The sequence below is a fragment of the Odocoileus virginianus genome, chromosome 2 (genome assembly GCF_023699985.2).
Source record: "Odocoileus virginianus isolate 20LAN1187 ecotype Illinois chromosome 2, Ovbor_1.2, whole genome shotgun sequence".
Lineage (NCBI taxonomy): Eukaryota > Metazoa > Chordata > Mammalia > Artiodactyla > Cervidae > Odocoileus > Odocoileus virginianus.
Window position 1 is genome coordinate 99,104,146 of NC_069675.1, and position 137,044 is coordinate 99,241,189.

General features: G+C 60.1%; 3 protein-coding genes, 4 long non-coding RNA genes and 2 other non-coding genes across 13 annotated transcripts; 3 read left to right on the forward strand and 6 right to left on the reverse strand.

Moving 5' to 3' along the window:
* Positions 1-241: 241 nt before the first annotated feature.
* LOC139037430 (uncharacterized) lies at positions 242-3,226 on the reverse strand. Its single transcript, XR_011490225.1, has 2 exons — positions 3,147-3,226; positions 242-412 (listed from the first exon to the last, which is right to left on the reverse strand). It is a non-coding gene; the product is annotated as an uncharacterized lncRNA (long non-coding RNA).
* Positions 3,227-39,726: 36,500 nt separating this feature from the next.
* Positions 39,727-42,668, forward strand: LOC139031224 (uncharacterized). The gene is made up of 2 exons (XR_011483643.1): positions 39,727-39,893; positions 42,483-42,668. It is a non-coding gene; the product is annotated as an uncharacterized lncRNA (long non-coding RNA).
* Positions 41,984-55,206, reverse strand: LOC139031225 (uncharacterized). Its single transcript, XR_011483644.1, has 2 exons — positions 55,054-55,206; positions 41,984-43,561 (listed from the first exon to the last, which is right to left on the reverse strand). It is a non-coding gene; the product is annotated as an uncharacterized lncRNA (long non-coding RNA).
* EGFL7 (EGF like domain multiple 7) lies at positions 51,797-61,468 on the forward strand. Of its 3 annotated transcripts, none has more exons than XM_020888352.2 (9): positions 53,385-53,474; positions 57,035-57,156; positions 57,368-57,484; positions 58,488-58,603; positions 58,756-58,851; positions 58,956-59,120; positions 59,766-59,830; positions 60,795-60,957; positions 61,150-61,468. In XM_020888352.2, the coding sequence occupies exons 2-9, from the start codon at positions 57,077-57,079 to the stop codon at positions 61,170-61,172; spliced, it is 825 nt and encodes a 274-aa protein (XP_020744011.2). In that variant the 5' UTR covers positions 53,385-53,474; positions 57,035-57,076; the 3' UTR covers positions 61,173-61,468. The 3 variants fall into 3 exon arrangements, with proteins under 3 accessions (XP_070311672.1, XP_020744011.2, XP_070311660.1); XM_070455559.1 differs by lacking the exon at positions 53,385-53,474 and adding an exon at positions 54,373-54,473; XM_070455571.1 differs by lacking the exons at positions 60,795-60,957; positions 61,150-61,468 and adding an exon at positions 51,797-51,979 and having other exon boundaries at positions 53,384-53,474.
* A 657-nt stretch (positions 61,469-62,125) lies between these two features.
* Positions 62,126-74,524, reverse strand: AGPAT2 (1-acylglycerol-3-phosphate O-acyltransferase 2). 2 transcript variants are annotated; one of them, XM_070455579.1, is made up of 6 exons: positions 74,253-74,524; positions 66,173-66,306; positions 65,616-65,791; positions 65,260-65,355; positions 63,605-63,677; positions 62,126-62,850 (listed from the first exon to the last, which is right to left on the reverse strand). In XM_070455579.1, exons 1-6 carry the CDS (start codon positions 74,432-74,434, stop codon positions 62,642-62,644), a joined length of 870 nt encoding a protein of 289 aa, XP_070311680.1. In that variant the 5' UTR covers positions 74,435-74,524; the 3' UTR covers positions 62,126-62,641. The 2 variants fall into 2 exon arrangements, with proteins under 2 accessions (XP_070311680.1, XP_070311685.1); XM_070455584.1 differs by lacking the exon at positions 74,253-74,524 and adding an exon at positions 69,779-69,897.
* Positions 74,525-95,357: 20,833 nt separating this feature from the next.
* Positions 95,358-103,773, forward strand: DIPK1B (divergent protein kinase domain 1B). Of its 2 annotated transcripts, none has more exons than XM_020888455.2 (5): positions 95,358-95,685; positions 99,399-99,533; positions 101,811-101,918; positions 102,008-102,184; positions 102,665-103,773. In XM_020888455.2, the coding sequence occupies exons 1-5, from the start codon at positions 95,623-95,625 to the stop codon at positions 103,475-103,477; spliced, it is 1,296 nt and encodes a 431-aa protein (XP_020744114.2). In that variant the 5' UTR covers positions 95,358-95,622; the 3' UTR covers positions 103,478-103,773. The 2 variants fall into 2 exon arrangements, with proteins under 2 accessions (XP_020744114.2, XP_020744113.2); XM_020888454.2 differs by lacking the exon at positions 95,358-95,685 and adding an exon at positions 95,795-96,368.
* Positions 103,774-104,691: 918 nt separating this feature from the next.
* LOC110134122 (uncharacterized) lies at positions 104,692-108,224 on the reverse strand. The gene is made up of 5 exons (XR_002312966.2): positions 108,042-108,224; positions 107,259-107,354; positions 106,465-106,527; positions 105,952-106,022; positions 104,692-105,141 (listed from the first exon to the last, which is right to left on the reverse strand). It is a non-coding gene; the product is annotated as an uncharacterized lncRNA (long non-coding RNA).
* On the reverse strand, positions 106,270-106,403 carry LOC139031731 (small nucleolar RNA SNORA43). Its single transcript, XR_011484203.1, has one exon. It is a non-coding gene; the product is annotated as a small nucleolar RNA SNORA43 (small nucleolar RNA).
* LOC139031739 (small nucleolar RNA SNORA17) lies at positions 107,426-107,557 on the reverse strand. Its single transcript, XR_011484213.1, has one exon. It is a non-coding gene; the product is annotated as a small nucleolar RNA SNORA17 (small nucleolar RNA).
* Positions 108,225-137,044: the final 28,820 nt, after the last annotated feature.

Consider the following 137,044-nt stretch of genomic DNA (forward strand, 5'->3'; position numbering starts at 1 on the left):
TGGATAAGTGGATGGGTGGATGGATAAATGGGTGGGTGGATGGATAAATGGGTGGGTGGATAAATGGATGGATGGATGGATAAGTGGATGGATGGATGGATAAGTGGATGGGTAGATGCATAAGTGGATAGATGAATGGTGGGTGGGTGGATGGATAGGTGGGTGGGTGGGTAGGTGGCTGACTGGATGGATAGATGGAAGGAAGGAAGAATGGGAGGACAAATAAATTCACACCAGGCTCTGTTGTGTCCTCTGATTACATACACCGGTAGAAGAGGGAGTTAGACATTAGGATTTATGCTCGGTGTAGTCAGCACTAAGATAAGGATGCATGGAGCATGCAAGAATACAGGTGAGGGACCTTCGGTTCAGGGGGATTCACAGAGGCCTGAGTGGAGATCCGGGTTGAGACCTGAAAGACAGATAAGAGGCAAAGTCATGTTCCAGGCAGGGCACAGCGTGGCCAAAGGAGAGTTTAGGTGGAGAAGGTGAGGCAGGAGTGGCCAGACCCATGGGCCAACAGTCCAACCTTTCGCCCCATTCTCCTTGTCAACCCAGGACGCCTGAGGGCAGGGTCTGGGTCCTCCTCCTGGCACAGGCCCAGCCACAGCAGCAGAGAGCATGGGGAGAGTACAGAGGGAGTACCGGCAGAGAGACTATGGACAGCGTACGGCACGGTGGGGCTTGGGCGCCATGAGACGGCCCTGGCCCCACACCAGGGTTTGGATGGGAGGCTGGGGGCCAGGCCCTCACCCCTCCAGGTGTAGCCCAGGGCGGGGCAGTGGCAGCTGTGCCCTGGCCAGGGTGAGGTGGCTGGCACACCCCCGGTGCCCTGGTCTCCTCTAAGTGTCCTGCTCTCTGGGGATGACACTCAGCAGGGTTTGACCATGATTCCTGCCTGAAGTCCCAGGGGTTCCCCCCAGTTTGTTCTAGAAACAGGATCTGGGCCCCAGGTGGTAAGACGCTGAGAGATGGAGGCAGCATCCCCTCAGCAGACCCCAGCAGCAGGGAGGGGAGCTCTGCCAGGAGCCCCTCCCCCCTCTACCCGGTCCCCTTCTCCATCATGAGACAGGTAGGTGGTCCTCGGGGAGCAGGTCCCACCACCTGCCCTCTCCACGATGGAAGCCAGGGCGGCCGTGGAGCCGGGAGACCCTGCCCAGGGTCCTGTCTGAGGAGCAAGGCTCCGTCCTGGGAATCAGAGGCTGCTTTTCCCGCGAGTGTGAGAGAGTGAAACCTCCGTCTCTAATTATACCCTGGCCCTTCTCCTCCTGCTGCCAAACCTTCCCACTTCAAAGGCCGTTGGCCTCTGGGCAGGGAGGGAAAGTTTCTGGGTGTCCTCAGGTCTTCCCTCCTCCTGGGGGTGGGGTCCCTTGGGAGCATCCGTCCCGGCTGGGGGAGGGGGTGCAGCCCAGGGCACCTCATCCTTCCGTGAGCCCTAGGGGCTCCGGGCCGTAACCTAGCTCACCAGACTGCCAGCCCGTGCAAATGGGTAGGCACTCAGCCCAGGACCCCAGCCCAGCCGCATCCCCAGCTCCTCTGGCCCTAGCTGGGTGGGACGCTGCGGCCCAGAGAGGTGGGGGTGGGAGCCTGGCCTGTTCCCCACACCCACGCCCAGCGCTTCTCCAGCTCCAGCCCCTCTCTGGCCCTCCGTGCCCACCTGCAAGCGCCGCACCCGCTACACACCCTCTAGAAGCTCTGCTCTCTGGAGTCTGGCCCCAGCCCCAGGCAGCAGGCCCCCCACCGCTGGGGCTCTTCTGAGCCCTGGCTCATCCCAAGTTCTCTGCCCTGGGCTGCCCCTTCCCCAGGCTCTGCCTCCAGACCCTCTTGCTAGAGACACACAGGATGGCACCTCTAAGACCACGTGGCCACCTTGAGCTGGTGGCGCTGGGGAGTGCTGCCCCAGGCCAGAGCCACACCAGAGAGGGAGGCAGGGGTCAAGGGGCAGGGGCGGGCCTGGCCCAGGCTCAGGGCACGGTGCCCAGAGATGCCTGGAGTGTGGGGGAGGCAGAGCCCGGGTTCCCAGGCTGGGGATCAAAGCAGCTGGAACGGGCGGCTGATGAGACAGGGAGGCCGTGTGTACCTGGGGAGGCCCTGTGGGCGAGGCCGAGACGTTAAAGACCCTACCCCGGGGATGGGATGCGGGCCAGGCCCCCACCAGCCATGCAGCTGGATGGTTCCCACAGGGCTGCAATGGAGTAGATGTCAGTGCTGGGCCTGGGGTGGCACGCCGGGGTGGGGACGCCAAGCAGAGCTGGCTGTGTGGGGGGAGTACCAGGGGGTGAAGGCCCACTCGGTGGTACTAATAGAGGCTGAGTGTTCAGAATGAGGGAGGTGATTTCCTCTCTGCTCAGCACTGATCAGGTCTCCCAGGCCGAACTCCCAGGCTCTGTCCCAGGAGCCCTCCCCAAGCCCTGAGCCATCACCCCACCTGCACTTTCCAAGTCCCGTTGCTCCCAACATTGCCCATCCTAGAGCTGCCTGCTGGCCTGGCCCTGTGTGTGGAGGTGCCAGCTGCCTCCAGCCTAGTGGCCCCCAGGGCCAGGATCGGGGTGCCCACGGAGGTGGTTGAGGATGCCCGTGAGGTGGTCAGTCAGCGGTGGCTCAGTTAAGACGAAATACTCTTCCCTTGAGAACTCCACTGCAGGAAGGAGGGAAGCAGTGGGGGTGGGGGGCGGGCAGTGAGGAAGAGGAAGGAAGGGAGGAGGGAGGGAGGGAGGGAGGAGGGAGGGGAGGGGGGGAGGGGGGGAGGAGGGGAGGGAGGAGGGAGGGAGGGGGGAGGAGGGAGGAGGGAGGGGGGAGGGAGGAGGGAGGAGGAAGGAGGGGGGAGGGAGGGAGGGGGGAGGAGGGAGGAGGGAGGGAGGGGGGAGGGAGGGGGAGGGGAGGGGGGAGGGAGGGAGGAGGGGGGGGGAGGGAGGGGGGAAGGGGGGGAGGGAGGGAGGAGGGAGGAGGGGAGGGAGGGAGGAGGGAGGAGGGAGCGGGGGAGGAGGGAGGGGGGAGGAGGGAGGGGGGAGGGAGGAGGGAGGGAGGAAATGGGGAAGGAAGAAAGGGGGAGGGAGGAAGATCCCAGGACCCCTCAGGCCTCTGAAGCGCGCCTCCCGCCTCACCTGCCCCCCCCACATTATACCATGAGAGGCCCCGAAACTCACTGCCTCTTCCCAGACCATTTGATCTCGATTTCAAAGGGGTCTTTGTGCCGTGCCTGCTGGCATGTGGGCCTGGCCGCTCCTGACTCACCTGTCCCTCCCTCCCCCAGGCCGGGCAGCTGAGCCAGGGAGCAGGTGTGGCCTGGCCCTGCCCCTCCCCGCGGCTGGCCAGCCTCCTGGGGGCTGGGGGTGCAGCCCGATGGCCCCCTCCTGGCCCGCCCCAGTCTCTCCCCAGCCCCTCTCTCGTTCTCTGTCCCCGCTCCCTGGGAAAACAAGCCGCCGGTCTCCTTGGTCAGGGGGACAAATGCCAAATGGGCCGAGGCGGTTCCCAGAGGGTGGGCAGGGGGGTGAGGCCTCGCAGCTGGGCAGCAGCCTCAGCAAATGGTGTGTGTGGTCAGGCCTCTCCGCCCACCCCCCTGGGGCTCCCAGCCCCCCACAGACTCCTCCTGGGGGGGCCATAAAGATTTGTTGACCGACTTCCCCTTGGGCAGCCGTGGGCAGCGGGCACAGAGACGGAGTCAGGTCTGGTGCTGGGCAGGCCTGACGGTGCCCACACTCTGAAGAGGGGTCCTGAGGAGGGGCAGGGTCTCCTTGCCTGCACGGATTCCCAACCCTGGCACCACTGTGGGAGCCCCAAGGCCTCTGGGGGCAGGGCCACCCTCTCCCCCTGCAGGCTGTCCTGGTCCCAGCCCCCCACCCCCCAGTTCTCCCTCTGCAGGCAGTGGCCCCAAACACCCGCGCCCACCCCTTCCAAGGCCCTTCTCCCCTCTATGGGTCTTTCTCTGCAGGGACTCCTGCCAGCAAACACCCAGGGGCCCCTGAACCACATGCTGGCCCTGGGGCTTGGAGGTGAGGGCGCAGGGACCACCCAGCTCCGCTGCAGGGAAGCCACCTTGGGGACACCGTGGGGTGGGGGCCTAGCCCTGGACACTGGACGTCTCGGCCCTTCACGCGGCAACGCTCTTCTGAGTGTCCGCTCTGTCGGGCATCGCATGAGGTACAGGGGAGCCGAGTGGCCCGGGCATCCTGTCCCCACAGAGCTCCGAGCTGGGGTGATTTTGGCCAGGCCGACAAGCCTGGAAGCACAGGGGTCTGCACCCCCAGGAGTCTGCTGTCTCCACACTCAGGAGCCGGGGGGCTCTAGTCTCGCCTTGGGAGGAACTGATGGCATTTGGGGTTTGGAACTCCCCCGCGCTACCCGCCCCGAGGTGTACCCCCGCGCCAGATGCCTCCTCCCGAAGCCTTGCCCGAGGAGCTGTTGAAACCTAACCTGAGGGGCAGCTGAGGGGCAGGGTGACGTTCCACCCCGAGCCTGCCAGAAGGCTCAGCTGGTGCTTGGGTGACTCCACACAACCTCAGGCGCCTTCTGGGGACCCAGTAGGTCAGGGTGCCTGGCGTGTCCGTCTGGCTGTTTGCCACCTCTCTGGGGATCCCCGGGGAAGGGACAGTGGTTTCTAGGAAGCAAGTGGGCAGACAGCGCTGCCCAAATGGTCACAGGCATTTCCTACGGGGGCGGGGCCGCAGCTGAGTCAAGCCAGGCAGGGCCGCTCCCTGTGAACCCCACGTGGGGCCTGGGCACCATCATCCCAGTGCTCCCGGCACCCGCCGGCATCACCCAGGAGCAGCAAGTGGGCAAGACATGGACCACCAGGGACTGGGGCAGGGAGGGGGCTCCCACAGGGCGGGGGAAGATGGCAGGGGAGCGGGGCCCGCAGCCCGTGTGTGTCCACAGGTGCCTGGGCGGGAAGAGGCAAGCTGGGGGTGGCGGGCCAGGCTGGGCACTGCTCATGTTCTGGCCACGGTGCCCAGGGAGCTCTGGGGGCCAGCAGGGGCCTCCAGGATCTCACGCCTGGATGTTCTTTGTTCCAGGCTCTCTGGCTGCAGGCCCATCGGCCAACTCCAGGTCCTGGGCAGAAGCGTGGGGCTGGGGGACAGAGAGCAGACCTGTGCTCCCTGCATTCCTGCCTCGGCCAGAAGCCTGGAGGACACCGCCCAGGGAGGGGGTGGCCCAGGCGGCCTGTGCCCCCACAGGAGCGCCCCTACTTGAGGCGGGCTGCCTCTCCCAGCCACACTCTTGAAAACAACGGGGACTCAGCCCTCCTGCCTCCAGGGCTGAGGCCCCTCGGACCAGCCCCCGGCCGCCGAGTGAACACCGGTGCGCCTGCGTCTCGGGCCCTCCTCACGCTCACACCTGCCGCCAGCTCAGCTGTCCACATCCGGAGAGGAGCCCAGATGATCCGGGGAAGGCTGGCGAGCGGGCGGAGAAATCAGAACCTTAGACGCTGGGAACGTGAAATGGGGCAGCTGCTGGGAAATCAGGCGGCAGCTCCTCGAGGGATTAAACGCAGAGTTGCCAGATGGCCTAGCCGAGCCACTGCTGGGGGGACATGTACCCAGGCGCAAGGACTGCATGGCCACACGATGCCTGGACACACAGGCTCATGGCAGCCAAGAGCCGAGTGTCCGTCAACAGGTGAAGGATAAGCTACACGTGGAACGTCCGGTCCGTGGACTGTCTCTTAGCCGTGAAGAGAACTGAGGACAGATGCAGCTCAACCTGGGAGGTCACGCCCAGCGAGAGGCCAGCCCCAGAGACCACATCGCTTATGATTTCCCCTTACGGGCAACGTCCAGAACGGAGGAGTCCAAGGAGGGCAGAAAGAGGCTGAGGTGGGGGGCCACGTGGTGGTTGGGGGACCCCGACCTGATGAGGGGTTTCTCCTGGAGGAGATGAAGAAGTCCTAAACTTGACCGGGGTGACGGCCGCCCGTGTTTGTGAATACGCTGAAGACCCTGAATGGTGCACTTGAAACGCGCAGACGGGACGCCACATGAATTCCACACCAATCACGCTGCTGAGACACAGACATGCGCAGGGTCCCCAGCCAGGCAAGGCGCCCGGCTCCACACAAAGGCGCAGGGCTGCGTCCCCTGCCACGGACAAGGGTGGGTGGCCGCTGGAGCCAAATGGGCTTGGGAGGGGGGCCCAGGCCCCGCTCCAGTTGCCGTGGGTCAAGAGAGCTGTTTGTTCAGGAGGTCTGGGCCCTGCTCCCGGCCTGCCCAGAGCCCTCCTCGCCTGCCCCCCACACCTCGCCTCTGCCGGCCCCTCTCGAGCCCTCCCAGAAGGATGTTTTCCAGGGGCCTGCTGAGCAGATGGCATTTAGAGCGTGGCCTGGGAGCCTGGTGGGAGCCAGCCCCTCGCCCCGCCCGGTCCAGCAGCCGCCGGTCTCCTCCGGAGGGTCCGGGCCTGCCCAGCGCCTGCCCAGCTGTGTTGCAGCCCCTCTGAGACCAGGCCCCGGAAGGCCTGGCCCCACGGGCGGTCCTGGGCATTAGAGAGGCTGAGGGCAGGGCCTGCGGTCCCCCAACCCCCAGTGTGAATGGGTTTTTTGATCCTCAGGATAAGAACAGCTGGGGAGGCCCAGGCAGCTCGGTCTCAGCCTGGCAGCCCGGGGAGCCCAGCCCAGTGGCCGAGGAAGGGGAGGCGTCTCAGCAGGCATCTCGGGGGCTCCCACTTCCCTCCCCCCAGACCCCGGCCCCTGATCACAGCCACATTCCCCACAGCTGGCCCCCATGTGGCCAGGCCATGCCCTGGGATCTGGTCAGGGTGGAAGGGGGTGGGAGTCTTTCCAGAAACGGGACCGTGAGTCACCAGCCAGCCCAGGAAGTGGCTGCCTCCTGTCCAGCCCTCCAGCTGACCACTGAGCCTCGGTTTGGACCACAGAGCAAGCCATTCCCTCACGGCCTCAGTGTCGACCGAGTGCCTTCTGCATCCTGACCTGAGGGGCTCCAGGCTCGAGGGGGCAGGATCCCTGTTGGCAGCCAGCACCCCCACTGAACTGGAGGGATGCCAGGCACTCTGGGGAGGACGGGGTCAGTGGGCCTGGAACATGTGTGGGAGGAAGGGCCTTCCCAGAGGGAGTGGCTCGTGGGGGGCGCGGAAGTCCAAGAGGACAAAGCGGGGGGCGGCGGGGGGATCTATCGGGAGGGGATGGGCCAGGGCCTCAGAGGTGGAGAGCAGGGGGTCCCTGCTGCCAAGGGTGTATCCCCGGAGACCAAGAGGAGGCAGCCTAAATCCCCTGACCGACCCGCCTGGCCCCAGACTACAGCCTTGGACCCAAGTGCAGAAAGAACCAGAGAGGAGGAACAGGTGACTCGAGGTCACATAGCAACCTAGGACCAGGCCCTGTGAACCTAAACCCCATTCCACTCGCTTCCAGACCCCTCTCCTGCCAGGGTGCTGGAATCTGCAGGGAGCAGAAGGTGGCAATTGAGGGGTCTTTTCAGGACAGGTCCTTTCTGGGTCCTCGAAAAATGAGCCTCCTCGCCTTCTGGGGGCTGGCTCCAGGTTGTGAGCAGGGCCCGGGCTCTGCACCCACCCTGCCGGTGCCTGAAAAGGATAGAGGCCTGGGGCTCGGGCCCTGGGGACACGGCAGGGCCGGCCGGCTCCGTCCGGAGCGGGTGATGTGTACCCGGCTTCAGGTCCGGCCCCCACAGTCAGGGCAGGAGGCAGAGGTCCACGCGTGGCTCCGTGTCATACGCGAGTGAGGGCCTGGCGGCCTCGTCCCCAGATCGGGGAGCCAGAGGTCACAGCGCTCACGTCTCCCCTCCCCGGGGAGGGTACACGTGCACGGCACGGGGAGCCCCCGACGCCCCACAGAGGCCTCCAGCCCGCAGGGAGCCCTGTGTGCCCCATGGAGACCGAGGCACAGCAGGTCCAAGCACTTGTCACAGCGTACCCACCTTCTAGACTCTAGACCGATCCCGCCCACCTCACCAGCCCAGGCACTGATGTGTCCTGCATCCTGGCCGATGGTGGGGGGTCAGGGGAGGGCTGTGTGCGTCTGCCCCTGAGCGCTCCACCCGCTCCGCTTTCCAGAGCCCCAGCCCCGGGGAGCGAGGCTGGAGGGGTGCAGCCCAAGAGCCCCCTATCTCCCCAGCCCCTCAGGCCAGGAGCAGGAAATGCTGGGTCACAGCTGTTCACATGTGTCTGCCCCACTCTCCCGCCAGCAGGGATGGTGGTGGGGAGGATGTGGGGGGGTGGTGACATGTTCTTTCTTGGGTCACAGAAGCTCCACCTCCCCCCATCTTCGGGAAGCTTGGAGGAGGGAGTTCTGGATCCCAGCCGGCTGGACAGCAGATTCCAGAGCCTTCTCCGGAGCCCCTCCTCCCCGCTCCCACCCCCTCCGCCCGGTCATGGCCCCCCGGGGGTGGGGTGGCTCCCCCACCTCCAGCTGAGTTATCCTCCCCGATGGAGGTGATTTCCTCTGCTCGGCCTCCTCCCCATGTTCGCCTCCAGAAAGACTAATTAAAAATGAACCGGGGCCAGGTCAGGGGCCGGCCCAGGCCCTCCCAGCTGTCAAAACACACTATGCCTGTGGGGTGACCTGGGCGGGGGTGGGGCCTGCCTGGCCCAGCTCGCAGGCCAGGGGGCTCCGGGACCCCTCCCTGCTGCAGTAGCTTCGACTCCATCCTGCTTGCCAACCCCCTCCACCAGCCCTGTGGCGTCAGGGATTCGTCACCATCGTTGCCCTTTAAGAGGCAGCCATAGAGTGTGGTCTGGGGAGACCCTCGGGGCTGTGGGGGTGAGCGTGCTGAGAGACATCAGGGGTGCAGGGGGAGGGTGTGGGGGCTTGGGGTGCATCTCGGCCTTAGTGTCCAATGGGCCTGGAGGGTGGGGGGGCCCAGACAGGTCAGGAGATATGAAGGCCCGATTGGGCAGGCCAGAAATGGTGCAGGTATGGCTCTGAGCTAAGGATGGTCCCTGAGGTGGAGAGTGGACACGTCGGTCCATGGCTGTGGGTTGGAACTGGTGAGGGGTCTTCGGGATGGAGTCCTCCTCACAGGCAGTTGGTACAGAAGGACCCTCAACAGATGCTGGGGCCAGAGGGCTTGTCTGGGCTGGGAGGGGCAGGTTTGGGGCAAGGAGTGGTGAGCCCAAGGTGCCAGGATGGGGGGTCGCCAAGCCAGAGCCCAGGGAGGGGACGGGGTGTTCCAGGGTGGGATGGCTAGGAGAGGCAGCCGGGCCCGCTGGGCTCCCAGCCCACAGGATCAGGCCCTGCTGCAGGTCTGCTGCGTGACGGCCCCTTACCCGACAACCCAGCTGCAGGGGCAAGCCCATGGTCATGATCCTGGCCAGTGGTCAAGGTGATTTTTGGGGAGGCCGGGACAGAATGTCAGGCTTTGCTGGGAGCCTCATTGTGGAGGCAGGGAATGGGGAAGGGCCCCGAGAGGAGGCAGCCCCACCCAGTGAAGGGACCTCAGGTGAATCTCTGAGTCTCTGGCTCTGAGAGTCTTGCCCATGGGCTGGGAACAGAGCATGGAGCTGCTGCAGGGTGAAGGAGACCGTGGATGAGAAGAGGCATGTTTTGGAGCAGCTGCGAGGGAGCTGCTGGATTTAGGGTGATCCGGAGCCTGGGCGCCGGCAGCCAGCCGCTCCGGGGGTACCCTGGGTGGGGAGGGTGAGCAGGAGGCCTCCTGGACAGGTGCAGGGAGGGGCAGGCCTGGGCTGGAACCTGTATTTCAGGGCAATAAACTCCCCACTAGCCGAAACCAAGAGAAAGGGATGAGAGAAAGGAGATACAAGGCCCGAGCCTTCTCGGGCCCAAAGGGAGGCTCTTGTGGGGCAGCCCCACCTGTCTCTGGAGCCCAGGGGCAGCTGGGGAGAAGCTGGGGGCGGGGCGGGGGTCTGCTGGGGCCCCTGGCGGCCGCCTGGCTAATTACTCTGCAGAAGCCCGGAGCAGGGCCTGGCCTGAACGAGGCTTCAGCCTTTTAAAGGACAAGGCAATGTGAACTCAGCTTTACTGTCCGGCACTACACGTAGGCCAACTCAACGGACATAATTCTGAGCAAACTCTGGGAGATGGTGATGGACAGGGAAACCTGGCAAGCTGCAGTCCCTGGGGTTGCAAAGAATCGGACATGTAACTCAGTGACTGAACAACAGTGTGTATAGAGGGGTTTCCCTGGTGGCTCAGGCAGTTGAGAATCTGCCTGCAATGCAGGAGAACCGGGTTCGATCCCTGGGCTGGGAAGATCCCCTGGAGAAGGGAATGGCTACCCACTCCAGTATTCTTGCCTAGAGAACCCCATGGACAGAGGAGCCTGGTGGGCTAATGTCCATGGGGTCGCAGAGTCGGACACGACTGAGTGACTGACACAATGAAGACACAGAATGTGTAGGACCCGCCGTAAGACGGGGAGAGGCCACAGGCTGTGAGGCGTCCAGCCAGGGCGGCTCTGCCTCTGTGAGACCCACACTGGAAGCAGAGCTGGGGGGCCGGGCAGCCGCCAGCACAGGGCTCCAGGCCGCCCGCCCGCCAGCGTTTTTCCTTTCTTCCCTCCCCTGCATATGCTGGTTTGTCTGCGTCGAGCCGCACAGCCTGTTTTGTCAACGAGAGCCCTTTGGCTGAGGTCAGGCCCAGCCCCACACGTGATACCTGCCCTGCCTCAGCCGCAGGCCAGCCCGCCCACCCCGAGGGCTCTGGGCCCAGGGTTTGGGGACCACAGTGCCTGGGCCCCCCCAGGCCAGGGGCGCTCACGGCTCACAAATGAGCCGTCTCCCCATCCTCACCCCTCGAGGGAAGCCATCACCCTTCCTGCAGGTGAAGAAAAGGAGGCGACCAGCGAACATTCAAAGACACTGCATCAGAGAGAGGACGCAGTGTCCCTGAGCAGCCCAGAAAGGGCCCCCGCTGGACGGGGAGGGCGTGGGGCAGCTGTGAGTGTGGGGGCGTAGCAGCAGGTAGGCAGGACGCCCCGTCGCCTAAGGGGGCTGAGGGCACGTCGAGGCGGTGTAGCCTGGGAGGACTTTTTGGAAGAGGAAGAGGAATTTCAGGGGTGCCTGGAGGCTAGACACGTCTCTTGACCCCAGTTTTCCCCCTATGAGGAGGGGAGAAGATGCTTGTCCTACTGGATGATCGGGTTCATTTTGCTTCGATTTTTAGAAAAGGGCAGATGAGCTCATGGACAAGAAGTTTCTAGGGCTTCTGCTCCCTCCATGTGGGTCTGTTTCCCATTTGCACAGTGGGTCCAAGAAGTTTCACGTCCCAGGATTCACCGGCGAGCCCCGGAGACCTACAGGCTGAGCCCTGGGCGAACCAAGGCCGGTCCCGGCTCAGCACACTCCCCACCCATTTCAGGAGCCCAGGAGGCAGCTTCTGGGACTTGCCAAGGGCTCAGAGGTCCACACCCTCCCAGCCCAGAGAGCCACTCATGAGGCGTCAACAGAGCAAAGAGGAAGCTGGGCTGGGAACTCAGTGGTGCAACCGGGTCCTTGGTGCCGACGACCTCAGGAGCTTGTGCAATGAAGCTGGGGTCCGGAAAGCCGGCCGCCTGTGGTCGCACGCAATGGGCAGGCCAAGGGTCACGCAGGAGGCAGCCCGCTGGTCCTGGCGGCCCCGGACGAGCCACGACGACAGCTCACCCCCACCTGAGCCGGCCAGCGGGACCCCAGCCCCCGTCCCGGCCTCGGAGGCCCACACTTGCCACCCCCCAGCTCCAGGGCCTCCTCCCTGGGGGCTCCCAGGGTACAGGCCGTCCTCCCCCCACGCTTAAGTGGCGACTGTCCTCCATCCCAGGAGACCTGTCCCATCCTCGTCCCTGTCATGGCGCCCTTCCGGCCCTTGATCCCCCGGGACAGAGCAGGAGGCCTGGCCCTCGGTCAGAGCCGGGCTCTGCTTTTAAAAACAGACCTGGGTTCGAATCCTGACAGACCCTCCTCCGAGCACACCCTGCGGCAAAACACTTTCTGTGCACAGGGGTCACGACGGGGCCATGAAGGGGTCCACTCGGGGGTCATGGTGGGGTCCACTCGGGGGTCATGATGGGGCCAGGAAGGGGTCATGACGGGGCCAGGAAGGGGTCCACTCGGGGGTCATGATGGGGCCAGGAAGGGGTCATGATGGGGCCAGGAAGGGGTCCACTCGGGGGTCATGATGGGGTCCACTCAAGGGTCATGACAGGGCCATGAAGGGGTCCACTCGGAGGTCATGGTGGAGTCCACTCGGGGGTCATGGTGGGGTCCACTCGGGGGTCATGGTGGGGCCATGAAGGGGTCATGACAGCGCCATGAAGGGGTCCACTCGGGGGTCATGGTGGGGTCCACTCAAGGGTCATGACAGGGCCCATGAAGGGGTCCACTCGGGGGTCATGGTGGGGTCCACTCGGGGGTCATGATGGGGCCAGGAAGGGGTCCACTCGGGGGTCATGATGGGCCCATGAAGGGGTCCACTCGGGGGTTATGAAGAGGTGGTTAAGAGGTCATCACTCAGGGTTGATGACGGGGGTCATGAGGGGTCCTCTCGGGGGTCATGCTGGGGTCTACTCGCTGGCTGGGAGCCCCCCGAGAGGAGGCCCGAGGCTTCAGTCTGGGAGGGCCCTCGGGGCTCCTTGCTGAGAGGAGAGCCCGAGGTGGGCTGGGAGGCTCTGGGGGAACCGTGCAGGGGAGCAGCCGAGAGAGGTCCCTGCAAGCCACGGGGGCCCAGGCCAGGGCAGCAGGAGGCGGGCCCAGGCCTGGCCCAGCCCAGCGTGTGCCAGGAAGCTGGCCCAGCAGGGCACAGGAGCGACAATGTGGTGACCTCGCGCCGGCTCCTCCCACAGCTCCTGGCTGGCGGGACTTCCCCCAGCTTTGCCCAGCACGGGGCTGGGAGGAGGAGGCGGGGGTTACGATGTCGCTGGCGCCGCCTAGCAGCGACAGCCCCCAGAGGACAGCCCTAGAGTGTAAGACGGGGCCTGCGGGCCCTCCCCCGGGACTCCTAGACCCAGGGCAGGTCAGATCTGGGCTTGGGAGGGGCCGGCTGGACCCTGGTTATCTCGGCTCCCCCGACAGGACGCTAGATACAGAGCCCAGAGCCCCCGGCCAGGCAGGTTATCAGGGGCCACGGAGAGCCTGACCTCACCAGACCCAGGCTAGGCAAGGGGGCGGGGTGCCTGAAGCGTTTCCAGCCCGCCCGGTACCCGCTATCTGGGGCAGCCTCGCCCAGCCCAAGATAATTGCCCAGAGCAGAGATAGACACTGGGAATAAGGCCAGGGGGCCAGCTCCCAGCTGGGGAGGGAAGATCCGCCAGGCCAGGCCAGGCCCCAGCCAAGGGAGGTGGGCCCTTGGGAAGGCGGTCTGGCCTCAGTGGAGTAGCTCAGCCCAGCGCTCACTGCAGGGGGATGAGTTGAGTGTCCCACTACAGAGAAGGCCCAGGACTGGGCTGCCCGGGGCCCAGGTATGTTGAGCAAGAACCCAGACTGTGGCTCATGTTCCCAGCTTCCTGCCCCAAGGACCCTCTTCCTGGGACAGGCCACACCGTCTGCGGGCCTGGCTGGGTGCTCTCCCCTGGGGAGGGGGCTTCAGGATGGAAGGGGTGTGCCTGCCCCAACCCGGGGCTCCCAGGGCAGCCCAGCTCTGCCAGGGACCTGTTGGCCGGAGCCCAGCACCCCAGGCAGGGCCTCCCCAGTGCCAGGCCCAGCGCATGACTCCTGACCCAGGCAGGGGAAGGAGACACCTGCCCCACCCTCCCGGGGCGCCAGGGGCTCGTGAGAGCGGACAGCGCCTGGAAGAACGGGATACACAAAGCCCCTCTTCCCACGCGAAGGTCCTTCCAGGGCCCCCAGCCCAGACCCACCCGGCGCCCGGGGCCTGTCTTCCTGCCCACTCTTGCGACACGCGGTGAGGGCTGCACAGAAACCCTATCCCAGGCTCAGGCCCTGACGTGCCCCCGCTGCCTGTGTCGTTCGGCTCCTCTTCGTGGCGGGCAGCCAGTCTGAGGCCCCATGGAGAAGCTGTGGTCCTGCCCGCAGGTTCTCCACGGGGCAGGATGGGCACTGCCTCCCAGCCAAAGGGGCTCTGAGACGGGACCTCCACAAAGGCCTCCATCCCGTCAGCTGGCCAGGATGGTGGACGAAGCCAGCCCCTGATCCTCTGGCAGCCTGGGGCGAGTCCACCCAGAGCCAGCCCCTCAGCATGCCCACGTGGGCATGGGCCTCTGCCCGGGACCCTCGTCAGATCCTGGGGCTGGGACATGCTTGCTGCTCCCCTGCGAGAGGGGCGGGGAGCCCCTCCCCTAGGCCAGGGGCTGCCCCAGGAAGCCCCCCTGTCTCCTGGGAGAAGGGGTTCCGTGCAGCCTGTGGGAGAGGGACAGTGAACGCCTTGGGGAGGTGCTGGGTGCTGGGCAGGCACGTCCCGTCTTGGGAAGCTTCTCTAGGACCTGAGCAATCAGAGCTGCAGAGAAGCAGCAGGTCTGACTGGTGAGGGGGCACCGGACACCCCAGGACCCTCCAACCTCAAGCCCAGCCTCCATCCCCCCACCCCCCTGCTCCTCTTGGGTGGTGGGGGTGGGGCAGGCCAGCGCAGGTGGGTAGGTGGGCAGGTGACCTGGTACCCTGGCTTCCTGCTCCCAGCAGTGGCCCCCACAGGTGGGGCTGGTGACAGGGGCCTTCCTTCCTCCGCAGCAGATGGCGAAGGCGCCGCGGTGACAAGGGATAAACAAGCCGTGGGCCTCCTCTCCATGGTGGTGCTGCTGGAGCGGGGTTCTCACAGTGGGTTCAGTGGAGGAGGGGGGTTGGCCTGGCAGCCAGAAGCCTCCTGGAGGCAGGCAATCCCCTCTCTGCATGAGGCCCAGGCCCCTCCAGCTGCTCTCCACACGGAAGCTGGCAGGGTCGCCCTGCATGAGTGTGCAGGTTGGGCACTGTGCAAGAGACCGGAAGCCATCAGGGGAGTGGCCCTGCCTACACCAGGCATCTTTCTAAACCTCGAATCAGAACCCCTTCTCAAGAGCTGGCTTAAACCTGGAGCAATGCGCCCCCCACTCCCCACCCCAAGGGATGAAGCTGGACTTCTCTGCCCCCACCCCGCCCCCCGTGGCTCTCAGCCTGAGTCTCAGCTCCGCCCTGAGCTCCGTGCTCCTGCTGCCGCTGCTGTCCCTGTCGGCACCTCAGTCACCCCGTGCCGCCACCTCCTGGTCCCTGAGATATCTTTCCCTCCCCGTGTCCTGGCCTCTTGGTCTGCGGGCTCTGTCACTGTGCATCTCACAGATGTTTGGAGGAGGCAGCAGAACAGGAGGGCCTGGGCGCCAGGTTCTGCTGGGGAGGGGACCGAGGCCTGGGGCTGAGAGGGGAGCTGGGATGTAGGGAGCAGAGGGCCCGGGGAGCCTCTGGTCAGGGGCACAGTCCAGGGTCAGGGCCAGCGAGCTCAGTGTCCCTCCCTCCTGCATCTCTGCTCCTGTGGCTGCCCACTGCCCACCACCCACTGCCCACTCCAAGTAGCACTGGCATTCAAGGGCCACCCCCAGGGCTCCTGAGAAGAGCCTGTATCTCCCCCAGCCTTGAGGGGGTCGTGATGGCCCTTTGTGGGGCCTGGCTGGGCCCTCGGGACATCTGAAACCCAGGAGACTCTGGAGGCTCACTGGGGTTTCCAGGCCCACTGACGGCGCTGGGCGGTCCATTCTCCCCCAACCCATTCCCACCAAGGCAGCTCCGGGAGTCGAGGGTGGCACATGCCCGGGCAAGGCCCACTGCAGCTGGCGGCTCCAAGGACAGCAGCGCTGCCCCCCGGCTGGCTCACTCCCCCTTGGGAGTCAGGGTTCAGGGAGGCGCCCGCCCACACCCTCCTGGCTCTGGGCCCCAACTGTCTTCCTCCCTGCTTCTTTCCAGTGAAGCAGGGACCCAGAAACCAGACTTCCATGAGCCAGAGGGCTCAAGGGCCCTCTGGGGTTGGGGGCTCTCCTGTCTTCCCCCACGCTGGGGAGCAGCAGCTTCTCAGGCCTCCACAGCCGTCCCCGAGGGCCAGCGCAGCTCGGGTTTCAGCAACCCCGCTGGGAGGGATGTGCTCTGACAGCCCGCCTCTGCAGACCCCCGCAGGCCACATGGCCCGACTGCCCCCTGAACCTCCTGCAGGAGACAACCGTGGCCTCCAGCTGCGTGCAGCTGCGCACTGCTGGCGGGGGGGGGGGGGGGGGGGGGGGGGGGGGGGGGGGCGCGGAGTCGATGGGGTGGAGGGAGCTGTGGCAGGGGGTGGCCTCCAGGCCAGTCCAGGAAGGGCCAGGGAAGCAGCCCCGGCTGGCCTGGCCTGGCCTCCTCTCGGGCGCCAGCAGGGTGGACACCAGCTGACACTCACACCCCCACCTGCCACACCTTCCTCCTCGGCTCAGCGTTTTCTCACGCTCGGAGCTGGCACAGCAGACCCTGCCGTGCTGGGACTTGTCACCCCGATCCCAGGAAGGTGGGCGAGGCCTTCCTCGGGGCCTGGAGGCAGGGGCCGCTGCAAGTCAAGACACGGCCTGGAGCGGAGGGACGCCGGGTTACAACACTGGCTGAGCAGCTGCAGGAGGCCCAGCCCACGCCTGGCACGTGTCCCAGCCCGTCTGCCCACCTTGGCACCCACCCCCCGCCGGGGAGGGCGGAGAGCATGGGTGGGTAGGGGGAGGCAGGTTCCCACCTTTCTTTGAGTGGGAACCAGGGCTGGGGGCCAAGGCCCCGCCCCTCTCTTGTCCCGTTTCCCCCGCTTTGAGGTGGGGTATCCAGCTCATCCAAAAAACTGAGCTGGGACACCTGTGTGCACGCACGGCGCTCAGCACGATGTCGGAGCCCGGGGTGAGGTCAGCGTGTGACCTCACTTTTCCCCTCTGCAGGGGGTGACGGCACAGCTACCCCAGGGCCCCAGGGAGGCTCCAATAGGAAGTCCACACTGTGGGATTTCGGGCCGTACAGCGCCAAGGCTGTGCCTTCAAGGCATCAGGTCAGAAGTTCCTAAGGGCCCCTGAGGCCAGTGGGCTGCGGGACAGAGTCCAGTGGCCCCGATTCCCAGACCTCCTCAACCCCAGGACAAGATCTCGGGTTTCTCCGGCCAGAAGTGGAGGGGCTCACTCTCTGGCTGAGAGCGGGGAGGAGGGTTTCCCTCCAATCCCTTCAGGAGCTAATCCTCAGGTGCCAGGCCCTGACCCCCGAGCAAATCCATCTCACTTGAGCTCGGGCTGGCCCCCGGGTCTCCTCAACCCACGAGGTCCTAGAACGGGCCTGTGGCTTAAAAGACAACAGGCTTCTCTGGGCACCTGCTGTGCAGGCTAGCGGCGGCCCCAAGGAGGGTGGCGCCCAGGACTGCACGCGTCCCTGGCCTTTCAGATCCTCCGCAGCAGGATGGGGGTGGGGAGCAGAGTGGGACACAGGACAGGCTGGAGGGGGCGACCTGGACAGACCCCTCCTCTGTTCTGTTGTCACACAGGGAACCGGAAGCCAGGGCGGGTGCAGGCCCTTGGTTCACGAGCCACGCTGGGCCCTGGGAGGCACTGGGCCTGCCTGGCCTTAGCCTGCAGGCCTCTGGCTGGGCAGGAAGGAGGACATGGGGCACCTGGCTCTCAGGAAGGGGCCCCCAGTGGACGAGCTCCTCCTGTGATCATGGGCTGCTGTCGGAGGCTGGGGAGGGTGATAGGCCGGTCCCCCGGGAGGCAGCCCCTCGACACCCGGCCGCTCTCTGGCAACCCCCCAGGCAGGCGTGGGAATGTGACTGGCGGGAACAGGGCTTCTTCCCCCGGGAATCAGCGGCTGGGTGCCGGCCAAGGCCGGCCTGATCCAAAGAGGAAGCAGAGTTCAGCTGCTGGGGAGCAGACGAGCCCCTGGGGGCAGACGCAGCCGTGGAGATGGAGCTGTGGCCCCAGCCGGCTGAGCCTCGGGTGCAGTCACACCCCGAGCCCCGAACCCAGCCACCGACGCCCCTGACGGGGGCCACTGACCAGCTTCTGATCCCAGTAACAGGTCTCATCCCTCGGACCTTGCCCTGACCCCAAACCAAACTCAGTCCTGACCCAGGTCATAGACTGATCTCTACTGCCGGGTATAGACTGGAGCCCTGACCCAGGCGCAGACTGACCCCTGATCCCAGGCATACAGGCTTCTGATGCAGGCGCGGACTGATCTGCTCCAGACAGACCAGTGTCATGTCTGCTGATCTCAAATCCCAGCTCTGCCCACCCCTTTGCATCCTCAGCTTCACACCGGGACCTCCCTGGTTGCATTAGCAGAGGCCAACCACCAGGGTGAGGAAGGGGACTGTCCATTCTGCTGAATATCGTGTCCCTTCCTGCCCTGCCTCCAAAGGGATGCACAGCAGTGAGAGCGGAGGCAGGAGGGAGAGCTGCTGGCCTGGGGGCACCTGGGGGGCAAAGGCGGGCTGGTGTGGAGGTGGGAGGCCTGGTCAGCCTGGTGGGACCACGTCACCTCCAGCGTGTTTACCAGAAGGTCACCTCCACCACCTGGAAGGAGGAACACGCCCACCCCGCTTTGTGGACGGGGAACCCGGCAACACAGGGTCAGCGATTCCCAAACACGGGATCCGAGTCAGTCTGACCCAAAGCTCAGTCCGGCCATTTGCTGGAGCCTGACCTCAGCCTGACTCCGACAACAACTCCCTCCTGTGGGCTGGGGGTGCCTTCGAGGGGGTGGGGGAGCTTTGGGGAGGGAGGTGGTGTGGGAGGAGAGACTGGGGCCTCAGAGCTGGGGAGTCAGAGCCCGATCTGGGCCCCCGGGGGCAGGGGAGGAGGTCCGGGCCTCTCGGACCCCTGCGGCCACCGACTCGGGCTCCCTGAGCCTCCCAGGGTCCGACGCTGGGACTCTGAGCTTGGAGGGAAGGAAGCTGCGTGTATTCCGAGCTCTAATCTCAGCGCCTTATCGCCACCTGTTTGCCCATCGAGAGTTCAAACATGGACTGGAGGTCTCAGGGCCGTGGGCAGGGACTGCAGTATTTGCCCTGCTTCTCCCGGGGGTTATAAATAGCACAGAGCTTCCCAGTGCAGAGGGGTCTCCCGCGGGCACCACAAGCCAGGTGCTGTGCCTGCGCTGTTGACATTCCCCGGCTCTGAGTTTGGCTTACGATAGCGACACACGCGGATGTGGCCGGAGGGGACTTTTCTCATAGGAAAGCCCGAGAGACAGCTGGGCAACCCCCAACCCCCACCTCCCCGCACCGAGGGACGCGGCCGCCCCCCACGCCACCCCAGCCCACACCTGGGATGTGGGAAAGTCCTCTTGGAGAGGGACTGGGAGCAGCACAGCCTCAAGTCAGGGCCCCCCTGGGTGCCCAGGCTCTGCCTGAAGCAGGCAGTGCAGCCTGGTGGTGAAGAAACGCGAAAGTTCCATGCGCCTGGGCAGTGTGCGACCTGGGGGCCCCAGTTTCCAGCTACTAAACGCGGTGCTCGTGGGTCCCACACCCAGTCTCCAGACTGGGTCCCGTTGGGCCATCACCCCACCTCACCCAAAGGCTAGCACACCCCCCCACCCAGGCCTAAGGGGCTGCTGGCTGGCTGGCGGGCTCAGCAGGCTGGCACCCCTTCCCTCCCTGGCTGCTTCTAGGGAGGGCCCTTTTCCTTTCTGGTTTATTGGGGTTTAGTCATCCTCATCACCGAGTTTACAGGGCCTCCGGTGGCTCCCAAGCCCTGGAGGGGGGCATGGCAACCCACTCCAGTACCCTTGCCTGGAGAATCCCATGGACCGAGGAACCTGGCTGGCTCCAGTCCATGGGGTCACAAAGTCAGACACGACTGAGCAACTTAGCACGCATGCACGCAGAGACAGATATACTGATACATGAAAGCATTTTCTTAAAAATTCAGTGTTTTTCTCCTGATTTTAAAAGACATTAAAATACTTCCCTGAGCCCCCGAAGGTGTCCTGGGTCCTGGTGTCTGGGCCTGAAGGGGGAGTCTGCCTCTGAATTCAGGAGCCCAGAGGAGGGACCTGACTTGGGCTGGGGGGGTCAGGCACGTGGCTCAGATATGACACCAGAGCCCAGAACTGGGCACAGGCGGTACCAGCCTGGAGAGGAGGGGCTGGGGGAAGAGGCGGGAAGAGCCCAGGCTCCTGGAGGTGGATGGAGCCAGCAAGGCGTCCAGCAGCCTCCAAGCCGGAGGCCAGGGAGGCCCCCATCTCAGTGGGGCTGGGGCTGGTTCAGGGCGCCAGGAGGGACTCCAGGAGGTTTAAGCAGGTGTGGGCAAGATTCAGTCTATTTCAGAGGCTGCTGGACTGGTGGGCTGGGGTGAGGGTGGGGGTGAGGGTGGGGGTGGGGGGCTGCTGGACTGGTGGGCTGGGGTGAGGGTGGGGGTGAGGGTGGGGGTGGGGGGCTGCTGGACTGGTGGGCTGGGGTGAGGGTGGGGGTGAGGGTGGGGGTGGGGGGCTGCTGGACTGGTGGGCTGGGGTGAGGGTGGGGCATGGGGGGGCTGAAGTTGCAGTCTCGAAAGGGGGGAGATGCTGCTGCCCGTGTGGGGGTGAGGCAGGGGTCCCTGCTGGTAAAGGGCTGGCTGGCTGCTGGTGAGGGAGAGACCTGGAGGCTTCCACCCAGATCAGATGGTCTCCAGGGAGGTTCCTGAAGGCCATGTGAAGGACCTGTAGGGAAGGGGTGTCATCCTGATGGAGGGGCTTTGCCCTCCAGGAGGGAATAGAGTGGGGTGGGGTGGGGTGGAATGGGGTGGGGTCTCCCTCTGCCCCTCTCCACTGCGGCCTCCCAGCTCCAGGGCTCTGCCCACTCTCTGCCCTGCTTCCGGCCTGGGACCACCTGCCCGGGGCCCCCGCCTGCCCGCCAGCACCTCCCCGCCCTCTCCCCACCCCTCGTGGTCAGTCGGGCCACGAGACCTACTGCTCTCTCTTCCCTCCTCCCTTCGCTGGCCTGGACAGTGCCTGTCACCCTCCTGGGGGCTCGGGGGGCCCAGCACCCAGCGGCCCCTCAAGGATCCTGAGACAGGACAGCCTGGGCCTAGAGGCTGCAGCCCCCTGACCTGTGAGCCCCAGGAGAGCCCCTGACCAGCATGGCTGCCAGGGGAACGAGGCCCTGCGCCGCCCTCTCACCATCTGCAGGCGAGAAACCAGGGCAGCCTCCCCCTAGCCTGGCACCTGAGAGGGGAGAGGGGCAGAGGCGGGGAGGGGACCGGGGACCCACCGCCCCGTCTCTCAGCGGGCGCATGTCTGCGGCCCTCCGCTGTGGCCCACACTGCGGGTAGAGACGGACGGGTGGGGGCCGGCTCCGTGCCCACCCGGATGTGCTCTAGAGACCTGGGAGGCGTGGGCGCTGTGCCTGGCTCAAGGCCGTCTGTTTGGGGGTTGCCCTTGTCCCGCGGGAGGGGCCCTGGAGACTGGGCTGGGCCAGGACAGGCCCTGGGATGGGGCCTCCACAGCCTCCCAGCCCTCTCGGCAAACAGAGGCCCTGCTGACCGTATGCCGCTGCTCTGATTTGTGCGGGCGGGGGGGCCAGTCTAACCCTGGCACACCCCACCCCGCCCACCTTGGCACTGCAGAAAGGCCACCGCTGGGGAGAGGACGGGCGGGGGTGTGCGTTGCTGAGGCAGACCAGAGGCCTGAGGGCATTCCACCCCGAGGGTCCAGCCCAGCAGAGGAGAAGGGTCAGCTGCCTCAGGCGCAGGCCCCGCCCCAGGCCCTCCTGCAGGGCCAAAGCTCCAGCCCATCCTGAGGCCCAAAGGGGCTGGCCGGCTGATGGGGGAGCCCCCAGACCCCTCCCAGCTGCCCTCCCCCACTGCCCCCTGCTGGGCAGGGATTCCCACCACTGCCGTCTGCCCACCGGGACCCCAGGGAAGGCCAGGTCCTCTGCCTAAACCTGCAGAACCACCACAGCTTATGAGCTCACCCCGTCACCCCCTGCTCCAGGCCCTGCCCCCACCCCGACCTCCCCTAGGACCCCCACCGCAGTGAGGCTTGGGGGCCCCCCCTGCATTGCGGGCGATCGCCCGGGGCTCGCTCAGGCAGTCTCTCCAGCCCTGCCGGCCAGTCTCAGGCCTCCCCCAGCAGAGGCGCCTCCTCCAGCCCCCTCCCACCGCACTCCTGCCCCGCGGCTGGTCCTCAAGGTCCTGGCGCCACCTGCCGGCCCTCGCGGACGCTGGCGGGGCTCTCTGTGCTCGGCCACCGCCGGAGGGGACTCGGGAGGGGAGCGGGCTTAGATGCGGGGGCTCGGGAAATCCCGTGAGACCTCGGGTTCGTGCCGGCACGCCGCCCCTCCCAGCACACACACACGCACGCACACGCACGCACACTCACGCACACTCACGCACGCTCACACACGCTCGCGCACGCACACTGGCCGTTCCTGAGGGCACACTGCCCTCCTGTGGCAGCGGGAGGCACCGCGTGAAGCCCGTTCATCCGCCGACTCTGAGTCCGGCAGGACGCTCGGCCGCTGAAGGGGACGGGGACCGTGCGGCCTGGGTGAGGGCAGGACCTGGTGACCCACGGAACCCTTGCTCTGTCCCCCAGATCCCCAGGGATGGTCTGGGTCTGGTACTTGGAGCCCTGGGCTTGCAGACCTGACGGTCCCCCAACCCCTCCCAAGTGCAGCAGAAAGGGCCTGCAAGAGCCCTCTCCTGAGAAGTGAGTGAAGCGAAAGTCGCTCAGTCCTGTCTGACTCTTTGCGACCCCATGGACTACACAGTCCATGGGATTCTCCAGGCCAGAATACTGGAGTGGGTAGCCTTTCCCTTCTCTAGGGGATCTTCCCGACCCAGGGATCAAACCCAGGCCTCCCCATTGCGGGCGGATTCTTCACCAGCTGAGCCACCAGGGGAGTCCTTCTTCTCCCAAGAAAGCCAGGTGCAAAGTCAGGACACGTGTCCCAGCACAGACCTGCCCTTCCTGGCATCTGGGCAGAGTTGCCAGGCCCTGCCAAGGACTGTGGAAGAGGAAACTAACCAAAGAAATGGGAGAAATAATAAAGATAAGAGCAGATGTGGATGAAATAGAAAACATACAAACAAGGGAGAAAATCGGTGAAACCCGAAACTGGTTATTTGAAAAGATCAATAAAATGGATACACTTCCAGTTGATCCGATCAAGAAAAATAAAAGGGGGACTTCCCTGGTGGCCCAGGGATTAAGCCTCCATGCTTCCACTATGGGGAGCACGGGGAACTAAGATCCTGCATGCCTCGTGGGGCAAGCAAAACAAAAACAAAAGGGAAGGAAAGGAAGAGACAAGTGATGCGTATCGAAATGGAGCAGGGCCGTGTGGTCCTTGCCCCCCGCCCCCTAGCATGTCCCCTGCCTGCCTTTTGCCTGTGGAAAACTTTAGTCCAAGAATAAGTTTAATCAGATAAGTGAGAAATGCTAAAACAAAGGAAAAGAGTCAAAGAGACGAAATAATAAGTAATGTAGTCATTAGGCATACTCAAGGGCCTTTAGTTCTCGCTCACGGGCTATAGATAATATTCTGAGCCGTATCCTGTGAGCTGTCTTATAGATACCAAAATCCCAGGTACAGAGGTTAACTACATTATGGCCAGACTCTGCCCACGATAAGAGCTGCCACAATTCTGAGAACTGACTGCAAAGAAATGGGAACGAGTGCACCCCAGAACTGAAGATTAACTGTACCTAAAACAACCAAGATGATGCTAGCCAGACCGCTGATGACCACTTTGAAGATCACTGTTAGGGATGTTTGTGCTGTTTCTGCATGTAACCTCCCCCCACCAAAAATCTGTCTGTAAAAGCTCTCACCCGCTGCTTGTCAGGGGCAGGGGTCAGCCTTTGGACAGATGTCGGCCACCCTACTCCCCCTGTTGCCAGCATCTGAAATAAAACAAACTTTCCTTTCCACCAACCTGGACCGCTTACTGGTTTTTGAGTGGCGAGCAGCCAGACCCCCCACACATAACTTTCAGCAACAATATCAGGAGTGAAAGAGGAGGTATCACGTCATACCTTTAAGACATTGCAAGAATAATATTTCAACATTATCAATTGATGATCAAAAACCAAACAATTTAGATGAAATGGTAAAGTTCCTTGAAAGACACGAGGGATCAAAACAAGCACAAGAAATATATAATCAGAATAGCCTTGGATGAAACACAAGCTGGAATCAAGATTGTCAGGAGGAATATTAACAGCCTCAGATATGCAGATGATATCACTCTAATGACAGAAATTGAAGAACTAAATAGCCTCTTGATAAGGGTGAAAGAAGAGAGTGAAAAAGCTGGCTTAAAACTCAACATTCAAAAAACTAAGATCATGGCATCCGGTGCCATCACTTCATGGCAAATAGATGGGAAAAAGTGGAAGCAGTGAGAGATTTTATTTTCTTGGGCTCCAAAATCACTGGTGACTGCAGTCATGAAATTAAAAGACGCTTGCTCCTTGAAAGGAAAGCTATGACAAACCTAGACAGCGTGTTAAAAAGCAGAGATGTCACTTTGCAGACAAAGGTCTGTGTAGTCAAAGTTATGGTTTTTCCAGTTGTCATGTACGGAGTTAGACCATAAAGAAGGCTGAGCACTGAAGAATTGATGCTTTTGAACTGTGGTGCTGGAGAAGACGCTTAAGAGTCTCTTGGACTGCAGATCAAACCAGTCAATCCTAAAGGAAATCAACCCTGAATATTCATTGAAATGACTGATGCTGAAGCTGAAGCTCCAAGACTTGGGCCACTTGATTTGAAGAGTCGACTCACTGGAAAAGACCCTGATAATAGGAAAGACTGAAGGCCAAAGGAGAAGGGGGTGGCAGAGGATGAAAAGGTTAGACAGCATCACCAACTCAGTGGACATGAATCTGAACAAATTCCAGAAGACAGTGGAGGAGAGAAGAGCCTGTGTGCTGCAGTCCATGGGGTCCCAGAGTCGGACATGATTTAGTGACTGCACAACAGCCCTTTATCTACTCAAGAAATTCCATTTGTAATTTAAATTCTGCCACAAAGAAAGTTCCTGGCCCACATGATTTCACTGGCACATGCAACCAAACATTTGGGGAAGACATTTTTCTACACAGACTGTTCCAGAAAATAAGATTTTATGAGTGAAGTGAAGTCGCTCAGTTGTGTCCGACTCTTTGCGACCCCATGGACTGTCGCCTACGAGGCTCCTTCCTCCATGAGATTTTCCAGGCAAGAATACTGGAGTGGGTTGCCATTTCCTTCTCCAAGATTTTATGAGGCCACCTCATAAAATTGACTTTATGAAATCAAAATCAGACAAAATATCACAAGAAAAAAAATCATGGACCAATATCCCTCAAAAGAACATAAAAACCTTTTAACAAAATATTAGTAAATCCAATCAAGCAAAATGTAAAGAGGAGAACACACGGTAACCATGGGGAGTTTATCCCGGGAAGGCAAGGCTGGCTCAACACCCTAAAATCAATCAGCATAATGCACTGTTTTAGCAGAGTAACCAAGGAAATCCACATGACCACCTCAGTAGATGCAGCCAAAGCACTTGACAAAATTCAGCGCCATTCATGGTAAGGATTCTCAGCAACCCTGGAGGAGGAAATGGCAACCCACTTCAGTATTCTTGCCTGGAAAATTCTACGGACAGCGGAGCCTGGCAGGCTACAATCCATGAGGTCACAAAGAGCTGGATATGACTGAGCAACTGAGCATACATGCACGCAATGTATAATATATAATTGTTACTGTTGTGTAAAGCGAATAAAGATCTTTTTCAAAATATTAATGAGTAAGTGTTAGTCACTCAGTCATGCCCGACTCTTTGCGACCCCATAGACTGCAGCCCACCAGGATCCTGTGTCCATGAGATTTTCCAGGCAAGGATATTGGAGTGGGTTGCCATTTCCTTCTCCAGGGGATCTTCCCAACCCAGGGATCGAACCCAGGTCTCTTGTACTACAGGCAGATTCTTTACCAGCTGAGCTGATAATAAAAAGGAATGCTCAGCAAAGTGGGAATGGAATGGAACTTAAGCAAATTGATGTGAATGTCTATATAAAACCTATAGCTAAAGTCATGAATAATGGTGAAAAGCTGAACTCTGCCTCCAAGGGCAGGAACAATGTCAGAATGCCCACTCTTACTGTCTCCATTTAACCTTGTCCTGGAGGGCCCAGCCACGGCAGGAAGTCAAGAAAAACAAATAAAAGGCATACAGGGGTAAAAGGGCACCATGAGCCTAGGGGTAGAAAATCCTTTTAAAATGTCAAAAGTAGCTTCTAGAACTACTGAGTAAATTCAGCAGAGTTGAGGGATAAAGGGTCAATTCAGAAAAATCAACCATATTTCTATATGCTAGTACTGAAGCATTGAGGGAAAAAAAAAAAAATTTTTTTTTTTTTTTTTGGCCGCTCTGCATGGCTAGAGGGGTCTTAGTTCCCCAGTTAGGGATTGAACCTAGGCCATGCCAGAGTTCTAACCACTGGACAGACAGAGAATTCCTGGAAAATAAATTTTTTAAAAATATCATTAAAAACATCAAATAATCAACTAATGAATCAAGTGGTAAGGAATCAAAATAATTAAAAACACAGAAGATTTTTCAGAAAGACTGAAAAATTTTGCTGAGAGAGACTAGGGAAGGCCTAAACCATGGGAGAGAGACACTGTGCTTGTAGACTAGGAAATTCAGCATTTCTAAGGTACTCGTTCTCTCCAAAATAACGTAGAGTCGCTGAAAATTCTATCAAAATTTCAAGAGACATTTTGAGTTTCTGACAAGATGCTCTCATCTGAAGGAACTCCCTGGTGGTGCAGTGGTAGGACTCTGTTTCCATGGCAGAGGGCATGGGTTTGACCCCTGATCAGGGAGCCGAGGTCCCACACGCCACACAGCAAGGCCGAAAAAGAAAAAAGGTGATTCTAATTTGAAATGGAATTGCAAAGGATCTAGAATAGCCAAGAAATCTGAAGAAACGGACGCAGCTGCAGGCTTCCACTCTAACGGTAGCAATTAAGACAGCGAGGTGCTAACAGACAAACGGGTTAATGGGAAACCGAGCTGGGAATCCAGGAACGGACTCCCAAACATATGGCTAACTGATTTTTCAACTAAGATGCCACGTCAATTCAACAGGGAGAGAAAATATTTTTAAAAGATGGCGCTGGGACAACTGGATATGGCATAGACAAAAATTGAACCTCAACTTTTAGTTCTGCACAAAAATAAAACCTGGATGGGTCAGGGACATAAACATAAACCCCAGAATGTTCTGGAAGAAAATAAAGGAGAAAACCTTCCTGACCTCAGGGTAGGAGAAGATTTCTTTCAAGCCACGAAAGCACCAAACATACAGGAAAAAAACTGATAAATTGGCTTTCATCAGAATCAAAATTTCCTTCTCATCAAAAGACACTGTTAACATAACTGAATCACTTTGCTATACAACTGAAACTAACATGATACTGTAAATCAACTGTACTTCAATTTTTTTTTTAAGTCACCAATAAGAAAATGCATAGACAATTCACACCCTGGAGGAAAAAAATTCACAATTACAATTTCTGATGAAGGATTTGTGTTCAAAATATGTAAACAGCACCAACCAACAAACAATAAAAATACAACCAAGTTTTTATTATTTTTATTTTTTACAACCAAGTTTTTAAAACAGGCAAAATATTTGGGTAGGCATTTCACTAAAGGAGATGGACAAATGACCAGTAACCCTGGAGAGGTGCCCAGTATCAGCGGACATCAGGGAAATGCATGTGAAAATCACAAGGAGATGTCCATCCACACCCATTAGAGGCGATAAGGCTTTTCCAGTGGCTCAGCAGTAAAGGATCTTCCTGTAATGGGTTCAATCCCTGGGTTGGGAAGGTCCCCTGGATGAGGGAATGGCAACGCACTCCAGTGTTCTTGCCTGGAAAAACCCCGCGGACAGAGGAGCCTGGCGGGCTACAGTCCATGGGGTCACAAAGAGTCAGACACCACTTAGCAACTGAACAGCAACCACCTATTAGAATGGCTACTGTTCAAAGACCGATGAAGGGACTTCCCTGGAGGTCCAGTGGTTAAGACTCCGTGCTTCCAACACAGGGAGCGTTGGTTCAGTCCCTGGTTGAGGGACTGAAATTCCCACATGCAGGGCAGTGCGGCAAATAAATAAATAAACACGAAGAGCGGCGCAGAGACCGATGACATCAGGTGTTATTAAGGACATCAAAGGACCGAAACGCTCTTACTTTGCCAGCAGGGACATAAAGCTATATGACCATTCAGGGAACTCCCGGGGAGTTTCTAGTGAAGTTGCATATCCCTCGGCTCCAAACTGCAGGGTCTTCTCTTCCCTGGCGGCTCAGCCCGGAAAGCGTCTGCCCGCGATGCGGGAGGCCCGGGCTCAATCCCTGGGTCGGGAAGATCTCCTGGAAAAGGAAATGGCAACGCACTCCAGTACTCTTGCCTGGAAAATCCCATGGACAGAGGAGCCTACAGTCCACGGGATTGCAAAGAGTCAGACACAACTCAGGGTCTTCATTTTCTTTTCTTTCTTTCTAAACTCCAGCAACCCGGGTCTCAGGTATTTGTCCCTGAGAGAAATGAAAACACCTCACTGTATCAGTTACCCGTGGCTGCATAACAAATCCCCACAAACTTGGTGGCTTAAGAGAACACCCACTGATTAGCCACGGGGATATAGATCAGAGATCTCTTGTGGCGCGTGTCTGGTGACGCTGAGATCACAGGTCAGCCCAACTGGGCTTATCTGGAGGCTCAGGGCCAAATCCAGTTCTTGGCGTTTTCGGATCCAGTCCCCGTTTCCTGCTGGCTCTCCTTCCGCCCCTGCAGCCCACCCTCATGCCTTGGCACGGGCTCCCTTCATCTGTAAAACAACAGCGCAGCGTTCTCCTCCAACCCTCTCCCCACCTCCACTGGGGGAGACTGCGTTAAGGGACCCTGTGGCTGAGTCCCTCTCACCGCCTGATCCCCTTTAGCCACACAACATGGTCAGATCCAGGAGTAACAGCGGGTCATATCACAGGTCCCACCTGCTCAAAATGGGGCGCATTCGTCAGGGGCCAGTCTTAGCATCTGCGTGCCTCAGTCACCAAGGCCGAACGTTCCAGCCTTGGTACGGGAATGTTCCAGCAAGCCCCATTCGTAAGAGCCGAAGGGCAGAAGCCAATCAGATGTCCGTGAGCAGCTGAGAGGCCCAGCCTCTAAGGCTGTGGCTGACCCTGAAAAGGAGCCGCAGGCACAAGGACGTGAACGGCATCAAAACGTCACAGCGGTAAGGCGCTTTCCCCCAGGAACCGCGGCAGCGGTTCTGAACCACAGCATGTGCCTTTTGGAATGACACAGTTAAGCAGAAGGAGCCGGGGGTCACTGTTGGAGTGGGCCTCTCAGGGAGGTGCTAGAACCGCCCTTGTGAGGGGTTAGAGTGGGAGTCATCAGTAGGAACTTGTGATTAGCTTCACACAGAAATAGATGTAACACAGAGGAATATTTACCGATGGTGTACACACTTGGGTTCCCATACGCACTTATGTTTCCTTGCTCTGTGGATGCGCCTAGCAGCTATGACACGCCAACAGCCACGAGCGCCCCAGCACCCAGACCTCGATTTCTAACACCTTCCATTGGAGGAACCAGAGTGTCTTAGAGAAATGGCTGATCCGGGGCTGTGGCGGGAGATGCAGGTGATGAGTCTGGAGCACCTTACGGTGCCAGAAAGTAAGGAAGTGCTCAGCCACCCCCCACACCACGGAAAAAAACAAACCCGCAGTGGGGACACGCATATCAGTACACACAGACGCCACCCCAACAGAGCCCCTGCTGGGAAAATCTGAGAAACAGCATAATTTCTTTTTTTTTTTAATATTTAAAAATTATTGTATCCACTTATTTTACTTTCGGCTGCTCTGGGTCTTCACTGCTGCACGGGCTTTTCTCTAGCTGCAGCGGTGGGGCTATGCTCGAGCTGAGGTTCACGGGCTTCTCCTTGCGGGGCCTCTCGCTGCGGAGCTGGGGCTTCAGCAGTTGCAGCGCGTGGGCTGAGCTCGTTGTGGCTCTTGGGCTCTAGAGCACAGGCTCAAGAGTTGCGGCACACGGGCTTGGTGGCATTCGGGATCTTCCCGGACCAGGGATCGAAGCTGCATCCCTTGCATCGGCAGACAGTGGGTGTTGGGAGGCGCTGCCCCATCTCCCTAGAGGAGCACACGGACCTCCTTCCAGGGGACAGCAGGGAAGGCGGGCAACGTAGCTTTGCTGAGGACGCCTGGAGACATGTCAGCCAGGTGGTCAAGGTCTGTATCCTCAGCCTTCTGTCATGCTGACAGCAAACACCTCTGATCCAGCGTGCTGAGAAGGGCACCCTGCCTCTGTGTACTTTCCCCGAAACTTATCACTCCAGTCCTGAGGAAGACATCAGACAAATCCCCACAGAGGGACATTCTGTGAAATCTGGCCAGTCCTCCTCGAAACCATCAAAGGTGATCAAAACCCAGGGATGTCTGAGAAACTCACAGCCCAGAGGAGCTGAGGAGGCGTGGCAACCAACTGTCTGGTACATCCTGGGGTGAGGAGGGGGGGTGGTCCTGGGACAGGAAAGGGACTTAGGGAAAAAACTAAGGAAATGTGAATCAGGTTCGGACTTTTAGCTGATGATAAATATTGCATCAATGTTGTGATTCTACTGATGTAAGATGTTCATAGAGGGGAAATAGGTGCGGCGCGTATGACAACCCTCTGAACTATCTTTGATGTTTTGTGTGAGTCTGAATCTGTCCTAACATCAAAAGTTTACTTTAAAAGTTTAGCTTAAAATGTGGGCTGCAGGCACGTGGCAGGCTGGTAAAATCCAAACTCCATGCTTATAACTCAAAGCATATGCTACAGATGGAAACATCGAAGAGAAACACTGTGGGTGCCAAGGCGTGGTCTCACTTTCTAAAAACGCTCAGGACAGGATTCCCATCCAGTTTTAGAAACCATCCTCGTCCCTTTGATCCCTGCTGGGGCCTGAGGAGCTGTTGAGCGGGTGGACGAGGTCATCTACCTCCTCCCTCGAACCTGCCCTGCCATCTGTCCTGGGACGCTCTGTCCTGGGACTTTCCTTCCCTCCACTAATTTATCTGTTTATCAGCTTCTTCTTTACCGAGTATGTGTGCAGGCGGCGTGCGCGCAGTTGGGTCTGACTCTTTGTGACTCCGTGGACTGAATCCCCTGTCCATGGGATGCTCCAGGCAAGAATGCTGGAGTGGGTCACCATTTCCTGCTCCAGGGGATCTTCCCGACCCAGGGATGGAAGCCACATCCCCTGCTTCTCCCGCATTGGCAGCCGCGTTCTTTACCAGCTGAGCCACCAGGGAAAACGTCAGCAAGTGTAACTGCCTCTTAATTGTACAACACCCCTTCTTCAGAATTTGGGATGACACTGGATCCTGTTATACAGAGTGAAGTAAGTCAGAAAGAAAAACACCAATGCAGGATACTATCGCATATATATGGAATTCAGAAAGACGGTAACAATGACCCTATATGTGAGACAGCAAAAGACACACAGAGATAAAGAACAGATTTCGGGACTCTCTGGGAGAAGGCGAGGGTGGGATGACTTGAGAAAACAGCATTGAAACATGTATATTGTCATGTGTGAAACAGATGGCCAGTCCAGGTTCGATGTCTGAGACAGGGCGCCCAGGGCCGGGGCACTGGGATGACCCGGAGGGATGGGAAGGGGAGGGAGGCGGGCGGGGGTTCAGGATGGGGGGACGCGTGTACACCGTGGCTGATTCATGCCAGTGTATGGCGCAGGCCACTGCAATGTCGTAATTAGCCTCCAATTAAGATAGATAAATTAAATTTTTAAAAAAGTATTTAAAAAAGACAACAACCCTTCTTCAGAATTTGTAATGGAACCCTGAGAGTATTCCAGACTTCCAGCTATATTAAACAAGCTGTGACAGTAAAATTCAACGTGTGATCTGCAATGTTAAGAGAGGCTGCGGAGCCCCAGAAGCCGCCGACGTGGACGAGAACGGGCCGTCTGACTCCGTCTACAGGACGTCCAAGCGCCGTCACAGCGCTCCGTGGGGACAGGAATCCGGAAGTGGTCGTGGGGCCGGGCTGGGGAGAGGGAGGGCCGGAGGGAACTTCCTGAAGTAATGCCTTTCTTGCCTGTACTTTAAAAAACAATTTTTTTAAAAACTGTGGTAAAATCCACATAAAACGTTTACAGCCCTAACCATTTCTAAGTGCATCGCTCTGTGGCAAAAGTACATTCGCAGCGTTGTGCAACTGTCACCGTCCTTCTTTCCAGAACTTTCTCCCCTCCCCAGACTCAGACTCTCTCCCCTTAAACACGAGCTCCCAGCCCAGCCCCAGCCCCAGCCCCTGGCCTCCGCAGTCCTGCTTTCTGTCTCTACGAGCCTTTTTCCTTTGTCTTTTCCTCGCTCTCTTTTTTTTCAATTGAGGCAAAAAAAAAAAAAAAAAAAAAAATCCACTCAACATCACATTCAGCACCTGAACCACTTTTAAAGGGTAAATTTCAGGGCCTTGACGTGCCTTCCCACTTCTGGGCAGCCATCGCCATCATCCACACCCAGAACTTCTCATCTGCAAGGAGAAAACTCTGCACCTGCGAAACCCTGACTCCCCTTTCCTGTTTCTGAGGGTTTGACTTCTCCAGGCCCCTGTGTAAATGGAACCAATCAATGTCTGTCCTTTTGTGACTGGCTTATTTCACTTGGCACAATGCCCTCAGTGTCCCCCATGAGGGCAGCTGTCAGGATTTCCTTCCTCTTTGAGGATGTATAATATTCCACTGTGTTGATAAACGACATTTTCTTTATCCATCCATCCTTCAGTGGATATCTGAGTTGCTTCTACATCTTGGCATCTGTGAAAGATGTTGCAATAAATGTGGACGTGCAAATCTCTCCTCTAGACCCTGCTTCCAGTCCTTTCGGGTACATACCTAACAGTGAGACTGCTGGGTCATAGAGTAACTCTATTTTTGTTTGAGGAAACTTCATATTATTTTCCACAGTTGTTGGTCATTGTTGTTTAGCCGCTAAGTCATTCCTGACTCTTTCATGACCCCATGGACTGTAACCTGCCAGGCTCCTCTGTCCATTGGATTTTCCCAGCAAGAACAGTTGCCGTTTCCTTCTCCAACGGATTGTCCCAAACCAGGAATCGAGCCTATGTCTCCTGCATTTGGCAGGCAGATTCCTTCCCAGTGACCCACCTGGAAGCCCTTTTCCACAGTGGCTTCACATCTTGCGCTCCCACGAGCAATGCACAAGGCTTCCACCTTCTGCACATCTTCACTGACATTTATTTTCTGTTTTTCTGATACTGGTATCTCATTGCGGTTTTACGTAACTTTTGCACATACAGAACACAGTTAAATAACTCTCTTAATGTCCTTTTCTGCTGGTTCATGATAACGTCTCTCCTCATGGGTCGAGTTCCCTGCTTCCTGGAGTGTCTGCTCATTTCTGCTTGCATGCCTGTCATTGTGAGCGTTGCCTCATCGAGTGCTGGATGATTTGTGTTCCTGCAGATCTTCCAAAGCTTTGCTCTAGGACGCAGTGACATCACCTGGGAACAGGGTGATCCTTTTGAACTTCGCTTTTATGACTTGTTAAGTGGCTCCAGAGCAGGACTCAAGTTTTGTTGTTGATTGCTCACTCGTGTCTGACTCTCTGCGACCCTGCGGACTGCAGCATGCCAGGCTTCCTTGTCCTTCACCATCTCCTGGAGTTCGTCCACAGAGTCAGTGCTGCCATGCAGCTCAGTCTGGGGCTCACTGTTCTCTATCACAGAGGCGAGCTTGTCCAGAGGTCTGGCTGACGGAAGCCCGCAGCGCGATGGTGAACCGTAGCATCTCACCTTTCCAGACGGCTCTTCACACGCCCCTTCCAAGGTGGGCACGGGCCGCTCCAGGGACCATCTCAGCTGGTCAGTGTTCTCGGGGCAGCTCTCTCCTCTCTGACACTGTATCACGGCAGCTAGCCACCTGACCTCCCCAGACTCACCCAGAGGACCCACCAGGACCACCGCGTCCCTCTTCTCACAGCACAACCTGGAAACGCCCTCAAGACCGTGAGCTGCGGCTGGTGCGGGGCGCACCCCACCTGCCCCTCCTCTCGGGGATCTTTGTCCCACGTTGCCTGGTGGCCAGTGCCTTCAGAGCCAGCCTTTCACTCACTGTCTGGTTGTTCACTGTTCTTTCGGTTGTTCAAGTGGGACGGTAAATTCTCCGTCACAGCCGGAAGGGAAACTTTTTCCTAATGGAAATGCCCTAAATCTGGTTTTTCATGATGGCCGCGTGAGTGTATCCAATGGACAAAACTCACTGAATTCACTTGATCCAGCAGGTCCTCACCTGACTGTGGTTGTTCAGTCGCTCAGGTGTGTCTGACTTCGCGACCCCACGAACTGCAGCTCGCCAGGCTTCCCTGTCCTTCACCGTCTCCTGGAGTTTGCTCAAACTCATGTCCATTGAGTTGGTGATGCCATCCAACCATCTCATCCTCTGTCGTCCCCTTCTCCTCCCACCTTAAATCTTTCACAGCATCAGGGTCTTTTCCAATGAGTCAGCTCTTCGCATCAGGCAGCCAAAGTATTGGAGCTTCTGTTTCAGCATCAGTCCTTCCAATGAATATTCAGGACTGATCTCCTTCAGGATGGACTGGTTTGATCTCCTTGCAGCCCAAGGGACTCTCAAGAGTCTTCTCCAACACCACAGTTCAGAAGCATCAATTCTTCGGAGCTCAGCCTTCTTTATGGTCCAACTCTCACATCTAAACACTACTACTGGAGAAACCACAGCTTTGACTATACACACTTTGGTTGGCAAAGTAATGTCTCTGCTTTTTAATGCACTGTTTAGGTTGGTCATAGCTGTTCTTTAAAGGAGCAAACATCTTTTAATTTCATGGCTGCAGTCACCATCTGCAGTGATCGCCAAGCCCAAGAAAATAAAGTCTGTCACGGTTTCCATTGTTTCCCCATCTGTTTGCCATGAAATTATGGCACTGGATGCCCTGGCCTTTGTTTTTTGAATGTTGAGTTTGAAGTCAGCTTTTTCACTCTCCTCTTTCACTTTCATCAAGAGGAACTCTAGTTCCTTTTCGCTTTCTGCCATAAGGGTGGTGTCTCTGCATGCCTGAGGTTATTGATATTTCTCCCGGCAATCTTGATTCCAGCTTGTGCTTCATCTAGTCCAACATTTCGCTTGATGTACTCTGCATATAAGTTAAATAAACAGGGTGACAAAATACAGCCTTGACACATTCCTTTCCCAACTTGGAACCAGTCCATTGTTCCATGTCCGGTTCTAACTGTTGCTTTTTGACCTGCATACAGGTTTCTCAGCAGACAGGTAAGTTGTTCTGGTATTCCCATCTTTTTAAGTATTTCCCCCAGTTTGTTGGGATCCACACAGTCAAAGACTTTAGCGTAGTCAATAAAGCAGAAGTAGGTGTTTTTCTGGAATTCTCTTGCTTTTTCTATGATCCAACAGATGTTTGCAATTTGATCTCTGGTTCCTCTGCCTTTTCTAAACCCAGCTTGAACATCTGCAAGTTCTCGGTTCACATACTGTTGAAGCCTGGCTTGGAGAATTTTGAACATTACTTTGCTAGCCTGTGAAATGAGTGCAGTTGTGCGGTAGTTTGAAGGGGCTTCCCTGGTAAACTGGTAAAGAATCCACCAGCAATGCAGGAGATCTAGGTTCAATCCCTGGGTTGGGAAGATCCCCTGGAGAAGGGAAAGGCTACCCACTCCAGTATTCTGGCCTGGAGAATTCCATGGACTGTATAGTCCATGGGGTTGCAAAGAGTCGGACACGACTGAGAGACTTTCACCTTCACTTGAACATTCTTTGGCATTGTCTTTCTTTGGAATTGGAATGAAAACTGACCTTTTCCAGACCTGTGGTCACTGATGAGTTTTCCAAATTTGCTGGCATATTGAGTGCAGCACTTTCATCTGAGTGTACACTCCAGAAAACTGGACATAGGGACATAAAGAGAGGTCTGCACACTTGTGTTCACCATTGCATCATTTACAGTAGCCAAAGGTGGAAGCAACCCAAGCGTCCACTGACGGAGGAAGGGTAAACAAGATGTGCTGTGTCCAAACCACACAGCACTGTGCAATCTCAGAAAGGAAGGAGATGACGACACAGGCTACAAGGATGAACCTTAGGACGTCATGCTAAGTGAGATATGCCAGGTGCAAAAGGACAAAACCTGTAGGATTCCACTGATATGAGTGTGATGCTTAATTTTATGTGTCTGCTTGACCGGCCCGAGTGCCTGATATTTGGTCAAAGGTTATTCCGGGTTTTCCCATGAAGAGTTCTTTTTCCTTTGTCTGAGATTAGCCTTCAAATCAGTAGACTGAGTAATGCAGATTGCCCTCCCTAATGCAGACAGGCGTCTTCCAATAGTTGATGGTCTGAACAGAACAAAAGGCTGACCTCTGGACATGAGTTTGAGCAAACTCCGGGGGATGGTGAAGGACCAGGAAGCCTGGTGTGCCGCCTCTCCTGTGTCGCAGAGAGTCAGACACAACTGAGTGACCGACCAACCCAGAATAAGAGGTAATTCTTCCTGCCTGAGGGCCTTCAAACCGGGATATTGATCTTTTCTTACCTTCAGAGTCCAGATGAAACCTTGGTTCCCCTGAGTCTCACTCATCCTGCCGACCTTGGGACTTACAGCTTCCATAAACACGTGAGTCAATTCCTCATAATAAATCTCTTTGAAAATACGCAGACACACCCCATTGATTCTGTTTGTCTGGGAAACCCTGACTCATACAACGAGGGCCCTAGAGAAGTCAAATCCACAGAGGCAGACAGTGGGTGGAGGGCTGAGAGAGGGGAGAGGGCGCATGTAGAGTGGATCGTAGCCATTCTAATGGGCTGTTGTTTGGTCATTCAGTTGTGTCCAACTCTTTTTTTTTTTTTCCATTTATTTTTATTAGTTGGAGGCTAATTACTTTACATCATTACAGTAGTTTTTGTCATACATTGAAATGAATTAGCCATGGATTTAACATGTATTCCCCATCCCGGTCCCCCCTCCCACCTCCCTCTCCACCCCATCCCTCTGGGTCTTCCCAGTGCACCAGGCCCGAGCACTTGTTTCATGCACCCAGCCTGGGCTGGTGATCTGTTTCACCCTAGATAATATACATGTTTCGATGCTGTTCTCTTGAAACATCCCACCCTCGCCTTCTCCCAGAGTCCACAAGTCTGTTCTATACATCTGAGTCTCTTTTTCTGTTTTGCATGTGTCCAACTTTATGACCCCATGGACTGTAGCCTGTTAGACTCCTCTGTCCATGGGATTTTCCAGGAGAAAGTACTGGAGAGGCTTGCCATTCCCTTCTCCAGGGGATCCCCCCGACCCAGGGATCGAACCTGGGTCTCCTGCATTGCAGGCAGATTCTTTACCGTCTGAGCCGCCAGAGAAGTGTCCATTAAGCACAACGTAAATGTGCTTATTGCCACGGAGCTGCGCGCTTAAACAAGGTTAGGATGGCAAATCTCACGTCCTCTACATTTTACGACAAACACGGATCCGAGCAGCTCAGCTCTGCGCGGAGAGGAAGGTCACCCAGGGCCGCAGCCGCACACCGGGGACCCGGAAGTCACCACAGTCACGGCGCCCGTTGACCCATCTAACGCTGGCAGCCGAGATAAGGGTGCCTCCATGACCTTGCCCGCCAGCAGACACCGAGAGACAGCCCGGCCTCCAGAAGCCTGAACGAGATTCATGACCTGCATCCAACAGACGCGGTCAATGTGGTCGTACACACGGGGTCTGCCCGAGTCCACCCCTTTCCCAAATGCCCGCCTGCTGGAGCCCTCTGTGACCCGGCCCCCTGCACTGGCCTCTCCTTAAGCCTGCAGCTCAGCTGTGATCCCAGTGCCTCTCTCTCCCGTCATCACAGGAATGCCCCGTGGGTCCCAGGGTTTGGGGAACCAGGCCTCGTCGCCCACAAGGCTGTATGCCTCTGTTGCTGGTGAGGAATCACCTCTCCAGGGGCAGAGATGGGAAGCCAGGAAACCAGCTGCCTCACCCAGGCCTTCAGCACACACGGGCGCTGGGCACCTCGGGGGAGCCCAGAAAACAGACGCATCCTGCGCCCCTGCTGTTCCTCCTATGCCGGGAGGCCAGGCCAGGCCGTAGGTCCCGCAGGCCTCACAGCCCTGAGCCGTCACAACGGGACCAGAGGGACAGCTGCCGGGGGCTCCGAGGGGCCACGCCAAGGGGCCCGGGCACCAGGTGGCGGTCCTGGCAACCCACGCACACTCCCCGCTGGGGACCGCCCCGTGCTCCTGGCTCCGCTGGGCCCTCGCAGGTGCTGAGACCCTGGGCAGAGACCCTGAGAGTCGGCAGGGCTCTGGCCGCAGACCCGGGGCGAAGCCTCCGGGGTGAAACCTCGGGGCCCAAGGGTTCTGGCGGACGGAAGGAACGGCTTCATCACAGCTTGGTCTGCTGACCCCGCTGCACCTGAAGCATCTTCGGGAGAAAACAAGGAGCCGGGCGACCCTAGACAGCGGCCAGGCGGTCAGGGGAGGGTGCCTGCCCACGTGAGCCGGCTCAGACCCGCCCAAAGCCCCGCCCAGGGTTTCCAGGACGACTGGCTGGGGCCATGCGGCTAACAGCGCCGCCTGGTGGCCAGTGGGTGCGCAGCACGGGGCCTGCCCCTGCTCACCCCCAAGCCGAACGGCTGCAGGGACGGAGGGCGGAGGGGCTGAGGACCCTAGGCCTCTGGGCCCAGCCGTCTTGAGAGGCTCCCCCAGCATCCCCCGACTCCCTTCCCCCAGGCCTGGAAGGGACAGGGATGGGCAACAGCTGTGCTGACCTCTCACCACGTAGGCCTCGGTGCCTCCAGGACTGGGCCCTGTGTCTACCGAGTGGGGTCAAGAGATGACCTCTGCCCCCAGGGAGCCCCCAGGAGCATGGAGGTGGGAGCCACGTGTCCCAGGGATCAAGGCCTCAGGCCAGGCCTCGGGGGGGACAGGCGGCTGGGGTCCCCAGTGCACGTGGTGTCCCCGGAGCAGCCCAGGGGGGTGGGTCAGTGAGGAAGGCAAGGCACCAGGCCCCCGGGGACCCCTCCATCCTGGCTGGTTGGCAGAGGCGGGGCCTCCGGACAGGCTGGGCCAGGGCCAAGTGTGGACGTGCTCTGGACACAAGCGCTGGCCCTCCTGCGGCCCGGAGCACGTCCCGTCCTGCGGTTCAGCGGGGCTGCCCACAGGGCCGGGGCAGACGGGCACGGCCCGGCCCAGCATGACCACGGAGCCCAGTTCTGCAGCCTCAGCCTCTCGCGCCACGGGCCACAGGCCCCAGCCGGGACCCACAGGAGGGACTCTCACAGCCAGACCCCCCAAGGGGCCTGCCTGGCCGTCACCTGATCTCAGGTGGACACGGAGGTCACATCCTGCAGCAGACTTGGGACCTCAGCCCCAGAACTGGGCTCCACGTATCCCCCGAGATGCAGCCGGGAACACCTAGCGGCCGGTCCTCGTCCACCCACCCGGCCACCCTCCAGGGATGCAGAGCGGGTGAGGCTGAAGCACCCGGGGCTCCCCCAAGCCCTCCTGCTCTCTGCAGGAAGAGCGCCCTGCTGGGGGCCCCGGGTGCTCTCTACGCCCAGCGCCCTCAGGAGAGCCTGGCCACTGATGTCGGGGTGCAGTGGGGGGAGCGATGGTGGCCCCCAGGACCCTGCTCCCCGGCTATTCCCGGCAGTTTGTCTCTCGGGGTGCCCCATCCCCAGGGACTGTTCCACCCAAGACAGGGGCCCCCACCCCGGCCTCACCCTGGCCCCCCGGGGGAGTTCTCAAAGTCCCGGCTTCCCAGGCCCTGACCTAGGGGTCAGCAGGCGCCCCCCCCCCCCCCCCCCCCCCCGCGCCAGGGGACTTGCAAGGGTTCCCTGGGTACCAGGGCTGAGAACCACTCCTTTCTCTGTGCCTCCTTCTCTTCAACTGGGACCCGGGAATGATCAAGCCAACCACGGTTCACGGAGGTGGAAGCCCTGGGCATGATAGGCCTCAGCCCGAGGAAGCAGGGGGTAAGCGGGGGAGACCCCTGCCCGTTTTACAGAGATGCCGCTCCAGAGGGACCCGACCAAAGTCTGCAGGGCAGAGCCTCGGGCCTGGGGTCACCGAGGCCTCAGCTGGCGTGTTGGGGGGAGGGGCAGAGCGGTCCTCACCCCCGACCTTGGGCTCAGTAGCTGAGGTAGAGTCACCCTGACTTGGGGGTTAATATGGGGGGACAGTTTGCCCCCAGTGCTGACCACCCCAGAGAGCTGGCTGTGCTCCCCAGAGTCCCCGCTGCCCCGTGTCCTCCCTGGGCTGGGAGAGCCAGTCCCGTGGGCTTGCCGGCGATGGAGCAAATGTCAGAGCCCTGCTGGGAGAGCTGCCCAGCCCTGTCACCAGCACAGGGCCCACCCTGCGCCCTGGCCACCCCCTCCTCACAGCGGGGCAGCCCCCAGGCGGGATCTCAGGCCACACGGATGGGCAGGGGGTGGGCATGAAGGGCCGCCCACATGGCTGGTGTGGGGCCCCCACCCCCGCCCGCCCAGGGTCCTGCGAGTCTGCCCCTGGAGCGGGGAGGATGTGGGGGGGCTCCCTGCAGCCCAGCCTTGCCCAGCAGAGGGCAGCTGGGGCCTGGGCTCTGGGGGCAGGGACTGCAGGGGTGGACGGAGGGCACTCAGGCAGTGGGACCACTTCTATAAAACGGAGCACACGTGCCTGCTCCCCCGCCAGGGTTGGGTGAGGGGAGAGGATGCCCTCCTCACAACTGTTTCCTGGTAGGAAACCCACAGAGCCCCCACACTCCCTGCCCGCAGCCACCGCCACGTTTGTGCATCAAGACGCACTTCTGACACATGAGCTAAAGCGAGCGGCTCCTAAGGGCCCGTGCGGCTGTGACGGGCGTGCTCCGCCGGGTCCGTCCCACCCTGCCCGCGCGGTACCCTCCTCGCCCCGGCTGGCAAGTGGCCATGCAGGCCTCTGGGGTGCCTGGCCCCCCACCCCATCACTGCTGCTCTGGGTCTCAGGTGCCTCATCTGACAGAGGGGGAGAACTCCAACTTTGACATTAAGTGAATAATGCCACCGTGGAACTCAAGTGACAGTCCAGACCCCTGGCCAGGTGGCCCCCCAGGCCGCCGCCCCCGCCCCCTCCCTGAGCCTGCACAGGGCCCGGCCACGGCAGGAAGGCGGGCTCGGAGGAGCGTTTCCGCCCAGGCCGGGCTGGCGAGTGCGGACCCTGATAAGGGTGCACATGGCTGTCTGCACGTCCGCCTTTTGTCCCCAGCTCCGGTCAGCCCTTCCTGCCAGGGTGAGAAGCCTGGGCGCCTGGCGGTGGCCTCCCTCCCCTCCACCTCCTCGCAGCCCCTGGCTCCCTGGTCCAGGGTCTGGGGGAATTTGAGGCCCCCAGGGGGCAGGGGCCCCAGGACCAGCTGGGAATCTGAACTGAGCTGACCAGGCTTCCTTCCTGCCAGGTCCCCTCCAGGCCCCGCGCTCTGCTGGCTCAGCTCCGGGCGGTGGGGAAGGGGGGAGCGGTCCGCCAGGGCGGCTGCGGGGGCCTGGGCGGGCTCAGGCCCCCTCAGGGGCAGACACTGCCCTCTCCTGTGCCTGAGGCCCCAGGGAAGCGTGGGCCTGGCTCAGCCTGGCTCCAAACCAGCCCTGTCCTTAAGCGACCCGACGGCAGGCAGAGAGGGGCCATCACCCCACCCCCAGGGGCCCGCACGCTCAGGGGTCTCCGTCCCACAGAGAGCTGGTGAGCTGAGCTGAGAAGGGCTGCACCGGCCCCCGCAGGGGCCTCTCCCACCCGCTGGAGCCCAGAGGCTGCCCTTGGCTGAGGACCACTCGCCCCAGTGTAAGGGGGTGGTGGGTGACCGGGAAGGCTGGGCCGCGTGTCTGTTTCCAGAACTGAGAGTTGGACCCCTCCGGGCTGCCTCCCCAGCGGCCCCCCGTGGCTCCCTAAGACACGACCCCCTGCCTTGCGGGGTGGGTAGCAGGGCCTGGTGGGCAGAAACTCGGCTACCTGCTCAGGAAACACTCAGATCTGGGGCATCTCTGCTTTTCCTTAAAGGGCTGTCTTGAGATATGGTTGACATACCACTCAGCACACCCACTCCACATGTACAATTCAGTGAGCTTGGATATATTTTATTAATTCTATACGGCTTCCCGGGTGGCTCAGTGGTAAAGAATCCTCCTGCCGAGGCAGGAGACATGGGAGATTCGGGTCCAATCCCCGAGTCGGGAAGATGCCCTGGAGGAGGGCATGGCAGCCCACTCCAGTATCCTTGCCCGGAAGATCCCATTGACAGGGGAGCCTGGTGGGCTACCGTCCGTGGGGTCGCCAAGAGTCGGCCACAGCCGAGCCCCTGAGCACAATGACAGCAACATGTATAGAACAGGGCTTCTGCCATCTTCACCGTTTTCAAGTGTACAACGCGGTGGGATGAATCACGTTCACAGTTCGTGCAGCCTGTCTGTCCCCAGAGACTTTTCACCCTCCCAATCTGAAATTCTGTATCTGTTAACCAATCATCCCCATTCCCTGTCCCCACCGCTGGGTTTCCGTCTGAACAGATGTGCCCGTGTGGGGCATTTCCTACTAATAGAATCACACCGCTCTTGTCCTAGGCCTTCGCTCAGCATCACGTTTCCAAGGCCCGTCCGTGCGGTCATGGCATCTGCTTCATCCCTCGTTGGCTGAACACTGTTTCACCGAGCAGCTGGACCGTGGGTGTCACCCATGCGCCATTCGTCAGTGCTGGACACCCAGGTTGCTCCCGCTTTCGGTTATCGTGAAGAATAATGATGATGATGGCCTGTTCGCAGCTTCTTGGTGTACACGCCTCGGAGGGGGATGGCTGGAGGGAATTCTATGCTTACTTTCTGAGCTGCAACGGGCTCCATCTTCAAAAATGTACTTGCTCTGGACTGTGGTCCACTCAGCCCCAGGCAGGGACGCCGTGCACCCACTCACAGCTCATGCCATCTCTGAAGCCTCGAGCTGAGCTCTGGGCACTGCTGTGCATTTCCAGGGTGGCAGAGGCCGGCTGAGGGCATGGTGACCACAGTGACCACGGAGGGGGGGGTGCGTCAAGGGATGGGTGGCCGCTTGGCCCATTGCGATGGGGATTACAGCCACCAAAATCATGAATGCGCCCACATAAAATATGTGCATCTCAGAGGGCACTTAGGGCCGTGAGGCTGCCCACGTGAGTCCACGTGATGGACACACATCTTGACACCCCTGTGCAAATCCAGGGAACACACCACACCAAGATGTGTGTGTTCCTGGTGGGCCGCAGAGTGGACTCCGGACGGAGGTCAGTGTCAGCTCACCCCTGTAACGAGCACATTGTCAAGGGGTGCGGATGGTGGGGGTGGCTGCACTCGAGGAGGTGGGGGGGGGTCTGTGGGAATTCTCCGGACCTTCCTCCCAACGTTGCCATGAACCCAAAGCTGTGCTAAAAACAATCCATCTTTACCAGTGTGCCTCTTCCTGGGGGTCGTGAAGTCACTGAGGCTGGGCAGAGCTGACCTCGAGGGTGCACGGACCCGGGGCGCCCTCCGCCTTAAGGGGCAGGGGCTGTGGCAGGCCCACCCCGACCCCAGGTGGTGAGATGGGATGGAGGTGCGGCACTTTCTCTTTCATGCTTTTGGGAATCTGATCCAACCAGTTCTTTCCAAACGAGCACTTATTACTTCATGGGCTGGACGACACACACACACAGATTGATTTTCATTTTAGAATCATAAAATGCAGTATAAATAAGCAATGCTGGGCCCAGAGGGCCCTTCCCGTCCTGCCCCAGCCACAGGCCTCTGGAGAAGTCACATCCTCTCTGGCTACAGAGCGTGGGGGTGGGGCAGGAGAGTGGGGGTGGGTGTCTCCTCGCCTCCCCCGAGCCGTGTCCCTCTGTCCCTCCGCAGCTCGGCCCACAGGCTCCGGGGATCAGCCCAGAGAGGGGAGGTGGCTCTTTTGCTTTGGGATGTTGTTCCTTTAAACGGTGGGGCAGCCGAATGGGAAGAGGGTTGGGGCGCCTGTGCCTCCTGAGTCAGACCCAATAAGCCATCGGAGGCAGCATTCGGGAATGCCCGGGGGCAATCCGGAGCCCTCTGCGCTTTGCCCCATGAACACAGCGGGGCCTGGAGCTGGGACTCGTGCGTGGAGGGTGGAGGCGGGCATAACTCCCCGAAGCCTGGGTGGAGGTGGGCCCTGGGTGCCACGGCCACCTGCACCCACCTCCTGAATCCTCGATAGCCCAGCCCCATGGGCAGCTGTACACAGCCACCCCTCGAGACAGCAAGCCCCAGGGAGGGGGCCTGGGGCTCGTGCGGAGCCGCCACCAGCCTCTCCCAGGGCTCCAGTGGCTGGCCTGGCCCGTGGCCTGAGCCCGGCATTTCCGGCCATTGTCCAGAGCCGGGTTGGCTCCGGAAGCTGCGATCCCCAGGCGGGCCTGGTGGTGCTGGGGAGGGGGCTGGGGGCTCGGGGACACACATCCTGGCTGAGAGTCTAGCTGGCGTCATCTGGGCTGGGCCGGTGGCCGAGGCAGAGGAGCCAGGACTCTAGCGGGGTGACTCTCGCACCTGGGTGCCTGCCGGGCCTGGGGAGGGGCCTCCCCAGGAAAGGGCGCAGGGCCCCCTTCAGAGGTCACACTCGGTGCCAGTAGGAAGGGCATTGCCCCAGCGCAGGGCCTTGGTGGGGACTCATAGGATCAGGATATCCAGAGCACGGCTCACCTGGGGCCCCTGGGATCCTGGACCTGGGGAGGGGGCGGGAGCGGCGGGGGAGGGGCAGAGGCTCGGGCGCCTGTATCCTAACCCAGCTCTACCAGGCACCAGGCGGCCTCTGGGGGCCTCAGCTCGCTCCTGGGGGCAGTGGGGCCAAGCAGGAAACCTGCTTTAGCTGAGGGGTCCTGAGTGCCCCGATCATTGCTGTGGAGGACACTGGGGCCTGGAGAAGACCCCGGACCCCGGAGGTGGATCCTGAACATGCGGCCCAGGTCAGACCCCAGCACTGCTTCGCTCCCCAAGCTGGTGGGAGCCCAGCCTTCCTGGTTCTGGTCCCGTGTTCCCGAACTGGGGCCAGGGCAGTGAGAATGGGGCCAGGCCTGCAGGAGCTTCCCAGGCACCGAGGTGACTGCTGGGGACCCCCTGTGGCTCCCAGGGGCTCCTGGGGCTGAGTCCAGCCCACCCAGCAGAGTACAGGCTCCTGTGGAGTCTGCTGCAACTCCTGGCCGGCGGTCGGCAGGGAGGGAAGGGCCCGCAGGCCGCGAGCCGCAAGGGGCCGTGGCTCAGCGTCAAGCTCAGCCCAGAAAACGCTACAAAGTCTGGGTGCCACGTGTGCGTTTCCCACTCCGCCCCAGGGTCCATCGGGGAGCAGCCCCTCCAGCCATCCCGGGGTGAGCGGGGCGTGTGGCCAGGCACCACCAGCTCCTCAAGGGACCACACGGGGTGACCACGCGGCCCAGAAGTCCCACTCCCAGGAACATTCCTGAGAGAAGTTCAAGTCCACACAAAAACCCGCACACACGTGCTCACAGACGCCCACAGGCCCATCGGCTGAGGAACAGGTAACACGTGTCCATCCACACAACGGAACGTCACACAGCCATAGAAAGGCATGAAGCGCCAACTCCGGGGGCAACATGCGTGAACCTCAAACACTAATGAGTGCAAGAAGCCACGCACACAAGCCCCCGCGTCGTAGGACCACAGCTGTAGGAAGCGTCCAGAACAGGCAAATCCAGAGGGACGGGAAGCAGGTGGGCGGTTGTGCAGGGCTTGGGGGCGGGGAGCATATGGTCAGGGAATAGATGGCAGAAGGAGGCAGGCTTCGTTAGGGTGCTGAAAACATTCTAAAATCGAAGCTGGTGATGGTCACTTGGCTCAGCATCTGTACTAGAAGCTATAGAATTGCAGACTTGAAGAGGCTGGCTTATGGAACATGTGAATTACATCTCACTACAGCTGTTCTATGATAAAAAGAAACCACTGGCTGGCCCTTGGTTCTCGCTGAGCCCTGGCCCAGCCTGGAGCTCTGGCTAAGGCCATATGGCTCTCAGGACACAGCCTGCTTGTTTGGAGCAGAGTCACCTGCCAGGGGCCAGGGGAGCCACTCTTGTCCCCTGGCCTGGTGAGGCTCTCTGCCCACGCACCCGTGGGCCTCTCCAGCTACCTGCAGCCCCATCAGGACAGCTGAGCTGCCCCACCCCCACGTCCCACAGTCCCCAGGCCAGGCCCTGCTCCTCTCTGGGCCTCAGGTTACCCAGATAGTCCCTAAGATCCCGGGAGCCCTGCACCTGGAGGCCGAGGCGGGCTGTGCACCCCCTCCCCCTAGCACGGGGCATCTTCTCACCAGGAAAAGAACCGAGACTAAATTTACGCCTGGGCCGAGCACTGCAGGGGAGAGGTCAGGCGGCCCCCACCCGGCCCCTTGACGCAGTTCCCCTTCCCCTCCGGAGGGGGGTTCTATTGTTCTCGGAGCCTGGCCCCCAATCTCCCCTGCACACTCACTTCCTGTTTCCTGGCCGAGAGGAAACAGAGATTTCTGGCCTGGCCAGGCAGCAGAGCTGGCCTCCCCCCACACCCTGCTCTGTGAAACTAGTGGTAAAGAATCTGCCCGCTAATTGCAGGAGATGTGCATTTTTAAGGATATTAAAATCCAATGCTCACAGGCAGCCTGGGACCGAACAGCCTGGACCGTGGAGGCTGGAGGGACCTCAGAGCTGCCCATAGGGGGCTGCACGTGGGGGGCACAGACCCCTTTGAGAACCTGGTGGACGCTGTGGGCAGCTCCACCCCTCCCCCAGAAAGGGCTCAGGAACAACTGTCCACCGTGACCGCATTTCGGGATCCCCAGATTCCCCCCGCAGGGCTCCCCAGGCCCTGCTCTGACAAGCAGGGAAACTGAGGCAAGGCAACTTCCAGCCTCTAACCTCCCTGACCTTCCCAGAGCCTGCGGCTGCCCTGTGGAGATGGCAGACTCTCCTGGCGACCCGGTCTCCCTGGGGAGGGGAGCCCCGCCGCTCCCAGCCCCTCTCCCCCAGACGGCTGGGAGGACGGGTGGTCTGGACACTGTGCCCGAGGCCCGCCCCGTGTGGAGGCCTGGGGAGGGCTGCAGCTCCCGGTTCAAGGTCAATCTTGCCGGGGACGGTCTTCACCATCCCAAGGGGCCCTTCCTCCTGCACAGATGGGGTCAGGCAGCGGTGGCAGCCCCGTAGGGTGGGCGAGACAGCCCACCCAAGCCACGTGCCCTCAGCACGGCCCCAACAGGCCCCGGGGTCCGGCTCACCACTCTGCTCCCTGAAGGTCTCGGTGAGCCTGGCGCCCAGTGCTCCCAGAGCGGGCCGGGTGGGGAGGGGACGGCATGGCCCAGACGCGGGTGCTGAGCCGTAACCCACCTCCACTGACCTGCCCCCCGCCCCCCCAGCACACACATCGGTTCTCTGGAACTTCCCTTTCCGTCGTCCCGGGAGATAAAGTGTTTTCTCCCCCCAGGTTAACGGCCAGCCTATCCATCAGGCTTGGCAAACTGCAGCCTGATCGTGAGTGGGGCTTCTCTGCGGGGCTCCAGGCAGGGAGCTCAACCCCCTTTCCTCAACCCCTCACGATGGGGGCAGGGAGCCCTGTGGGGCTGGGGCAGCCTGGGCTCCCGGCAAAGCCAGGCCCCGGGATGCGTCTGGGCCGTGGGCTGAGGGCCAAGGACCTGCGGGTTAGGGCCCAACTGCAGTGCCGGGTGAGGGTCAGGCTCTCTCCTGGGGTCCCCCTGCTCAGTAAGCCTCCTTCCGGGGTCAGCCGTGACCTCCACTGCCCACCTGCCAGCTTCCGGGCAGGACCCAGACCCCACCCCCTGGCCACAGTCAGCACCGTGACCCCCACCTGGCCAACGGCTCTAGAGACAAGCATTTCCTGGCGGCCCTGGGAGCTTGGAACGTGCCGCCCACCCTGGGGGACCCCCACGCTCACTGCCCATGTGGTCTCTCCTCTCTCCACTGGCCAGAGCACTGGTGGCTGCCCTTCACAGACGGCTCAGAGAAACAGAGGCCCGCAGCCCAGCTGCCTCGGAGCTGCCCTGCCTGCTGCCCGGGTGCCCCCTGCCCAGCTCTCACCCCACTCCGGGGGGGGTCTCCTCTATGATATGAGTCCTTCCCCAGGGAGGAGACCTGTTGTTCAAAACATGAGACTGCCTTCGTATTCCTATAGTAAAGAAACATCAGCACAGCGATACTCCTGCACCTTCATCAGAATGGCTGAGACAGAACAGCGGACGGCCGCAAGTGCTGACTAGGCTGTGGGGAGTCTGGAGCGCTCCGCACGGCGGCCGGGGGTGGCCTTCATGCCTGTCCTGCAACCAGGGACTCTCCAAGGGAGCATGGCGACCAGGACGGGGCACAGCCCCTGCGGACCCTCCAGGAATGGTGACCAGGACGGGGCAGTGGCAGAGCCCCTGGGGACCCACCAGGACCCGAGGTCGGGGTCGGGAGGCAGGACATGAGCAGCAGAAAGGCCATGATGGCTGCGTGAGGAGTCCCCGGTGAGGAAGACCACGGAGCAGCAAGGAGAAGGGACCAAGGTGCCCCGAGGGTCTCCCGCTGCCCAGGCAGCCCTGGGCTCCGCATTCAGAGCTTCTGTTTCCCGCCGGCTGAGCCTAGGGGATCATCTCTCCTTGGCAAGCCTCAGCTGCAGCAGCTCAAGGGTTAGGCATGAGCACTGCACACAGCGCTCGCTAAGAGGTGTGAAGCAGGAGTCGGGGGGGGGCCTGGGTAGAGCTGAAGACCCCTGGATGCCAGACAGACCCCTGTTCTCCCCATGCGACCTCCCGTTCCCTTTGGGACCCGATCCAAGTCTGTACACAGCACACTAGGCCTAGGGAAACATGAGCTCCCTTCCAGTCCTGCCGGGGATGGGTCACTGGACCAGGCGCACGCCTGGATGAAGGGTCAGCTGCATCTGGCGGGAATCTGGCTGACAGAGCCATCCTGTCCCCGAGGCCAGGGGCCACCGCGGGGGATAAACAGGAAGCCCCGCTCTCCCCTGCCCCGTGTACCGTTCCTCCCCTCCTGCAGCCTGGCTCACATGCTGCACCCAGCGCCCCTCGAGCCGCCCCAAATGCCCGTGCGGCCCTCTGCCAGGGGCTCAGTCCGTCTGCTCCTGAGCCTGCCGAGGCCAGAAGCCTGGCATCGAGGGCTCCCGGGAGGGTGCCAGCAGGACCGGGAGGCCCTGGCCGCCCCCACCACGCCCCCGGCCTGACCAGTGCGCTCTGGGAAGGTAAGGAGGCCCGACTCAGTTCCCATCAGCCCCAGGATGCCTGCAGGCGGGCTGGGAGGCCGCTGGACCATCGTGCCTACAGACCGGGGAGCGGATGGGGAAACTGAGGCCAGCATGGGCCGAGGCTCCGGTCACGGGAGCTGGGAACGCGCCAGTTTTCCGACCCCACTGGGGCTCTGCCCTGGGCCCAGGCCTCTGAGCCGCCTGGTAGTGAGAGGCCGATCCCACCAGGTGATCACCTCTGTGCTGGGCCTTGGGGTGGGTAGGGGCCACGGGCCAGACCCTCAGGGTGGCACCAACTCCTTCCCCAGCTGATCCCGCTGTGGTGGTGCTCTCGCTGACCCTGCAGACGCCATGGGGGGGCAGGCAGGGGGCCTCCTTGAGGATGGGGGTGGGCCTGGCCTGGAGTCGCCTAGACTAGAACACAGAGTGAGCTTCTCCCGTCCCAGCCCCCGGGAGAGGACACCCATGGGGCAGGAGGCACCCCGACCCCCTGCAGGTGCCCAGGACCCTCCTGGAGTCCGACGGGGTGTCAGCCAGCGCCATCCTCACCCTCTGCCGGTACCCAGCCCACCCTCCATGTAGCCCCTGCCTGTCCCCGACCTGCCCGGGGCAGGGCGGGACCTCAGCCCATCTCCGGCATCTGCCTCTGAGGCTCTAGGACCTGAGATTTGGGTGCAGAGGGGTTTGAGGCCACGGGCCGGGCCAGGCTGGCTGCCAGGCGGGGCCCTGTCGGAGCTGCAGCAGGGCAGAGCTAGTCGGGAGGGGGCCCCGGAGCAGTGGGGGTCCCAGAACCAGTGGTCCGGGCAGACTGGGGCACAGAGGACCCCCACCTCCTGCCTGTAATTCCATCTTTCAACCCACCATTCAGTCTGTGTGCTCTGGGCGCCCTTCCAGAAAATTCCCTAATCTTTCCCATGTTTCAGAGGGAAGGGTCCCATTAACTATTTCACAAGTTGGCTAATTAGCTGCTTGCAACCTCAGCCCATTCCCTGGCAGGACTAGGTCTGCCCCCTGGGGTGGGTGCACAGGAGGAACTGGGGGGCCCTGCTCACCCGGGGTGAGCCTCTTTCCCCCTTGGGCCTCAGTCTTCCCATCCTTATGCAGATGGGGCCGAGCCCAGCTGGCCCTGACATCCACTGTTTCTCCCGCCCAGGGGCACGAGCTGACCCTGGGCCTTGGGCTGGGTCGGCGTTGGGGTCTGGGCCACCTTCTGGGTGCGGGCAAAGCCTGACTTGGCCCCTAGTACACTCAGCAGGACACACGGCGCTTCTGGGCAGCTGGGCCCTTGGGTGAGAGAGCCAGGGGCGAGAGCAGGCCACGGGGGGCTGGCAGGGAAGAGATGGGGGTGAGCCCCCCAGACCTGGCCCGCATTGCTTAGGGGCCAGCCCCTCCTCTGCAGTCGCAGCCACCCCACTGGCTGGCATCTCACCGGACCCCCTGTAACAGATGGGGAAACTGAGGCCAGGAGACACGAAGGTCCTGTGCTGACCACAGCTGGGCCCACAGGACACCCTCCCAGGGGAGCGGGGAGAGAGCAGTCCGGGCTGACCGCCAAGACCCCCCCCCCCCCCAATAAGGGTGAGCAGGTTCCCTCCTGCTCTCAGCACTCCGGGGGAATGTCCCGATCTGTCCTGGCTCCCTTCTTGACCAGGACGTCAAGCTGGGTGGGGTGGAGGGAGGGAGGGCTGAGAGAGGGGCTCAAGGCCAGGGCAATGAGGGTGTCCTGGACTGTGGGTAGGTGAGTGCTGAGCCCCGGGCAGCACTGAGATCCGAGGATGGCGGGCTGGGGGGCCCTGCTCACCCGGGGCCCTCAGCCAGGTGTGTCCCCGGTCGCTGCTCGGGTCCTCCGAGGCACCCGCCCAGCCAGCATCACAGCCACTGGTGCACTGCCGGAAGGAGGGACCTGAGGGTCTGGCCTGGGGGCTGGAGCACCTGGAGCGCCCAAGGGAGCACCCTCTGTGGCCACCTAGAGGCTCCTGCACTCCCCCCACAACGCCATCCCCGGCCTCAGGAGGCCGAGGGGGCCAGGGAACACCTCTAGCCCTGCCTTAGTGAAGGCCACAGAAGTGGGACCAGGGGACTTTCACCCCTGGAGCAAGGAGCTCACTGCCCCATTCCTAGAGAAGGCTCTGGGCTGATGTCTGCCCTCCCTGTCTCCCCTCACCAAAGCCACTCAGGGCACCAGGAACCCAGAGAACAGGCTGTTCTCAGACCCCCCAGCTCCCTCACCCATCCCAAGCCCACCGTGGCTGCTCCCAGCCCCGGGCCCCGGCACACACGTCCGAGGGCCCAGGAGTCACAGGACAGACAGGCCGTCTGCGGGGCCACACTCCCATGGCCCCGCCAGTCTGGTGAGACCCTGGCCTCGGGAGGGCGCTGGGTGCCAGGCATGTCCATCACACGTGGGGGCCGTCGGGCCCCAGAGTCACCAGGCAGGCCCCAGCAAAGTCTGCGGCTGCTTCAGGATTAGACCCTGAAGTCCCCGGGGAGCAGCTCCCCCAGCCCTGCCCCAGCCTCCCGGCCGGCCCCCCAGCCCCCCTCAGCCTCCTGTTTGTTCGCTGACAGATCCCGTTATCAGCGGGCAGCACACACAGGAAGTCCGGCCGGGAAGGGCCCATCCCAATCCCGATTTACACGGGACGGAGCATAAAAAGCCGCCCTTCCTCGTCCCGGGAGGAGCCTCCCTGCCCCGAGGCAGCTGTCCCCATGGCCCAGGAGCAGGCTCGAGCAGACTGGACAGGCGGGCGGCCTCCAGAGGCGCCTCGAGGCGGCGGGCGAGGGGCGGCAGGGCCCACCCCTGGCCCAGGGAGGCAGCAGAGGTGGCCATGGCTGAGCCAGGGCGCGGGCAGCAGCAGGTACGGCAGGGGCAGCCCTGCAGGGACAGGGCGCAGGCAGGACGGGGCGAGTGCCCTCAGCAGGCTCCGCTGACCGCGGGCACCTGTGGGCTGAGCACCGGGGGCTCTCCGCTCCGGGGCCACCTCATCATCACCCCTACTGGTGCCATCCTCACCTTGGCCAAGGGCACCCACAGGGGCGGCCCGGTCTGGACTCCAACCTGGCCTGCTCCACCCCCATACTCGGCGCTGGGTGGCCCAGCAGCTCCGTGACCTGTGGAAGGGGAGCTGGTGCAGCGGTGACCCTGCCACCAGACCCCCTCCTGGGCCGCCCTGCTCTCCCGGGGAAGCCCCTGGGGTCGGCAGCAGCACCCCCCCCCGGCCCTGCCCCACTGACCCCTCTTCTTTGGGACCTGTGTGTCCCAAGGGCATCCCCCACGGGTGGGCAAACACCCCAAGGGTGTCGGGGATGGGCACCAGAGGGGAGACAGGAACCCCAAAGCCAAGTCTGCAGCCAGGATGGGCCGTGTGGGGCTGGCTGGGGGTCGGGGAGAGGGACCACTTGGTAGGGCACAGTGTGGGCATTCGGGGGGTCCCCCTGGCACCCTACAGGAGCCTCCTACCAGAGCAGCATAGGTCCCCAAGGGAGCACAGGGACCCCCGGCCCCTCCCTGTCCTCCCCAGCCATCTGTATGACGAGCATCCACGTTCCAGCGGAGAGCGCAGAGGCTAACCCACCACCCAGCTTAGCAGCCGAGCAAGGACCAGCCCATCCAGCGCTCCAGGCCTCCCCTTTTTGGCTCAGGCAGGAGGTCAAAGGGTCAAGTGACCAGCCTCAGGGGCTGGATGGGGGCAGGGGACGGAGCAGGGCAGCTTTCCCCTCAGTCCCCCCAGGCCTGGCCCGGAACTCTTTACTGCCTGGGACCGCCTGCTGGGGTTGGGGGGAAGAGACCCCTCCAGTGGCAGGGCGCCCCCCCCCCACCCTTTAACCATCCTAGCATTCCAGCAGCGGCTTCCCCAGCCGCCCTCAGAGCATCTTCCAGGGGCTTCCGGGCCCCCTGGTCCAGGAAGGGGCTCCCGTCCAGCCACCTCCGGCCTCTTCCTTCTCCTCCTGGGCACCAAGGGAGGCCTGAACCGGATGCCCTGGAGCTGCTGGCTCTGCCCGAAGGCCCCCTCCCCCTGTACCCACAGGACGCCCACCCAGCACCCCGGGCTGTGCAGAGAAACTTTCTGTCTGGGGGTCTCAGGACCCCCCTGCAACGAACACACCCAGGCCAAGGGTGTGGGCAGAGCTGAGTGGCCATCCGAGGGTGGGGGTCTGCAGGCCAAGTGCAGGCTGAGGGCCCTCAGCGGCACGGAGGCTGGCCCGTCCCCCCACTTGCCCTGGCATGTCAGGATGATCAAGGCTATGTGTCTGACCCACAGACCCCGGCACCAGGAAGGCACGGGCGGCCCCCACCACCCAGAAGAGCAGCTGCCACCAGCGTCTGGGGCATGAGGGAGCCCCCTTCCCCAGGTGAGTGCCCTGGGCAGCAGCAGGGGGCCTGGCCCCGCCTGGGCACTTAGGTAAACAGGGCCAGGGTTCGGGTTCCAGGGAGACACTGCTGAGACGGGCAGGCCCAGGGAGGGCTGTGATAAGCCCGGTGCACAAACGACAGAGTTGCCAGGAGGGCCGGCCGCCCCACACCTGGTCCCCACTGTGCCAGCCGCACGGTGGGCCCTGCTGCCCACTGCACCACCCGGGGCTGCTTCAGCCCACGTTGCAAACGTGCAAAGGGGCCTGGACAGGAGAGGGGATGGGCCTGGGAGCCCCCGCAGTGACCATGCAGTCAGGGGACTCCTCGGGGGCCTGAGGCGCACTCGAGGGTGGTCCCAACTGTCCTGAACAAAGGCAGAGCCCGGTGGAAGACCCGCAGGGCCCCTAACCTGGCACAGTGGCCAGAAGCCAGGCTCAGCGCACACCTAGGAGCCAGTAGGGCGCTGCTGAGGCCGCCACCCCCATCTCCCCACCCCCATCTCTAGACGTCTCTGCCCCTGGGGGTCACTGCCGTTCACCCCACGTGCGGCTGCGGAGCAGCCGTCGCCTTCAGCCAGCCCCTGGGGACCTGACCCCCCGGTTGCGATGGCCATCCCCGGGAGTAGTTGCTCGGCCTGAGGGGGTGGAGAGCTAGCTACCCGCGGCCCGCGTGGGCTCTTGCCTCAGGGCACCTGGCCGCAGCCTCAGCCCTGCGTCCCGTGGAGCGGGCTGGGAGGGGCGGCAGCGATCGGGGGCGGGCTGTGCGTCAGGAGCCCCGGTTCTAGCTGACTCACTGCCCGGCCCCGGGGGCGCCGTTTGCCGCGGAGCCTCAGTTTCCCAACCTGCGCAATGGGGGCGGGCGGGGAGTTCCGCGCCCACCCGGGGCTCGGGGCGGGCCGGGGCGGGCCGGGCGGGGCGGGGCCGGGGCCGGCGGGCGGGCGGGGCCCGGGCCCCTTGGCGCGGTGGCGGCAGCGGCGCGTGCGCGCCCCGGATTGGGCGGTGAGTGCGGAGGGAGCGGGGTGCCCGGTTGGGGGCGCGGGGAGCGTCGCGGCCTGGGGGTCTGCTCACAGTTCGGGCTGGGGTCCAGGTGGGGGGCTGGGGCCGGGAAGGCGGGGGCCCTGGCCTCTCGCGGAGCTGGGGGCGCGAGGGGTGGGGCGGAGGGGTGCGACGCGGAGCGACCGCAGGGAGCCCGGAGGTGAGCGGGCCCAGAGCGCCGGGCTCTGCCCCGCGGGCACCGACCCCCAGCCCGGCCCCCAGGTCTGGAGAATGGGCCCAGCGGCCTTGGCAAAGGGCGCCCCCTGCTGGTGACGGGTGACCCGGGCCCGGCCACGGGGTGAGGGGGTTCCCTGGGCGGGGTGGGGGACGCCGCGGCCCCTTATCCCCCTATCCGGACCCTGCGGCTCCCCCAGGGTTTGGCCCGGAGCCTCGCGGGCCCGGGACCCCGCAACGAAGGCCAGCTGTACCCCGCGGTGGCCGGAGGGGGTCACTTCACTGTCGCTCCCGCTCCCCACGGTGCAGGGGGGAAGGGGAGGCGTGGGGTGAGCGGTGGAGAGGGCGCACCCCCAGGGAGGCATCTCACCTCTCGTCTCCGCATCCACCACCCCCGGTCCTGACGTCCAGAGCACCCCACACGGTGGAATGGGGGACCCAGGGTTACCGCCCTGCAGTCGAGTCAGGCCCCTTGCTCTGCGGACTCAGTCTTCGCGGGGGTGGCGGCTGCGCGGTGCAGCGCGCCCCCCGCACCCGCGCCTCAGGGCAGGTTGGGGGCAGGCTCCTGCAGACCCTCAGAGGGGATGGAGCAGTATTGCTTGTCATCCTGGAGGCAGCGCAGGTCCCCCTGCCCTGCCGCCTGCCTGCCCTGGCTCCGCTCCCCTCCCCTCCCCGTGGGGCTGTAACTGCAAAGGGAAACCAGACTGCTGGCCCCCAGTGCAGGAGGCCAGGGCCAGCCGCTTCCTCCGGGCTAGGAGAAAAGCATGACTTTCAAAAATCCAGTCTCTCCTTTGAAAAAACACTTCCTTCCTAACGAGTTTTCCATCAGTAGCGGAGGTGCTGGGTGGGTGTTTGTGGGGGACAAGTACATGTGCACGAGGTGTGGGTGACCTCAGGGTCTGCCAACGCTGGGAGGCCCCTTGCCTGGCGCTGCCAGCCCACCGGCCCGCCTCTGCCTTCCCGGGGCCCACTCCCAGGGCCACCTGTCCCCCCTCATTTCAATTCTTGCCGGGAGTGCCAGGCCCCCGAGTGTGTCCCTAACAGGGTGCCCCCCTGCAGAGTTCATCCCCTGAGCCACCTGACTGCAGGATATACCCCAGCCCAGAAACTGCCAGGAAGCAGCCATCCCCTGCCGTCCCCAAACTAGATCCAGCACCTCAGTTGCCAGCTGCAGCCTCTGCCTGCTCGGCCAGCCAGCCCTCCCCTCTCGGGCCCCCCACAGAGAATGGGGGGGGTGGCTCGCAGGAAGGACCCTTGTGCAGCTCTAGGGCCGGGTGGTGCAGCGGGTGAAGGCCTGGACCGAGCGCCCAGCTGAATCCCAGTGTGGATACAGGGCTCGGCGATGCTCGTGGTGGTCCCTGTCTATGGGACTGACCGTCAGAGCCGGAGGAAACTGGGTTCCAGGGAGGGAGGCGACTGTACCCGGAGGCTGCTGCCCGCCCCCCGCACACACACAGGCTCGGCTCCTTCCGGGGACCCTGGGGGGACCTCAGATGGGGCGCCGGAGCAGGGGAGCAGAGCGCTCCCAGACCCGTGGCTGCACACAGCGACGGCAGCCCCGCTCCAGTCCCCTTGGCTTGTCACTCGGGGACCTTAGTTCTGGGCTCGGCTTTCACCCCAGAAATTGCTCTCTGGCCTCCCTGACTCCCACCCACTGCCAGGACCGGGATGTGATCGGCTCCACTGGCAGGCGGGTGCTGCTCCAACCCCCCACCATCCGGGCCGATGCAGCCGCTGTCCTGGGAGCTCTGGAGGCGGTTTGCACCGCCGGTTCAGGCCCCAGCATAGGCGGGACCCCTCCCAAGGGCAGGCCCCGGCCCCACTCCAAGGAGGACCTCCTGCCTGCCGGGCACCTACACCCCCAGGCCCCCAGGCCTGGCACGTGAGGTCCCCGAAGGCTGCCAGGGCCAAGCCAGCTAGGGTCAGTTTCAGGCCTGCCATGGACGCCCCATGTACAGACCAGGGTTTGGGGCACAAGCCCAGCCAGGGGAGGGAGGGCTGGTCCCCCCTTGGCTCCCCCTTCCCGGGTGAACTTGACCGAGCCCAGCAGGGTCCAGGCGCGTCTCTCCCCAGGCGAGGGCGTCAGCTTCCATTTCTAGACCCCGGATGTCCTGGCCCTTCTGTGGCCCGAGGGTGGGCTGTGTGTGGCTGGTGAGGGCCAGCCTCCTTATTCAGGAGGGCGGGGGGAGGGGAGCTGGCACTGGCCGTGGGGGTTCCCCTGCTGCGGCGAGAGGTCTCAACAAGCGGGTGAGCCGGGCAGGCGTCCGAGCCGAGGGGACCGTCTCCCCCGTGGTGCCGGCTCGAGGGCGGCCCTGCAGAAGGACTTCACATGGCTGCGCCCTGTGCTCCAGGCCACCTCGAGGAGAAGGCCATTCCACCTGGAAACTCGGGCCATGTGGGGCTCCCAGGAGCTGCTTCCGCTCTGGTTCCTGGTCCTGGCAGCAGGCGGCACGGAGCACGTCTACCGGCCTGGGTGAGCCGGGGCTCGGGGCCACGGGGTGTGCAGCCAGGAGCCCGGGGGCAGCCCCCAGTGTCCTGCGGGCTGGCGTTTCCCTGCGGGCCCTGCTGAGGTGCTGTTGGAGAACCCCCTGCCTGGGTCCCTGGCTCCCCTGGGCTGCGGAGCTGGAGGGTCCCAGCCCTGGGAGCCCCTGCTGACGCCCTGGCCCCGTCCGCGCCCCCCACAGACGCAGGGTGTGTGTCGTCGGGGCTCCCCGGGGCCCTGTGTCCGAGTCTTTCGTGCAGCGTGTATACCAGCCCTTCCTCACCACCTGCGATGGGCACCGAGCCTGCAGCACCTACCGGTGAGCCCCCACACCCCCCGCCCACCACACGCGAGCCCTGGGACCGGCAGGGCCCCCGGAGGGAGGCCGAGGCCCCGAGCAGTGAAGGGCCTTGTGGAGGCCAGGTCCGAGTGTGTGCTGGAGTCATGTGTAACCTGGGCGGCCCCAGACTCAGGAAGTGACTGCCGTGGCTGCGAGAACCAGCCACTCCAGGGGTGGCCGGTGCGTTGGCGCCCCCACCCTCATTGTAGAGGGGTCCGCCACCTTGTCTGCTCCCCTCCGCTTTGGGGACACTCCCACCCACCCCCAGCATCGTTGGCTGCGAGATTTTTCCCACTTGGCTCCCTGAAACCTGCCTCTTCCTGGTCTTGCCCTCTGAGCCCCAGGGGGCACCCCCTCCCCTTGGTAGCCCCACAACAGTTACAGATGGAGATCCTTCCCTCCTGCAAGACCCAGCATGTCCCAGTCTGAACCAGCATGGGCTGGCGGGCAGGAGGTGGAATCTCTTGTTCTTTGCTTTGGGGATGTGATGTGGTTGGGAAAGATTCTATTTCCCGTGAGGTTCTTAAGGACCTCTGGTGGGGAACGGGGACAGGGTGGGAAGCCCCTTTCCCTCAAGGCCTAGGCAACCCCCCCCCAGAATAGGACACTCTCCCCGAGGCACCACCTCTATCTGCTCTACCCCAGGTTTCGCTGGGCTCCACCAAGCCTGGGCGTCCCGCTCCACACAGCAGCTGGGGGCAGGGAGGCGGCTCGGGCGGTGACCCTGAGGTGCCCTCCCCAGGGGGAGAGACCCTCTGGGGGCACACCCACTGACCTTGTCCATGCTGGGGGAGATCGCTCGTGCAGCTCCCGAACCACACGGGGCCGGAGCCAGCCCGGAAGGCAGGCGGGTGGGGTGACGGGGTGCGGAAGCCAGGCCCCGGGGGTGGGGGGACCTGGTGTCAGCACGGAGCCTCTGTCCCCCCACCGCCGCCCCGTGAGGGCCACAGGCCCTTCTGAGCCGCCACCCCCCACCCCACAGGACCCTCTACAGGACCGCCTACCGTCGCCACCCCGGGCCGGCCCCCACCCGGCCTCGCTACGCCTGCTGCCCTGGCTGGAAGCGGACTGGCGGGCTGCCAGGGGCCTGTGGGGCAGGTGAGCGCCCGGAGCGCCCCATGTCAGGGAAGCGGAGCCCAGCAGAGCAAGAGTGGGTCCTGCATGGCACCCACCCCCTGGCTGCAGCCCGCCCCTGCGGCGGGGCCCCGGGCACCCTCCTGGGTCGCTGACAGGCCTCCCCACCCCGACAGCAATATGCCAGCCACCATGTCAGAACGGAGGGAGCTGTGTCCAGCCTGGCCGCTGTCACTGCCCTGCAGGATGGCGGGGCGACGCCTGCCAGACAGGTGAGGCTGGCACCCGGCCAACCCCACGGGTCCTGGCAGCCCCGAGGGGGGGTCTTGAGGGGGCTCAGGGTGGGTGCTCGTGCCTGACACTCCCTTTCCCGCAGATGTGGACGAGTGCCGCGCCGGAGGGGGCGGCTGTCCCCAGCACTGTGTAAACACGGCGGGCAGTTACTGGTGCCGGTGTCGGGAGGGCCACTGGCCATCTGTGGACGGGGCAGTCTGCCTGCCTGAGAGAGGGGCCCCCAGGGTGACCCCAGGCCCTGCGACAGGTAAGGTGCCGTCTAGATGCCACTCCTGCCGCTGTGTCTGGGGGTGAGCATGGTGGGCCCGGGGGGTGGTGGTGATGGAGAGGTCCTGGAGGTGATGGGGAGTCCTGGAGGTGATTGGGGGGTGGTGGTGATGGGGGGGTCCTGGAGGCAGCCTGCATGGTCGCTTCCCATGGGGACAGGGGTGGGGGGGGCCTTAGCTCAGCCGCCGCTGCCCAGGGTCCCTTCACTGAGCAGCCAGAGACACAGCATCCCTGCTGGTGACGGGACATTATTACTTTTGGTACGCGCTGTGACACTTCAAACTCGTACCGTGAGTAATAATGCGCCGTCAGCAGCCCGGCACGGAGCGCGCGTGGACGTCGGCCCAGACCACCCTGAGCATGGCGGTGGCATCAGGGACCCTGGCCCCCAGGCGGGCAGGCATGAGTCCCAGGGCCACCTCGCGGCCCTGGAGGAAGGCAGGGCCTGGAGCGGGGTGGGGGCAGGACTCAGCAGGGCAGCAGCCAGAGCTGGAACTTGGTCCCGAGGGCCAGGGCCCACGCCGGGAGGCTCCCCCCGACCTGCATCGGGCTGTGAGGCTGGCCCAGGGTGGGGGGCGCGGGGCGGGGCGCCGGAGCTCCCTGACTCCGCAGCTGCCCTCCCCAGGAGCAGACAGTGAGGTCAAGGAAGAAGTACAGAGGCTCCAGTCAAGGGTGGACGTGCTGGAGCAGGTGAGGCCCGGGCTGGGTGCCCCAGGGTGGGCGGGGGGGCCTCAGCCTGGGAGTAGGGCTCTGTGAGACCCGGGCTGGGTTCCCCGGGGTGGGGAGTGGGCCTCAGCCTGGGAGTAGGGCTCTGTGAGACCCGGGCTGGGTTCCCCAGGGTGGGGAGTGGGCCTCAGCCTGGGAGTAGGACCCTGTGAGACCCGGGCTGGGTTCCCCGGGGTGGGGAGTGGGCCTCAGCCTGGGAGTAGGGCCCTGTGAGACCCGGGCTGGGTTCCCCGGGGTGGGGAGTGGGCCTCAGCCTGGGAGTAGGACCCTGTGAGACCCGGGCTGGGTTCCCCGGGGTGGGGAGTGGGCCTCAGCCTGGGAGTAGGGCTCTGTGAGACCCGGGCTGGGTTCCCCGGGGTGGGGAGTGGGCCTCAGCCTGGGAGTAGGACCCTGTGAGACCCGGGCTGGGTTCCCCGGGGTGGGGAGTGGGCCTCAGCCTGGGAGTAGGGCTCTGTGAGACCCGGGCTGGGTTCCCCGGGGTGGGAGTGGGCCTCAGCCTGGGAGTGGTCTGGGCACCAGGCCCCGCGGACGATGTCTGGGACCCCGCGGAGACGAGCCAGAACCTCGGTCCAGTCCCTCCGCTGCCTTTGTCTCTCAGGGACAGAGTGCCCTGAGGCCTCCCCACAGGGTTCTTGACCTGAGACCCTCTCAGAGGCCCCTGTCTCCCCTCCCTCAGCCCTTCTGACTGGGGGTCCCAGGCTTCGGGGACCCTTGGCCGGGCAGGCCTGTGAGTCACCTGTGGTCCCGGCATAGCAGCCCCCTCTGGTGGACACTGCGGGGCCCTGCAGCTGGACCTGGGTCTCAGGGTTGGCGGTGCCTTACGGCCACCCTGTTGTCCTTAAATCCTTACGGAACGGACAGGGCGAGGGGCTGGCCCAGGGTCACACGGGTCCCCCCCCGGCTCCCCGGGGTCTTGCCAACCCCACAGAAGCTGCAGCATGTGCTGGCCCCACTGCACAGCCTGGCCTCGCGCGCCCTGGAGCATGGGCTCCCTGACCCAGGCAGCCTCCTGGCCCACTCCCTCCGGCAGCTGGACCGCATCGACTCTCTGAGCGAACAGATATCCTTCCTGGAAGAGCAGCTGGGCTCCTGTGAGTGCTGTGGGCCCCGTGACCTCCCCCCAACACACACATACAGCCTAGGACCCCTGCTCCCACCCAGAGGTCAGAGGGTGTAGGGCAGGGCCACCATGGGCTGAGTGGGCAGGTCTGGTTGGGCCGGAAGGTGCTGAGAAACGGTGACCTCTGACCCCATCCCCACCCACACCCCCCATCCACCCACAGGTTCTTGCAAGAAGGAGGTGTGACAGGCCCACCTGCCCAGTCCTGGCTACCGAGAGCCCGGAGAGACTCTCCTCACCCCGCCCCACCTCTGCTGACCACGGAGGCCCCGGGGCCCATTGCCCCCCTCCCCCAGGGCAAGGCGGGGTGAAGGTCGTCCTGTGTGAATCCAGCCCCAGCCAGCCAGCCCCCTGCACCCTGGCCGACTCTCGGGGCCTGTGGGCCCACGGCCGAGGACGGTACGAGGCGCCCTGCCCAGGGCCTGGGTCCTGCGCCCCTCGCTGGGCAGCCCTGTCCTTTGTGAGAATAAAATGAGACTTGAGCCATTGTGTCCATGAAGGCATCTCGGGAGCGTCCTGAAGCTGACGGGCCTCCCCCAGGCCAATAGGCATGCGCTGGGAGAGAGGCAGACAGCCCTCCCCCACCCCCGGCCCCCCGAGACAGGGTCTTGGTGCTGTCTCTCCAGTTTGTGGCTCAGCTAGTAAAGAATGTGCCTGCAGTGCGGGAGACCTGGGTTCGATCCCTGGGCTGGGAAGATCCCCTGGAGAAGGGAACAGCTACCCCGCTCCGGTATCCTGGACTGGAGAACTCCATGGTCTGTATAGTCCATTGGGTTGCAAAGCGTCAACACGACTGAGCAACTTTCACTTTCACTCCAATAGGGGCTGGAGAAGGTGGTTTCAGTGAAGGTGACACTGGCCTCCCCCGGTGACCAGCTGGCCTCACCGCCAGCCAGCAGCCAAAGAGCAAATCTTTAGCTTCCTTTCCAAGTGCCTGCCCAACCCCTGGGCATGCCTGCCACCCCCAGTGGAAGAAAACATTCCAGGATGACTGTGGCCCCAACCCCAGCAGGAACACTGCCCAGGGCGATGGCTGGGGGGTTCCCACAGTCGTCAGGGGGAGGGGGAGGCGAGGGCAGCTTGAGGATGGGAACCCGAGGCAGCCCCGCCCACCCTCTGAGTGAGCAGGATTCAGCAGGCACTTCCCAGAGTTCGTTTATAAAAAACAGTGACGAGCACAGTCCCAATTCAGCAGACTCGCTCCCCAGAGTCGGCGGGAGCCGCAGACCCTGCTCTCTGGCTCCCTGAGGCCCAGCTGGAGTGAGCCAGCTGGTGGCCTGAGCCCCGATGTCCAGGCCCCCCAGAGCCCCACCTCTCCCTGAGGGCCTGATGCAGGCCGGCCTCTGTGCCCCACAGGCCTGGGCAGAGGGTGGGGGCCGGGCAGCTCGGCCCTGCCCTGTCAGCCCATGGGGGTCCAGACCCGCTCCCACGCCAGACCCCAGAGGCATGGGGGTGGGCGAGGCCCTGCCCTCAGAGCTTGGGGGGCTGACTCCCCCTTGCAGGGACATCGGGGGGCCTGGACCCAAGGCAGTGACAGGAAGAGATGCCCCGCTTCTGGCGGGGGATGGCTAGAAGGGACACAGTGGTGTCTGGTGGGCGGGGGGGTGTTCCTCTGTCCATCATCCAGCCAGGTCCTGCCCAGCCCCGGGCCTTGATTACTGGGCCTCCTGGGCGTCGGGCCCCGAGGGGGCCCCGTTCTCCTGGGCGGTGGGCCCCGAGGGGGCCCCGTTCTTCGGGGGGATCTTGGATATGTGGAAAAAGCGCGTCCTCATGGCCTGGTGGCAGGTGTCCAGAAGCTTGGGGACATCGGCGACAGTGAGACCACGTGTGGGGATGGCGTCCAGCACCTCCACCTGGATGGTTCCTGTGGGGGCGGGGTGGGGGCATCAGCCGCCTGGGGCCTCCCACGGGGGGCCTCCCCCCCCACCCCCGTCTTGGCCATCTGCCAGCCTCCCGAGGGGCTGGGCTGGGCCGGGCTCTTCCCGACACCCCGGTCTCTGGCAGTTGGCTCTTAATTGCGAATCACTGACGTGGGCACACACGTGCTCTCAGGCACGTTCACAGCGGGCATGGACGAGTGTGCGCCCCCTCGTGAGGACTGGTCAGGCTCCAGAACGTTCCCTCCCCCGGGAGGCTCCGGGGCAGCCCCCTCCTGTGATCCACAGGGGTGCAGGCAGCCTCGGGGTCCAGGGTGTGGGGCAGGCAGCTTCTCCCTTGGACCCCACTTCCCACCTGGGCGCCAGGCACCCTCGCGTGGGGGTCTGGAGGGAAGGACAGAGGGAGGTCCTGAGCTCCGTGGCGGGGGGCGTCCCCGGGTGGCTGCTGCCTGAGAGTCGGGGCTGGATGCACCGGTTCGGAGCCCACCCTGGGCACAGGAAGCGCGCCCCTCAAGGGCCCCCGAGCTGTGGGCACAGCCTGGCCCATGTGTGTGGAGCTGGGCCTCCGCCCACCCCCAGGAGCCACGGCCTCGGGGCTCAAGGCGGGGCCTCCTTCCTTCTGCCCCCAGTCGCTGAGGGGCACGGCCTGGAGTGGCCCCCCCAGAAGCAGGTGTCACGGGAGATCAGGTGGGCGGGCCTGCGTGTGCACAAGGGTGTGTGTGTATGGGGGTGGGGGGCTACCTGAAGTGAAGAGCTTCGTCTTACAGCTGTAGAAGGAGGAAAAGCTGGAGTAAACCACGGGGATGATGGGTACCTGGGGACGGCAGACGCGGCAGCCTGAGGACGCAGCCCAGCCCGGCCTCGGAGCTGAGCCCCAGGGACGAGCTCGAGGGCAGAGCCCTGCCTGCCCCCATGGCCCCTGTGGCCACCCTGCCTCAGGGTGCTTCCACACACTGTCCCCGGGACACCCTTCGTGCCCTGGGTGGCCCCGAGTCCATAAACTCATCCTGAACATCTTCATTCAAGTATCCCCTCCTCCAGGAAGACTTCCTGGGTTGGCACACATCCATTTGATTCACATTCCGCATCCCCCAAGGGTCTCAAGGTGACCCAGGGCCCTGTCCAGTTTGGCCGGAGGAGGTAACTGAGGTCTTTCTGCCCATCTATTCCCAGCCTCTCCCCCGACCCCAGGGAGGAGTTGGAGGCAAATCCAGCCAGGGGAGGGGGCAGGGCCTGCCGGTTTTCCCAGAAGACACCAGGGTCAAGTCCAATGAGGACTTCAACGGTGGTTCCAGTGTCAGAAATAGCACCCGGGAGTAATCATTAACCCCGGGGCGGGGAACTGACAGGAAATACGCTGCCTAGTGTCCTGGCTGAGACTGCCCTGACCCCACCAGCCCCCAAAGCTCCGCTCTTCTCTCCCATGACCCCGGTGACCCCTTTTCCACTGCAGAGGGAAGAGATGCCAGCCCCCAGCCTATGGCGGGGGTCTCCTCCACCAAGTGCTCGGGCAGGGCGGGGATCAGAGCCCAGGCGCCTGTCCCCACTGTGGGCGGCCCGTCCACCCCTCCCTCCAGCTCCCCTACTCCCCCCCTCCCCAGCGCTGGCTGGGAGCTTCTGGAAGAAAGGCTCTCCCAGCCTTGCTCAGGGCCACCAGGGGGTGCTCGAGGCCACCTGTCCCAGGTGAAGGCCAGGAGAAAGCAGAGCCCTGCCCAGCTGCCATCCTGACCCTGCCCAGGCAGGAAGAAAGGACCCCTGCCCCGCCGGTGACTTTCCCTTCGCACAGCCCCCAGCACAGGACCAGAGGCTGAGACAGGGCCCCGAACCCCCGGGAGCCCCGCCCCACGGAGGGACACGCCCCCAGCCTCTCCCGCCATCGCCCCAGATCTCCGGGACACCTGGGACAAACTGTACCCCTTGAGGTCAAGGACCAGAGCAACGCGCAGCCCCGTGCAGGGCTCTCCGCTCACTCTGTCCTGGCCCACGTGAGCCCTGGTGCACAACCCCCTTCCCCACAGCCACTGCCAAGTCCCAAACCACGCCCCGGCAAGGGGTGCGGGGGTACTGAACGCGACCTTGGCAGAGCCCTGCCGAGACCCCAGGCAGCGGGCCTTCTTTATGCCCAGCCAGCGGGAAGGCGGGGTGCTGGAGCTCCGTGGGCAGGTACAGAGGTGATGAGCATCATTCCAGCTGGCCCCAGCCTTCACGCCCAGAGCGGCTAAGGGGCCCCAGGGACTGCCCTCCACGGCCGCTCACGGACAGGTGCTGCCTGTCCAGAGGCAGGGGGTCGCCGGGCGCCGGTGGCCCCAGCCAGCTGGGAGGTCACCGCCAGCCGTAGGCCAGCCTGGATGTGCTTCCCGCCCTGGCCGCTCCGGGAGGCCGCAGCCCCAACGCACCTGGGCCTGGATCGCCAGGTAGAAGGCGCCTTTCTTGAAAGGCAGAAGGTCCCCGTTGTCGTTTCGTGTGCCCTCCGGGTAGATCCACACTTTGAGCTGTCGGGGAGACAGGAGGCTGCACCCAAAAGCCGGCGGCCGCCCAGGGAGGCACCCACCCCCGGGGAGCCCCACTTCTCAGCAGAGACCGCCACCGCTGACAGCCGAGGCCCCGTGCCTGGCTCTTCTGTACGTGATTCTCAGCCACGCACCGACGAGGCGGGTTCTTCTGCTGCAGGGACTCACCCTCGGGGCCGTCCTGACACCACGATCAGCCCTAAGTGTCCACAGCACCGGGCGCCCCAGCCCTGGGCACTCACCTTCTCCCTGACCATGCGCTCGCCCACGTCGGTGATCACGCTCATGGCCGTCTGGGAGCGCTGCCGGTTGATGAAGAGGACGCCCCCCAGGTACATGATCAGGCCCACGGGCCCCAGGAAGAGCAGCTCCCGCTTGGCGATCTGCACGCAGCGGTCGGGGAGGACCTCCATGAGGCCTGCGGGCGCCGGACGCCAGGCAGGGACAAGAGGAGACAGAGCGCAGCTCAGGGAACACTCCCCAAGGAGAGGCGGGCCAGCCCTGGCCTCGGACATCACTGGCGCTGGGCGCCGTCTGGCCTCTGAGCCTCAGCTTCCCAGCAGGGGAGGCACTGAAGCAGGGCTCCTACAGCAGAGCCCGGGGGCCCCCGCACAGGCTGCCTGGTCCCGTTACCCGCCGCAGGGAGGCGCAGGTCCCCGCCCCGTCCAGTGTCAAACCCCCGCCTGCCAGCTCAGCTGGGTCCAGCCGCCGAGTAGGAGAGCAGCCTCCCCCTACCCCCAGGCAACTGGGAAGGGTCAGCCCTCCCCCAGACCCCCACCCCGCCGCGGCCCGGCCTTACCCATCATGTCCAGGATGCTCTGGTGGTTGGAGATGATGACACAGGGGCGGTCCTCGTCCAGTATCTCACGGCCTTTGACCTCGAAGCGGAGGCCGTATGCGTACTTGAAGGACCGGACAAACGAACTGATGATGCTGCGGGGGAGATGGGCCCCGTGAGAGAGGGCCGCTGCCCCGGCGTGACTTGGGCTCTGCGTCCACAGCCTGGAGACCCCCAGCCCACCCTGGCAGGCTGGCCACTGACCCTGAGCCCGCCTCCCCCTCCGAGAGCCTTCAGGTCTTGTCCCTTAGCAGGATGGCTCCCCCTGCCCTCCAGCCCCCTGGCCTCCCAGCCAGTGACATGAAGATCACACAGAAGCAAGGCCTCAGGGACCCCAACGCCGGGCCATGGGAAGGACGCCTCCTTCCACGTCCGTGTACCCGGATCCGACCCTGTTATCCAGCCTCCACCCCCCAAGTCCTGCTTATCACGCCAGGCAGGGGGCCTGGCTGAATGGGGGTGGACTGAGAACCCCTCGGGCTGGCTAACTCTGTGCTCAGTTGCATCAGAGCCCGAAGGACCCAATGTGGAGAGGCCGCCCACAGAGGCGGCCGGGGCAGGGGGCCCCCCATGGGACATGGGACATGACCATCCCTCAAGGCAGAGCCACACCCAAGGGAGGGAAGCGTGGGTACCAAGCGGAGACCTCGGCGAGGAGCCGAGGGCTGCTTCCTGGTTCGGAAGAGCCGCTGCTGGGGAGACCGGCCCAGCAGGCACCATCAAGGTGACACGGCCTTCACGCCTCCTTGCCCTGCAAACAGCAGCCTGCCCGTTTCACTCACACACAGACACACACACAGACACACACATACACACACACTCAAGGTCACACAAGGATGCCAGGCTAGGATGTGCGTGGGCCCTGCTCCCAGCAGGAGGCTGCCCTGGGCACGCGTGACCCGGAGGGGCCTATCCCCGCATGAGGTGACGGTGATCCCTGGGGACGGCGTCTCCGGGTAGCTGGCTGGCAGGGAGAAGGTTGACGCCGCATACACTTGGCACGGGATTGGTGCCAGTGAGGGGTCAGAGCACACGGGGGGACGGAGCCCGAGGCTTGCGGTCACTCCTTTGCCGCTCCGGCAGGGCCCCTGGGTCCTTCCCACCCGTGGGTGGTGGGGGGCTGAGGGTGGGCTGCCGGTGACCCAAGAGCTTTCCACGTCCTGCCCAGGATTCCTGCACACACCCCCACCCCCACCCCCTGCTGCCAGGGAGATCCTCACAGTCCTGACCGAGAGGCAGGCCTTTTCCACTCCAGCCAGAAGGGCCTGGGCCCAGAGCTGGTTCTCAATAGAGCAGAGGCTCAGAGCTGGGCCCTTGGCCTGAAGGCAGACTCAAGTCTTTAAAAGTGTGGTTAAAATACACGCGGCACAACGTCTACCCTCTGCGGACGGGTCTGAAACACGCCGTTCAAGTGCAGTCACGCTGTTGTGCAACTGCCCCCCCCCCCCAGGACTTTCATCTTCTCAGATTGACGGACACGCTGTTCCCATCACACACGCACTGCCCGCCCCGGGCCCCAGCATCTACTTTCGGTCTCTGTGGCCAAGACTCCTCTGAGCCTCACACGAGTGGATCCGATCAGCTCTGCCTCTGTCTGAAAGGCAGGCTCGCATCTGGCCCACGCAGCCTCTCTCCCCTCCGCCTCCCACGGCGCAGGTGGGAGAGAGGGGCTCCGCGAGGGAGGCAGCTGAGCCCCGGCTGCTCTCACAGCCGGGCCAGCCGGTCTTGCTGGACCCGGAAGCTGGGCCGTCCTCCTTGGCGCTGAGCCTCTGCCAGCTCGAGCCAGACCTGTCCCTCTGTCCCCACCCGGCTCAGAGGTGCCCCTGGCTTGGATCTTCTCGGGAGACCTCGCCTGGCCATCTCAGCTGGGGAGCCTCGGGCTTCCCGACTGCCAAGAGACGGCTTCTCGGGTCACTGTGAGGCTTCACCGACCCAAGGAGAGGGCGCAAGCAGGCCATTCACAAACGGGAAAAACGTGCGTCGTCCAACAACACAGAAGCACGCAGTCCCACTGGCCATCAAAGGAAATGCGGATAGAAACGAGAAGCCCTGTCCTCATCCTTCAGATGGGCAGAGGACAGCCAGATAACGGGAGGTGCCGGCAGGTGTTGGGAGACGGCCCAAGGCTACCGGCAGAGGTGGGAGCCCGCAGAGGTTTCCGGAGGAGGGCAGGCTGGCAGCACCTAGCAGAGCCCTTAAGAAGCCTAGTCCCTGAGATCTGCAATCCTCTTCCGGCAACTGATCCTAAAGCTGCCAACGCACAGGAGAGGTCAGGATTAGGGAAAGTACACCTCAGCGTCCCCGTGGGGACAGCCGAGACAGATAGGGCTGCGGCAGAGGAAAGAGCAATGACCCCTATTTATTTGCTGCCAGGACGGTTCCCGGGACCTCTAATGCAAACCTGTCGCTTGCATTTCCCTGCCAAGCTCACAAAGTCCCAGGCCACGTCGGGAAAGGACAGTGGGTCTCTCTGGCACTGGTATCTACTGGCTCCATTCTTCTTCCTAAAGAGTTGTGATGAAGGACTTCCTTGCTGGTCCAGTGGTTAACAGTCCACCCTTCCAATGCAGGGAGGCCCGGGTTTGATCCCTGCTTTATTCCCTGATTGGGGAACTAAGATCCCGGATGCTACCTGACTCAACCAAAAGGAAACAAATTGTGGTGAAATATACGTAACATAAAATCTATCATTTTAAACCATTTACAAGTGTATAATGCAGTCCTCCCAAACATCCCTCTCCAGAACTTCTCTGTATTTTCTTTTTGTATCTAACTGACAGGATCAGTATTTGGGGGTGGGGGAGGATGAAAGATACTGTATATACTGTGATCTCAGTATCCTGTGATACTCAGCCTAGCAGGGGCCTCTCCCATCCCCGTTGAGGCAGACCTCCCAAGGACCAAAGGGTTCCAGAAGGGACAGACAGGCCCCGGGGGCAACTCGCTACATTTTACAAATAAGGGCACTCAAAACGAAAGGACACAGCCACCGACACAAGCACAGGAAGACAAGTACAGGAAGCCGAAAAAGAAAGGGGCATCTGGGAGCAGACAGAGCGGGCGGTGCTCCTCACAGGAAGGGGTCCGCCACTCACTCCCTGCAGGGGGGTGGGCGCCCGGAGTCTCGCTCTTTCTCCTCCTACTGTCCCGGCTCGGCAAGGTTTTCTGAAAAAGGGGTGGGGACGCCCTACCATTCTCACAGTGCTTCCTCCAGGAGGGAGGCTGCCCAAGCCGTGCAGAGGCTCCAGGGCCCCAGCAGGGAGAGCCGGTCTGTCCTGGCCTCGAGTGCAGCTCGCTCATAACCACAGGAACGGACGCCCCACACCCACGCCCGGGAGCAGCAGCGCCACGCTACCTGCAAAGCTTGCCCGGGGACAGACGCCAACTGTCCAGTTTCGCTCAGACGGTAACCCCACAAGGTCATATACTCCTGCACCAGGGAAGTGGAGGCTCAGCAAAGCTGAGCGACTGGCCCAGAATCACACAGCGGGGAAGCCGGATGGGCTGGAGCCCGCCCCTAAATCTGACTTTGGAACAATGCACGGAAAATGCCAGGCACAGGCCCACCTGGAGGCGGGGCGATGGCTCCAGGGCTGCCAGGTGGAGTGTTTGAGCTCCTCAGCAGGCCTCCCCTCACGCCCTGAGGGCGCTCTCTGGCCCCCACTCCACATCCAGCAGGAGGGCTCTGCACTTCTCTCCCAGCAGGAAGCTCTGAGCAGCCGCCCTCCCCAGGCAGCCAGGCCCGCCCAGCCCAGGCCTCTTCCGAGCCCAGCTGACCCCAGTGCCCCTCCCCACAGGAAGCAGGGCCCCAGCTTCGCAGCTGGAGTCACAGGTGTGGCCAGGGATGTTGGCACCCACGCCCAGCCCCAACTTCAGCCCTGCCTTTCCCGGGAGGCGGAGCCAAGGCTGCCTGAAGCTGGGTGGCCCAGCCTTCCAAAAGCGCTTGCAGGCAGCTGTGGGTGACTGGTGCCAGCTCTCCCCGCAAGGCAGGGGGGCCTGCCCCCCTTTCCAAGAGCCCACAGGGGCAGAGATCTCCATAGCAGAGGCGCTATCCTCACCCCTCATGGGTCTTTCTCAGGAGCCCTCCACTTAACCCTGATCTGGGCCGCTGGCCTCAAAGGAAGCGCCATAAACGTGTGGATCCTCGGGGGCCTGGGGCCGAAGCCCTGGCAGCCAGCCTCCATGGATCAGCTGCGCTCATCTGGGGACACCCGGACCCCACCCCAGCTCTGGGTCGGACAGGCCCTGACGCTCCTCTCAGGGCTGTGACCTTGGGCAACGGACTTGACCTCCCTACGTTTCTTGCTTCCACTCGTGAGACCGGAAGGTCACGGAAGGGTCGAGTCAGATGAGGCTCCAACGCCCAAGACACCTGCCGGGCTGGGGAGCCCTCCACAGACAGTGGCTCTGTTGGCGACATCACAGGCAGAAAAGAATCCAAAGTAAACGGACGAAGCCTGTCCCCCAGCCGGTACCTGCTCCTGGCCGCTGGGAGGTGGTGCAAGGTCAGGTCTCGGCTACCTGCTGACCTCTGCCCTCAGCCCGGACTCAGGCTAGGCAGCCCTGGGGAGACCCGGTCGCTACTTCGGCCAAGCGGCGTCAAGTCCTCAGCCAGACCCCGTGGGCTTTGCCCTACAACGTGGCAGGGGTGGAGGGGGGTGATTGGTGGCACTCACTTGGGAAGGCCCTGCCAGGAGGGCGGGCACACAGAGCCATCGGTCTGCTCAGGGGACCAGAGGCCCCAGCGAGGCCGCCTGGCAGGCAGCGGCCTTTCCCAAGCGTCAGATGAGCCGGAACACAGGGTGGGCAGGAGCTGGGGGTGCTAGCCTCTGAGGGTGCCCAGAGGCGCTAAGGGGGCTCAGGAGTGGGGTGGAGGCCAGAGGCCTGGAAGGAGGTGGGGCCCAAGCAGTGTCCAGATCTCGGGAGCGCTGCTTCCGGGCCTGCAGTCCACCCAGGGGGAGGGCTGCCCCCACCATCCCACCCCAAGACCAGGGCCCCAGGCCCTGGCTGCAGCCATGCCCATCCTCAATGTGTGGGGGCTCCACCGACCCAGAGCCTCACTCTCCTGCCCCCTACTCTGCAGCCTAGCTGTGGTCCCAGCTGCCCGTCCTGGTCACCTGGAACGTGTGAGAAAGGAAACTCTGTGTTAAGGTGCTGTTATCTGGTTTCCTGGTCCTACAGAAAAGCCAGTTCTAATACGGCTAATCCCGGGCCTCGCTCTCTGCCCAGCGGGTATGATAAGGGCACCTGCCCCCAGGGTGAGGACCCAGCCTCCCCTGGCAGCCAGCCTGGGAGAGGGTCCCTGGCCTCAGCCCCAGCGTGCTTGCAACAGAGCCTGCCTCTGGTCCTCCGCGCCCAGCGCTGCCCAGCACGCTCGAAATTCACAACTCAGTGGCAAAGGCCTCCTTGGCTGCCCCATCAGAGAAGGGCTGCTGGTTACAGGGAAGACGGGAAAGCGAGGGGGTGGGTGGAGCTGGGCTGTCCCTCCTGGAACTGAGGACTTCCCCTGAGCCTGGTCTCCAGCCCCAAAGCGGTCAAGGTGCTGCCCCCAGCCCCGATGCTGGGTGAGACAGAGGAAAGATGAAAAAGACCCACCTTGAAGTCACCCTCAGGGTCTGCAGCCCAGGTCTGCCGTGTCCTAGACCTAGGGCCTGCCAGTTGCCTCCCCACCCACCCCCACCATCCCCCGGAAACATGAGTTTCAAGCTGCTTCTCTGCAGACTCATCTGTAAAATGGGACTAGGAACAAGCCCTCTCCCTAAGGATGAAGCAACCACCAGTGCATGGGGGGGTGCAAGGCAAAATTGATGGGCAGGGTCCTTTCCGGAAGTCAGGGTTAAACTGGAGTGGGGGCGGGGGAGGGGGGGCAGCCAGGCGCCCACACAGTCCCAGCCCAGGAGGGGCCTGAAATGAGGGATCCTGTCCACATGGCCCCCAACCTCACCTGTCCTCGGGGGCCTGTCCCTGGAGGGACACAGCGCCTCCACGACCTCTGCATTTCTCAGCCCTCCACGGCCGCGTCCCTTGGAGAACTCGTGTTCACAAGGGACCCTCCTCTCTGCCGTCACTGGGGAGCCGTGGGTGTCCTCCCAACGACCCACCCTGTGGGACCCGGGGCTGCAGGGGAAGGGGGCTGTGGGTTCCCAGACCCCCAGGCCTGCCTCTCTCTGGGGAGGACGCGGCACCTCCGTTATATCCTGGATTGAGCCTGAGTTGGGGACTGTCCCGGGGAGGGAGGCTCCCTCCTGAGCACCTCAGGAGCACGCCCTGGCGGGCCCAAATCTCCTGCGAGGCTGGGGGCCAAGCTGGGCTCCTGGGCTCGGGGAACAAGCCCGAGAGAGCAGAGGCCATGGGGCCGGCCAGGCCTGGGGTGCCGCGTGCTGGTCAGGCCGGCCTGCCAGATCCACCACCTGGTCAGAAAGGGTGGCTGTGACTTCCAGTCTGACCCCGGGGAAGCAGCTTTCAAGCTCAGGCCTGGAAGAGCGAGTTGGACCTTTTAAAGACAAGGCCACCTGGCAACACAGAGCCAGGGAGAGAAAGGGTGACCGCTGGGAACGCCTGATGAAAACCTGCTCCAGGACTCGCGTCCCACCCGCACGCAACACAAGCCAGGCTCAGGGCCCCTCCTGCCTCAGAAACAGACGCTCCACCCTCGGTCCTGGCTGTGGGGGGGGCAGCTGCCCCTCCAAGGAGCCCACCAGCCCTTGCTGCCGGAAACCACCCCCTGCCCTGCTCCTGGCTGGCCCCCAGCAGGTGCGGAACAACGGACACGGGCTGTGAGCCCACTGTCTGCAGGGGGGTCCCAGGGCCTCGAACTTAGGCCAGCATCCCTGCCGGCAGGGCCCAGCTCTGAGGAACCCCCTATTTCTAGATACAGGCCCTCCCCATCCCAGAGAGCTGACTGCTTGGGAAGACAGCTGGAAAGGCAACAAGTGGGCCACCCCTGTGATCTCTGCTCCCTGGGTCGCTGCCCTGGGCCACGTGGGGAGGGGGCACTAGAGACTCATCGCCCACCCACCAGGCTTCCCCACTCTTAGTCCTCACGCCCACTTCTGGGGCGGCAGGAGCCACATATCCCTGAAAACAGCCGGGAAGAACTGTACAGAGGAGGTCAGTCCTGGCAGCGTCAGCCTGCCCGGATGGACAAGGCAAGGAAGGGCAGAAAGCCAGGACCCCTCACACCCTGCCCTGTGAGCGCTGGGGTGGTGGGGGCCCTAGGGACCACAGTATTCCCACCCCAGGCCACAGCCAAAAGGTCATCATTGCCAAAGCCACAGGGTGGCATGTTAGCAGCGGCCCCTCCTCATGGGAATCTGGGGGCAAGGCCACGGAGCCCCTCTCGGGCCACCATGCAGCACCGCCCCCAGCCCCCACCTCTGCCCGGGAGAGGTCTCCAACTCTTCCTGTCAGCCAAGCCTGACCCCCACCACAGCAAGCTCCCCAACCCCAGGGATGGGGGGGACACCCTAGCCACCACCGCGTTCTTTCCCCTGGCTCAAAGCTGGACCCCAAGGGCCAGCAGTCCCCGCCCCACCTCCCTAAGCGGAAGGGAGGGGCTGAGCACACGTGCGCTCCTCGCCCGACAGGTGGGCGGGCGGGGTGGCGGCGAGGGGACTGAGACCCTGGCGCGGCGGTGCCCGGCGGCTAGCCCCCACCCCCGCCACGGGGAAGCGGCACCGAGCCTCTGCCCGCCCGGCCCGGCCGCATTCCTCCCGGAGCCGCCGGCACCCTGCGCGGCGCCGAGGGCCAGACCTCTGGAAAGCCCTCCGTGCCGGCCCGTGGCCGGAGCCCCGGGGCAAGGGCGCGGGGACACGATGACGCGGGCTCCGGAGGCCGCAGCCCACCCACCACCACCCCCCGGCGCGCTCCCCGACCCGCTCTCCCCTCGGGCGTCCCCCCACCACTCCCGGAGCTCTCCCCTCGAGCTCCCCCCACCACTCCCGGAGCCCGGGAGAGGCAGGCGCGGCAGGAAGGAGGGAAAGGACACGGGAAAGTTAGGGAAGCGGAAGCGGTCCCCCCGCGCCCGCCCGGCCCCCCTTGCCTCATGTTCTCCACCGTCCGGCCCCCGTGGCGCAGCAGGCAGACGACCGCGGCCATCGCCGAGGCCGTGAAGCAGAAGGCGCAGTACAGGCCGATCTTGGCGTAGAACCGGGCCGAGCGGCTCAGCTGCGCCAGCAGCAACAGCAGCAGCAGCGCCGCGGTCAGCCACGGCCACAGCTCCATAGCCGCGCCCGGAGCCCCGACGGCGCGGGCCGCGGGCTGCCTGCCTGGGCTCCGGCCGCGGGCTGGCGGCGGCGGCGGGCCCTCCCCCCGCTCGCCCCGCCCGGCCCGCGCCCCTTATTGCGAGGGCGGAGGGGCGGGGCGCCCGGGCGGGTGAGCGCGGCGCGCGAGGGAGCGGCGAGGTGCGCCCCGCCCGCGACGGTCCCCGCCCCGCCCCGCCCCTCCGCCCCCGGACGGTGCCCTGCCCAGGCGCCGCCCGCCGCCGCCAGCCGCTGGCGCTGCGCCCGCCCCCAGCCCCCTCACCTTCGCAGCGGGTGACCTGGGCCGTGGCGCCCCGCAGGCCCCCACCTCCGGTCCGGTCCCCCCCCCACCGCCCGCAACCGCCGGCACCGCCCCTGAGCCCGGACCGCGACGGCGCGTGCCAGCCCGGTCACGGCACAAAGGGACCCTTGAGCCGCGCACGGTGACCGGACGGGTGGCCTGCCCCTTCGGGTCCCCTCCGGCGACTGTGGGGAGACCCAGGCCTGGGGGGAGGGGTGGTCTGAGGATAGCTGGGCAGGCAGGAGGCCAGTCTCTGGGCGGGCCGGGCCGGACAGTGGGAGCCAGGGCCAGCGGCTTATCTCCTGCTCCAGGTGCCCGGCCTGCCCGGGGATCCGGCGGCTGTGGTCAACTCAAGCGGGGGGCCAGCCTGGCAGGGCAATGGCGTGGCCAGCCTCTGGCTTGCCAGGAGGAGCTCCAGGTCACCCCTGGGGGGCCGTCAACAGATCTCAGAGCAGACCCAGGTTGTAACACCGAGTTCCCGTCACGCACAAGCGCCCTCCACTGTGGCCCCGGGCCTGGGTTTGCGACCATTGACCAGTGGCCTCATGTGGAGCCTGGAGGCCTTCAAAAGCTTGTTGTTGGCCTCTGCCCTGTTTCAGATGCTGGGGCGTCTATGGCTGAAATACTTTGCTGAAGCCCCCAAACTGCTGTTTTGGGTGACAAGCACAAAATCTCCCATCACGGGGTGACTAGGGGGCGTCAGGCCCATAGGGACGAGGGCTTCCCTGTGGAGAATGGAGGATCCTGGGCACAGGTGTTCTCACTTTTCACGAGAGGGGAGCGTCCCTTCCCCTGGGCTACACCCGTGCGTGTTTCACAGTAAAGCCCGTGGCCCAAGCCCCTCTGGACAGGGAAGCCTCGCTGGCTGAAGGCCGTGGGGCGGCAAGAGCTGGACGCGACTGAGCAGCCGAGCAGCTGAACAGAAGCAAACACCTCCGGCCGTCTGCGTCAAGTCCACGAGCGGCTCTTTCCGCCCTTGGGGGAGGCCCGAGAGTGCGCCCCCACCCCGGGGAGGAGAGCAGAGCGCGGGCACTGTGCCCACACTGGCCATGGGGCTGACAGACCACAGAGAGATTCGGAAGAGAAGCTTTTGGGGGGGTCAGGTGGGCCCAGGACCGCCAGCGGAGCTGCGGGGTCCCCAGTTCCTCAGCTGGAGGCCCCAGGGGGCTCTTGCTGAGGCGTGAATCCTGTCCTCAGACCCCCGCCGCAGACAGCGCTGCTTTGCCCGAGGTCCTGTAGCTGCCAGCCGCCAACACTGCCAAGGCGGCACCGCCCGCCCCTCGGATGCCTTCCCCGCCTCACTCTTCCCAGCGATTCCCATGACTCAGTCACGCGTTTATGGGTTCCTGTGTTCACCGCCCTTCTCCCCCACCTCCCCGGGTGCTCTGCTGACGCCCGAGAGAACGGGGCCTGGCCAGGAGGAGCCGCCCCACGAGCAGCCTCCAGGACCAGCGCTCCTCCACTTGACAGAGGTGACGGGGCGAGGCCAGCTGAGCCCCGTAACCCCACCCTCTGCCCCTGGCCCGCTGCCCTGGCCGGCTCCCAGGCATGGTGGTTCCGGAGGCCACTGTTTGTCTCCAGACAGATGGAGGGGCTGTGGCTCAATTTTGACCTTCTTCCCCAGTTCCTTGCTCCTCTGGGGAAATGTGGAAACAAAGTGTCCACTTCTGCCTCTGATCTGGAACAGGGGGGACAGGGGAGGCCTCAGACTCCGCTGGGTCTGAGACACATATTCAGTATTCTCCTGTGAAAGGAACTCTTTTTGTTTCTAGAAGGTGAGTCACCAGAGGATCCTCTGGGTTGGTGGAGACCCTGAGATGAGGTGTTTTCCTCTAAAATTAGCGTGCCCTCAGGGAGCACTAGTTTGAGGGGCAGGGGTGTGCCAGCATCCTTCGTGACCCTCTCGGGGTGCCCCGCGTCCCCGCAAGCACCCAGGGAAGGTGCCCGGTTCATAATAAGTCAGCAGCCCCAGCCCTGGCTGGGTGACAGCTGAGAGGCCTCCTGGCGTCTGCCGGGGGCCCAGCCGAGCCGCACGTGACACCAGGTGACCATCTGGCCTAAACCGGCCCTGCCGTGGGGGTCGGCGGCGGGTGGTGCTGGGCCTGACGACCCACCTGCTCGTCCAGTCCCGGCCTCAGGGGTGGGACTCTGAGGTCTCTGGGTTGGCCTTGGCTTGGGTGGGGCCTCCGGAGGGAAGGGCCGGGCCTCTGCATGTCTGAAGGCCGATAGCTACATCTTTGAGTTCCAGACAGATGGCTAAGCTCCAAGCTCCCCGAGCCTCCGTCTCCTCCTCGGGGCCCTTCTCCAGGCCTCTCCCAACTCTGCCTCTGGCACCAGGAGATGGATTCCTCTCCCTTCAAACCTGCCCAGAAAAAAATAAAGCCAGGATGCAGGAGCCAGGAGGGGACAAAGGCTCCGAGTCACAGGAGATCAGGGGCAGCGTGGAGTGGGGTGCAGGGCACCCGGTCGGGGGCACCGGGAGGAGCCCCCCCGGGGAGCATCTCCGGGGGGCCGGCCCTCCTAGGGAGAAGCTCTTTGGGAGGAAGGCAGGCGGGGAGAGCCCAGCCCGGCCTGTGGAAGGAGGTGCCCGCCAGCGGGGAGGGTGCTCGGGCAAGCTTGCCGGGGCCTGTGTGTGGGGCCTTCTCAGTGGGTGTGCCACCCACCCCACCCCCCCCCACCACTGGTAAATAAAGCAGCCTGTGAATCTTTCATGGGCTCGCGCTTAAAAATAGATGAGACGAGGCCTCTGGGCCCGATTCCCAGGTCTCTGCCGTGCTGGGCGGTGCTGGGCCCACAGGCTCCCCAGGGAGGGGGTGAGGGCGGTACCACGGGCTGGGGCTCCACCGGGGTGCTGGCCAGGGCCCGGAGAGCCAGGCATGTGCGGCCCATGCCCGGGGGCCAGCAGGGAGCCTCCGCCGGCCTGTGGTGTCGGAGCTGCTGTGTCACAGGCCTGGGGGCCGCGGCTGGGAGGGCGAGCCGCAGCCTCCTCCCAGAGGGACTCTGGGCTGGGGGACAGCGTCTGAGGAGCTGTCCGGGGCAGTGACCGGGGAGTCCAGGAGATGCCGCTGAACAGAGGAGGGGAGGCAAGAACCCCGAGGGGAGCCGGGGCTGGAAGCCCCCAAGGGGTGAGGCCCTTCCTGCAAGAGCCCCTCCCATTGCTGGAGAGCCGAGGGCCACGACCCCCGCCCCGCCCTGCCCCCGGCCAGCTCTGTACAAAGGTGGCGGCCCCCACGCTCGGCCTGTCACGGCCATGACACTCACGTCCGAGTTCCAAGCTCAGGTGGGAGCGGGGACCTTGGCATGAGAGGGACTGAAGGCAGAAAGCATCAAGGAGGGGCTGCCCCAAGGGTCGAGGCAGCCTCCCTGCCCCTGACATCAGCTGGTACCCCGGTCTCTGCTGGGTACCCTGCCTGGAGATGGCCTCCCCCTGCCGTCCACGGGACAGACAGGGGCCCAGAAGGGCAAGAGAGCACCTGGGGGCCCCTGGCCAGCAAAATGGAGCAGGAGACAGGCTCTGGTGCCCGGGGTCAGCCCCCGGGGATAACTGCAAACCAGCCATGCCTCTGGGCTTCACCGTGCTCAGCCGGGCATGGGGCCCAGAGCAGGCCTGGGGCACTGGCCACGAAGGGGGACAGATGGCGTGAGGTGCCAGGCCCACCCTTGGGCAGCCGCCCTCGGTTACCTCACCCCTGACCCAGCTGGCATCCAGACTCCGTCAGCTGCCCCAGCGCTGCCCAGGCCAGCCCGGAGGACTGGAGAGGGCTCTCGGCCCAGTGGGCTGCCTGCTGCCTGACGCCACTCAGTCCTGGCCTCAGCCACGGACCAGAGGGCTGCCTCTCGGCCGTGGGGCCTTGGCAGTGCCTGGGGCCTCTTGTCCCACCTCCGTGAACCCCTAGAGAAGCCCTCCCGTCACAGGGTGGGGGACGTCCCCTCCACTGTGGAGGCTGGGACTGGGGCTGGGGAGAGAGGGAGGGACCAGGCCTCCTTCACCCTCCTCTGCACGTGTTGGACTGAAATCCTAAATTGGCCTGCTCCCCTCACCCCTAGCCACCCTGACCTGACCTGAGCCAGGTCAAGCAGTCCCTCCTGCTGCATTTCCTCTCCGACCCAGAGCCGCGCTGCGTGACCCAGGGCTGCCCACACGGGGCCTACAGGGAAGCCGCCTCCTTCCCCCAGCCAGGTCAGGCCCGGATTGGGCCGTGGGTGCTGTGCTGGAGAGGCTGGCGCTTCCTGCCACCACCCCCCGCCTCCTCTCATCCAACCACTGAGACCTGTCCCAGCAGCTCCCTACTCCGTGGCTGGGGCCTGCACAATTCACTGGTGAATGAATGAATGAAGGACTCCTCCCTCCTAACAGAGAGGAGTACGCCTGCTACCTGGCGCCCGCCAGCTCACGGGCTGCCTGGGGACACTCAAGGGCCGGATCTGCTGAGCCTGGGCCACCACCCGCAGAAAGGGACTGACGACAGGGTCGTCAGAGAAGAGTCACTGGCGTAAACCACTGGCTTGCTTCTGCACCAGGGGTGGCCTCCAGATAACTGGGCTTGAGAGGGTGCTATCACTGAAAGGAGCTGCACGCGGGCCCCAGGTAGCAGTCCCATTCTGTCTGTCCAGCCTGCTCTGCGTTCCCCTGTGGAGACCCCATCCCAGGGAGCGGGCTTTCTGAGCTCCTGCCTTCGCCCCTCTGCGAACTCAGACTCAAGCACTCGAGCCAGCCATGGAGGTTGACCACGTGGCATGGGGGCAGAGCAGACCGGGGGGAGCGTGAGTCTCTCCACTCACTTGTTGGTCTGTCGCTCAGTCGTGTCCGGCTCTTTGTGGCCCCATGGACTGCAGCACACCAGGCTTCCCTGTCCTTCACTGTCTCCCGGAGTTTGCCCAAATGCATGTCCATTGAGTCAGTGATGCCATCCAACCATCTCATCCTCTGTTGCCCTCTTCTCCTCCTGCCCTCAACCTTTCTCAGAATCAGGGTCTTTTCCAGTGAGTCAGTTCTTTGCATCAGGTGGCCAAAGTATTGGAGCTTCAGTTTCAGCATCAGTCCTTCCAGTGAATAATCAGGGTTGCTTTTCTTTAGGATTGACCGATTTGATCTTGCAGTCCAAGGGACTCTCAAGACTCCTCCAGCACCACAGTTCAAAAGCATCAATTCTTTGGCCCTCGGCCTTCTTTATGGTCCAACTCTCACATCTGTTCGTGCGTGACAGTGAAATTCAAGGTGAATCCATGACCTAGATATAACCAGTGACACTCCTGCGCTCCCACAGGGGCCATGGCGGAAGAGGAAGCCTGGCAGGTGGAGATGAGGCGGAGGCCCTGGGTGAAGAGGGAAGCAGAGACACAGCCCGGGACCACCTGGCACAGTTATGCAGGCTGTGCACTGCACAAGTCGAGAGCATTCCAACAACTCAAACTATAGCAGCCGACCCTCCCGGAGAGAGCAGACCCAGTTCTTTGGCCTCTGACCCTCGCCTCCCCCTTCACCATTCAGCGTGTATTCAGTCACTCAGTCGTGTCTGATTCTTTGAGACCCCATGGACTGTAGCCCACCAGGCTTCTCGTGTCCGTGGGATTTCCCAGGCAAAAATATTGGAGTGGGTTGCCATTTCCTTCTCCAGGGTATCTTTCCGACCCAGGGACCGAGCCTGCATCTCTGGCAGATTCTTTACCACTAGCACCACCAGGGATTTCACCATTCGGAGACCCGGATAAATGAATCCCTAATCACAGTCACTGGGTCCTGCTGCCTCTGGGTGGGAGGTTAGAGGCAAGCTTCCGGAGCTCATTCTAACACACCCGGCCCCACCCTGCCTGGATGCCAGCCAGCACCAGTGCAAACACCCCCTTGTGTCACTGCAGTGCGGGTGTGGTTTCCCGGTGACCCAGCCAGACATCGGTCCCTGAGCTGGTGAAGCTGGAGCCGGGGCTACAGCCCCGCCTGGATGCCTTCCCCGCCCTTGCCTGTGCTGCCCCAGGACCAGGCAGCAGACCTGGCAAATAAAATGATACAGGGCCCTGGGGAGATCTGAACCGCAGGTCAACAAAGAGTAAGCACTTTTTCAGGACAAGTATGTCCCAGGGGAAGACTCTTGAGAGTCCCTTGGACTTCAAGGAGATCAAACCAGTCCATCCTAAAGGAAATCAATCCTGAATATTCATTAGAAGGATTGAAGCTGAAGCTCCAATGCTTTGGCCACCTGATGCAAAGAGCCAACTCGTTTGAAAAGACTGATCCTGGGAAAGATTGAGGGCAGGAGGAGAAGGTGGCGACAGACCAGATGGTTGGATGGCATCACCGACTCGATGGACATGAGTCTGAACCAGCTCCGGAACTTGGTGATGGACAGGGAGTCGTGGCGTGCTGCAGTCTGTGGGGTCCCAAAGAGTGGGACGCAGCCGAGCGACTGAACAACGTCCCCGGTAATATTTAGAACAAAACGTGTGCCAAAAAATGTCATTCGGTGTTTATCTGGGATGGAAATTCACCGGGTGTCCTGCTTGTTATCCTCGAAGCAGGGATAAAATACATCTGGCGCCCCAGGCCCACTCTGGTTCTCAGCCACACTTGCCAACCGACTCTGCTGACGGCTGGGCAGCACTGCCCCCTAGTGGACGCAGCCCTGGCCGCAGGGTGGAGGACCGGGGGAGGGGCTCGGGGTGACCCGGCCTCTCTGCTCCCCAGGGGGGCACACCCAACCCTCTGCCCCCTCCCCCCCCCCAGAGTTGACCCGCCCCGGGTTGGCTGCCCCAGTGAAGGGCACAGTGGTTGGCCCTGGATAGTCAGCAGGCTGGAGGTCTTGGTGCCCACCCTATGCCTGAAACGGTGTTGGGGGTTTGTACAGGGTTTGGGGGCTTCCCTTCCTCCCGCCCCCTGCCCACTCTGAGTTCTGTCCCTTTCCTCTGAACTCCCCGCACACCCACCTCTCCACCCGGCTCGGGGTCGGGCACAGGCTGGGAGCAGCAGCCCCGGACACTCACCCGGGCGACGCTCACCTGGGGCGACAGATCGCCTGCCTGCCGCCAAGGCTGTGGGCTCCAAGTCCCTCTCTAGTCCGCCCCCTGCCCTCATTCCCTGCTCCCTCCTGTCTCTGCCTCCCTTCCTTCCTCTATAAAAACAAGGAAAGTTATATTCTGACCGTAGTGGTATAAAAAGGGTAAAAAGGAACCCTGAACGTTCATTATTTTCCCTTCCAATTTCTTTCTGATTTGGAGGGGAAAAAAAAATTGAAAACATTCCCATGGGCCCCTAGAAGCCTGTGGACCCTGGGTCCTGGGCCCTGGGCCTGGCAGACGGTGGGCCCTGCTCGGGACCAGAGGCTAGGGGTAGGGGTATGCTGTGGGGTCCTAGCAGCCACGAGCGGTGTGTGTGACCCCAGGGGCCCAGCGGGCCGTCCTAGCCGGCAGGGGGTCCTGACAGGGGTGTGAGCCCCCGCGCCTGGTCACTGGGTTCTGTAAGCCCAGCTCTGCTTCCAGCTGGATCCAGCAGTGCAGCTGGACGTCGCTGGACACTGCGCACAGTGAGAGGCCGAGGACTCCTGGGCAGGTCTGGTCGCCTCGGCCTGGCCCTGAGCCCCCAGGGAGGGGGAGCCCCCCACCACCACCTGCCTCAGCCCCAGAAACCCCTCTAAGACCAGCATCCCGGGAGGCCCTCCGATCTGTTGGGCTGACGGCTCGGCCTTCTGAATAGCGCCCGGGTCGAGGGTGGTCACGGCCACAGTGGAGCGCCGGCCGGCTCGCTCCTGGCTCTGCTGGCCTCTCGGCACGCAGGCCGCCCGGGGTCAGCGGAGCACTGTCGCCCCGGGCGGGAGGGGTGCGTGCAGGGTCCCCGTGGGTCAGGGCCTCCAGCGGGCGCCTGTGGAGTCTCACCCGCACTTCGCCCCAGGGGCGCCTCAGGCGCGCTCTGCCTCTGCCCTGCAGTCCCTGCAGTGCTGATGCTGGGCCTGTTTTCCCACCACCTCCGTAAGGCCCCGGGCAGGAGCGCAGGCCGGCCCAGGGAAAAATGGTCTGGCTGGCCAGATGGAGTGTAAGGGGCCTGGCAGGCACCCAGCATCTGGCCTGGGGGACGGCAGCTCGCCAGAACACAGTCCACACGCCACACCCTCCTGGGAGAACCTGTCCTCAGAGGACAGAGCCCCCCAGGGCGGGTTTGTGGGTTCCGATCGGCCTGTGGCCACCCCCTCACTGCCCCCCAACTCCCGCCAGAGCTGCCTCTAGGCGAACCCTCCCCTTCCTGTGCCTGCCAGGCCCGGCCCTCGGCCCCCGGCCCCTTGCCTCCGAGTTTATCCTGGAGCAACAGCTGCACAGTGAGGCCAGCCGCCCTCATGGGGAGTCCGCCGCAGCCCTCTGCCCTTTGGGGAACGGAGCGAGCTGGCGTCCCCGGCAGGGCTGGTTGACGCCTCCTGCGGACGTCCGGGTGCATGGACACTCCCTATATGTCTGCACGCGCACCTGCATACCTGCATGCTCCCCTTTCCTAGGACCACAACGTCTGTCCTTCCATGACTGGCGTGGTGCTGCTGGGAATCTGAAAGAGCCCAGGGTGGAACACGAGCCTTTCTCATGGCCTCTGTTGATAACAGTCCTAACCTGACCTCCTCCAGATCCTCACTGTTGAGCGGGTTGAAGCCTGGAAGCAGGGAGGGGTGGAGAAGTGAACAGGGATGGGACAGGGGGGACTTGGGAGAGAAGGTGGGACCAGGCCCTGCGTCTGACTCATCCTCTGCACAGAGGGTCTTCGATACAGGTGGGGCTTCCCTGGCAATCCAGTAACTAAGACTCTGCCTTCCAATGCAGGGCGTGTGGGCTCAATCCACGGTCGGGAAGCTAAGATCTCACACACTGTGTGACGTGGCCAAAATAAAAAAGTACAGGTAAATGTCCACCAACTGATAAATGGACATTTCTATTCATGAATGGAATAATAATAATACATGGACCATCCATACAATGGGGTGCTAGTTGGCCACAAGTAGGGATGAAGCCCTGGCCACGTTACCACACACATGAGCGCCGGGAACTAAGGGAAAGAAGCGAGACAAAAGGCATATATGGAATGCCTGTGTGCGTGCGTGCCAAGTCGAGGCAGTCGTGTCTGACTCTCTGTGACCCTGTGGACTGTAGCCCGCCAGGCTCCTCTGTCCATGGGGATTCTCCAGGCAAGAGTACTGGAGTGGGTTGCTGTGCCATCCCCCGGGGATATATACTGTGATTTCACTTGTATGAAATATCCAGAGGAGAAGGGTTTTGAGAGACAGAAATCAGATTGGTGGGTGACAGGGGCCGGGGTGGGGGAAATCAGGAGTGACTCTTGAGGGGTACTTGGGTTTCCTTTCAGGGGGGATGAAAATGTTTTGGAATCAGATAGACACTTTGATTGCCCAAGACTGTGAATGTACTGTCACTCAATTATGCAATTTAAAAGTTAAATTTACAGCATGTGAATTTCACCTTAGTAAGAAAAGATACAGGTGAGTAAGAATGAATAAAAGTCACCTGTAACCTCAACATCCAACTGATGTTATCACTGTAGCATCTAAGTGTGTGGCTTTCCAGATTTTAGGATTTTTTTTTTTAATTATTGCACATACACCCATCAATGTATACCTGCGTACCTGTCTGTAATTCACACCTGGGACCACACTCCCCCTACGCTTTGTCACTGGTTTTCTCAGGAGATCTGGAGTCCTCAGCTGTATTCTCAGGGATTCACAAGTCCTAAGTGAAGTTTGACTAAATGTTGTGTTTTCATTTGGATGATAGGTAAATGAACTTGTCTAAACATCTGTAGGCTTCCCAGGTGGTACTAGTGGTAAAGAACCTGCCTGCCAATACAGGAGACATAAGAGATTCAAGTTCAATCCCTGGGTTGGGAAGATTCCCCTGGAGGAGGGCATGGCAACCCACTCCAGTATTCTTGCCTGGAGAATCCCCATGGACAGAGGAGTCCGGAAGGCTGTTGCATTGCAGTGAGTCAGATATGCACACACAGAAGCATCAATAAAGATAAGCTTCCTTTTGGCATTGGAAAGACTTGTTTCCCCCCAAATCTTGGCCGTCTTGAGGGATGCAGGCTACGGCCTCTCTGTGGGGGTCGGGCAGATCCCCGGGCCCTGGAGAATGTGTCTCTCTTGACAGGCGTCCAGAGTTCGGGGCCTGGGGCTGTAGCCCTGTCTTAAGGTTTGCACAGGACTGTTGCCCAAATGGACCTTCATTTGTTTATGTGACCAGTCACCTCTCGGCGGGCATGTTGGGTGTTCTAGACTCTCTCTCAACAAGGCTGGGTGAGTGACCAGCTAAGTCTTCACCCTCTTCCATAATGATTAACTCAGGACAGGTTCCAGCAGGTGACATTTCTGGGTCAAAGGTTTTTAACCATCTGCTTTCCATGGTAACTCAGCACAGAGCCCCCACCCGGGGTAGCTGGGGAACAGACCTGCCATGCCCCCCTCCTCCAGGGGGCCTCTGATGGCGAAAGGCGCAGGCCCTGGGCAGCATGAACTGTGGGCATGTGGGAGCCGCAGTCCCAGGGCGGTTTAGCCCCGTCTGTTTCCCTCCCCACCTCCTGGGCAGCAGACTGTCCTCAGCTGACGCTCACCCCTCTCCATTCTGCTGTCAGCGCCCTGGATTGCCATTTGTTGCAGGAAGGGGGGCCCCTTCCAGGACCCGAGAGTGAGCTCTTGTCTAACACTGGGAAATGAATTGCCCGAGGAGACACACATGCTCACTTTATTGGGAAGGGGCACCCAGACAGAGAGCAGGAGGGTGAGGGGACCCAGGAGGACTGCTCTGCCCCGTGGCTTGAAGGCTCAGGTTTACTGATGATGGGATTAGTTTCCGGGTTGTCTCTGACCAATCAATCTGACTCAGGGTCCTTCCTAGCGGTGCACGCATTGTTCAGCCAAGATGGATTCCAGCGAGAAGGATTCTGGGAGGTGGTGGGACACATGGCATCTCCTTTCGACCTTTCCTGAACTCTTCTAGCTGGTGGTGGCTAGTTAGCTTAGGGTTCCTAACCAGGACCTCCTGTCGTGAAATAATGCACGCAGATAGTCACTATGGTGCCCGGCCCAGCCCCATCACGGCAGCATGTGGCTTTGAGAGGGTGCTCATCTTCATGACCCAGGCTGGCTGGCTCTACAGTGTGGAGGAACAGTCTTTGTCTTAGGGCTCCTGTGAGAACCTGCTGGGAAATGCACCGCATTGGCTGGGGTCACACCAAGGAAAGTTCTGCGCTGGGTCTAACCTCAGTGTGTCCTGCTGTGGTTTAATCCCCTCGTACCTCCCCGTGTAGACCTGACTCATCCTCGGGGATAAATGATGCAGGCTCCCAGGGAGCCCCCGGACCCTCACTCCCGGCACAGGGGGAATGCTGGTGTGTGACTTCCAGGGACCTCTGCCCCGACCTGGCACTTGGATCGCAGGCCGCCCTGCTGTGAGCACACTCAGGCAGCCCCACGGAGAGGTCAGCCTGGCCGGGAACTGACCTCTAACCAGCACCAACCCGCCAGCACATGGGTCCTCCACTCCCGCTTAAGCCTTCAAAGGACCGAGAGCCTGGCTTCGTAGAGATCCTGGACCAGAAATGCATGGCTGAGCGGCTCCAAGATTCCTGACCCGCAGAAGTGTTCACCACTCTGAGCTGCTGGGCATGGGGCGCTTTGTTATGAGGCACTGGATCACGGATACAAGATGCTTTTGTAACTGGATGCATGGAAAAGAATTATAAAAATGTTTAAAAAAAAAAGAATTCATAGAGAGAATATTCTGGGAAGGAGAGCAAGAAGGCATCCAAAAGGCATTCTGAATAGAATCTCTCAGGGATGTCCCTGGTGGCCCAGTGGCTAAGCCTCTGAGCTCCCAATGCAGGGGGCCTGGGTTCAATCCCTGGGTGGGGAACTAGATTCCATGTGCCACAACTGAAGATTCTGCATGCCACATCCAAGTCCTGGTGCAGCCAAACATAAATAAAAATAAATACTTTTAAAAGAGTATGACATGCAATTAATAAACCACAAAGGAGAAATGGCCAATGAACATTAAAAAAAAAAAAAAAAGCCTCTCCCAGCATCTGGAAAATAAGATCCCTCCAAACATTAAGGTAGGAGCCAGAAGATGCCTGGAACCACCCCAGCCAGTGCCCCCCAAGGTACCGCATCCCCACCAAGTGCACCTCTCCTAGGCCCCTGCTGCAAGCCACATTCCAGGTACAGAACTTTCTCATTCTTGAAAGCACCCCCTGTAACAAATAACCACAAACGGTGACTTAAAAATGACAGAAACTTAGTCTTCACGCTCTGCAGTCCAGAAGTCCAAAATCCTGGTGTGGAGGGTCACTCCCCACAGGCTCCGGGGTAGGGTGGTCCCCGCCCCCAGCTCCCTTGGCGTGGACAGCATGGCCCCATCTCTGCCCCATCGCCTCCCCCGTTTCCATCTGTCCTCTCTGTAAGTCTCCCATGAGGACACTATCTGGATTTGTCCCCCCTCCACCCCAAGAAAACCCAGGCTGGTCTCCTCTTCCCAAGATCTTAATTACATTGCAAGGATTGTTTTTCTGAATAAGGTCCCATTCACAGGGTCCAGGGGTGAGGATGTGAACACATCTCTTTTGGGGCCACTATTCGGCTCATTGCAGGCAGTGCACTAGACACCCAAGGGACCCTTCCCCAAACAAGAAAAAAAAAAAATTGGGTCCTGGGACTCAAGAAGCAGAAGTCTCCCAGACCGCCAACTGCTGCGGAGAGGGCGAGCAGTGTGAGCAGGGGACCGCTCCGGCCCCGAGAGCAGACGCCCTGAGCCCTGCGCCTCCAGCTCTGCGGGGCCCTGCCTGCAAGGCACAGCCCCTCCCAGCAGCCTAGAGGGGGACCCACAGGATTCCCGTAGGTTCAGTTCAGCTCAGTCGCTCAGTCCTGTCTGACTCTTTGCAACCCCATGGACCACAGCACGCCAGGCCTCCCTGTCCATCACCAACTCCCGGAGTTTACGCAAACTCATGTCCATTGAGTTGGTGATGCCACCTAATCATCTCATCCTCTGTCGTCCCCTTCTCTACCCTCTATCAATCTTTCCCAGCATCGGGGTCTTTTCAAATGAGTCAGTTCTTCACATCAGGTGGTCAAATTATTGGAGTTTCAGCTTCAGCATCAGTCCTTCCAATGAGTATTCAGGACTGATTTCCTTTAAGATAGATTGGTTGGATCTCTTTGCAGTCCAACGGACTCTCAAGAGTCTTCTCCAACACCATACTTCAGAAGCATCAATTCTTTGGTGCTCAGCTTTCTTTATAGTCCAACTTCTCACATCCATACGTGACCACTGGAAAAACCATAGCCTTGATCAGACGGACCTTTGTTGGCAAAGTAATGTCTCTGCTTTTTAATATGCTGTCTAGGTTGGTCATAACTTTTCTTCCAAGAAACAAGTGTGTTTTAATTTCATGGCTGAAGTCACCATCTGCAGTGATTTTGGAGCCCCCCAAAATAAAGTCTGTCACTGTTTCCACTGTTTCCCCATCTATTTGCCATGAAGTGATGGGACCAAATGCCATGATCTTAGTTTTCTGAATGTTGAGCTTTAAGCCAGCTTTTTCACTCTCCTCTTTCACTTTCATCAAGAGGCTCTAGTTCTTCTTCACTTCTTCCATAAGGGTGGTGTCATCTGCATATCTGAGGTTACTGACATTTCTCCCGGCAATCTTGATTCCAGCTTGTGCTTCATCTAGCCCAGCGTTAAGGTCAAGCAAACGTGAAATCAAGATCAGATGACCAGCACATGACGGAGATGTAGTGAGCTAGAGAAGAGAGCCACACGCACTGAACTGAGGCCCCCGGGACGGACCCCACAACACCCGACCCATCAGGACGGCGAAGAGTAAGTGCAGAGAGGGGACGAGTGGCTCACAGCCCCGCTGCAGCGTCACCTGAATGCGGCAACAGTCACCATGCAAAAGCAGGCTCCACGTCCGCCCACAGCCCACTGCCTCTGGGCCTCTGCGGGTTCCGTCCTTCTGCCTGGAGCCATCCTCTCCCTCCCCCATCTCTCCCTCATCCACTGGGGCAGCCATCACCTTCCCCAGGCCTGGCCTGGGCCTGAAGGCATCCACACCTCTCAGAATACCCACCTGGAGAGAAATGAGTGACCCCTGGCCTCAGTCCTAGGTCATCAGGACCTGGGGTGGTGGGATGATCTATGTCTGGAAGGACCCAAGCCTCCATTTCTCTGTTTTCCCCATGACATACTTGTGCCCAAGACTGAGTGGTTCCAGAAAAACACAAAGGTTAGTGGAATATGCGGTGGCTACCATGAAAAACTGATGGAGGTTCGTGACATTGTACAGGAGACAGGGATCAAGACCATCCCTAAGGAAAAGAAATGCAAAAAGGCAAGATGGTTGTCTGAGGAGGCCTTACAAATAGCTGTGAAAAGAAGAGAAGCAAAAAGCAAAGGAGAAAAGGAAGTAATGCTCAAAATTCTCCAAGCCAGGCTTCAGCAATACATGAACCATGAACTTCCAGATGTTCAAGCTGGTTTTAGAAAAGGCCGAGGAACCAGAGATCAAATTGCCAATATTCGCTGGATCATTGAAAAAGCAAGAGAGTTCCAGAAAAATATCTATTTCTGCTTTATTGACTACGCCAAAGCCTTCGACTGTGTGGATCACAACAGACTGTGGAAAATTCTGAAAGAGATGGGAATACCAGAGAAACCTGTATGCAGGTCAGGAAGCAACAGTTAGAACTGGACATGGAACAACAGACTGGTTCCAAATAGGAAAAGACGTACGTCAAGGCTGTATATTGTCACCCTGCTTGTTTAACTTATATGCAGAGTACATCATGAGAAATGCTGGGCTAGAAGAAGCACTAGCTGGAATCAATTGCCAGGAGAAATATCAATAACCTCAGATATGCAGATGACACCACCCTTATGGCAGAAAGTGAAGAAGAACTAAAAAGCCTCTTGATAAAAGTGAAAGAGGAGAGTGAAAAAGTTGGCTTAAAGCTTAACATTCAGAAAACTAAGATCATGGCATCTGGTCCCATCACCTCATAGGAAATAGATGGGGAAACAGTGGAAACAGTGTCAGACTTCATTTTTGGGGGCTCCAAAATCACTGCAGATGGTGATTGCAGCCATGAAATTAAAAGATGCTTACTCCTTGGAAGGAAAGTTATGACCAACCTAGACAGCATATTAAAAAGCAGAGACATTACTTTGCCAACAAAGGTCTGTCTGATCAAGGCTATGGTTTTCCCAGTGGTCATGTATGGATGTGAGAGTTGGACTGTGAAGAAAGCTGAGGACCAAAGAATTGATGCTTTTGAAGTGTGGTGTTGGAGAAGACTCTTGAGAGTCCCTTGGACTGCAAGGAGAGCCAACCAGTCCATCCTAAAGGAGATCAGTCCTGGGTGTTCATTGGAAGGATGCTGAAGCTGAAACTCCACTACTTTGGCCACCTCATGGGAAGAGCTGACTCATTGGAAAAGACCCTGATGCTGGGAGGGACTGGGGGCAGGAGGAGAAGGGGACAACAGAGGATGAGATGGCTGGCATCACCGACTCAATGGACATGAGTTTGAGTAAACTCCAGGAGTTGGTGATGGACAGGAGGGCCTGGCATGCTGCGGTTCATGGGGTCGTAAAGAGTTCGACACGACTAAGCGACTGAACTGAACTAACTGATTGACCATGAAAAACTATGTTTCCCAACATTCTTTGCAGCAAGAAAGGTCATGTGACTAACCTTTGGCCAATGGGATGTGAGCAGAAAGTGAACGTGAGAGTCGCTGAGTCGCCTCTGACTCTTTGTGACCCCGTGGACTATACAGTCCATGGAATTCTCCAGGCCAGAATACTGGAGTGGGTAGCCTTTCTCTTCTCCAGGGGATCTTCCCAACCCAGGGATCAAACCCAGGCCTCCTGCATTGCAGGCGGATTCTTTACCAGCTGAGCCACCAGGAAAGCCCAAGAATTATGGGGTGGGCAGCCTGTCCCTTCTCCAGGGGATCTTCCTGACCCAGGAACTGAACCGGGGTCTCTTGCATTGCGGGCGGATTCTTTACCAGCTGAGCTACCAGAGAAGCCCGCTGTGAGCAGAAGAGGTATGCTTTTCTAGATCCCATCTTTAAAGGCAAGGCTATGCTCTTCATGGGCTTCCCTGGTGGCTTAGATGGTAAAGGATCCACCTGCAATGTGGGAGACCTGGGATTGATCCCTGAGTTGGGAAGATCCCCTGGAGAAGGGCATGGCAACCCACTCCAGTATTCTGGCCTGGAGAATGCCACGGACAGAGGAGCCTGGCGGGCTACAGTCCATGAGGTTGCAAAGAGTCATACACACCGGCACATGTGTACATGTGTCTTCATGTCCCTTTTGCTCTTCCTCCTTGCTGGAGTATGGAGGTGATGCTTGGAGCTGGAGCAGCCATTCTGGGCTGCAAGACAGAAACCAGGTCTTGAGCAAATCCCCGAGAAGGTGGGGTCTCCGTACCAGCCCTTGGAAGCTTGGCTGAGTGCTACATGAAAGAGAAATACACATCTCTCTTGATTAAGCCATTTCTATTTGGGGGTCCCTTGATAAAATGTGTTGCATTGTCACTGCCTCTGGCTGTTTACAATGATGTCGCTGTTTCTGTGTATTGGGGTGGATGGTGTACCCCCCAGATTCATGGCCATCCAGAACTTCAGAATGTGGCCCCTTTGGAACTAGGGCCTCTGAAGGCCACGTGAGGACTCTTGGAGGAGCTGCCACGCTAGCTCCTGGCTCTGAGCAGTGCTGTGGCCGCCGTTCCATCTGCGGCCTGATGTGGTACTTCTGGGGCTCCCCTGGCGGCTCAGCGGTAAAGAGTTTGCCTGCAGTGCAGGAGACCTGAGTCCAGTCCCTGGGTTGGGAGGATCCCCTGGAGGAGGGCATGGCGACCCACGCCAGTGTTCTTGCCCAGAGGATCCCCATGGACAGAGGAGCCTAGTGGGCTACAGTCCAAGGGGTCAGAGTCGGACAAGCACATCATGGTGCTTTTTTACCACAAAAGCTGCCCCAGGGAGGGCTGGCGGTCAAAGAGCCAGAGGCCCTTCCCCGCTTCCCGGCGCCTACAGCCCCTGGCATTACAAAGCATTGGAATGGCCTTCTCAAAAGTTCACTTAGCAGACTTCTGACTCCACCTCCTGGCCCCTCCTGGCCCCACACCTTGGTCAGGCAGCTCAGCGCCAACTAGGACTGTCCCCAAAGGGGGACACCTGTCATTGGTCACCACGGCAACGACCAGAAGGAAAGGTGGTGGGACTCTATAGCTTCTTTGGAGATAACCAGGATCTGACCCCGATCCTAACCCTAAACAGGCCCTCCTGAGCAGAGGCCCCTCCCTTCTTCTAGGAGGACCCTTTGGCCAGCCCGGATGGTCCACAGGGGGATCAAGGTGATGAAAACTTAATTCTGTTCCAGCCATCTGGATACTCCTAGCAGCCCATCCCAGTCTTCAATCCAAGTATCACTACCATTTGGTTGAAGACATTGGGTATCTGAGGGTAGGCCACATGGTCCAAATTGTGGGGAAGAGTGAGTCTCCATAAGTTTTGTAGAAGTGCCCGTGTTGGGAATTCCCCGGTGGTCCAGTGGTTAGGACTCAGCACTTCCACTGCCGAAGGCCTGGGTTCAATCCCTGGGTTGGGCAACTGAGATCCTGCAAGCTGCATGAAGCGGCCAAAAGAATAAATAAAAATGCCCGTGTCTCTTTTGCACTCTTGAGGGCCCCTTGGATGGAAAGGAGATCAAACCAGTCAACACTAAAGGAAATCAAGCCTGAATATTCATTGGAAGGACTGATGCTGAAGCTGAAGCTCCAGTACTTTGGCCACTTGATGCAAAGAACTGACTCACTGGAAAAGACCCTGATGCTGAGAAAGATTGAGGGCAGGAAGAGAAAGACAGCAAAGGATGAGATGGTTGGATAGACTCACCGACTCGATGGATGTAAATTTGAGCAAATTCCAGGAAGACAGTGGAGGACAGAGGAGCCTGGCGTGCTACAGTCCATGGGGTCGCAGAGTGGGACATGACTTAGCAACTGAACAATGAACAACAACTTTTGCACCAGACCTGTGTCAATTGGGTCCCTATTAGCAGGCAAAAGCCACATGGCAATCTGAACTGGGAAAGTTCTGCTTCAAGAATTACTAACTGCAAAGGCGGATGGAAGTGAAGGACACACAGAAGTGACCTGTAGGGAATTCCCTGGTGGTCCAGTGGTTAGCACTCCATGCTTTTACTGCCAAAGGCCCAGATTTGAGTCCTGGTTGGGGAACTAAGATCCTATAAGCCACGCAGCTCAGCCTGAAAAGAAAGAGAGCAAAGCGCCACGCTGGGCTGAGCTGGAGCCCCCACTCCCAGGCTGAGATCTTGCTGGGAGAGCCCAGCTGTGACTCACGGGACAGCAGAGAAGTCACTGTGGGCCTGGCAGACTTGCAGGAAATCTGCCGTCTGGAGGTTGCTGGAAACCACCGTCCCGGAGCTGGGAAGGCTGCTTGCAAGGGCAGTGTCTCCGCAGAGACAGTCTGCTACAAAACCACCCCAGGGCTCATCTTTTCAACAAAAGTGCTGGAACAATTGGATATCCACGTGCAGAAACCCCAAAACCCCAAGCCAAAACACTGCCTTGATCCATGTACTAAGTTGTTTCAGTCGTGCCCAGCTCTGTGCGACCTTATGGACTGCAGCTCACCAGGCTCCCCTGTCCATGGAATCCTCCAGGCAAGAATACTAGAGTGGGTTGCCATGCTCTCCTCCGGATCAAACCCACTTCTCTTGCATCTCCTACTTTGGTAGGCAGATTCTTTACCACTAGCGCCACCTGGGAAGCCGTGTACCAAAATGAGGTCAACTGAATCACTGACCCAAATGTGAAATCTCATACTATAAAACTTTTAGAAGAAAACGCAGAAGAAAATCTGCGTGACCCTGGGTTGAGTTAGGCAAAGATTTCTTAGATTTGACAGGTGCAGACAAACAAGAGGAAAAAATGGACAAACTGGGCCTCATCAAAATTAAGAACGTGTAGGACTTTCCTGGTGGCTCAGTGGATGGGAGTATGCCTGTCAATACAGGGGACACCGGTTTGATCCCTGGTCTGGGAAGATTCCACATGCAACTCAGACTGTGAGCCACAACTTCTGAGCCTGTGCTCGAACCCTCGAGCCACAACTACTGAAGCCCACGCACCTAGATCCCGTGCTCTGCAACAAGAGAAGCCTGTGCCCAGCAATGAGGAGTCGCTCCCACTCGCTGCAACTAGAGAAAGCCTGCACGCAGCAGCGAAGACCCAGTGCAACCGAAAAATTAAAACTAAATAAATAAATAAAAGAAATTTTTTAAAAAATTAAGAACGTGTAGTCTTTGAAAAGCACCGTTAAGATGAAAAGACAAGCCAGAGACTGGGAGAAAATCTTTGGGAATCACATATTTGATAAGGAGCTGGTTTCCAGAAGATATAAAAGAATTCTCAAAACTCAACAAAGAAACAAACAATACCACACACACACACACAAGTTGGGCAAAAAGTTTGCATAGATGCTTTGCCAAAGAATATATACAGGTTGCAACTAAGTATGTAAGAAATAGCCAACATCAATAGCCTTTGGGGAAATGCAAATAACCACAAAGAAACCACAAAGAAACAGGCTCCCCACGGAATGGCTAGAATTTAAAAAGGGTCGATACCAAGTGCCCAAGGGAAAGTGGAGCGACCGTACCTCCGGGAATGTAAGGGTCGCCTACACCGACCACGCCGCCGACCACAGCATCCCCAGCCTCTATCACCTCAGGGAAAAGGAACATCCTTAGCACAGAACCTCGAGTTCTGACCTGACGGCGGCTCTGCGCCTGACATCCCCAGCCAGGACCAACTCCGAGGGCCTTCAGGAGGTGACTGACTGGCTGATCGAGTTGGTGCCTGGTGCCGGCGCTGGCAAAGGGGTGCTGAACGTCCAGGGCCTCTGCCCAGTGACAGAGGCCAGACCTGGAGGCTGTGGCCGCAGGGGACGAGCCGGGTCTCACCGGGACTGGGCCCGGGGCGGAGGAGCCTGGAAGAAAGCAAGGCCCGAACCACTCTGCAGTCTGCAAGCGGTGGTGCCCACGGGGCTGTCTGTGCAGACGCCGGCAGCGCCGCACGGTGCAAGAGTGGGTCTTACTCTCTTTAAAAAGCGGGAGAAAGAGGCCAAAGCTGCCGCAGTGTCCACGGCCCCTCCAGGCCCTGTGGTCCGCGCAGGAACCCACCAGGGGCCTCGCCATGCCTCCTGGAGGGCCCCCGCGCCTCCCGCGCCTGGCGCGTACGACCCTGCCCCGGGGGACCTCCGCAGGCTGCCCGGCTCCATCACCCGCTTCCTCCTCCGCCGAGGGGCGCGCGACGGCCCTGGCCGTGCAGTCGCCTCCCTTGGCGGCCGCGCGGGCGGCGGGGGCTTGCACGCAGGGGGCTTGTCTGCGCCGCCGGGGGCGGGCCGGGGGCGCGGGAGGGCGGGGCCTCGGCGCCCTCCCCCTTCCCTCAGGGGCGGGGCGCGGCGAGGCGGTGGGGCGGAGGCGGGGCCGCGCGCGCCTCCCCCGCCCCGCGAGGCGGCCCTCCGCGCCCCCGGCCCTCCCTCCCCGCCGCGCGACCCCGCGCCGCCCGCCTCGCGGCCACGCGCCCTCGCGCGCCTTTGGCTCCCCGCCTCCCCCGGCGCGCGCCCCCGCCGCGCCCCCTCCCCGCGCACCCGCCGGGCCGTCAGAGGCGAGCGCTCCGGCGTGGACGCGGGGCGGGGAGGAGGCGCGGCGGCCGATGCGGGCGGGCCGGCCCGCGGGGCTGAGGCCGAGCGGAGGCGAGCCGGGCCCGCGCACGGCCCGCGCCCACCATGCGGCGGCTGCGGCGCCTGGCGCACCTGGTGCTCTTCTGCCCCTTCTCCAAGGGCCTGCAGGTAGGCGCGTCCTCGGCCCGGCTGGCTCCCGCCCTTACCTCCCGCCCTGGGGCCCGGGCCGCGGCGGGGGCGCGCGGCATCCAGCCCGGGGATCCCGGGCGGATTCCGGACTCAAGGTCGCTGAGGGCCGGGGTGCGTGGTCCCTGGGGAGCCGGGGGCCGGCAGGGCCCAGGGCCCGGGGTGGGGATTGCCGATCGGGTGAGCGGATGCTGCGGGGTTGGCCCCAGTGCCTCTGGGGCTGCAGAAGGCCCCCGCCCCGCCGCGGGCCGGAGCTGCTCCCGCAGGCCCCAAAGCCACACCAGGTCCGCCCCGCTTTCCTCTACTTAGGAGACCAGGTTTGTCTTTCTGTGATGGAAAACTTGGGACCCGTAGAAGCACCCTAAGAAGGGCATACCCTCCCCCTGGGCCATCCCCCAGCCAGCCCGAGATGAGGAGTGTGCCCTGACCCCACAGTGACCTTGGACAGATCCCCGTCCCTCTCGGGACCCTGCCTTCTGCAGGGGAGCCCCAGGCTGCTTTGGGGGCCGGCTGCCGCGATCCCTGTCATGGCTACTTGGGGTAGTCTGAGCTGGGCTGAATGCAAGCCGCAAATTATGCAGGCCAAACCTGCCACCTTCACGACCCCAGCCCCTGGGCAAAAGGAGACAGCCCTGATCAGACCCGCCCAGAAGGGTGGGAGCCAGGTAATGCACGCAGGGGTTGTCTGCGCCAGAAGCCCTCCTGCCATCCAGAGGTCTTGCGGGGGTAGGGGTCCCCACCCAGCTCCGGTTCGGGTGGGAGTTGAGGGTCTGCGTCCTCCCCCAGGCTGGGAGGTGGGGGTGCAGCGGCCCCATCCTGAGGGAAAGGCCTTGACAGAGGAGGCCAGTGTGGTGGGTCTGGGACTGGGGGTGTCAGGCCTCTGAGCTCAGCCCGGGAATAACAGATGAGCCTGGACAGGACAGGTGATGGGTTCCCAATGGCTTGGGTTGATTCTGAGATGCCCCCACTTAATGTGAGGACACACCCTGAACCTCAGTTTCCCGTGTGTGAAACGCACTCCTGCGTTGGTGGTGAGGGGTGGAGGCCGTGGTGCACGTGGGCTGCTGGCCCCAAGGCTGCCGGTCATCATGCTGCTGTGTCCCCCGAGTGACCCCCCAAGTGCCCCAGTAGGAGCCGGGCAGGCCGGGGGTGGGGGGAGCCGCCGGCCCGGGGAACACTGAGGACTCCCCCCGGAGGAAGTGCCCGCCTGCGATCAGGGCCTGGGGGTCGCTCAGAGCTCGGCACCGGGGTCAGTGTCCGTGGAGCGGGGCCGCCGCGGGAAGGCCGGAACTGGAGGGGCTCTGGCAGGAGGATGGGCCGTGTCCGACGTGGGCCCTGCGGTCAGGCCGGGAACCTGGGTCTGGCCCAGGTCAGCACCTGAGGCCAGTGCAGGCGACAGCCCGCCCTTCTCCCGCCTGTCCCCCCAGGACCCCTGGCGTCGGCTCCCAGAGGCCCTGCCTGCCTCGCGGTCACCCGCCATTGGAAGTCTTCTGACCTTGTCCTGTCCCCAGCAACGCCCCTGGCTCCCCGGCCCCCCACCCGCTGGTCTGCTTTCCTGTTTTTCCCTTTGAACAAAACTGGCGGAAACAGATGTGGTGGCAGGACCAGTGGGCCTGCGACCTGGCCCTGCCACCCTGACCAGGGCCACCCTGGGCCTCCATGGCTCTGAGCCTGTGCTGGAACTCTCGGGGGGACCTCCTGCCTCAGCGCCTCCCGGGCTGGCTGGCTGAGGGGTGGGCCAGAGAACAGGAGTGGGGGACCTTGCCTCTCCTGGAGGAACCATAAAAACGAGCGCAGCTGCCTGGGCTAATCCTGGAGGCCCTGCCCCATCCTCAGGGGAGAGCCGCTGGCCCCATTTCTGGGCCCCAGCCTCCAGGTGGCGAGAACCCAAGGCTGACCAGGACTGGAGCCGCCCGCTGACCCTCGGGTGGTGGGATGTGTGGCCAGTGCTGGCAGTGGCCCTCGTCCGGGGCAGGCTGGCCTGCCGGCTGCTCTCCCGGGCCCTCTTCTCTGGGGCTCAGCTGACCCGGTCGGGGTGTCTGAGCTCTTGCACGGGGCAGCGCCTGGTAGCCCTGGCCCATCAGTTGACCACCCCTGGACAGCAGCCACTGAGGCCGTGATTTACCAGGACGGGGGTGGGGAAGGAAGCTGATGCTCCTGCAGTCCTGGCTTGGGGCTGGATGGGAGACAGTGCCCCCCAGTTCCTGTAGGGCTGTGGGTCCCCCCCACCCTGTGATTCCACTCGTCAGCCGGGGAGACCTGGCCGAGGGACTGAGCCCTCCAGAGAAGCAGCTCCTGGGACTGAGCCTCTGGCAGCGGGGCCAGGGGCTAAGTGTCTTAGTTATCTGTTCTTTATTATGGTAAATTGTACATGGCATGAATTTAGCATCTTAACCATTTTTTAAGTGCACCGTTCAAGGGCATTATACACATCCCCGTTGTTGAGCCACCATCACCATCCATCTCTAGAACTCATTTCATTTTCCCAAACTCAGGCCCTCAAGCTCTGTCCCCTTCACACACTCACTGGCCGTCCTGGGCAGGGCCCCCTCCTCCCCCCGCTCCTCCTTGTCGCCACCCTTCCCGTCTCTGTGGATCTGAGTCCTTTAGGTTGTGGCATGGGTGGGGTCACACAGGCTCTGTCTTGTGTCTGGCTCATTTCCCTGGACATGATGTCCTGCTGGGTCATCCATGCCTGGGTCAGAGTTCTTTGCCTTTTCATGACTGGATACCGTTCTCTCGTGTAAATGGGCCGTATTTGGCTTGCCCACTTCTTTCTCAGTGGATCCACGGGATGTGTCTACCCTTTGGCTGCTGTGATGGGGGGGGGGGTGTGTGCGAAGCTGTGTCCCTTAAAAGCTCGCAGGTGACCACGCCTCCGAGCCCGGCGCTCCCTGCCGGCCCCGGTCCAGCCTGAAGTCTCCCCCAGTGGGAGGAACCATGTGCAGGGTGCCGTGCCAGGGTGAGGGGTCCGAGGTGGGGGAGCGCAGCTCCAGCCTGACTTTGTACAGAGGTTACATGTCATGATGAAATGAGGGCAGGACAGGAGGAAAAAATTGTTCCAAATCTCTTTATTCAGCAAAATAAAGAGCTGTCTACCCTAAATCCTCCTCATTTGGAATTAATTTTTCCCTGCCTGTGAGATTTCAAGGTCTGGGAGACACCAGGCCCCTCCCTGCCTTGCACCGGGAGTGGGTGCGCGGAATGGGGGAAGGAGACACTGACTGGGGCGGGGCTGGGGGGGGCTGGGGTCTAGGAGGCGGGGCTGGGGTCTAGGAGGCGGGGCTGGGGGGGCTGGGGTCTAGGAGGCGGGGCTGGGGGGGCTGGGGTCTAGGAGGCGGGGCTGGGGTCTAGGAGGCGGGGCTGGGGGGGCTGGGGTCTAGGAGGCGGGGCTGGGGTCTAGGAGGCGGGGCTGTGGGGGGCTGGGGTCTAGGAGGCGGGGCTGGGGTCTAGGAGGCGGGGCTGGGGGGGCTGGGGTCTAGGAGGCGGGGCTGGGGGGGCTGGGGTCTAGGAGGCGGGGCTGGGGTCTAGGAGGCGGGGCTGTGGGGGGCTGGGGTCTAGGAGGCGGGGCTGGGGTCTAGGAGGCGGGGCTGGGGGGGCTGGGGTCTAGGAGGCGGGGCTGGGGTCTCTGGGGTCTAGGAGGCGGGGTCAGCGCGCCTGCAACGCTGTGCTTCTTCACGGCCCCTCCCCCGCAGGGCCGGCTCCCAGGCCTGAGGGTCAAGTATGTCTTCCTGGTGTGGCTGGGCGTCCTCGCGGGCAGCTGGCTGGCCTACGTGCACTACTCGTCCTACGCGGAGCTCTGCCGTGGCCACGTCTGCAGAGTGGTCATCGTAAGTGTCGCCTGGGGCCGTCTGCGGGCTCCGTCCGCCCCCAGCTAGCTCTCCTACGGTGGGCAACCTAGAAACGGGGCTTGAGGCGCCCGCTCAGTCGATTCTAGGAGGGTCTGGCTGCGCCCTGCGGGGCTGTCCCTGCAGGCCATGGGGGAGATCGGGAGGAAGGGGTGCCCCATGGAGCACAGGCGAGTGGCTGGGGGTGGACAGATGGGCGGATGGGTGGACAGGGCCGGTTGTAGACATGTCAGGAGGGGCCAGGGGTCCAGCAAAGGAGGCTGCAGGGTGTGGTCTTCGGGGCCTGGGGGTGGAGATGCGCTAAGTCGCCACTATGGCTGGTAGACCAGAGCTGTGCACGTGTGTGTGAGGGCGCTTGTGAACCTGTGTGTGCTTGTCCACAGGAGTGTGTGTGCCCACGAGCACTGCTCCACGTGGCTTACGGCTCCTGCTGAAGGATGCCCTGTGACTGGTGGAGGGGGAGGTGACGCCAGCCGAAGGGGCCTTGGTAACCCTCAGACGCTGACTCCGCCAGCTTCCCTGGGCAGCGGGGAGCCCTCGGCGGGCTAACAGGGTCTGGGGCATCCATGCCTGGGGGGACCCGCCCCGGCGGAGCTCCTGGGGTCCTGAAGTGGGGGCAGTGAGACCCCTGGCTTTGAACCTGTCTCCTGGTGGGGGCCTGGAGTTTCTGCTCCCCTGCAGGGTGAGGGGCGCTCTTGCTGGGGGGGCTGTGTGGCACTGTGGAAGGGTTCAGCAGGCCTGTTCTGCCCAGGGTCCCGTGGGGGCCAAACTTGGGACAGTCCGGAGGTGGTAGTGGAGGGGTCCAGAGCCAATGTGACGAGACTTGCAAGGGGCCCATTGATTGTCAATTGTCCGCTGGGGGCAGGCCAACATCAGGCACAAAGGTGCGGCACCCAGCCCCAGGGGAAAAGGCCTTGTTTATTCCAGAAGTGCTCGCTGGGACCCTGCAGGGGTCAGAGCCAAGCTGGGTGCCAGACACACAACTCTTCTCCCAACCTGGCGGGCTGGGGACGCCCAGGGGCAGGTGTGCATGTGCAGGGAGTCTGGGCAGGGGCGGGGAGAGGTACTGCTTGGGACCCCTTGCACCAGGCAAGGTCCCGGGCTGCCCGCATGGGTGGAGGGGTCTCTTGGGGCAGTGAGACCTGGGAGGACACGTGAGATGGGCCAGTGGGGTGCAGTGAGCAGCTGCTCAGAGCTGGTGAGTGTTTTCTGAGCACTTCCTGTGTGCCCCCAGCAGCCCCCTCAACATGCAGAGGACTGAGGGGCCCTGGGGGAGCAGACAAGGAGCGTGCCCTCCCAACCAGAGGATCTGCAGCTTCCATCTTCCCAGAGCGCCCTGGCCTTCCCGCCAGCGCCAGAGTGGTCTCCCTGGCTGCTGGGCCGTGGGGACAAACCCTCCTTTCCTGAGAAGACCTAGCCACCTCATGGGGGTATCAGCTGTCTCTGAGAGATTCCACAGCTTGTCCAAGGCCACCCAGGGTGTGCGTGGGGGGAAGGCAGGACCAGGGCTCGCGGACCAGGTACCGATGGACCTCAGGGTGCTCGGCCCGGTTGCATACAGGAGACAGGCTGGGAGGGGAGGGGTCTTGCCCCGTCTGAGGCTGCCGGCCACACTGACCACCTCAGCTTTGGTGGAAGCCCCTCCCCACCCTGGTGGGCAGCGTGGCCGGCAGGCCCCGACCCTGGCCCAGCCTGGCTGCCCGCACTGGCAGACACCCCCACGAAGGGCCTTGCAGCTCCAGGGGGCCTGAGGGGGTCAGAGCGGACCCCTGCAGTGGAGGGCCTCCCCTTTTCTGTCCTGATGAACGGCTGTCGGGCTCTGAAGCCGCAGCATGGAAGCCTCCTCCCCGGTCCCGTAGGTGAGTCCAGGGCCTTGGCGTTCAGGAGGCCCTGCCTCCCTGCCCCCAGCATCCTCCCTTCCTGCAGGCCTGCTCCACCAAGGGCCTGGGCACCATGGCAACGGTGATGCACATCCAGGAATTCACCCGCCACAAATCTCCCCCCACCTCCCCACCTAGGGACCGCCCTGGGAAGGGCCTCACCTTCCGGCTTGGCTCAGCCCACACCCCCGGGACTCAGGGGGCTGCAAGGCCCTGTCTGGAGCCAGGAAGGGCCCGGAGGGGGCAGCGGCTCCTGCAGAGCTCGACCTGATCAGAGCTGCAAGCCTCTCCCTGTGTGTCAGCTAATGAGGCGCGGGCGGGCGGGCGATGGAGCCCTCGCTCCCCCAGGCCACTTGCCGCGTCTCCCTGCTCTCCTCAGTGTGACCAGTACCGCAAGGGCATCATCTCAGGCTCCATCTGCCAGGACCTGTGCAGCCTGCAGCAGGTGGAGTGGAGGACCTGCCTCTCCTCCGTCCCAGGCCAGCAGGTGAGCCCGGCGGGCCCAGCCCCGGGGCTCCGCCGCCCGCGGTGCGGCCAGAGCGGGCGTGTGCACAGCGGCTCCTGTCTTCCCTGCAGGTGTATAGCGGGCTCTGGCAGGGCAGGGAGGTGACCATCAAGTGTGGCCTCGAGGAGAGCCTGAGCTTGAAGGCCGGGGCCGACGTGGCCCCCCGGCGGGAACTGGTGCTCTTTGACAAGCCCACTCGGGGCACCTCGATTAAGGAGTTCCGGGAGATGACCCTCAGCTTTCTCAAGGTCAGCTGGCCCTCCTGAGGGCGGGGAGTGTGTCAAGTTCACGCCCAAGGACGTGAGCACAGGGCAGGCAGCAGGCTGGATGGGGGGCCACATGGGCCTGGGTTATCTGGCTAGCCCACCGGCTCCAAGCAGAACCCGCAGGCGTGAGGCTCAGGGAGCACCCACAGGCATGAGAACCCGCCCGGGGCCAGGGGGCAGGGGGCGGGGAGGAGGCCAGGGAGGAGGTGGGACCCGGGGGGGGCAGATGAGGGGTGAGCGACCCCCCCAGTGCTCCCACCTTCATGCAGGAAGTCCCCGGGCTCCCCAAGCACTGGGGGCAGAGACGCACGTGGGCTTTCCAGGAGTGGTGAGGGGGCCTCCCCAGCCCCTCGCTGCCCCTTCCTGCTGGGGGCTGGAGGCCGGGCTCCCCGGTCGGACCGATGCGTGGGCCGGGTGCCAAGCCTGCAGTTGCGTGCCCACGTCCCGCCTCCCCTTTCTCAGGCGAACCTAGGGGACCTTCCCTCCCTGCCCGCGCTGGTCGGCCAGGTCCTGCTCATGGCCGACTTCAACAAGGACAGCAGGGTGTCGCTGGCCGAGGCCAAGTCGGTGTGGGCGCTGCTGCAGCGCAACGAGTTCCTGCTGCTGCTGTCCCTGCAGGGGAAGGGGCACGCCTCCCCGCTGCTGGGCCACTGCGGGGACCTCTACGTCACGGAGGGCGTCCCACGCAGCTCGGGGCCCGCGGCCACCCTCCCGGCCCTGCTGCGGCCGCTGCTGCCGCCTGCCCTGCATGGGGCCCTGCAGCAGTGGCTGGGGCCCGCCTGGCCCTGGCGCGCCAAGATCGCCATCGGCCTGCTGGAATTCGTGGAGGAGCTCTTCCACGGCGCCTACGGGACCTTCTACATGTGCGAGACCACGCTGGCCAACGTGGGCTACACGGCCAAGTACGACTTCAGGATGGCAGACCTGCAGCAGGTGGCGCCCGAGGCCGCCGTGCGCCGCTTCCTGCGGGGCCGTCACTGCGAGCGCAGCGCGGACTGCACCTACGGGCGCGACTGCCGCGCGCCCTGCGACACGCTCCTGCGCCAGTGCAAGGGCGACCTGGTGCAGCCCAACCTGGCCAAGGTGTGCGAGCTGCTGCGCCACTACCTGCTGCCCGGCGCCCCCGCCGGCCTGCGCGCCGAGCTGGGCCGGCAGCTGCGCACCTGCGCCACGCTGAGCGGGCTGGCCAGCCAGGTGGAGGCCCACCACTCGCTGGTGCTCAGCCACCTCAAGACCCTGCTCTGGAAGGAGATCTCCAACACCAAGTACACCTGAGGCCCCGCCCCGTCCCGCCCCCGGCGGACACGCGGCTCCGCCCACCAGCCGCCGGGCCTCTCCCCGCCTCCCACACCGGACAGGCCCTCTGCCGCCGGAGCGCGGCGGCCACGCGGCTCCCGCCCCTGCACCACCGCCGCCACCCCCCGGGGTATTCTGGGCTCCCACAGTGGAGCTGGCAGGAGAGAGGGAAGGACTCACAGCCCAAGCACCGAGGGCTGGCCCTGGGACCTGCCCAGGCCTCGGTCTCGTTTCTCTGGAGAACGTGTAAATAAAGCTTTTCTGTGAATTGTTCACTCACCGAGTCGTGTTCAGCTCTGCGGCCTGACTGCATGCAGCGCGCCAGGCTGCCCTGTCCTTCACTACCTCCCCGAGTTTGCTCAAGCTCATGTCAGTGATGCCATCTCATCCTATCGTCCCCTTCTCCTCCCGCCTTCAATCTTTCCCAGCATCAGGGTCGGTTCTTCGAATCAAGTGGCCCAAGTATAGGAGCTTCAGCTTCAGGCCTTCCAATGGATATCCAGGGCTGCTTTCCATTAGAATTGACTGGCTTGAAAGCACACCCCTCTTTATGGTCCAACTCACATCCATACAGGACTACTGGAAAATTCATAGCTTTGACTATATATGGACATTTGTCAGCAAAATGATGTCTTTGCTTTTTAATACACTGTCTAGGTTTGTCACAGCTTTTCTTCCAAGGAGTGTCTTTTAATTTCATGGCTACCGTCCCTGTCCCCAGTGATTTTGGAGCCCAAGAAAATAGTGTCACTGTTTCCACTGTTTCCCTATTTGCCATGAAGTGATGGGACAGGATGCCATGATCTTAGTTGTCTTAAGCCAGCCTTTCCATTTTCCCTGAGTACCCCCACCCCATGCAACCTGGAGTCTACTGCAGGGAATGGGGCAGCCACAGGGGTGCATGTGACCCCTGGACCCACATCCTGGCAGCTGGCTGCTTGGGGTTGACTTGGGCCAAGGGAAAGGGTGACTGGAAGCTGAGTGAGCCCATGGTTCTCAGTTGTGACCAGCCCTGACCTGGACCACACGTGGATGGGGACGTAAGCAGGGGCACACACAATTACAGAACTTCAGATTTCATCGATTTCAAACAGCTATCGTTGTCCAGGAAAGAGCCCAGGACCCTGACCCTCACACCCTCAGCTCCTGTTGGGGCCCTGGCTGGTCAGACAGAGAAAGGCAAGTCAAGGGAGTTTATTCAAGATGCATTTATTCTTTACAGCTTTGCCAACACGGGGACATGCTCCCTCACAAAGACAGGAGATCTTTCCACTCACTGTAACACCCTGTGCTGAAAACATGCGTCCCAAGGTTTCAGCTGTGAGACACTCATTCTCAGGACTAGTTTGCAAACCTCACCGACATTCTCCCCTTGGGTGGGGGGATAATCCAGACACAGCTCAGGGCTGTGGGGTGGGCCCGCATACAAGATCCTGCCTGCAGCTCCCGGCTGGAGGATGCTGCCTCAGCCCTGCTGAACCACATCGAGGGGGAGCAGCACACACTGCCACTGCTTTTCCACACGACATGCTAGGCCCACACGTCCTTCTTCAGGGGCATTTCCAAGGCCGCGCCTCTCCCAGGCTCTGTGCCGACCTCCACTGCGGCGGTGCAGGGCTGCTGGGCTGCTCACTGGGGCCCGCCTGCAGACAGGAAACCGAGGGGGCTCACTAGGCGCGCCTCCCGGTGCGGACGGGTCGGGCCAGTGTCGGATCGATGCCGCTCCCCTGGTCAAGCCTCCTTAGCTCGGGCGGAGACCTCAGACAGCAGCGGGGTTGCGGAATGCAAAGACAAGCCTCCTCAGCCCCATCCCCCCAACACTTCTCCCAGTTTCTAGGTGATTCAGCCAGTGAGGGTCATCAAGCAGGGTGGGGAAGGACATGCCGCCGCCAGGCTCAAAGGTAGACGGACTGGACCTGCTGCCACCTGCAGCCGTCGGACTTCCTGCAAGTCCACCGTCACCCTGGCCCCACTCCAGTGGAGAAGCCACAGAAAACTCAAGCGCAGAATACGAGGAAATGTGGGCAGCCACAAGTTCAAGATCATTCTTAAAAAACAAAACACGCGACCTGGATTAAAAACCCACCAGCCACACACAGTGCAGACAGCGCTCGCCTGCAGTGTGGCCCCTCCCACAGGGCGTGAGGGCTGGGTCACACTAGCTCAGGGGGGGCAGCGCTGCCAGCAGGGAGTCACCAGCTGCATCCTGCTCCCCGAGTTCTGCCCAGGGCGGCTTTTAGTCAGGTCCTCGAACACCCCCAAGAGCACCCCCACAACTGATTCCAGCCAGCTGCACACACTCCCCCTGACACACCCCTAACTTGCCACCCAGCTGCCCCAGCAGCTAATGACTCCCCTCCAGGAGAGTCCACACCCAGATTCTGGCAAACCACTGTCTACTGTGCGGGTCCAGAAGCTGTTAGACCCCCCAGCCAGCCCACTGCCCAGCTTACCTGTCTTGACACGTGTCCTGAAGAGTCCCACCTGAGGGTCCCTCTCCCATGGACCAGCTGCGCCTATGGATCTGCGAGATGGAATCTAATCAGCGAATCCTCCCAAACCCTGTTTTTCTGCAGCAGCGCCATCAATGAAATCCTCTGGCCTTCCCTCAAGGGACTCCTAAGCAGTCCTCCCACAGACTGACAGAGCCATTCATTTCCAGCAGACCCTCTCCTGGTCAACCCCACTGGACCCAAGCTCACCACCTGCCTGTCCACTCAGTCCTCCCCGGCCTTCCCTTCCGCGCACGTGGGAACAAGGGGCTCCCTCGGTGATGTCCGGCTACAAACCATTCTTAGTGCCCACAGTTCTGAGCACTGAGTGTAGAAATAGCCGCTTCCTCTCTGCCCCAACGGCACAGGTGCAGCAGGGTGGCCGCACCCGTGGTGCCGGCGAGTCCGGCATTTGCAGGGCAGTGCCCGCCCCCCAGGCCTCCAGGCGCAGCTCAGCAGAGCACGGCCTCTTACCTCGGTCTGGAGCGTGGGGCTGCTCACTCTCGCCGACTGCCACAGGCTGTCACCACCCTTCCTCTACCAAATAATAAGAGTGGGTGGTCCAGAATCAGTGAAGAGAAGCTACTGCTGAGTATTGAAAACTAACGAAGGGGGCTGCTGGCACAGAACCCCTGGTGGTCAGCTCCAAGCTGAGACTGACAGGGTCTGCCTGTGCCAGCACCTGGCAGTAGGCTGGTGTCTGATGAACCTGGGGGACCACAGCGTAGCCGGGCTCCTCTATCCATGGGATTTCCCAGGAAAGAATACCGGAGTGGCTGACCATTCCCTTCTCTTGGGTCTCCTGCACTGGCAGGCGGATTCTTTACCAGTGAGTCACCAAGGAAGCCCATCCAGGAGGCCCCCCCCCAACCCCGCCCCAGAAATCTCTGCACCTTCTCTCCCAGGGAGCTACCAGTGAGACACTGGATAGATCAATGGACCAGAAAAATACAATGAACAAGGCGACACAGGAAAAAAAACGCTCTGGAATTTAAACAGGCCTCATCGTAGGCCACTGCAGCTGGTATTTGGAACTGTCTGTTGCTATCTGTCAACTTTTTCCTTTAAAGAGTTTCTGGCTGTACAATCCATCATAAAATTTCTTTTAAGAGGCAGAATAGCTACGTGTGAATACCCTGTAACATTTCAATCCACCTAAAACAAGCTCAATTTTGTCAGTTGCTAGGTGGCATTGAGCTCACCTTTGAAAGGAAAATTTTAGTGCCACCATTTCGTAATGCAAGTAGGTCGGCCTTACTGAAACCTACCCATCTTTCCTGCTGGTCGCTGCGCCAGGGGCAACCGCCCACCTGCTGCCGCTCCTCACACGACAACCTCGGGGTGACCTGGGGCCCAGCCAAGCGCTAGGAGCAAATTAAGGCGTTCTTACACGACAGGCTTCAGGCAACACCCACCCACCCTTGGCACTTTGTCAAGTGTCAGACTATCAATCATCCAGATGTCCACCGGCCAGAACACTGGGCGTAGACCAAGCCTCTCTGCTCTCTGCCACCTCATGACACAGACGTGACACGGCAGCCACACCTGCAACGCCTCTGGGGGCAGTGCGGGGAAGGTCATGACACCCGTGGGTCCGAGTCCCGAGACTTTCTGTGCGCCTGCGAAGCGCGCAACGAGGCCCTTCACCCAGGTTTGGCTTTGCTGCACTCGCCCTCCAGGCCTACACCTGTCTGCACGCCAACCCCAGGTACCTTTCGTTTGATTCCCTGCTTCATTTCGGGCTGTGTGGAAAACCGAGGTTACGATACAGCGTGCAGACTCCAAGGGACAGAAGGGCCGCGCTATGCATGCCGCCGCCCCCTCCCACTGTTGCGTTAAGGGGACCCCGCTTCCACACCCACTGCGTTACAACCCACGGATAACCCGTAGACCAACTAGCTTTGAGACAGGGCCCAGTATACAGTGGCGATCAATACGTTTAAAGACAAAACCAGACATTAAAGGCTCCTGCGCTTCAATTCCCACCGCAACGAGCCGGAAAGTTGGCCGGGCGGGGGGGCGCGGCACTTTCCCCTACTATCCCAACTCACCCGTTAAACCCCCGCTGCTTTGCCATGTTCCCGAGGCTTCCAAGCCGGGAAACTGCGGAGAGCACCCCGGGCGGAGACGCCGGGCGAGGGGCTTGGCCGCAGGCGGGCCCTGGGGCGGACGGGCGCGCGGCCTCCCACCGAGGCCACAATGAGCTCCCACCAACCTCTCCATCTTCGCCGCCCGGAAAGGACGCGCGAACGCGCGCCGCGCCTTTTATAACGCGGACGGCGGCCCGCGAGGCCCAGCCCGCGCCCTCCCCGAGTTCGCCGGCGCCACAGCGCCATCTAGCGGACCCTCCCGGCCGCACCGCCTGCGTGGCGCCCGCGGGCCTGAGCTCCTGCCAGCCGCGCCCGGGGTGGGGGCGATCCTCGCGCGGCCCCCGCGCCTCCGACGGTAGGGTGGAACCTGCCTTCCGTGGGCGGCGGGACAGCACGAGCTAGCTTCTGCAAAACACTTGGACGCTTGCTCCTTGGAAGAAAAGCGATGACTGACCTAGACAGCGTATTAAAAAGCAAAGACAAAGGTCCGTCTCATTACCGACAAAGATCCGTCTCGTCAAGGCTCTGGTTTTTCCAGCGGTCATGTATGGATGTGAGAGTTGGACTACAAAGAAAGCTGAGCGCCGAAGAATTAATGCTTTTGAACTGTGGTGTTGGAGAAGACTCCTGAGAGCCCCTTGGACAACAAGGAGGTCCAACCGGTCCATCCTAAAGATCAGTCCTGAGCGTTCACTGGAAGGTCTGATGTTGAAGCTGAAACTCCCAACACTTTGGCCACCTGATGTGAAGAGCTGACTCATTGGAAAAGACCCTGACGCTGAGAAAGATTGAAGGCAGGAGAAGGGATGAGATGGTTGGATGGCATCACCAACTCAATGGACATGAGTTTGAACAAACTCTGGGAGCTGGTGATGGACAGGGGGGCCTGGCGTGCTGCAGTCCATGGGGTCGCAAAGGGTCGGACGCGACTGAGCGACAACAAGAGCACTTAGAACCAGGCAAGGCCCCATGCGCGTGTCCTCCAGGGGATCTTCCTGACCCAGCGATGGACCCGATCTCCCGCCTTGCGGGCAGATTCTCCACCGCCTGAGCCGCTAGGGAACCTTGAAGCCCAGAGGCACCGGTGACCAACGCTGGCCGCAGTGACTGCCCCGAGCCCCGGGCGCCCCTGACCTGGGGCCACCTCTTGTTCCCTGCAGGAGGGCCTCCCGCTTTCTGGGAGACTTGGCTGTGCGGCTGGCTCTGCCACAGCCCCCCGGAGCCCCTGCCCCCAGGGTGGGTCTGAGGCCCTGCGAAGGCCTTCTTCACCTCTTCTACAGATAGAGACCTCCGCCAAGCCCCACTCAGAAGGGGTCGCCTAGGTGTCGGCTCTGACTTGGGATAGGGACTGCCCGGGGGCGCTGGGGAAGCCTTGAGGTGGGGTCAGGGAGGACCCACCATGGATTCATTAGTCTCCTGAGACTTCTTAAAGCTCACCGGTTATGGCCAGTTTGGGCTACACTGCCGTGAAGTGTTGCTAACTGGGTTCTCTGTGGTTGGGGGCAGGGCGGGGAGTCCCAGACCTGCCTCCCAGGGCAGCCCCTTGGGCCACTGGAGTGTCCCAGCGGCACCGCTTTCCTGGGCAGCTGGGGTGCCCTCTCCTTGAAGCACAGTGAGCGGTGGGGCCTGGTTTCGTGGGAGCAGGCTGAGCAGGCTTTGGGACGGAAGGACCCCTCCCCTCCTACCCACCCAGCAGCCACAGTGACCAGCTGGCAAGCTGCAGACACAATTCTCCAAGAACAGGAAGCTTCCAGAACTGGAGAGGGGTTCCTGGGCCCTCTCGTGGGATGCCCTGGCCCCTGGGGTCCAGTGCTCCACCACCCTGGCCCTGTGGCGGGCTGACACGCTCCGGTCCCCGAGGCAGGTGGTGATGACGCGGTTGGCCACACTGCTGAACGGGCTGACGGTGGCACGGACGGTGGGGGCCAGGTGCTCCTTGCCCTCCTGGCCCGCGGGGACCAGTGGTAGGGGACCACCTTCCTGAACAGCTCCTGAGGGGGCGGGGGAGGGTCACCCGGCTCTGCGGCACCCCGACTCAGCACCCCAGGTCCCCCCTGCAGGCCTAGGCGGGGTTACTAATCAGAGCTGGAGCTCTGGAAACTGGGGACCGGGGCGGGGTGGGCACCGTCTTTGCTCCTGGCCCAGCGTCAGCCTCTGGGGGCTGCTCCCATGTCCCTGTGTGTCCCACCCCCTCCCCTTCTCCGCCCCCTAAGCCTCCCCTTCTCACCCTCAGGCTCTGCCTCTGAGCTGCACGTAGGCCGCCAGCGGCTGGAGGCCGAGCCCTGGGGTGGGCGGCGGCAGTGGTGGTCTCTGGCCTTCAGTCGCCTTCACTGCAGGCCGAGCCTATTGGCTGCGCTCCTCGGGCCTTCAGCCCCAGCATGTGGACCCTTGCTTTCCCAAACAAGGCTCAGAGTGACCAAGAAGACCTCGGAGTTTGGAAACTGTGACCACTGTTAAAATCATGTTTGCGTTAGACCGAGAATCTCCCTTCCAGGGATTTAAGCTAAACAAAGATTTATGGACTCACATGTTCCCTTCAGCACAGCGATGGGAGAGAAAAATCGGAAATGGACTCAGTATTTACATGATTCGGGGGCCCTGGACAATTCAGAAGAGGAAGAGGATGGACTGGCTGATGTCCACCAGGGGAAACTGGGTTCCGCAAAAGCACACGCCTTGGAATCTTCCTCGCCCACCAGGGCTCAGGGCACACGAGGGGAGGGAGGGCTTTCTTCTTTAATTCTTTATTCCTTTAGAATTCATTCTTTTACATTTACTCTCCTTGTAGTAGCCGGTCAGTCACTAAGTGGCGTTTGACCTTTGCGACCCCATGGACTGCAGCACGCCAGGCTCCTCTGCCCTCTCCTGTCTCCCGGGGTTCATGTCCACTGAGTCCGTGATGCTAGCTAACCATCTCATCCTCTGCCCCCTGCCTCTCCTTTAGCTTCAGTCGTTGCTCCACAGATGAGTGATAAGTGGATGAGGTCCTGCTGTCCCATCTCCCCTTTGCCTGTGGATGGCGAGCCCCACGACAGCCCCCAGCATTCCCGCCTCCAGGCCCACACCCGTGTGAGTCCTCCCTGAGGGTGTAGGGGCTTTGGGCTTTGGGTTCAAATGAACAGAATCGGGCAAAAGCGATGGGCTGTCGTTTCCAAGACTCACTGATGAAAAGTCTGTGACACCTCCTGGTCCCCCCTCCTGGGTTTCTCTCTCCTGTCTCTGATGCAATGTTCCAGAGAGGCAGGATCAGATGTTATGAGGTGACCTGAGGCTCCAGTACAAAGAACTGACACTGGGTCAGGCCCACAGACTGGAAAGACCTGAACCCCCATCCATACTGAATCCACCAATGGCCTCAGAGACAGACCCGCCCTGATGGAGTCTCAGCTGGGACCACAGCCCAGCCTCCTGTGCAACCTCGGGGCAGAGGTCCCCATCTGAGCGGAGCCTGCATCCGGGTCACAGACACCGTGTGAGGGTCAGGGTTTGCCCTCTTGCATGCACGCGCTAAGGCGCTTCTCTCGTGTCCGACTCTTTGTGACTCTATGGACTGTGCCTGCCAGGCTCCTCTGTCCACAGGATTCTCCAGGCAAGAATACTGGAGTAGGTTGCCATGCCCTCCTCCAGGGGATCTTCCCGACCCAGCGATCGAACTCACGTCTCCTCTGGCTCCTGTGTTGCAGGAGGATTCCTTACCGCTGAGCCACGGGGGAAGCCCCTTGCCTTTGTAAGTGAGGGGAAGACCATCACAGACCCCAGGACATCCATCGAGACCCGGGTCTGCCCTCCCCCTCCTCCCCTCCCCCTCCATCTCCGGCCACCCCGGCTCCTGCCTCACCCGCCCTCTGGCTGAAATCTCTTCCTCCTCTGAGTCTCCGCATCTCTGACCACCCCCCCACCCCCCGCCCCAGCTCACTGCTCAGAGAGTGCGGGGCTGGCCGCCCCTGTCTCTCTGGTCGTGGCATCGGTGTCCCGTGGAGCCTTGTGGGCCCCCAGGGCTCCCGGCCGTCGCCCAGGACCCGGACTCCGCTCCCTGGAGCGCGTGCCCTCCCCTCGCGCGGCCTCGCTCTCCTGCTCTCGGCCGCCCGGGGCGCGTGCCCGTCCCTCGCGCGGCCTCGCTCTCCTCTCGTCCACCCGGGGCGCGTGCCCGTCCCTCGCGCGGCCTCGCTCCCCTGTTCTCGTCCACCCGGGGCGCGTGCCCGTCCCTCGCGCGGCCTCGCTCTCCTGCCCTCGTCCACCTGCCCCTCCCGGCCGTGGGCTCCCGCAGGGCAGGGACCGTCTGTCGAGTCAGACCGCCCCCAGGCCCGACATGACCCTGTTCTTCGTGCCGGGGACGCAGTAGCTGAACCATCAACAGAGGGTCTCAGCCCCCCCTCCCGCCTCTGAGCAGCTGACACGGTGGGCCTGGAGGCTAACAATAAAAGGTGCCTGTTGAGTCAGAGGGAGGTGGACGCGGAATGACCCTGGGCTATCCTCCATGGAGCAGCGTGGGCACTGCCCGCCCCCTCGTGGTCATCCCCAACACTGCAGCCCCAGGCTGGAAAAGCAGAGAGCAAATCCCTCGTTTGGGGTCCAGGTTCCCCGATGGCTCAGCGGGTAAAGAATCTGCTTGCGACGCAGAAGATACACCGGGAAGACCCCCTGGAGAAGGGAAAGGGCAGCCCCCTCAATACTCTTACCCGAAAGGCCCCATGGACAGAGGAGCCTGGCGGGACGTGACAGCAACTCAGCCAGGCGGTGGTTCCACCAGGCCACCCCCCGCCGCCCCCCCCCCGCCCCCGGAGGGAGCAGGGCCTGCCGGCTCCTGGGCGAGAGGGACCTCTGCGCCTCCCTCGCCCCCTCCCCCTCCACTGTCCCCATGCCTAGGTCACTCCGGAGGCCTCCTCACCCCAACCAGGGGTCCAAACGAGGACCCCCAGGGGCCAACAAGGAGGGTCTTATCCCTGGTCCCCAATGGGTGATCCAGTCCCTGCCGCCTTCTGCACCCCCGGGTCTCCAGTCCCCCACATCCTCAGGCTGCCCCCTGCTCAGAAGGACCTCAGGGAGCAGAAGCTTCTTCCAAGGACTCAGAGCACAGTGGGTCACGGACGGGGGAGCAAGGCCAGCAGACTCTCCTGCAATCTTACGGGGCCTCGGGGACCACCCCGTCTAAGCACCCCCTCTACAGGGAGTCCTTTCCTGGGGAGGAGCCTCATCCTAGCTCCTGGAGCCCAGAGTGGTGGACACAGGACCCCAGACCCTGTCTTCCCCAGGCCTCTCTAGGGATGACCCGGCGGGCACCCTGGCGACCCCCTTCCCATGCTATGGGCTGGGCATGTTGCTGAGGGGTCATTATCTCCGTCCACAACCTCCTCCTTCTCACCCCTCTCCCCTCCCCCCGTGTGCACACCCCTCTGACCCCCAGCAGGACAGTCAGTGACTGAGTTGTGTGTGTGTGCACGCGTGCACCTGGGCCCTCGTGGAGACGCCCGGAGGAACCAGCCCCCCGTGGGACGGGTGGGCAGGGGTCCTCCAGGACCTAAGGGGCTCTCATCCCAGAGGAAACCCCCGGGGAGGGTTGAGCCCAGCCGGGGAAGTAGGAACCAATCCCGTCCTTCTAGACTCTGGGCAGAGTCCAGGGCCGGGGCCTCATGGCGGGTTGGACAGGGCCCTGCATCAGGCCAGCTCTGCGAGGACGCGCCCAGGCTCTCTCCTCTGGACGGGCGTGGTGGGCACCTGTTCAGGGCCGTACTGGCCTTCCTTCCGCTTGGCGGCCGGGCCTCACGATCGCGGCCAAGAGCCACAGGAGGCCCCGGAGGGTGTGGGCATGTGACCCCGCCCACAGTGCGCAGGCGCCTCTGGCCGTGTGTCCTGACGCTGGCTAACCGCTCTGTGATCACCGCCCCCCTCTACCCCCCACTCCCCCCAAGTTCCCTGCCCCCGGGCCCACCCTCCCTGACAGGCGGGCTGCAGCATGCTGGGCTGGCTGGGTTGGACATCTGGGGACCTGAGGGTCACTGAATCTACTTCTTCCAGCTCTGCTGGTCCCCAGACTCCACCCCAGGGTCCAGCTCAGGGCACGGCTGGGTCAGGTGGACCCGCAGGGCCCAGTAGACACCCAGCCAGGGCAGGGAGAAGGTCTGGCGGCTCCCCCTCCTCCTTCTCCACCCCTCCCCGCCACCCCACGCTCAGCTTTCTCACAGGACCCCAGGCAGAAGTTGTATGCAGCCCAGGCTGGTGTAAGTGGGGCCGGAGGAAGCCCACCACGCAGATGAGCGCGTGTTGGGGCGCTTACTGTCATCAGGGGGCCCTCTGGGAACTCGGTGATTTCACACACTTTATAGATAAGCAGTGGTCCCAGGTCAAGCTCACTCAGCTCTCAGCGACCAAGGCCGGCGGTGCGTGGGACGGTCAGAGTCACTGCTCCTCGCCTTCACTGAGCCCGCGCAGGAACAGAAAGCGCCAGACCCCCATCGCCCTCTCCACCAGGTGGGCACTGCTGCAGAAGTCTCGAGCCCTCCTGGGCAGCATGGCTTGTCCATTTCTGTCTCGCGAGAGGCCGTCCTGCTCTCCTTCCCCGTACAAGGAAACTATACGGACCTCACCCAGTTAGCAAAGGACTCGCAAGGTTCCTACCCCGTTCCTGTGTTCCCTGCCTGGACCCAGTGGGGGAAGGAGAGGGTGGGATGGTCTGAGAGAAGAGAACTGAAGCATATACATTCCCAGATGTAAAACAGATAACCAGTGGGAGCTTGATGTGTGAGGCAGGGACCCCAAAGCCAGTGCTTCGTGACTGCCTAGAAGGGTGGGGTGGGGAGGGAGGTGGGAGAGGGTTTCAAGAAGGAGGGGACACGTGTAAACCTACGGCCGATTCATGTTGCTGTATGGTAGAAGCCTCCACAATATTGCAATTATCATCTGATTTTAAAAATAATTTAAGACAAAAAAACACAAGCAAACAGGCAGATGATGTCTGATGGTGGTTGGCTCTGTCAGGAGGCCAGCTGTCCTAACGCAGCTCTCGCGCTAATAGACTCTATCCTGTCTCACTCTGTCTCTTGTCTGGCAAGTCTTTTCCAACCTGAGCATGGACCGAAACACTGAGGGCAAAATGTATTCACATGAGGGCCATTGCCCGCCAACAAGACCGCTGTCTGTAGCTTGGCACCGAGTCTCTGTTTTACCCTGGGCAGTTGGCAGGGGTGGGGAGAGGATGGGAAGGCAGGTGCCCCTGCCCAGAGGGCTCAGCTGATCTGCACAGTGAAGCATCGCCAGCTCTCCTGGGCCGCAGGCCAAAGAGACAGGACCTGCAGCCTCCGTGGGCCACCCAAAGCATCCCCAAAGTGTAGGTGGTCATCAATGGGAAACCGAGTGACACTTCTCCAGCTGTGCAAGCCTTGGGGTCACCTTGTTAAGAACCCCAATTTCAGAGAAGGAATGGGGTGTTCTCTGCTCCCCTCCCAACATTCTAGGGGTTCATACTCATTTATATGTTCCGAGCGATGGACACAAGATTGCCGACCCCCGTCCTCTAAAGGAGCTCTGTGGCTGAGGGAGCTTCCTGAGAACCGTGGGGACCACCTGCTGGCAGCCTGGTCTCCCCTCCCGAGGATGTGGCTAGGATACAGGATGCCCCTGCCCTCTGGCAGAGCTGCCGCGGCCTCCGTCATCTCATCCTTCTCAGCTCCTCTGCATGCACTCCCCTCTGACCCCTGGAGGGCAGTGAGTGAGTGTGTGCGTTGGTGAGTACGTGTGCACACCTACACCCTTGCGGGGACGCCCAGAGGAACAGGTCCCACTTGGGAGGCGTGGGCAGGGGTCTTGCAGAACCTGAGGGACTCATCCTAGAGTAGACCTAGGAGGTGGGAACCCCCTCTTTTTCTCTGGACTCTGTCCACCTGGTGGCACCTCGTGGCCCCAGACAGAACCCTGCTTCTCTGGCCTTAGTCGCTCAGCTGTCCCACTCGGGGCTGGTGGTGGACCCACACCCGCTCGGCTCAATTTGGGTGCGGCCGGGGCTCTCCCCGTCGGGTGGGTGGAGGGGTCGAGCTTGGGGCGCACGAGCCTCCCTCCAACCAGCGACTCGGGTGCGCCTGGAGCGGGCTTCCGGGCATCGTGTCCACGATGAGGCGCGCACCTGGCCCGCGGACAGCGTGCGCAGGGGCAACACCGACGGCTCCCCGTGTCCTGGGTCCCCCGACCCCACCACTGCTCTCCGAGCCCCGCGTCCGCTGGGGTGTTTGAAGCGCCCTTGTGGGGCCTCGTCCTGGGCGCCGAGGGCTGGAGGACAGAGCGCGGGTGACACCTGTCTGCAGAGAACAGACAGTCCCCTGATCTTGGCGTGGCCAGGGACCAGCGTCAGTTTCAGAAGTGTGTTGGATGTCAGGAGAGACTGGCCTCTGAACCAGAGCCTCAGACTTTTCCCTCGGTGCCCCTCACCTGCTGGACTGGACTGGGGGGCCGGGAGGACCACGAACTTTAGGTGCTGCGTCCCTGATCAGGTGCGGTCAAGTTCTGCTTTTGTTCACCTAAGTGGGGGATGAGCTGGACAGGCCAGAAGGTGAGCTGGAGACCCCTGTCACCCCAGTGACGGAGCCAGGACCCTGAGCCAGGTCACCCCAGGGAGCAGGGTTCTGCACCCCCGTCCTCGCCCACTTCTGGGGGCGTGGCCCTGTGGCAGGGGCACCCGGGCACCCCGGGGTGATGTGGCCTGACTGAGGAGCCGCACGCGTGTCTGGCTCGTTAATGGCTCGTCTGTTACGAGGTGAGGCACCTCCTTGTGGGTTAACTCCAGGGACCACGGGTCACCGCTCGGGTCACGTTGTGCAGATCTGTTTGGGGCTGAACTGAAATGGCCATTGTGCCCTCAGGTTTCCTCTTCTCCGGTTGCCTGTTTTGTTTCTGTGTCAGGCAAAGAAAGTGATTCCACGTTTTACTCTGGAAAAAATGAAACAGCAGACCTGGACTTTTCCTTCAAATGGCATGAAAACTTGTTACCTTTCAAATCTTGCTTGAGGATCACTTCCTGGTAAAAAGGCAGCTTTCTTTGAAAGACTCATATTCTAAAGATCAGTCTTTCTTTTAAAGACTCATATTCTAAAAATTCTAAAATCTGAGATAGGGAGGAGAGTTTTCCCACAGTTCCTCAGAAAGAGCCTGGACCAGATGTCAGAGAAACTCCCAGTGTGCCCTTGGGTCAGTCACCCTCCTTGGGCCTCAATGTATTCATCTGTAAAATGGGTTGGGACAGTGGGACTAGGTGATTTCCAAAGGTTCTCGTAGCTCTGACAGCTGATGATGTTGTTACCAAATGTTCTTTAAGCCATGAAACAGGTGGTACAAATGGGGTTTTTTTCTTTAAAAGTTATAGGCTAGTAAATGCCCAAACCAGAGGGGATCAGCTCTAAGGTCAATTAGTCCAGTGAAGGTCGTTTATACCCGTGTGTCATGGAAAGTCCCGTTAAACAATCACCGCCCACGTGCTTCTCCCACGTCAGCAGAGTTTGTTCTCGACCTCTGGACGCTTTGACTCATCTCTTGGGAGGCTTTGTGTTCAGCCCGCTTAGTAGTCCCCTGAGCCTCATACGCGGTGAGTCAGTCTCAAATACTCATGAATTCCAAGTCCTCGTGTTTAATCCCATCTCATCCCTGATGTGGATATGTTTTGCAAGCAAACCTCAGTGTCGTGATAGCATCGTGGTAAATGTCTTCACCACATTTGCTCACGTTTCTCTCCTTTGATGCATTTCGCAAGTGTATTAGCTGTGTCAAAACTGCAAAGACAAAGTTTCTGCCCTGTCCGCTTGCCAAGACTCTTTTAACCTCTTTTAACCCGGGAGGGTGAAGGCGGGCGCTCGTGCCGAGCTGCTGGCTGGAGCGTCCCCCAGCCTCTCCCTCTGAGGGTATCTGCCCCTGCTCCCCCGGGTGGGGTTTAAGGGGCTGTGGCCCATACTCTGGGGGCAGGGCAGCATTCAGGGCCCCAGCAAGTGCCCAGCCCTGCTTATTCTGGGAACACGACACATCTCCAAGTTGAATGGGAAAAAAATTACCTTTTTAAAAAATAAAAAAAACCAAAAACCTGCTTTACTGAGATATAACTCACATGCCCCGTGATCCACCCACTTAAAATATATGTGCTCAGTCGTGTCTGACTCTGAGACCCCATGGACTGTGGCCCGCCAGACTCCTCTGCCCAAGGAATTTTCCAGGCACAAATATTGGAGTGGGTAGCCATTTCCTCCTCCAGGGGATCTTCCAGACCCAGAGATCTCTTGATTCTTCACCACTAGCGCCACCTGGAAGCCCCTTAAGTGGATGATTCAGAGCTTTTTAGTGAATCCGCAGAGCTGTGCAACCGTCACCGTAACCGCAGAGCATTTTCACCGCCTCAGAGAAAACCCTGGGCTCGCTGACAGTCACCCCCATTTCTCTCATTCCCACAGCCTTAGGCAGCCATTGATCTACTTTTCGTCTCTATTCTGGACTTTTCACAGACATAGAATAATACAATGTGTGGCTTTGTGTGACAGCTCCTTTAATGCAGCGCAATGTCAAAGATTCATCCATGTTTGTGGCACAGATCAATAATTCACTGTTTTGCCAAATAATGTTCCACTGCATAGAGTTACCATACTTTGCTTATCCACTCATCAGAGGATGGACTGTTTGGGCTGTTTCTGCCTTTTGGCTGTTTTGAACAACCATGCTATGAATATTTGCATATGAGCTCTTCATCTGTTTTTATTTCTCTTGGGCATATTCTAAAGAGTAGAAATGATAGATCATATGGAAACTCTTTCAATTTTGAAGCCTCACCAGGCTGTCTTCCAAAGGGCCGCACTGTTTTGTATTTCTGCCAGCCACGTATGAGGATTCCACTTTCTGCACATCCTTGCCGACACTTCCCATGTCTGCCCTTTTAACTAAACCATTCTGGTGGATGTGAGGACTACCCTGGTGGTTCAGACAGTAAGAATCAGCCTGCGATGCAGGAGACCCGGGTTCAATCCCTGGGCCGAGAAGGTCTCCTGGAGGAGGAAACGGCAACCCACTCCAGTATTCTTGCCTGGAGAATTCCATGCATAGAGGAGACTGGCAGGCTACAGTCCCTAGGGCTACAAAGAGTTGGACACGACTGAATGGATGTGGAATGGTATCTTGTTGATTGTGGTTCTGGTCTGCTTTCCCTCCTGAATAATGATGCTGAGCATTTTTCACGTGCTTATTGGCCCACTTGTATATCTTCTTTGGAGAAATGTCTACTCATCTCCTTTCTCCATTTAAAACAATTGAGTTATTAGTTTTTTTATTATCAAGTTGTGAGCATTTACTATATATTCTACATGCAAGTCTCTTATATATATGATTAGCTGATGTTTTGTCCCATTCAGCAGGTTGTCATTTTAGTGATATTGCCAATATCTCATTTTAGTGATAATGTCTTTTGATGCACATTTTAAATTTTAATGAAATCCAATATATTTTTTATACTTGTGCAAAAAGTGTCATATCTAAGAAACCATTCCCTAACTCAGGTCAAAACATTTTATCCCCACATGCTCTCCTCTAAGAGTTTTCTAGTTTTGTCTTATGTGTAACTCTTTGATCTGTTTTGACTTCATCTCTGTGAGGGCTGTAAGGAAGAGTCCAGTTGCTTCCTTTGCAAGTATGTACCTGGTTGTCCCAATACCAACAGCTATTCTTTCCCCATTTAATTGTCCGGTCGCTCATCAAAAACTGAGTACAAGCGTGCAGGCTTGATTCCAGACTCTCAGCTCTGTTTCGTTGATCCGTGTGTCTATGTTTATGCCAGGGTCACAGCGTCTTCATAATAGTTTTGAAACTGGGAAGTGTAAGTCCTCCATCTTTGCTCTGCTTTTTCAATGCTGTTTTGGCTATTCTGTGTTCCTTGCATTTCCAAATGGATTTCAGCATTGGCTTGTTAATTTCTGCAACAAAAAAAAGGAGAAAGAAAAGGAGGCAGCTAAGATTTTGCCGTGGATCGCGTTGAACCTGTAGTTCCCTTTGTGAAGTGTTGCCGTCTTAATAGCATAAAGTCTTTTGATTCACGAATATGGGATGTCCTGTTTATTGTGGCCTTCTTTAATTGCTTCCAATAATGTTCTGTAGCTTTCATTACACAAGTCTTAATACTTTGGATGCTAAATTTATTTATGAATATTTTGATCTTTTGAATGTTATTGTAAATGAAGGTGCTTTCTTATATTCATTGTCAGAGCTTTCTGTGTTCCTGTTGATTTTTTAAAGTTTATCTTTGGCTGTGCTGGTCTTGGTTGCTGCGTGGACTTCCCTCCGGTTGTGGCGTGCGGGCTTCTCCCTGCAGTGGTTTCCCTCGTGGAGCACAGGCCCTAGGCAGGCGGGCTTCCGTAGCTGCCGCACATGTCCTCAGTAGCTGTGGCCCCCCAGCTCTAGAGCACGGGCTTAGATGCTCTGAAACATGTGTGATCTTCCCGGATAAGGGATCAGACCCGCGTGTCCTGCATTGGCAGGCGGATTCTTTACCACTGAGCTGCCAGGAAAGCCCACAGTGGATTTTTTAAATTGACTATAACAGCATATTATTCAGGTGTATAAGATAATGATCTGATATTTGTATATGCTGCCCAATGGTCACCCCAGTCAGGCAACATTCACCACCTCATAGTCACACGGTTTTTTCCCTTCCCATGAGAACTTTCAAGATCTGCTCTCCTGACAGCTTTCAGATATTCAGTCCAGTGTTGTGAACTGTAGTCACCACACTGTATGCTGCATCTCCAGGACTCACTTATTTTATAGCTGGAAGTGTGTATGTTTGACTCCTTCACCCATCTTGGCCCCTTTAGCCCCGACCTCTGGTAACCACCATTCTGTTCTCTGTATCTAGTAGCCCTTATGTTTTTTTTCTTTAGAATTCCGAATACAAGTGGATCATATGGTATTTGTCTTTCTCTAAGTTGTTTCACTTTGCACAGAGCTCCCCTGATAGCTCAGTTGGTAAAGAATCCAAAGAATCCAATCTCCTGCAATGCAGGAGACCCCAGTTTGATTCCTGGGTTGGGAAGACCCACTGGAGAAGGGATAGGCTACCCACTCCAGTATTCTTGGGCTTGCCTGGTGGCTCAGCTGGAAAAGAATCTGCCTGTAATGCGGGAGACCTGGGTTTGATTCCTGGGTTGGGAGGATCCCCTGGAGAAGGGAACGGCAACCTCCTCTAGTATTCTTGCCTGGAAAATCTCATGGACAGAGGAGCCTGGCAAGCTACAGTCCCTGGGGTCACAAAGAGTCGGACACAACTGACAAACTTCACTTGAACTTGTTTCACTTTGCATAATACTGTCAAGGTCCAATCCATGTTACAGCAAATGGCAGGATTTCCTTCTTTTATGGCTAAATAATATTCCATTATGCATACACCACATCCTCTTTATCCATTCATCCATCAATGGATGCTGAGGCTGCTTCTGTATCTTGGCCACTGTAAACAGTGCTGCAGTGAACAGGGGGTGCAGATACCTTTTCTGAGTTAGTGCTTTTATTTCCTCTGGATAAACACCCAGCAGTGGGGGTGCAGGACCCCACAGTAGTTCTATATATATTTTTTAGAAACTTCCATACTGTTGTCCACTGTGGCTGTCCCTGTTGACATTCCAATGCAATTGAATTTTGTGGTGTTTATCCTGCATGCTGCTGGAGAGGGAAATGGCAGTCCACTCCAGTATTCTCACCTGAAGAATCCCATGGACAGAAGGGCCTGGTGGGCTGCAGTCCACGGGGTCGCAAAGAGTAGGACATGACCGGGCGACTATCACTCACTCACTGTGTCCTGAAACCTTGCTGAATGGTTTATTAGTTCTAATAGTTTCCCTGTATATTCTCTATGATTTCCTACCTACGTGGTCATGAAATTTGCAAACAGACATAGTTTTGCTTCATCCTCGCCAGCTTAGATGCCTTTGATTTTGTTTCCTTATCTGCTGGACGAGGCTAAAACCTCCGGTGAAGTGCGGCCGTGAGCTGACGGGACTGGTCCCTGTTCCTCTTTCCTGCCCCCGGGAAGGCTCCAGTCTTCCCCACCGAGTGTGCCATGAGCCGCAGGGTGTCCTCAGGAAGTGCCCTCTTTCTAGTTTCTTGAGTGCTTTTCTCATGAGAGGGTGTTGGGTTTTGTCAAATAGTTTTTCTGCACTTAGTGGGAAAAGCTTTCACAGCACCTTTTAAGCCATGAAATCATCTGTTTCCCTGTCTTCCTCTTTCTCCCTCGCCAAACACAGAACCTCCCTGGAAGCAAATCAGAATCCTGAAACTAAACACTTGCTGCAAGACGGCTGAAGGACTAGTGTAGACCTCTTGGCCTGTAATCCTTGCCCTGGCTGCTATGTAGCTGGGGGGTGGGCCAGCCTACTGTGATTTTAGTGTGGCCTGAATCACCAGGCTGACCGATGAAGCGAGGCCACCACTTCAGCCTGCCCTCTCTTGACATGAAACCCACAGCTCTGTTGAGTCCCTGAGTGAGGACGGTAAGAGAGAGAGCCATTCTTCTTCCTCACCAAACACAGCTCCTGGGTGCGACTCAAACACACAGACCCACTCCCCAAGGCACGCAGCATGCTGGCAGGAGCTTACTCGTCTCTCCTTGATGCCCGGTAACTTAAGCACTGGGATGTGAAGGTAACTATTGTGGGTACATCTTATGTTCTACTTTATGCTATCTGGTAAGATAAAGGAAGGGAAGAAAAAACGTGTACTTGATGCATGCACACACGCGCACAGACAGTCTATGGACTCGAGGTTGGTGAACTTTTTGTCATCTTGGGGCTCCATGGCCAGCTGGACTGCCAGCCCACAAGCTGGCACCATCATCAGCGCCTGATCTCACTCCAGCGCCAGAGCCTGGCTTGGAGCTAGAGGACTTTCTGGCACACACCTGACAGCTAGAGGTCATGTAGGCTCCAGAGCTAGCGCTGAACCCAGGGTCACCTCTAGGTTTAGAGCTAGTGCCAGCCAAGAACGGGAGCCAGCTCTATCACTTGACCCAAAGTCAGCTCCGGAGTGAGAACAAGTTCCGACATCAGCTCATGGGAAAGCCCCCGAACTCCGGTAAGCTCCAGAACCAGCTTGGGCACCAGCCCTGGAGTCTGGATCAGACCCCACCCAGATCCCAGGGCAACGGAACTGCACTCGGGTCTCCTCCAGCGCGGCTCTGGGAACACAGCGAGCACCCCTGGCAGCTCTCAAGTAGAGCTCCCTCTGGAGCCGGAGCCAGCACCAGAGCCTGCAGGAGGACGAGCCCCAGAGAATGAGTGCTCCAGGGTAGTACCAGAGCTCAGCCGACTCCCAGCAGCAGCCCAAGAGCGCGGGTGACCTCTGGAGCCAGCCCCCCCGGAGCTCCAGACTCAGGGTCACTTCCTGCACGGGATCCAGCACCGACCCACTCCCAGAGGCAGTTCTATTAGCACCTCCATGGCTCGAGGCAGCGCTTGCTCCACAGCCAGACGGGCTCCCACACCAGTACCAGCTGCCGCCCAGTGCCGCTCCCGGGCAGGCTGGTGCTGTCCCAATGAGCCGGAGCCAACTTGGACATCAGCCATCACGCCGACTCCAGACAGAGGCAGCTCTCTCACCAACTCTTGTGCCAGCCTCAGTGATCACTCTAGTGCCCATTTAGAAGAACCAGTGCACAGCCAATTCACAGAGCCAGTGCGAGGTTCCCAGGAGGAGGCGGCTTCAGCACCCGCTCTAGCATCAGCTTCAGAGCTAGAGCCAGAACCAGCTTCAGAGCTAGAGCCGACTCCAGTCATGGCTCTAGGGCCAGCTCCAGAGCCGTGGCCAGCTTGGCTGCCAGAAGCCAGCGTCAGCTCGGGAGAAGGCACCCCAGCATGATGCCATTTCAGGCACAGAGGCAGCTCTGTCCTCGGTTCCTGGGCCGGATTCCACGCCTGCCGGGGGGCCAGCGTCTGCCCTGACAACGATTCCAGAGGCGGGCCCAGTGCCGGCTCCACCACCAGGCTGAGCGCGTCACGGAGCGAGAGGCAGGGCTGGCGATGCAGCCAGAGGCACAGAAATCAGCCCCAGTGAGCCCCGCGCCAGCCCCACTCCAGCACCAGGGACAGCTCCCGCATCCGGGCCACAGCCGCGGCGGCTCGGCACCGTGACGTCAGCTCGGGGGTGGGGGCGGCGTCCCACCAGTCCCAGGACCGGACGGGCCGCTGGAGCCGCACCGGCGCCCGCCCAGGAGCCAACGCCGGCCCCGGTGGCCACTCCAGAGGCAGAGCCGCTGAACGGCGGCGGCTGCGGCCCCAGCTGCAGGGCCAGGTCTCCTCCGTCCCGGAGGTAGACCCGGCTGGCGCCTCCCCTGGGGCGGGAGCGGAGGCCGACACCGGCTCTTGCGTCAGGTCTGCCGCCAGTTCTAGGAGCAGAGCCCCTTTGACCCCGAGCCAACTCGGTCCCAGCTTCAGATCAGCTCTAGCACTGGGCGGGGCCAGGTTCCGGGCCGAGGGGCGAGACGGTCCCTTCCGGGCAGGTCACCTGCAGGTCCCCTCATCACCTCCTCTCCCAGCTCCTCCTCCGCCTTCCTGAGGTCTCAGCCCTCGGGGTCTCTGAGGCCCCGCTTTCCCAAGCAAGGCTCAAAGTGGGCAGAGACCGCCAATGTTGGAAACTGCAGCCAGTATTGTAAAAACTGTATGTTTGGATCCACCTCACGGATTCTTCCTTAAGTAGTGATTTATGGGCACAGATGTTCCCTTCAGCACAATACTGAGAATGAGAAATGGCAAATGGCCCACGTCCCATAGTAGGGGCTCTTCAGAGATTCTGATTTGGGACCCCAGAAAACATGGAGGAGGAAAAGGACTGGTCAGAGTCAGCTGGGGGAGCCGCGTTTCAGAAGGGTGCACACCCCTGGGGTCCCCCCCAACAGCCCCAAGCGCACAGGCACACACATCACGCGAGGACCCCCGTGGGTGAGGTCCTAGGATTCACTCTGCAGGCACATGCCCCTGGGGTCCCCCCCAACAGCCCCAAGCGCACAGGCACACACATCACGCGAGGATCCCTGTGGGTGAGGTCCTAGGATTCACTCTGCAGGCACATGCCCCTGGGGTCCCCCCCAACAGCCCCAAGCGCACAGGCACACACATCACGCTAGGATCCCCGTGGGTGAGGTCCTAGGATTCACTCTGCAGGCACACGCCCCTGGGATCCTACCCCGACACCCCCAAGTGCACAGGCACACACGTGCACGTGGGCACACATCACGCGAGGATCCCTGTGGGTGAGCTCCTAGGAGTCGCTCTGCCGGTAAAGCGATGCACCTGTGGAGCTCTGGGGTCCCACACACGGCTCTCCCCGAGGGGAGTGTCCTTCCGCGCCTCCCTCCGGGGGCTGCTGGCCCTGCTTCCTCACGCTGTCCCCAGGGCTGGTCGTCAGCAGACTGGACAGCTGCCAGGGCAGGGCGACCCGGCGTCTCCAGGCTTCCGTCCGTGTCATCAGGAGGCCCAGTGCCCCTGACACACACAGCCACGTGCATCGCCTCGTTAGATGGGCACGTGTTTGTCCTCTGTCCCTTTCTAGAACGTTGACTTTCACCATCTGGGGACCACAGGGACGCGAGGGACGCTGTCCCAGCTTGCGGTCTGTCCTCCCAGCTCTCTGCATGTCTGTCTGTTTGGCCGCAGGAGGATCCAGCCGCTTCCCTCTGTCTTCCGGCTCTGGGGCCACGCTTAGAGCAGGGGTCTCCACCCTGAGAATGTACATGTATTTACAAAAAAAGACTTCAACTTTTACATCTTATCTCTAATTCACCTGGAATTTCCCTTTCATTTAACAAGAATGCTACTTCAAATTAAAAAAAAAATTAACCACTCCCCACTTAAAATATGTGGGTTACCTAAAAGAGATGCCTATAACCTGATTCCGTTTATAGGAAACATTCAGAACAGGTAGAGACGAGAGACAGAAAGCAGACTCTGGGCTGTCGGGGGCTGGGGGAGGGAAGACGGGAGTGAGCGCCTTTCTCTCCTTTGGGTCAGAAACAGATCCACCGAGGGAGGTACACACTCCGTAGAGTGGTCCATCTCGGAAGGTGAGTGCAGCCAGGGAACAAGCCCTTGGGTCCGGGTTTCCTCTGGGAGGAAACGGTCCTGAGTCTGCGGGGAAGGTCGCTCAGCATCGAGCGTGTACGCCGTGCTCAGGAAGTGCGCGACGTAAAGTGTAAAGAATTAAATGCTGTGACGTTAAGGCCTCAACTAAGTAAAAAGTAGCAACGGAAATATCAGGGGAGGGGAAAGCAAGTTCTGGGTGGGGGAGCAGGTAGAAGGGTCCCGGGCCGGGATCCGGTGCTGAGGGTGGTTTGCAGGAATGTGCGTCCCGGGTCCCCCGCAGGAGCAGGTGCAGGTGGGTGTTCCCAGCCACCTCAGCCCTCCTCGAGACCCTTTCATGCCCCGGCGCGCCCCCCCAGCCTGTGCCGCCCGCATGGACGCCCCTCACTCGGGGACGGAGGGGGTGCCCTCGTCCACCACCTCCTCGGGCCGGCGGCCTGAGGACCCGGAGTCCTGCCGCACAAGGATGATGCTTTTTCTGCCCCTGGACCTTCTGCTCCCAGATCACACAGACCTCTCCCGGGAAGAAGTGAGATCCACCCCCAGGACTGGGGACAAACCTGGCCCAGGAGGGTTCCAGGTCCCCACACCCTCTCCTGCCACCTTCACCTGGGGGTTAACATAGCCCGCCCTCTGACCCCTCAGCCTGCTCCCGCTCGGGGCAGGCCCACCTGACACAAAACCCCCCCCCCCACACTCATGGGGAGGGGACACAGGGCTCCCGCGTGGATCCCAGAGGCGGCCGGCCCGGGACTGAGCTGCCCTGGGCCTCCCTGTTACCTTTGGTTCCTCCGGGCAAATGACCAGATGTGTCTGTGGCTGCGGCCTCGGGACCTCAGGACGCACAGGAGGACACGCTGCCCGTCGAGGGCTCCAGCCAGGCCAGCTGGGCAGGGGCTTCTCTAGGATGAGGTGCCTGATTACCGGGTTCCGAGTTCTGTTGGGCTCTACGGTCGGGGAGGGGACGTCACTTCCTGGGGTCTCTATACTTGGGGTCCCTGTTCAAACACTAGCCCCCCAAGGCCCTCAGGGCTGCTGAGGGGTCACCCCCACTTCATGCCGTGTCCCTGCACGGTGACACCAACGGGGAGGCCTGGGTGCAGCCAGGGTTCGGCCCTGGGGACACAGCTGGGTTCAGATCCGGCTCCTCCTCGTCGCCAGTGATGGGACCCCAGACAAGCTGCGTGCCTCTCAGGGCTCCCCGGTCTCCCTGTCTGCACAGTGGGGTTATTCGAGCATCTACCGCCTGGATGCTCGGTCGTGTCTGACCCTTTGCGACCCTATGGACTGTAGCCCATATCAGGCTCCTCGGTCTGTGGGATTATCCAGGCAAGAATACTGGAATGGGTTGCCATTTCTTTCTCCAGGGTATCTTCCCGACCCAGGGACTGAACCCGTGTCTTCTGTGTCTGTTGCGATGCAGGGAGAATCTTTACTGCTTGAGCTGTTGGGGAAGGCTGGTATCGTCCTTTCAATGTTGTTTGTCAGGAGTTTACTGAGGATTTTTGCATCTCTGTTCATAATGAATTTTGGCCTGTAGATATTTTTCCTTGTGGCTACTCTGGAATCGGGTTAATGCCAGCATCACAGCATTTACATCATCACAGTGAATTTAAAATATCCCCTCCTTTGTCTTCTGAAGAGTTTAGGAAGAACTGGCATTCTAATATTTGAGATGAAACACCAGGCTCTGGGCTTTGCTTTGTTGAGAATTTATTACTGCTACAGTCTCCTTACTTATTATAGGCTAACCAGGCTTTCAATTTCTTCTTGTATCAGTTTTGGTAGTTTGTGTGTTTCCAGAATTTTTCCATTTCATTTAAGTTAAGTAACCTGTTCCATAAAATTGTCCCATACTTGCCAGTTTTGTAAATATTTAAAAGAAACAACTGTTTTACGGATTTTCTCAAGTGCTCCTCTGTTCCATTAATCTCTGCTCTAGGTTTCATTATTTCCTTTGTTCTGCTAACCTTGGTTTTACTTTGCTCTTCTTTGTCTAATCAAGGGCTCTTGATGAAAGTGAAAGAGGAAATGAAAAAGTTGGCTTAAAACTCAACCTTTAGAAAACTAAGATCATGGCATCTGGTCCCATCGCTTCTTGGCAAATAGATGGGGAAACAGTGGAAACAGTGACAGACTTAATTTTGGGGGACTCCAAAATCATTGCAGATGGTAACTGCAGCCATGAAATTAAAAGATGCTTGCTTCTTAGAAGAAAAGTTATGACCAAAAAAAAAAAACAACAAAAAACCACCAGTTATGACCAACCTAGATAGCATATTAAAATGCAGAGACATTACTTTGCCAACAAAGGTCCATCTAGTCAAAGCTATGGTTTTTCCAGTAGTCCTGTATGGATGTGAGAGTTGGATTATAAAGAAAGCTGAGTGCTGAAGAACTGATGCTTTTGAACTGTGGTGTTGGAGAAGACTCTTGAGAGTCCCTTGGACTGCAAGGAGATCCAACCAGTCCATCCTGAAGGAAATCAGTCCTGAATATTCATTGGAAGGACTGATGCTGAAGCTGAAACTCCAATACTTTGGCTACCTGATGCGAAGAGCTGACTCATTAGAGAAGACCCTGATGCTGGGAAAGATTGAGGGCAGGAGGAGAAGGGGACGACAGAGGATGAGATGGTTGGATGGCATCACCGACCCAATGGACACAAGTCTGAGTCAACTCTGGGAGTTGGTGATGGACAGGGAGGCATAGAGTGTGGCAGTCCACGGGGTTGCAAAGACACAACTAAGCGACTGAACTGAACGAATCAAGGGCATTGTCTCACCAGCCCCAGACAGCAGCCAGTCAGCTCCCCAGGTCTGCACCGTTGGGTAGACAACAGTCACAGACGAGTGGACCAGGCCTGCATTGGCGGGCCGATTCTTTCCCACTGCGCCACCTGGGAAGCCCCCTACCCCATGCAGTCGCCCCCAAACGCTGGTGGCAGAGCCATGAACACAGGCTGACAGATGAGATCTTCACACCCAGGCACACATGCCGCCCAGGCAGGTTTAGTTCTCAGGAGATGCCTCTGACAAGAGGCCTAAGTAAGGCTCCTGGAGCTCCATAATCCAGGCTGGAGGAAAAATGAGCTCCCTGGGGACCGTTTAGCATCCCATCACCAGGGTGGGGCTGGGAGGGCACAGGGACCCCTGGGAACACGACGCGTGTGCTCGCTGCCGTGGGGAGAGTTACAACGCCCTTGGTCTCTGACCCTGGAACCCGGGTCTTCTTCCAGCATCTGGGAAACGGTGACGGGCTCGGCTGTTAGTGTGCAAGTGGGCCCAATCTCGGACGCTTCTTAGTTCTCAGTGGACCAAAACTGAAGCTGCTCTCCGTGGTCCAGCCCAGAGCACTGGGGCAAAGAACGGAGGGCTTGAGGAGAGCTGCTGCTGATGCTAAGTCACCTCAGTCGTGTCCGACTCTGTGCGACCCCATAGACCGCAGCCCACCAGGCTCCCGTCCCAGGGGTTCTCCAGGCAAGAACACTGGAGTGGGCTGCCATTTCCTCCTCCAGTGCATGAAAGGGAAAAGTGAAAGTGAGGAGGGCAGAAAGGGCTTAAAGCAACTCTTAAGAACCACGATTCGGACAGGAATGGGTTTGGGGCTCCAGCAAGTGCTGGATCATGGTAGACTGCATAAGAGGGCAGCCTCTGGACCAGTTCTTTGGGTCTAAATCATGTCTCTACCACTTAATTTGTGTAGGTCACTTCCTTTCTCTGCGCCTTGGTTCCCTTTTAAAGGTAAGAATCAGGTGAAGATTAATTAATACAGAGAGAGCACTTAAGAGAATGTCAGGCACAGCAGAACTCTATGGAAGGTCTTGTGTAATTGGCTCAGCAGATCAGGGCCCTTGGCACAGAACAGAGGGCAGAGGCTTTGCTGGTGGGAAGGGCATGGAGGTGCGGCAGGTCCAGAGGATGGGGGGCTAGCTATGGGCTACCATCCCCTGATACCTGTCCAGCTCTCTGTCTGGTTCTCCAGGAGGCCAGTAGGGGTAACAGTGCCCCCAGTAGAATGTTGGTGTTGCTCTGTCACTAAGCCGTGTCTGACTCTTTGCAACCCCATGGAACACAGCTTACCAGGCTTCCCTGTCCTTCACTGTCTCCTGGAGTTTGCCTAAACTCACGTCCATTGAGTCGGTGATGTCATCCATCTCATCCTCTGTCGTCCCCTTCTCCTCCCACCTTCAATCTTTCCCAGCATCAGGGTCTTTTATCATGAGTCGGCTCTTCAAATCATGCAGCCAAAGTACTGGAGCTTCAACATCAGGCCTTCCAATGAATATTCAGGATTGATTTCCTTTAAGATTGACTGGTTTGATCTCCTTGCAGTCCAAGGGACTCTCAAGAATCTTCTCCAACACCACAGTTCAAAAGCATCAATTCTTTGGCACTCAGCCTTCTTTATGATCCAACTCTCACATTCGTACACGACTACTGGAAAAAACAGCAAAATGTGGAACTGCTAGCAGGATCATTCCCTTGTTACTGAGTGGAGGAATCCTCTGTTCGTCAGGTTACAGAGACCTAGTGGACCGCGTAGTGGAAGGAAGAAGAAAGCACCCTGAACTTGCCTGGGTCATCCTCAGCCGGTCAGCCAGGTGCAGGGGAGATGGGAGGGGCTTGGGGAGGAGGAGAGGGTGAGGGCCTGATGGCTGAGCGGATAGTGAGAAAGAGGAGCACCTAACTCAGGAGACACCCTAGGCTTCTGGTGGTTACTTGTGCTCCCTGTTTACCACATGCAAAGTGAAAGTGAAATTTTGATTTAAAAGAATGTGGCTGAAAGCAACTAGAGCCAGTGGAGTAAGGAATCTGAATTTATGGGCAAATAGATGGAGGGAAAGTGGGAACGGTGGCAGATTTTATTTTCTTGAGCTCCAAAATCACTGTGACTGGTGACTGCAGCCATGAAATTAAAAGACACTTGCTCCTTGGAAGAAGGTGCAAAGTGCAAGTTGCTCAGTCATGTCTGACTCTTTGCAACCCCATGGACTATACAGTCCATGGAATTCTCCAGGCCAGAATACTGGAGTGGGTAGCCTATCTCTTCTCCAGTGAATCGTCCCGACCCAGGAATTGAATTGGGATCTCCTGCATTGCAGGCGGATTCTTTACCAACGGAGCTATCAGGGAAGCCTATGACAAACCTAGACAGCATATTGAAAAGCAGAGACATCACTTTCCCGACAAAGATCAATCTAGTCAAAGCTATGATTTTTCCAGTAGTCATGTACGGATGTAAGAAACGGACCATAAAGAAGGCTGAGCGCCAAAGAATTGATGCTTTCAAACTGGTGCTGGAGAAGATTCTTGAGAGTCCCTTGGACTGCAAGGAGATCAAACCAGTCTAATCCTAAAGGAAATCAGTCCTGAATATTCATTGGAAGGACTGATGCTGAAGCTGAAACTCCAATACTTTGGCCACCTGATGCAAATAAAGAGCTGACTCATTGGAAAAGACCCTGATTCTGGGAAAGATTGAGGGCAGGAGGAGAATGGGGGAAGGGGGCAACAGAGGATGAGGTGGTTGGATGGCATCACTGACTCAAGGGACATGAGTTTGAGCAAACTCCGGGAGATAGTGAAGGCCAGGGAAGCCTGGCATGCTGCAATCCATGGAGCTGCAAAGAATCAGACACAGCTTAGCAAGTGAACAACAATTACAGAGAAAAGTAGGCAATTGGGAGCCTGGGCTTTGAAAGAAAAAGTCCACTGGAGGAAAATGAGGGCTTCCTATTGGCTGAGCCACCTGGGTTCCCATTGGCTGAGCTGCTTGGGTTCCCAAGGGCTGGGACTGTTGCTGGCTTCAGAGAAAATCTTCCTTCCTCCTCCTGTAGCAAAATAGTGACCCTCCTGCCCTCAGAGATGCAAGGTATGTAGGTAGGTCTCTCTCTGCTCGGGGTCTGCAAAGGGCCAGGCTGATAGTACTGCGAGCTCCCCCTTCTGGCCTCCAGCTCTGTATTAAGTGAGGTTACCTTCATTCAGTTTTACAAATTCTGGGGTTAAGGCAGACAGGAAGGCGCCAGACTCCAGCCCTCAAGACTGCCTTCCTTCCCTGTGCCTCAGTTTCCTCACCTGTAAAGGAGGATCTTTTCAACACTTCCTGGATGTCCCTGGAACAGAACAGAGAAGCCTCTGGAAGGGTGCCTGGCAGGTGCTAGCAGGAGAGGACTGGGCTCGGTGGAGATCGCACCCACCGCCAAGATGTCTCTTCCAGCCCCGCTCCCTCCTGTCTCGTGGCGGGACACAGAGCCCTCGGTCGGAGCCGCATTCCCCGGCTTCCCTGGACAGGGGCGCAGCTGGGCAAGTGCAGCCAGGGGCCCATGGAGCAGGCCCTCCGTGGGAGCCTGTGCCCGCGGAGGGCCTTCAGGGCCGCGGTGGAACGGGGGGCTCGTCTACAGTGATGCAGGAGGGGTCGGCACTCAGCGAGGAGGGGCAGCGGTGACACAAGGTCCTGGGGCTCGGGGTTTGGCCTGGAGGCTGGAGCACCGAGGCCAGGGTGCCGGGGGCGGTGGGAGGAGGTCGGGGCAGAAGGGGCACGTCTTGGGGGAGCAGGGCCATGTGACTCTCTCCTGGGTTAGTGCATGGGGCTGGGGCAGAAGGCTAGGCTGGGAGGGGGCCAGGTCTCATTGGGGTCTGGTTTGAAGTCCTCAGGTGACTGGGGTCCCTGGACCCCGATTTTTCCTACCCTGTGGCCCCAGGTCCGCCCCCACTTGCCGACTGACCCTCCGTGGGGTCTGGCGTCAGGGAGTCCTGGCTGGAGTGTGGGACCCAGCTCCTGGGTTCTGGGTGCTTCTGAGGCTGTGGGTGGCCACCGTGGAACCCAGGGTCCTGGGAGCTGCTGCGACAAAAGCCGGCCCTGCAGGTCCCAGGTGGGAAGTGACCTGGCAGGACACCCGGGCTCTTTGCCCGAGGGCTGGGCCAAGTGAGCGCGAGGGCAGGTCTGGAGCCTCCTGAGACTCCCCTCGGTCCAGATCCTGGTGAGTTACGGTGGTCCTGCGGATGCCAGGCTGGCCTCCCGGAAGTCCCCTCCCCTCCACCCTGGTTTGATGACATCGATTCAATGGACAAAGCCTTGGCAAGCCCCAGGAGATGGTGAGGGACAGCGAAGCCTGGTGCGCTGCAACCCAGGCTTCTCGAAGCGTCGGACGTGACGTGACAACTAAACAGGGCTTCCCTGGTGGCTCAGCTGGGAAAGAATCCGCCTGCAACGCAGGAGCCCCCAGTTCCACCCGGGGTCGGGAAGATCTGCTGGAGAAGGGATAGACTACCCACTCCAGGGTTCTTGGGCTTCCATGAATGGTGACTCAAACGGTGAAGAGTCTGCCTGCAGTGCGGAGACCTGGGTTCTGTCCCTCAGTTGGGAGAACCCCTGGAGAAGGAATGGCGACCCACTCCAGCATTGTGGCCTGGAGAATCCCATGGATGGAGGAGCCTGGTGGGCTACAGTCCATGAGGTCGCAAAGAGTCAGACATGACTGAACAACTTTCACTGGCAACTGGACAATAACTGTCTTGGTTGCAAAACCAGTTTTCTGGGGGTTCCTAATGCAGTCATGGGCTTCCCAGGTGGTGTTAGGGGTGAAGAACCCGCCTGCCAGTGCAGGAGACATGAGACTCGGGTTTGGTCCCTGGGTCAGGAAGACCCCCTGGAGGAGGAAGTGGCAGCCCACTCCAGTGTCTTTGCCTGGAGGGTCCCACTGACAGAGGAGCCTGGTGGGTTACAGTCGTAGGGTCGCAACTGAAGTTACTTAGCAGGCATGCGAACAAACCTGAATCTGACAAGTTCAGGTCTTTTGAGAAAGCTGACAAGCCCTTATCTCAGTTTCCCCCCATGTATTCGTCTGTTCACTGACCCATTCCGGCATTGTTTTTAGGCCTGCCAAAGCGAGCCAGCTGGGAAGGTGGCCTGGGAGGCATGAATGGGGAGTCCCCGTGTGTTTCCGTTTCTCCCTTTCTTTTTCGTTTGTCCTTCGCTGTCACATGTAAGAAATCTTGGCTTAACCCCAAATCACAAACATTTAGTCCTGTGTTTTCTTCTAAGGTTTTTCTAGTTTGTGTCTTTCAAGAAATTGTGTGTTTCGTCAAAGTAGCCCGATGCGTGTTTTGGCAAACGGCTGTTAACCGTGTTCTCTTAAAATGCTTTCCATTTCTGAGACATTTTTCCCGGCGTCTTCCTCTTCCCCTTCCAGTTTTGGTCATCTGTGTTCTCTCCTGACACTTGGTCACTCTAGCTCCAGCTTTGCCCCTTTTGCTTATCTTTTCAAAGAATAAACATTTGGTTTCTTTCTTTTTTTTTTTTTAATGTTTTCTATTTCATTGATTTCCACTGTAATATGTATTATTTCCTCCTTTCTGCTCACTTTGGGCTTGGGGTTTTTTTGTTTTATAGTTTCTTAAAGTGAAAACTCTGGGATTTTTCTTTTCTAGTCTAGGCATTCACAGCTGTAAATTTCCCTCTAAACATAGCTCTACGAAGTAAGCCAGAAAGATAAAGACCATTACAGTATACTAACACATATATATGGACTTTCAAAAGATGGTAACGATAACCCTATATGCAAAACAGAAAAAGAGACTCAGATATATAGAACAGACTTGTGGACTCTGGGAGAAGGTGAGGGTGGGATGTTTCAGGAGAACAGCATTGAAGCATGTATATTATCTAGGGTGAAACAGATCACCAGCCCAGGTTGGGTACATGAGACAAGTGCTCAGGCCTGGTGCACTGGGAAGACCCAGAGGGATCGGGTGGAGAGGGAGGTGGGAGGGGGGACCGGGATGGGGAATACATGTAAATCCATGGGTAATTCATTTCAATGTATGTCAAAAACCACTGCAATGATGTAAAGTAATTAGCCTCCAACTAATAAAAATTAAAAAAAAAAAACAAACAAAAAAAATAAATAAAAATTGCCTGTAGGCTGTAAGCATTAAAATCTTTAAAAAAAAAAAACAAAACAAAACATAGCTCTAGCTGCACCCTATGCACTTTGTTATATTGTGCTTTCATTGTCATTCAGCTCAGAATAATTTTTATTTTTTTCAACCCACTGGTTGTTTAGAAGTGTGTTGTGTCATTTTCACATATTTGTGAATTTCAACAAGTTCCTTTATTGTTGATTTCTAATTTCATTTCATTTCATATGATATCAGTGCTTTTAAATTTATTGAAACTTACTTTAGGACCTAGCATGTGATGTATCCTGCAGAATGTTTCGTGTGCATTTGAGAAGAAGTTGTATTCTGTTGTTGTTGGGTGAAATGTTGTACACATGTCAGTTAGGTCTAATGGATTTATAATGTTCAAGTCTTCTGTGTCTGTTGATTGGAAGTCTCCAGCTAATGTTGTTGAATTGACTATTTTGCCTTTCCATTCTATCAGTTTGGGGAGCTAGGTTTCTAGGTGAATGTATCTTCATATTTGTTATGTGAGTTTGCCCTTTTATCATTGTAAAATGTCTGAAGTAGCATTTTTATCTTAAAGTCTATTTTATCTGAACTTACTATTGCTAATTCATCTCTGTTTACTGTTACAGTTTGCAAGGTAGGTCTTTCATTGTCCGTCTACTTATGACCTATTTGTGTCTTTATTTTCCCCCTGGAATATGTCTCGTAGACAGCTCATAGTGGAAGTCTTCTCTTAAATCGAGTCTCTCTGCATTTTCATTAGAGTGTTTAATCTTTTCACATTCAGAGTTATTATTGTTGCGATCAGATTCCTATGTGCCATTTAACTACTTGTTTTCTGGATGTTTCATATCTTTTTATTCTTCTGTTCCTCCTTTACCATCTCCTTTTGTACTAAATAGAAATTTTCTAGTGAGCCATTTACGTTAGTCATAGGCCACAGTGAGAGGCCACTGTGTGCCCTCTAGAATGACTTAAACTAAAACGATCAGCTATTAAGTGTTGACAAGAACAGGGAGAAACTGGACTTCCTGTGTATGCCTGTGGGAATGGAAAACTCGACAACCACTTTGGAAAAGAATTCAGCAGTTTTTTTTACTAAGTTAAACATACACTTAACATGTGATCCATTCTTTATACTCCTAAGTGTTTACTTAGGGGATTGAAAACATATGTCCACAGAATACCTGTGCCAGATGTTTGTAGAAGCTTTGAAGTAGGCTCAAGTGTGTGTGTGTGTGGGGGGGAGGGGACCAAAATACCCAACAGTAGGAGAAGGATAAACAATCGTGGCATCAACAGGGGGATGGGCTCTCTTTCAAATTTTGAAAGTATGATGACACATTTTGGAGAAGGAAATAGCAACCCATTCCAGTATTCTTGGCTGGAAAATTCATGGACAAAGAAACCTTGCGAGCTACAGTCCATGGGGTCGCAAAGTCGGATACGACTGGGCGCACACACACATATACACAGGATAGCACATTTACAGGAGACTGGGAAAACACAGTACAGAGTTGCATAGATACTACAATTATTTTTAAGTATGTAAATTAATATATTTTAGTTGGAGTTTCAATATCAAACTCTCCAAAATTAAAAGAATGAATAGACAGAAAAATAGGATAGAGTAGACCTGAAAAGCACCATGAACCAACTCAGCATAATTTAGATTTATATGATTTTCACACAACAGTAGGATACAAATTCTATTCAAGTTCTCGCAGACTACAAACTAGGAGACACTGGAACATATTCAGGGACATAGAACAAAGTGCAACAATTTCATGGCCTACAGGTATACTGAATTCATACAGAGTCTGTTCTCTTATCACTGTGAAATTATGTTAGAACTCAATATCAAAAGATATTTGAAAATACCCCACATATTTTCAAGTGCTGCGTGACATCTACCAAGACAGATCTTTGACTTAGCCATTGAAAGCCTCAGTAAAGTTAGAAGACCGAAAAACCACAA

Excerpts from the sequence above, each read along its gene's own strand:
- EGFL7 (XM_020888352.2), top strand. The coding sequence starts at position 57,077 with ATGTGGGGCTCCCAGGAGCTGCTTCCGCTCTGGTTCCTGGTCCTGGCA. Across the intron at positions 58,852-58,955 it reads GGGCGACGCCTGCCAGACAG|ATGTGGACGAGTGCCGCGCC; the intron begins GTGAGGCTGGCA and ends CCTTTCCCGCAG. Across the intron at positions 59,831-60,794 it reads GGGTGGACGTGCTGGAGCAG|AAGCTGCAGCATGTGCTGGC; the intron begins GTGAGGCCCGGG and ends CCAACCCCACAG.
- AGPAT2 (XM_070455579.1), bottom strand. The coding sequence starts at position 74,434 with ATGGAGCTGTGGCCGTGGCTGACCGCGGCGCTGCTGCTGCTGTTGCTG. Across the intron at positions 65,356-65,615 it reads AGCGCATGGTCAGGGAGAAG|CTCAAAGTGTGGATCTACCC; the intron begins GTGAGTGCCCAG and ends TCTCCCCGACAG. Across the intron at positions 62,851-63,604 it reads GACGAAGCTCTTCACTTCAG|GAACCATCCAGGTGGAGGTG; the intron begins GTAGCCCCCCAC and ends CCGCCCCCACAG.
- DIPK1B (XM_020888454.2), top strand. The coding sequence starts at position 96,231 with ATGGCTACTTGGGGTAGTCTGAGCTGGGCTGAATGCAAGCCGCAAATT. Across the intron at positions 101,919-102,007 it reads CCTCCGTCCCAGGCCAGCAG|GTGTATAGCGGGCTCTGGCA; the intron begins GTGAGCCCGGCG and ends TCTTCCCTGCAG. Across the intron at positions 102,185-102,664 it reads TGACCCTCAGCTTTCTCAAG|GCGAACCTAGGGGACCTTCC; the intron begins GTCAGCTGGCCC and ends CCCCTTTCTCAG.